This window comes from Lynx canadensis, chromosome B2 (assembly GCF_007474595.2).
Source record: "Lynx canadensis isolate LIC74 chromosome B2, mLynCan4.pri.v2, whole genome shotgun sequence".
In the NCBI taxonomy this organism is placed as follows: Eukaryota; Metazoa; Chordata; class Mammalia; order Carnivora; family Felidae; genus Lynx; species Lynx canadensis.
Window position 1 is genome coordinate 10,772,177 of NC_044307.1, and position 129,547 is coordinate 10,901,723.

A 129,547-nucleotide genomic window follows, 5' to 3' on the forward strand; every position below is an offset into this window, starting at 1 on the left:
CAGAAGATAGAGCATCTCTTCTACAACTGCCCGTGAAAACAGCCTAGAATAAGGCAGTGGTTCAGTCTGACACCAGAATGAATTAGTCAGAAAATTCAGAGCCCTGAACAAAACATGGACTTAGTCGTGTTGGCTTAAGACATTTTTATCCCAACATGGTCTCAACTTTATTACCTCTAGGTCTGCCACTTGCCCTGCTAAAGATGGGAAATCAATGCCAACCTTGCCTATTAAACCATGAGCTTACAAAATTCCCAGCATTTTGCTAAAACACCAATCCTCAAAGGAAGTCGATCTCAACCACACACACACACACACACACACACACACACACCCAAGCTTTCCAAGCTAGGGCATAATGAACAGTGATCTGAGTAGGAGGCAGGAGGCCTCGATATAGTTCCAGCTCTTTTACGGACACAAAACACCATCCCTGTGGGCCTTGCTTTCTTTACTGGAAATCAAGAACTTGGGACTAACAATCCCTAAAGTTCTCCCATTCACATTTCTATGGTTTCATATAATCATAAGGACATCCCTTAATAACCTGAGTGATATACTTAGGTTGGGTCATCCAGAAGACATGCCTCCATAGGACATTGGCAAAGCACTTTAAGAAACTGAATGTTAAGAAAAAATGATATTGAAAAAATAGGGTCTCTTTGGAATTTTCCCAGGACCCTGCTTTCCTTGGAAGAAAAGCCTCAGAAGCTCAGTAGCCATGGGCCATTATTGAGGCTGGGGGACTCTCTTCTCACAGCCCAAACTTTGCCTCACCCAACACAACAGGGGCCTCTTCTGATATTGACTCAGAGGGTACTCACCCTGCCTCACCCATCCCCCCCGCCAAACACACACACAGTTTTCCTTGGAACTTTTTAAACAAACACTTAACTACAGCCCAGCCCTGCTTATCTTAAATGAAAGTACCAGGCATGTCTCCTCCTGGTCCAAAGCCAGAAAAATAAAAACACAAACAACTCCCGGCTACTTTAATGAGGTCTTTCTAAGTAATGAAGAGGCAGAGGAGAAAGGTCAAAATAGGAAATACTGAATGGAAGAACCAAAGAAATAGAGCGCCAAGAAGTCAGGACAAGGCAATTATTTGGGAAGGAATGGAGCAGTGGTCTACTATTACATGTTAATTATGGAAGCTGATGGGTAAGTTGTAGGATTTGCCTAGCAGAGTATACATTTCTCGAATGCACGCATTCAAGAGGCCTTCGCACTCGACACATAATTTGGTGCATGAACTATGGCAGTCCTCCAATTTAACATTCAGAGTCTCAATTTCAAATACAGCAAAAATATTGCAGTCAGTGTGACCTCGGAAATAGGCGACACATCAAATGATAGCATTTAGGATGCATTCTATCTATTGCAAAGCTCAAAGACAGCAGAGGAGGTAGAAGCTGTTATGCTTTTCCTTTTCTTGTTTCATCACAAAATTTGAGCATGCCAAGTATTACGTACAGAATGGTTGGGTCCCCCAAAATGTGTATGTTGAAGCCCTAACCCCTAATGGGATATTAATTATTAATACCCATATTAATGGAGGGGGCCCTTAGGGGGTAAGGTTTAGATGAGAGCATGAGGGTAGGGCTCCCATGATGAACCTGATGCCCTTGTAAGAAGAGAGCACTCTCCACAAAGAGGTCATAGGAGAGGACATTTGCCTACAAGCCAAGGGAAGAGACTCAGAATGAAACTTACTTTGCTAGCACCTTGATCTTGGACTTCTAGCTTCTAGAACTCCAAGAAATCCATTTCTATTATTTAGCCTATCCAGCCTAGGGTATTTTGTTATGGCAGCCTGAGCTAATCCACCAAGACTCAGAAGTCAATGTCCTTCAATTAAGTGCTCTACCAAGGCGTCAGGTGCGTGCTATGGTGCATGGGAGGTCTCAAAACCTGAGTTTAATCAACACCACGAGGCAGGCTAAACAAATCCCAAAGGCCACAGGTTACCAAGTAGAATTGTCCAGATAAACCGACATCTGCTGCCTCCTCATTCCTGCCTTTAATTTCTAACATGGAGGTTCTTAGATAGTCGGCGAGGCAGGTCTGAACTCCTGACTAATCTACCACTTGGCTTCCCCCCTCCACACCCCGTGATTTACAGCACACCATTTAGCACTGGGATACAGGCTATGGACTTCTCAAATGTTTTGTTTTTGTAATCACTCTCCTCCCTTAAGATCAATCCTAAGCACCTTAAGTGCAGAGACCACATCTCATTTATTTCCAGCCTCCACAAAGCTTGGCGTAATATTCACCATGTAACAGGGAATCGATATGCATACAATTTATTGGTCAAATAAAGAGCAACAACTTTGGTGGTCTGGTGAGCCATTTGTTGCTTGTGTCAAGAGAAGGTCCGCCTTCTTTTGCAGAAAAGGTAAAGATCTCTGCTCTTCCTCATCATTACACCTAATAGCAATAATTGCTCCTATCACAGCACGCACACTACCTTCAGACATTCCCGAAGGTTTCTTCCCACAGATCTGACAAGCACGATCCTCAGACGGGAGACTCTCGGGGTGGAGGGGATCATCGAGCCCACTTCACCAAACATCACCTGTCTTTCTCCAATCCCCTCAAACGTTACAGGTTTGAGACAACCAAAGCTAGCAAAATTTCCATGGTTGAAGTAAAAGAGTGCCATTTTAAAACATCTACCTGCTCACGGGTAGGAGTCCTAAGGGAGAATCTCTAAGTGCCTTAACAAGAATTTTTCTTGCAGGCGCGGTCAGGTTCCTCACATTCAGAACTCCTTGGTTGAGGGCGAGCTGGAGTCTTTGGTCCCCAGGAAGGTTCCAGAAACAGTCAATCCTGGGGTATAACCCTGCCTGCAGATTAGAGTGAAAATCTCCTAGAAACAGATAAATTACCTATTTCTTTTATAAATAGAACCAGACAGCTTTTATGGGAAAAGCCAGCCATGAAAGAATAACATCGTGTCCTTAGGCAAAGGGGTTGTATGCAAAAAAGGAAGGCGGTTGTCAAAATTCCTTTGTCCAAAGCTACGAACAAATCTCCAATTTGTTACACCCAGTGAGTGCTTTCACTCTGCAGGCAACCTCCAAATTAGAGAGTCAGGACCAGCATTGTTTAAAAGTTGAACAAACAGAACAGATTTACTTCAATAGGACAGAGCACTTCACACTTAGGAAGTGGAAAATGGCTTCATGAAATTTTATGTATGAAACTGTCCCAGGTCTTCCTGTCAAATCTATTTCTTGCCACAGCAGTGGGCAAAAAAGTGCGAAAGCTCTGCCCTGGCAGCAGCAAGGTTGTTGGTGGCACAGTACCGTTTGCACTTTCTCCTTTCCCGGTATCAGCACAATGAAAGAACAGCATTGTTTGTTTTCTGATAGAACAGCCCTCGACCTGCAACAGAGGAGGGCGGTGTGAGCCCTGGATTCCGGCCTGTGAGTCATGACTGCATCACTGCTGAGCAGAGAGGCCTGGGGCAAGTTACTTAACCTCTCCGAGTCTCCATTTCTTCATCATGCTCTGGGCATACTGCCTATTTCGTTCAGGAGTCCCGAGGACTAACTAAAATAGTGCCTGCAAAGTAGTGAACACAGTGGGTCTCAGTAGATATTCAATAGATGGGACTTCCTCCTCTGTCCACACTCCCCACCCCCAAACCAGCATTTCTGTGGGCTTGTGGGGTCACCTCTGCATTTCTCCACTTTCCTTAGCAAGAGCTCTGCGAACCCTGAGAATGCCACCCTAACAATCCGACTGAGTCATCTGAGGGGCGGTCACTGAATCAAAACAAGGCGGGCATATAATTTACTCGAGCTTCTGGAAACACATTTCTCAAAGAATATGTGACACAAGACATCGAGAACAGGTATTTGTCTTGGTTGGCACAGACGAGAAGCCTAAGGGAAAGATTTCGTTTGATGGTTTCGGTGCCTTTGGGGAGTCTCTAAAAAACATCAGGGTCCTATGCTAAGCACTAAAATGACTTCTGCATCACCTGCATCTGGGTCTATGCTCCCTGTGATCAGAAGGTTTCCACAGCACCCAGGAAGGACTCTCAATAAATATTAACAAATGAAAACCCGACCAGTAAAACTCTAATCTTCTTTCCTGGCTTAGCCATTAAAGCAGAGACTTTTTTATCTGTTCCTATGGAAACCACCGGCTGCCATTGTGCCCCCCCCCCCCCCCCCCCCAAGCCTACCATAAGGATCAGGCACCACTTAGCTGGTTTCAAACTCTGTCAGGTGTTAAACTTCTTTAACTAGGAAAGAGCAGCTGTCCTGAATTCCAGAACCCGCTGTCCTGAATTCCAGAACCCTGAGGGAAGCAAGTTAATGCTAGGTGGTCAACCACCCTGGCTGAGTTTGCACAGAAACACCACCCTCTCCGAACCTTCTACTTCCCCGCCAGCAAGAATACTGTCTGTTCTCACTGTTGCTGACTTTCTCTCACACACTCTCTCCAGGTCCATTCTTTCCTGAAACCTTCCCCATGTCTCCTGTGCAAATACTTGTATTCATCTTTGCACTGCCCGCTATTTTGTTTATACCTTTCCCAGATCACTATATTACTTTTTTTTAATGTTTCTTTTTATTTTTGAGAAAGAGAGAGAGCGCTAGTGGGGCAGGGCAGAGAGAGAGGGAGACACTGAATCCGAAGCCGACTCCAGGCTCTGAGCTGTCAGCACAGAGCCTGACACGGGGCTCGAACTCACGAACCACGAGTTCATGACCAGGGCTGGAGTCAGACGCTTAACCAACTGAGCCACCCAGGCACACGTGAGCCACCCCCCCACCACTATGTTCTGACAGGTGAAACAATTACTTAGAAAGATGCCTTCACCCCCGCCCTAGACAGTGGGCACCCTGACAGCAGACTTGATCTCGTTTGTTATCACCCTTCCCATGACCTTCAGCTGCAACACAATGCTTGGCCCATCATGAACATCCAATATAGGCTGAATTGGCTTGATCAGAATTTTCCAGCTGTATACGTGCATCTAAAAGCAAGTCTTGCTTCGCCCCAATCAAGAGAGAGCAAATAACTAACAGCCAAGAAACAGAAGGGCCGGGGAAGAAAGGAAGCCAGAGAGAAAGCTGAAAAGCCTTCTTCTGCACCGTTCACAGCCCTTTCTATCTCTGCCTGCTGCACCCACCCGGCTACCCATTCAGCCAGGATGGAGGGACTGGTTTTACCTGAAAAGCAGCTCACCCACACTGGAGCTTTCAAAGGCTTCCTGGATCTCTAATGAGAATGACAACTGCATTTTAATTTAGACTCCTTTTTACCACGGTCTCAAAGCATTTTCTAACTAAAGAACCAGCCTTTACTAAATCATCGGTTCCGCCCCCCCCTCCCCCACCCACAATTCCTAACATGCTGGTCTTTGGAGCAGAGACCCTGGAGGAGGAGAGGGTGGCCTGCAGGGTCGTGACTGCCCACACTATCTCGGTGCATCTACTGGCCCAGCAGCTGCTAGTGTCACCAGTCTCATGCAGAACGTTGTCTGGGAAGAAACGCTGGGAGCCCTTCTGCCCCAGTTGCAGCAATGTTTTTGACAGATGTTCTCACAGCCACAACAATGACAAGGCTCCTTTCAATTCCCTTTCTTCCCCCGCAGGTCTGGAGAATGCTCTTTATGAGGCTTGGCTGAGTCCCAGATGGACACAGGGCTCTGGACTGGCCCCCTCATGTCCCTCACCCATTGGATGCCTAAGGCATCTGCATACAGTGAACCTGCAGGCCAGGCTCTTTACTAAAGCACAAGAGAGCCATTTTTTCCCTCTAGGGCTGATGGTGGCTCTGGCCATTAGAACATGTTCCATTAGCAAGCGCAGCCAGAGAAGATTAGAGAGAGAGCCCAATGTCCCTCCACAATGATCCCACCTAGTAGTAATCTGAAGGGGCCAGCACCCTCTGTTTCGCAGAAACAGTAGGAACCAAGACTATAACCTGGTCACAGACACTTGCAGAGAGACTCCCACTCCCCGCCCCTCCAAACCCCCAACTTGAACAAGTAGGAGACTATCTGGGAATTGTCACCTCTATTACAGTGCCTTTCATCCCATAGGAGGATACACCGTACATCCCAGATTGAAAAATACACAGTTCCTCCGACTCCCAAAACAAAGGTGCAGGAATAGGTCTATTCACCCATCACGGTTGTTGTACCATGCAGCCAGTTGCTAGAATAGAAGCCCACCAGTCATTCCCGTGGCTTCACTTTTCCCTGTATCCAGTGGGTCAGTGCCACCTACGTGACTCTTACTCTTCCCTTTTCCTGCCTGCCACTGCCACATCCAGCTGACCATGTTAGGTTCGCTGCTTTTCTCCCTGAACCTCCTACCACCAAGCTGTCATGGTAACTTTCCTAACATTCAAGTCGGATTTCCTCACTCCCTTGCTCAATGGTCTTCAGCAATCCCCCATTTAACGTAAAGACTGACTTTTTCAGAGGACTTCGGGATTCGGTCCTTCCCTACCTGTCCACCCACGCTTGTATCTCCCATTCTCCTGTGACTACAGGGACTCTAATTGGTTTTGGGCAGAGCATAGCTGCAAGACTCGTGCACACCTCCAATGGGGTTCCCTTCCCCCAGAATGCACCTCCTCTCTGGTTTGTTCCCGGTTTTTAAGAGCTCCTAATACTCAACCGACTTGCCTAGTTGCATTCTTTTTCCCCACACCCAAACCAGAACACGTCAGTCCATTCTTCTCTGTTTCTTTGGCCAGCCAAGGTCAGCAGAAGTTTGAGGAGAAGTTCATTTTCCCCACTCCACCATTCCCAGGCAAGAAAAGTTTAAGGGGTGTCCCACAGAGTGGAATCTGATAGCGAAGATTAACATGGTAGGCCGAACAAAGCAGCAAAGCAGGAGTGGCTTCTTGGCAACTTTGAGTGGCTAAGCCACGCCTGAGTGGAACATATCCTATATCTAGAAGTTTTAATGATGTCAGCCAACAAATTCCTCGTATTGTTTAATGCTGTTTGAACTGGATTTTCCATCTCTTGCCAGAGCACCTTATCTGATAAAGCAGAAATTAATAGTATTCTCTTCGAAAAAATCAGGTTTCCTTAGAATAAATGACAAAATAAAACCCAGGGGAGTTAGTAAAGGCAGCATTAAATAGACTCAAGAAGCTTGAATTCGGGGCACCTGGGTGGCTCAGTCGGTGGAGCGACCGACTTCAGCTCAGGTCATGATCTCACAGTTTGTGGGTTCAAGCCCCATGTCAGGCTCTGTGCCGACAGCTCGGTGCCTGGAGCCTACTTTGGATTCTGTGTCTCCCTCTCTCTCTGCCCTCCCCCACTCATGCTCTGTCTCAGAAATAAACATTAAAAAAAAATTTTTTTTAACATTTTAAAAAAGAAGCTTGAATTCTACCATCTGATTTCATTTGTATCTGGTATCTAAAAAAAAAAAAAAAAAAAAAAAACAGATGAATAAACAAGAAAGGAGAATCAGACCCACAGATACAGAGGACAAATCGATGGTTGCCAGGAGGGAGGGAGGTGGGGGGGAGGATGGGCAAAATGGGGGAAGGGGAGTGGGAGATACAGGCTTCTAGTTGTAGAAGAGTAAGTCGCGGGGATAAAAGGTACAGCACAGGGAATATAGTCAATGGCACTGGAATTGTGTTGTGTGGTGACAGATGGTAGCCATACTTGTGAGCACAGCATAATGGACAGAGTTGTCAATCACTATGTCATCTCTCACTATGTTTATTTCTCAGAACAGTGATTGGATTTCAAGAAATTATAGCCTAGGACTAGAAGGGAAAAATAAACACCAGCCCACTTCTAAGTATTAATGCAAAAGATGAAACCTAGAAATTGAGTCCCTGGTCTATGGTGGGTTTTTTCTATGGTGGCTCAAGGTTAGCTTCCACCTGAAACTAATGTAACATTGTGTGTCAATTAAACCTCAATTTAAAAACTAAACAGTAAGGCGAAAGTGTGGGGAAAAAAAACTAAAAGCAGCTTGAATTCTAAATGAAAATTTGCCTACAACTTTTGGGGTCCTTCCTACTTTCTCATGCTTCATTTTTCTAACTATAAATTGAGTTTCTTCCTACCAACTCCTAACTTATAACACAGGTAACAGGAATAAACTCTGGAAAGATAGCTTAGTCTGTTTGGGCTGCTATAACAAAATACCACAGACTGGGTGGCTTATAAACAACAGAATTGTATTTCTTACCATTCTGGAGAGTGGAGGTCCAAGAGCAGGGTGCTGGCATGATCTGGAGTCTGGTGAGAGCCTCTTCCAGGCCGCAGACTGCCGACTTCCTACTGGGCCCTCACGTGGTAGAAAAGGCAAGCATGCGTTCTGGGGTCCCTTTTATAAGGGCTCTAATCCCATTCGTCAGGGCTGCACCCTCATGGCCTAATCACCCCCAAAGGCCCCACCTGCAAATACCATTGCTTCAGGCATTGGGTTTCCAACACACAATTTCAGCTCATAGTCAAAGAGTTCTGCTGCGCCTTCATATATCTGCATTTGGTCCTTTAAAAACCTTATTGAGTGTTCATTATGTGCTTGGCAGTAGCTGTCGCATCTAGCGACAAACCTGAGATATCCTCTAGGCTAGGGTCTGACAAACTACAGCTCATAGGCCCTCCTATTTCCGAAAGTAAGTTTAATTGGGACTCAGCTGTACCCATTTGTTTACAAGTGGTCTATAGCTGTTTTTGCCCTATAACAGCTGAATTGAGTAGTTGCCATAGAGACCACGTGGCCTGCAAAGTCTGAAATATTGACGATCCGGAGCTTTGCGGAAAAAGTTTGCCAACCTCTGCTCTAGGCTATTCACCACAGCTGAAAGTTACAGTTACCATATACCTTCCTTCCCTGTAGTGAAGTATATACCTCATCAACTTTTGTGTAACACAGTCCCAAATATCAAATTGCACACCTCAAAAATAAGCACAGGGGAGAAAAAAAGAAAGTGTTTTTAAACAAATATTCGCTCGAATGAACTTTGAGTTTCCAGAATTAACTGGTGCTGCAAATGAGATGCAAATGAACGATCATCAGGATCCTCCTTGAGAGACAGGCAAAACCCATCCCCACTGGTATCAGCGAGAAACCAAGTGTGGACAATATGACTCATTAACAAAGAAGAGAGGTTTGGTTTTTCTCTCCTCCATCTTTTCCCCTGGTGCAGTTCATTTCTCAGAACAGTGATCTGATTTCAAGAAACTATAGCCTAGGACTGGAAGGGAAGAAGAAACACCAGCCCACTTCTCAGTATGAATGCAGAAGAGGAAACCCAGAAATTAAGTCCCTGGTCTATGGTGGTCTATGGTGGGTTTTTTCCATGTTGGTCTATGGTGACTCACAGGTTAGCTTCCACCCTAAATATCCTGATATCCATTGTGTCCTTGAGGCTTTCTCAAAGCTCATTTCAGGTTCCAAAGGGATTAACACCAAAATCACTCACATTATTGTACAGTGGGGTGGAAAGAGCACACAGTATGTTGAATCCAACAGACAGCTGCGTGAATTTGTTTGGCCACTTATAATGTACACAATACAGAAGAATGTATGTTTCTTCTCTGAACCGTGGTTTCCTCAGCAGTATGCAGAACGTGAATTCCGATTTTCTCGCGTTGTTAGAGAATCAAATGAGGTCCCACCCGACAGCATCTAACACAGTTGCAGGCACAGTGCTGCATTTCAATAAATGCGGCTTTAGGGGCGCCTGGGTGGCTCAGTCCGTTGAGCGTCTGACTTCAGCTCAGGTCATGATCTCACACTCCGAGAGTTCGAGCCCCGCGTGGGACTCTGTGCTGACAGCTCAGAGCCTGGAGCCTGTTTCAGATTCTGTGTCTCCCTCTCTCTCTGTCCCTCCCCTGCTCATGCTCTGTCTCTCTCTGTCTCAAAAATAAATAAAAACATTTTAAAAATTAAAAAATAAATAAATGCGGCTTTCCTTCTCTTCCCATCATCCTTCGCCACATGAGAAAATAAAAAGCACACCCTACTCTGAACAAGAGAATCACAATCTCCTATTGTTGAGTCTTTCCTGTGTTAAGAGAAAAACAAAAGTTAAGAGTTGAGAGGTATAAAGAGATTTAACTGTGCTCTGGGACCTTCTCCTCCCCATTACTTCAACTCCCAGCCCCAACATTAAAGATGGGAATAGGTTTCTATTTGTAAACGAACAGAATGCTGCAGGCATCAATCAGTAGTAACCACTAATGGAAACTTGGCCACTAGTACCTTCTCCAAGGCCGTCTGACACATTTGGATCTAATTGGCAGTCTGCTTTAGAGCAGCCAAAAAATATAGTGTCATACACATCACAGATCAAAGCAGAGACAAACTTGCTATAGCAGGCCACAGGGCTTGGATTGCCAAAATCAGGCGAGCAGGTCTGTGGGTTGTTTGGGGACAGGTAAATGCTCACCAGCTTATTTCAAGAAAACCTCTAAAAGACCCTGTTTTAGCTAGCTTGGACCCAAAACATGAAGGAACAAGAAAAAGCATTCAGGGTAGCTGGCAGCTTGGGTGGCCAGAAAGAGAGACCGACTTATTTCTATCCCGCCACAAAGTACATTGGAAATTAATTAATATTCTCTTCTGGGCTTTGACATAAGGAGTGACTTAGACTTTTCAATAAGAACTATGCCCCAGCCCGAAGCCCAGGAATGTCAATTATACTGAAAAGTGCTCTTGAATCCATTATTTGTAGGAGAAAACAAAATTTCTCCCTCTACTAAAACCCAACAAAAAGAATGCGTCTCTCTAATTCCAACATTACACAAAAATACCTGCCCCCAAGAACTTAAATGATAAATGTTCCCATTGAACACTGTTTATCTTTTCAGTGTCACAGCCCCATAAAAGTTACAGAACTTTATTTTCAGATAAATACATGCACAACACAATTTTGCACACAATTTTGGTATTCACAGACTTCCTGAGGACCTCCCAGGGATTCCCCAGGGCTCTATACCTCCTAGATTTTACTTCCTAAATTAAAGATTCCTGTATCAAATATATTAAACAGAAGGACAAAACTATTTGCTAAGTGATAGTTTACCTATGTAGGTCTGTCATTACTTCTAATTTATGCCAGTCATTTTCAATTGCCTGCTAGTACAAGGACCTCCAGCTCACCAGCCAAAGATTATTACCTTCTTCTAGTACCTTCCCAGCCTCAGAACCCCATGGAATATCTGCTATACAGAACTAAGAGGGCTATGGCCCAAACTCCTAGATAACCTTGATACAAAACAATGAAAAGAAGATAATGGAAAGCATTCAAATATGGGAATTACTCATTCACTCAACAAATATTTGCTGTACACCCATTATGTGAAAGGCACTTTCAAGGTACTAGGGGTACCGAGTGATTTCTGCCTTTACAGAGCTTCTATACCCAGGTTCAAAGCTTGGCCCTACATTTGCCATATCAAGTTATCTGAAGATATTCTAAGACTTGGTTTTGTCATAAAAAATACACTTGGATTATAATTTCCACCTTGTTAAATGGTAGTACATATTGTTTCAAATGGTAATGCCAATGCACCTGGAACACAGTGGACATTCAAGTATTGTCCATTACTATTATTATCACTACTGTTAATAATGGGAAACATTAATTCTTCAGAAACATTAATTAATTAATTAATTAATGTTCAGAAACATTAATTCTGTCACTGCTTAAAGAGCTTACAATATCCCTACCCTTACTAGATTCATACATATTACCAAAGTATTGCACAAGCATTGGGGGAAATGCCAAAGAGGAGGTTTGGGCTCAATTCTACAGTTCTGGACCTTCTTCTAACAGCCTCATTTGGGTTACTGTTTCCAGAATGGGCTTTGATTATTAGTCATTCATCACTATGAAATTTCTCCTTGGTTAAGAAGGTTCTTTCAGCATGAATGCCATTCTGTTTCTTTTTAAAGTCTGCCATCTTCCCTATTCTAAGACATCAATGGCTTGGCTCCTATATTTGTTCAAGAAAGCCCTTTTGAATCAAGTTGCCATTGCATATTTTCCACTTCAGTCTCTCCATCATTGAAATATTCTATGTCACAAGGTAGCTTTTAACACACAGGTGACTCCATACTAGATCACATCACCTGCTAAACTTCCTTGAAACCAAGAAATGACAAATTTATACCACAACAAAAAATCCAACTGCCAGGAAATTTACAGTATTTTGACTATAGGAAGTAAGGCTGTCTCATATCTATATTCAACACCAGACACCACACTTAGAATGTGTTCCATTCTATAAAATACTTCTAGAGAATTAAAGTCAATCCTGAGAGACTATAAACTAATTCTAACTCCTACCCATGAGAAGTCCTGGGTTTTTTGGACTGTTGAGATGACTAAGGCTACAAATATGAGGGGGGAAAGACCAAAGAAAGATAATGACAACCAGAGTTACAATGAAGTGCTCAGTGAGAAGTTGGACTAGCTAACCAAGGAACCACAACTCTAGGATTATAGAAATAGAAAACCACAAAATCCCATCATTCTATGGGGGCAGAAGAGCAGCACCTTGAAGTCATACATGTCTCTAAATTTTAGTCCTCAAGAGAAATGCCAAAATGGAATGGTTAAAATTTTTCTAAGCACATATTGGAGGAAAGTAAAAAAGTAGACCATCTGTAGAACATAAGGGATGAACATTGAAATGTGATGTGAATTTTCAAAGAGATCCATGTCAGAAAGAGTCACAAAAATCTATCCTATTGTGTCAATTATCAATTTACTTGCCTCTAAGCTCCAAATTTATCCTTCATTGTCCGTTCTACAGAAATGGATATGGGCCTTTAAATATTTCTTGTTTGCCAGTTGGCACAATATCAAGCTTTGCCAGTGGACGGAGGTAGAGATCCAATGGAGGAAGAGAGATATTTTTCTTTTCATGGTTTGGTAAGCTCCTTTTGCCAGGCTCCTACAGCTCCTGATTTCTCCAGCATGGGCACCTGCAGTGCCTGGCTTCTGCATAACCAGCTCGTAAAAAGCCATTCGTTGTAGGAACGAATGGCTTTTTCAGCACCTGGCTCCTACAGTGCATGGGGGCAGCCAGCAGCACTCAAGGCCAGCACTCCCTCAGTTGGCCTTGCAGTGAATTGCAGGACACAGCACTCCCTTGGGGATGGCTCCCCAGGGCCTTAGAGGGCAGATCTCCTGCAAGATCCACAAGTACAGCATCTTTGTGACTCTTTCATTATCCAGGGAGCCAAAGCTGTGCCCACTCTAGAGAAGTCTGTATCTCAGCCCTGATGGAGAGGGAATGCCCCATCTCAGTCCTACACGTAATGACTGCCCCTTATAGCTGATTTCTGAGTTCTGCTGAGTTCTCTCTACTTAGGGCCAGTTCCCCATTACTCTAATCCTCTATCAAAGATTCTAAGTCTTGGGGCGCCTGGGTGGCGCAGTCGGTTAAGCATCTGACTTCAGCCAGGTCACGATCTCGCGGTCTGTGAGTTCGAGCCCCGCGTCAGGCTCTGGGCTGATGGCTCAGAGCCTGGAGCCTGTTTCCGATTCTGTGTCTCCCTCTCTCTCTGCCCCTCCCCCATTCATGCTCTGTCTCTCTCTGTCCCAAAAATAAATAAATGTTGAAAAAAAAATTAAAAAAAAAAAAGATTCTAAGTCTTTACGTTAAACTTCCCTTTTTCTAATTACTGTGTGGCTCTGTCTTCTGGTTGGGTCTTGACTTATCTATTTGGGTACCATCTGTGAATTCATTCAGGTGCACAAAGGCCATTGTTTTAAGGCAGTAAGGTGCTATTTCTCCCAGGTGCAGTACCACAGACCTAGCATGCCAGAAAATACAAGAATCTTTGCAATCAAGATAGAAAATTAGAGGCACAATTATGTTAAGCGACTTCTGGGCCTATTCAAGGAAAATTGATGACTCCCTTATTTGTACCATCACTCCACCCAGAATACAATTATAGTTACAACACTGCACTAAATTATTTGATTATAGGTCTATCCGTTTGGAGCAGGTTCAGGGCATGACTCATATATTACTTGTTGTATCCTAGACACCGAGGAAAGTGCTTAGTACACACTAGGAGCTCCATAAGCAATTTGTCCAAGGTAAAACAACTACTTAATTTCAGAACCAATGTATCCTGTTCCTCTTTCCAAAGCCATATTAACATTTATCCTTTCAATTTTCAGGGAAATTGACACTCTATAATTAAAATTACTCTGGGATGGGTGATATATTAAGTCTTCTCTATTTTTTTCTTTTCTTTTTTTTTTAAGTAGACTCCATGCTGGGCTTGAACTCACGACCCTGAGATCAAGCCCTGAGCTGAGATCAAGGCTCAGACACTTAACTGAGCCACCCAGACACCCCCTATTAAGTCTTCTCTATCATTAAAATTGGACTCCTCTTCCAAATTGGTTTGGGTTCATTCTTTCCTGTGAATATTATTACTGAACTTTCCCTGGTTATTTGCTAGAAACCATATACCATCTTGATCAGATGTTGTATTTACCTTCATGTGAAAACTCTGAAGATTTAATAGTAGATGAAACTCTGTATGAGGGAGGAAGGGAATAGAAAAACTCTTTGTACCCTCTACTATACACATAGTAAATAAAAGAAACTCTAAAGATTTAAAAATTATAGCCCTTAACAAAAAGAAATTGAAAACTGCAATATTAATAGCAAAGTTAAATTCAAGGCAGACAAACCTTCACGGGGACAAAAGCTATATTATTTTTGTATTAGGTAGAATGTAAAGGTAGGTGTAACAGTCATAAATGTTTTGCAATAAACATAGTAGATGTGTGAGCTTAATTATATAAACCAGAATTTCATTTCAGAACAGGAGGCGTGCAGAAATACAAATATCCCTTCCCTTCTTTTTTTTAAGAACCCACTAAAATTAAAGCAGTCATTTTTAAAAGTATAAGCCTTCCAAAATAAAGAGTGATGAGAAGAGGCCATCAGTGCAGAAGAGAGTTCAATAAATTGCTAAAGAACAGAACATCCATTGACCAATCGATGAAACAGAGCAAAAGTAGCCAATTGATATATAAATAAAGAGGGAAAGTGCTCCTGCAATGAAGGGAATTACCTTATTTGATGGAAGCCAGAGGGGATTTTGACTGAGAAGCAGCACATTCAACAGAGATGGGGTCTCAGAACTGGATCCGGATGTAGGGAAATTGGTTGCAGACCTGTGTAAGGAACAGCCAACCACAGCTCACTATCTGCCTTCCCCACTTCTGCTAGAAGCAGCTGAAGAAGGCATTTACCTTGAGGCCAAAACAAATAGGTTAGATAGATGATGATGATGATAGATAGATAGATAGATAGATAGATAGATAGATAGACAGATAGACAGGCATATTCTTCTCTAGACAAAGCCAATAAAATGTCAGGGGAGAAATAGGGCAGTTAGGGTGGAGGTTGGTACCTTAGAGAAATAACTCATAATTTAGCACTCATAAAGTTACAATGTTAACGTCAACTCCCTGACCACTCAGCTCAGAGAAGTCTCTCAGTCAACAGAACTCAGCCATACATACCCAGCTCCTAATCATCCAATTCACTCATCCTAAGTATGAACAGACAACCAAGAAACATCAAACATTCAAGAGAAGCCTGTGGCATTGGAGGCTCTGGCAAACTTTTTTAAAATTAAAATTCTAATTACCATCCTCAGAGAGATTAGAATAGATATAGCCTCCACAGCAGGATGCTGTGGAAAAGGAAAGTCTGTAAATAAAAAGAAGCTCTTGGAGATTAAAAACAATTGTCAAAACTCCCATGAAAATGGAATGGTTGAAAGACAATGGAGAAAGTCTCCCGCGAAGGAGAATGTAGATGATATGAGGGGTAAGGAGAAGTACGTAGGGTGAACACAGAGGACTCAGTATGTGATAGGAGTGTTGGAGAGAGAGAATGAGGGCAAAGAAGTCTCCCAGAGCTCAAGAAGAAGACTTGTCTTACCATCGAAAGACTTATGAACTAATAAGAACAAAACCAAAAGGACTCATAGCTACAAACACGACTACGAAAAAGCTAAGAACAGAAGAAAACAAATCTCCTGAAAACTAATGAGATATCGGAAGGTATGGAATTAACGTAAAATTCCAAGCGGGAAGAATTTATCATCTAAAATTCAGTACTCAGCGGAATTCTCAATTAAAAGTGAGGAAAGACTAAAATGAACAAACAAACAAAACAAATTAAGGCAAGGAAGGGCTCAGAAGTTTTGCCTTCTGCATATATTTTCGTTGAAGATGTACTCCAGCAAAACAAGGGAATCAACCAAGAAAATGAAGACCTGGGATTCAAGAAATAGCAGATCAGAACCAGGAGCGGGAAGAGATGTCTCAACATGACAGCTATGGAACTGGCCTAGAGGTACAAGTTGAGGCAGGAAGACTTGAATGTAAAACTTAAAACCATAAAACTCCAAGGAAAAAAAAAAACAGGTGGTAAGCTCCCACATGTCCATTCTGGCAATGATTTTGGGGTGGTATTTGACCCTAAAAGCAAAAGCAACAAAAGCAAACAAGTAGGACTACATCACACTAGAAAGCTTCTGCACAGCAAAGCGAACCATCAACAAAATGAAAAGGCAGCCTGCAGAATGGATGAAAATATTTGCAACATCTTTATTCTGATAGGAGGTTATTATCCAAATATATATATTTAAAAAAAACTCCTACATTCAATAGAACAACAAAAACAGAACATACAGTTTAAAAATGGGCAAAGGACCTAAATAGACACTTTCCCAAAGAAGAGACACAAATAATGAACAGGTACATGAAAAGGGGCTCAACAACATTAATCATCATGGAAATGTAAATCGAAACCATAATGAGCTATCACTTCACACCTGTTAGAATGGCTATCATCAAAAAGGCAAAAGATAACACGTGTTGGCAAGAATGTAGAGAAAAGGGAACCCTGATGTGCTGCTGGCAGGAATGTAAATTGGTGCAGCCACTGTGGAAAACAGTATACAGGTTTTTCGAGACACTTAAAAATAGAACTAGCGTATGATGCAATGCTCCCATTTCTGGGTAGATACCCAAAGGAAAAGAGAACAGGATACTGAAGAGATATCTGCACTTCGACGTCCATTGCAGTATTATTCACGAATAGCCAAAATATGGAAACAACCTAAGTGCTCATTACCAGATGAATAAAGATGTAATACACACACACACACACACACACACACACACACACACACTGAAAATTATTCCATCATGAGAATGAAGGAAATCCTGCCAACATGGATGGATCTTGGAAGAATTATGCTAAGTGAAATAAGTCAAACAGAGATAGACAAATACCGCATGGTATCACATGTGGAATTTTTTTAAAAAGTCGAAGCTCATAGAAATGGTATGTAGAAAAGTAGTTGCTAGGGGTTGGGGAAGGAGGGAGTGGTTGGTAAGAGGGCATAAACTTTCAGCTATGGATGAAGAAGTTCTGAGTATCTAATGTAAATAAAGGGGACTATTGTATAATTTAAATTTGCTAAGAGAGTGTAACTTAAATGTTCTCTCACACACACAAAAAGATAAATATGTGAAATGATGGATGTGTTATCTGAATGGGAGGAAATCCTTTCACAATGTACACATATATCAGTATCACATATACTTTACAAATCTTGGAATTTTTTTTGTCAATTGTGCTTCAATAAAGCTGAAATTGAATAAGTAAAAAGCTTTGTATATTTCAGAGAAAACACTTGTTTATGGAATATCTTCTAATTATTTCCCACAAAGAAATTCTCAGTCAACTCCCAAAAGTGGAGGTTGTACAGGCTACATGACCCAATGCAAAGACAATCCTAGAAATTTGTCATAATTTTAAGGAAAAACAAAATACAGCTGGAAACCAAAACTACTTTACCAAACCATTATTGAGTGAAAATAGAAATCAATATGATGGGGCTCCTGGGTGGCTCAGTCAGATAAGTGTCCGACTTTGGCTCAGGTCATGATCTCATGGTCCGTGAGCTCGAACCCCACGTTGGGTTCTGTGCCGACAGCTCAGAGCTTGAATCCTGCTTCGTATTCTGTGTCTTCACCTCTCTCTGCCCCTCCCCTGCTCATGGGTCTGTCTCTCAAAAATAAATAAAAGTTAAAAAAATTTTTTAATTCTTAAAAAAAATCAAATCAATATGGTGACTATATTGTAGAGAAAAACCAACAATGACAACATTATTTATTAAAATTTGTTGGATTCTATTAAAGTTATATGGAAAGGAAAATTCCTAGTTTTAAATGCTTTTAAAACTAAACAAGAAACAATAAAAATAAGTGAAAAATTCAACCCAAGAAGTAAAAAAGAAAAAAATTAAAAGCTTAAAAAAAATAAAGCAGAAGGAAAATTACAAAGATTTAAAAACAAATTAATGAATTAGAAAGCAAAATAATCCAAGAATTCATTGTTTGAAAAAACTAAGAAAACAGATAAATGTCTGATCATTAAGCAAGAACAGAGAAGAGGGGTGCCTGGGTGGCTCAGTCAGTTAACCATCTGACTTTGGCTCAGGTCATGATCTCATGGTTCATGAGTTCGAGCACTGCATTGGTCTCTGCACAAGTGCAAAGCCTACTTGGGATTCTCCCTCTCTCACTTGTGTTCTCTCTCTCTCTCTCTCTCCCTCAAAATAAATAAATGAACTCGAAAAGAAAAAAGAAAAGAAAAGAAAAGAAAAGAAAAGAAAAGAAAAGAAGAGAAAGAAACTACAGAGAAGAAACCAGATAAAAGCATCATTCTGAGAATCAGAGGTTTTTTTAGTTAGAAGACTTCTGTTTTTAACTTTTTGACAACCCAGCAATTACACTACTAGGTATTCACCCAAAGGATACAAAAATACAGATTCAAAGGAGTACATGCACCCCAGTGTTTATAGCTGCATTATCAACAATAGCCAAATTATGGAAAGAGCCCAAATGTCCATTGACTGATGAATGGATAAAGAAGATGTAATATGTATACATTAAGAAGATGTATATATGTATGTGTGTATATATATATATATATATATGCACATATATATATATATACACCCACACACACACAAACACATACACACAATGGAATATTACTCAGCCATCAAAAAGATGAAATCTTGCCATGTGCAATGACATGTATGGAACCAGAGGGTATTATGCTAAGCAAACTAAGTTAGAGAAAGACAAATAGAGGATGATTTCACTCATATGTGGAATTTAAGAAACAGAACAATGAACATAGGTGAAGGGAAGGAAAAATAAAATAAGGCAAAAGCAGAGAGGGAGGCAAACCACAAGAGACTCTTAACTACAGAGAACAAACTGAGGGCTGATGGAGGCAGGTGTGTGGGGATGGGCAGGATGGCTGATGGACATTAAGGAGGGCACCTGTGATGAGCACTGGGTGTCATATGTAAGTGGTGAATCACTAAATTCTACTCCTGAAATCAATACTATATGCTGTATGTTAACAACTTGAATTTACATAAAATCTTGGAAGAAAAAAAAAAGTCTTCTCTGTATGACTCAATTCTTCACCCTCTCACTACAACGACAGTATTAGCAGAATTGATAGAGTAACGTTTGTGTGTGCCAATATCTACGGATGACCTTAGGATAAGAGTCCACACATTCCTCTGCGTTACACCTTTCCTCCCTGCTCATCAACTGATCAGCACAGAGGTATGGGGAGCTGAGCTCTGCTATTTGTTACATGGAAGGGCATGTAGGTCTTTGATCATTTTATGCAACTATTCCCTTTTTTTTCCTCCTAAAATAATGGGTATTGATTAACAGAATCCAACTTGGCCAGAATTTGGTGTTCCTCATCTCTGTTCCCTGATCTCTGTTCAGCTCTAATTAAACAGAGCTCCCATAGCTACTATGTCAGACGTACAGACAGCAAATGGTTTAAATGGGCAAAGGGCAAAAGAATACTCTAATGAGGATGGGCTCATCATCAATTATAAAATAGAATCACCGAGTTAAGAGGTTTTGCTATGGGGAGCGCCTGGGTGGCTCAGTCAGTTACGCGTCCGACTTCGGCTCAGGTCATGATCTCACGGTTCATGGGTTCGAGCCCCACGTCAGGCTCTGCGCTGACCGCTTGGAGCCTAGAGCCTGCTTCGGATTCTGCATCTCCCTCGCTCTCTGCCCCTCCCCCATTCATGCTCCTCCCTCTCTCTCAAAAATAAATAAACACTAAAAAATTTTTAAAAAGAGGTATTGCTATAAACTTTAGTTTTTCACATACAAGACAGACGTATATAACCTAAAATTACATCCGTTTATCCTATTAGCAGACAGAACGGCAGCCATGTAAGGGGAAAGACACACTTTACTGCACTTTCAAAGGGAATTCCTTTCCAAGTAAATGAAAACAACATGGTCAATTGACTTCCTCAGAGCACTTGCAGAACTCAGCTCCATTTCCGGTCTTTGTTAGGCTGGTTGTGTACTACAGTGTTCCCAGCTTTCCCCAAAAAAGGAGGAGGTAGCTGGGTTGAAAGCCATTTCTTAAACACTAGTGAATTCATTAATACAAGAAATTTTCCTGTGCCCCTTACTTCGTAAGAATCAAGAAAAGTTATGAAACCAAGTAGAAATCCATGTCCCACACAACTGTTGGTTGCCCTGTTCTCATGCCTCATGGGTAATTTTATTTATTCTCTGCTTTGTTCCAAAATGGACGTAAGAGGTAAAACCCATGAGTGAGCGTCACAGTAACAAAACCCTTCTAAGTGGGCTCTGGGTGAAGACTGAGAGAAACTGCATGGGGACTTTCAGGTTTCATTCAGTAATATGTGCAAGCAAGAAAACAGGAATAGAACAGAATACCCTTAAAAGGCACCTATCTGTAAATGATATGATCACCAAAATGCTATTAAATGTTATATGTATGTAACATCTTTCTCATTTGCTCCCCGCCCCCCCCCCCACCTGCTGCCCCACCTTTCTCTGTGGACACTACTTTGGACCAGGCCTCAATTAAATAATACCTGCATGACTGCCATAGCCCTCCAACTGTTCCAGCTACTCCCTGAAAATTCAACCAACACGCTGCTGGTAGATTAACCAGCAAATGTGTACCTTTGCACAAAACACCCCTCAAGCTTACAGCCCTTAAACGGCTCCCACCAACTCCTGAGTCTGGGACTCAAATCTCTTTTCTCACCTGCATCTAGCTCTCCTGGGCCCTACAAGTGCTTTGTTTCACCTTAATTAGGCTATTTATCACACCCCAAACCACCTTGCTGTCACCATGCCCCCTCTCTGAAATGCCCTGTCCCCTTCTTTGCAATCACGATCCTAACAATCTTTCAGGGCCTTGACCAGGTATCAGCTCTGTGAACCCCTGACCAAAAAGCATCAGCGATGTCTGTGCCCCTCCACACGCGTGCTGCACGTATCTCTGCCACTCACCTGGCATTTAGCAGGCATGACCGGTGTGCTTTTTCTCCTAAACGAGTCAGCCACCTGAGGCGAGTAATGGCCACACATTGGTCTGTACAAAGAAGGCTCTGAATATGTGCTTCATAATTAGAAGGGGAGTCTGAAAGACTTGCCTTCTCCAGTGGGTTCGGTCATAGGTCCGTGCTTCTCAAACGGGCTTTGGTGCAGCCCAGGGATCCATAGTGGGTACCAGAGGAAACAAGGTAAACATGAGGCATCTTCAAGAAGTTTATTTTATTTGATAATTTGCAATGTTATCTTTAAAATGAAATCAAGGGGCGCCTGGGTGGCTCAGTCGGTTAAGCGTCCTATTTTGGCTCAGGTCATGATCTCGCGGTTGGTGAGTTCCAGCCCAGTGTCAGGCTCTGTGCTGACAGCTCAGAGCCTGGAGCTGCTTCAGATTCTGTGTCTCCCTCTCTCTCTCTCTCTGCCCTTCCCCTGCTCACACTCTCTCTCTCAAAAATAAACATTAAAAAAATATTTTTTTTTAAAGACGATAAAATTAGAAAACAAAACCGGAGATGTTAAGTGAGTTTCTAGGCCTCAGTGATTCACTTCAGACAATACTTCCGGGTCCCTTCCTCTTTCTTCCAGGGGTGAATTTGTGTTCCTACACCGGCTAAGGGTGTTTATATGGAAACATCTGAGAAATACCCTGCAGATTATGAATGCGTAATCGGGAAAGAATACAACCATTTCCCTTTTTTTTCTAAATTGTTTCCATTTTAGGATGCAATCAATACAGATTTTTGTTTTCATTAAAAGGGGTAGGTAATAGAGGGGTGCCTGGGTGGCTCAGTTGGCTAAGTGTCAGACTCTTGATTTCAACTCAGGCCATGATCTCACGTTTGCATTCATGAGTTTGAGCCCCTCATTGGGCTCTGCACTGACAGCATGAAGCCTGCTTGGAATTCTCTCTCCCTCTCTCTCTGTCCCTTTCTCCTCTCTCTCTCTCTCTCTCTCTCTTTCTCTCTCTCTCTCTCTCAAAATAATTAAATAAAGTTTAAAAAATTATGTACGAGGGGCGCCTGGGTGGCGCAGTCGGTTAAGCGGCCGACTTCAGCCAGGTCACGATGTCACGGTCCGCGAGTTCGAGCCCCGCGTCAGGCTCTGGGCTGACGGCTCGGAGCCTGGAGCCTGTTTCCGATTCTGTGTCTCCCTCTCTCTCTGCCCCTCCCCCGTTCATGCTCTGTCTCTCTCTGTCCCAAAAATAAATAAACGTTGAAAAAAAAATTAAAAATAAAAAAATTATGTATGAAATTAAATCTGAAGACTTTTTTCAAGTCTTTGTTTTACCTCCTTGGTTATGGCATCAGCTAGACCCTAAGACCCCAAGACCTGACCTTCACTGCCCAACTGCTTGCACTCACCCACCTTTGTCCCACAGATTTCCTCAAGCTCTTCTTTCCAGCTTACCTCTGAACGCAGGCAAATGCAAAGTAAAACCACCCCTCCAGCGATGCTTCTGCCCTAATGGGACCTCCCACACCAGTTGGTGCAGAACCCCTGACTCGCACCTGTGCAGATGGACCAACCACAGAATGACCTTTAGAAGACCAGTGACCACCTTTACCTTGTCAAAATACTAAAATCTTCACCCAAGGAGGAGCGCAAGCCTCATTCACATAACGGGCCACGTATGGGTAAGCGCATTTCCTTAAGGCGCATGCACGACCTTCCACCTGCTTCTGCATCTGAGTACAAGGCTTCCCGTGTAAATATTCACCCTAACCCTCTACAAGAGGAACCCATACAGCCTTGCTCGGGGAGTCCCAGCTTTGGAAGGTGTTCCCGGTGATCCTATTTGCCGCAAATAAAGTCTCCTTTGTGGGACAACTCCACCTGCTGTGTCTGTGACTTAGCAGAGAGGGAAGTCACAGTGGTTCAGTTACAAATTGGTAACCCAGATGGGACTGTTGGTCCTTCCGAGGTTCTGACCTCCAGCTCCCTGGCTTCCAATGGAGGGAGCAATGGGCAGTGACAGCTCACAGGGCATCACCAGTTCAAGCTCCAGGGTCCAAGGGCAGCTTCCTTGGAGAGGACTCTCCATTCTCAGTGTTTGTGACCACTGGCCTGGAGTTCTGTCCTCACCTGAAATCCAGCGGCCACTCTGATTGCTTTTACTCAGAAATATTTCTTTTGGGATAACTTACCCCAGATCCAGGGCACAGCTTTTGGAGATAAAACTAGAGAAGTCTCACACAGTCTGAGCATAACAGTCAGAATACTCCGGGTACACAGGGCCTCTCTGGCAAACACTCTGCCAGATGAACACTCAATTAGTATAGAGTCTAGACAGCCCTGGGGTGACAAAAGATCACACAAGACCCAGCCGTTCAGAAGCCTGGATGTTCCATCCTGGGGAAATGGGAATAATCTAACAGAGACTAGTCTAGGGTCTGGGAAATTGAAAGAAATCTCTGTCCCACCTAGTTGTCTGGTCTGTTTGTTGTTGTCCTGTTTGTGCTTGTCCCCTGTTGAAATACCCATGCTGGCTGCCTGGCCTTGTGCCCTTTCTCCTTCCCTTACGACCCCAGCAGAAGGAGGCAACAGCTCTTTGGATAGCATGCACCAGGAACAGGTAAGAGCTCTACGTCATTGGTTACAAGATAAGCCCTTGTAAAAATTGGGCATTCTAAAATTCAGAAAGGTAAAAACTAACCCAAGCATTTTTCAAGTTCATCTGATCTGGGATAATCTTTGGTAAAGTAAAATAGACATGGTTTTGTGTGATTTCGGCTTTTTGCTTGTTTGTTTTGTTTGTTGGATTTCTAGTAATCTGTACATCCAACATGGGGCTCGAATTCATGACCCCAAGATCAAAAGCTGCGTGCTCTACTAACCAAGCCAGCCAGGCACCCTCCAGCAAAGCAGATTTCGAACACTTATATGGTCAATCACTATTCTTCCCAAGCTTATATAAATAATTAGGCTAAGTTTGCTAAAACTGGACTTGTTTTACAAACAAATTAGTCTTCATTTGGCTCTGTTTGTTGGAAATGAGGGCGATTTTAGAGAATTTATGTTTCAATAACACGTCTTTTTGGACATTAGATTCTAGTTCTGATTATCTTACTATTTGTTGTTTGCCAATAAAACTGGGCTGGCTCCTGAATTCTCCTAGTTTCCTTGAATATCTGGCTCTGACTCGGCATTCCGATTCCATCTGACTTGGAATCATTGACAACTAAAACTGCCCTTTTTCCCGAAGCCCTGCAAACTGAAGCTGGAAAACACAGAGCCCTACTTAGGAAGGCTCCAGTCTTAGCATCACCTGGTTTTCACAAGCTGTTTGATTTGTATGTGCAAGAAAGACAAGACTTAGCTGTCGGAGTGTTAACCCAAAGGCCGGGGACCTGAAAAAGGATAGTAGCTTATTTTTCTAAACAACTGGACACAGCGGCCAGGGATTGGCCCCCTTGTCTACGAGCTAAGGCAGCCACATGCTTCTTGATAGAAGGAACAGAAAAACTATCAGCCAACCTATGACCCTTTGGACCCCATGCCGTGTTTCAAGTCTGTTGCAATCAAAAGAGAATGCTACAACAGCAGGCCATGCTGACCGATACCCACCCAGAGAGAGCTGCCACCCTACCCCCCACTCATGAAGTACTGGATCAAATTTACTCGAGATCTCCAGAGTGAAGCTTTGTTCAAAGCAGAGGAAATCTGGTGTATAGATGGCAGCAGGTCCGTGGAAAATGGACTAAGGTCAGGATAGGATAGGCACTAATATCCCTAAATGTTCTCACTGAGACAAAAAGACAACTCCAGGCATCTGAGCCCAAAAGGCAGAAATAATTGCACTAACCAGAGCATTAGAATTGAGTAAGGACAGGGCGTTCACTGTTTAGACTGATGCTAAGTGTGCCTTCTCCGTAATTCAAGCCCATGGAGACACATGGAGGGGAAGGGTCTGCCAGGTCTGGGGGGACTCTGCAATTGCCACTAATTCCCTCTCTACTCCTGTGGACGTTCACTCCATCCTACTTCCAGGATGAGATTAAAAACAAAAAAGACTGTAAAATGGGGCTATTAATGGCCTCCAACAGTCAGCGGATTAGTGATAAGCAACAATGGAAGAATCTGGGTACGTAAGCAGATCACTGAGATTCTTAAGAGTACACACGACTCAACCCATTAGGGTAAGGAAGTTTCATACCCACTGTCAATAAAGATTATGAGCACCCAGCAACAAAGGGAATTATTGAGAAAATAACAAACCAATCTGCCTACTGTAGACCAAAGCACAAAGCAGACTGCCAGCACCACTCGATTTACAGCGACTCAAATCTGGGGGTCAAATGCCAGGGGAGGATTGGTGAACAGGCTGCACAGTAATGCCAAAGGCCCCTGGAGGGTTCAAATACCTTTTGGTGTTTGTAGATATATTTACGGGATGGAGAAAGGCCTTTCCCTGTAGGACAGAAAGAGCTAACAAAGTAACCAAGGCCTTAAACATCAAGTTGACATTACACCCTGCCTGGAGGCCTCAGTGTCCTGGGAAGACAGAAGGTGCTAACAGAACCCTGAAAAACACCCCTGGAAAAACTGTGCGGGGAAACACAGGAAAATTGGTTAAAGTTACTACCAATAGGTCTCACTAGAATGAGAGCTGCCCCAAAGGGCAACTAAAAGCCCAGCGCATTTGAAATGACTTATGTGAGGCCCTTTCCAAAAGGCTCTGACTCCTTCTAACCTCCAGAGATTTCTGTGGCCATTAAGCATACAATTAATCTCCAACAGCTGGTGGGGGCATTCAACAAATAAGGAAATTTTTTTTGCCTCCCGAAATTAAGCTTCACCTGTATGGACCCGCGATATATATCAAAACGTAGATAAATGGGTCACCCCAGGATCAACTATATCCTATATGGACAGGCCCTGCCTAGTGCTATTAACCACACACTCTTCCTTAAAATGAGACAGAGCTACACCTTGGATCCACCAGACTAGAGTAAAAAGGCATCTATCTGCACCAGAGGCCCGGGAGGAAACGCCAGCACCACATGGCAGCAAATACTCCCGTGAACCACTCCCGGGCGTGAAACTTCTATTACGGAGCCAACTCACAAGATAAGTAAAGCCTCATTAAATAAGGATCGTCAGATTTAAACTAAGAGTCGCTACCCGTGTAATACTTGTTCTCCTGTTCTGGTTTCTTCGGCCTTATTGTTTGCTGCCAGACCCGTTAAATAGATTAAATCATTGTCTCTTGACCCTTCGGTAATACACGCCACGGCTTACTGTCCGTACGTGGCAAAACAGACAATACTCTAGTCCCCTCTACCTTGGTCTGATTTTCCAATGAACACCTCCTTGATGTTAGTCCTGGTCACTATTATCCTAGAGATGCAAAAAGCTATGAACACGCTGGAGCATGTTGGCGAACTAAATTCCCTGGTAAATCTCGGTAGGACCACAGCAAAGGGAAACAAAGTAAAGTGAAACCTGGTGACCCTGAGACGTATCTAAAACTGGCCGAGAGGTAATCCTGCTCCTTTGCCAATTCCTATGACCCTGTCCACGTCCGGCACGAAGTAGCTACAGAAAACAGACCTTCCCCTCGTGCCCCTCAAGAACGAGAAGCAGAGTAACACTACAGGAGGAATTTGTCACCAGCGAGACACCAAGACCTGACTTTTAATTCCCACCCACCTCTGTGCCACTGGTTTCCTTACCCTCTTCTTGCCAGCTTACCTCTGAACGCGGGCAAATGCAAAGTAAAACCGCGCCTCCGGCGATGGCCTCCGCCCTGAGGGGACCTCCAGCTGACCCGGGCCTCCCACCCCAGTTGGCGCAGAACCCCTGGCTCGCGCCTGCGCAGATGGACCAACCAAGGAATGACCTTCAGAAGACCAGTGACCACCTCTACCTCGTCGTAATACGAAAATCTCCGCCCAAGGAGGAGCGCAAGCCTCATTCACGTAACGGGCCACGTATGGGTAAGCACGTTTCCTTAAGGCGCATGCGCGGCCTTCCACCTGCTTCTGCATCTGAGTACAAGGCTCCCCGTCTAAATATTCACCCTAACCCTCTACAAGAGGAACCCATATAGCCTTGCTCGGGAAGTCCCAGCTTTGGAAGGTATTCCCGGTGATCCTATTTGCTGCAAATAAAGTCTCCTTTGTGGGACAACTCCACCTGCTGTGTCTGTGACTCAGCAAAGTGGGAACTCACATTGGTTCGATTGCAGTTATGATATATTTGTGACATCGGATATAAAAGCTACAAAGAAGTTTAGTGCGACCACTCTTAACAACGTTACTATCAAATGTTAAAAGCCCTAAGTGGAAACATTTTGTCACAAAGAGAACGATCGTCTGTTAAGAACAGCTTATTGCGGGTTTCAAGCAACCCATGGAAAAATAAATACATTTTAGTTCAAAAATCAAAATGTTTTTAAAGTGTTTAAAAGTATTTATGTAGCTTTTACTTCTTAATTTACTGTCTGAAATCCGGAAGCAGTTTTGTGTTCTACTTTTGAAAATAAAATGTATTATTTTAGCCTGAACAAAAATGTCATTGTACCTAAGTAGATGTAGATGTGCCTATCCATCCGTGTATTTACTATTCATTCACACACACACAGTATCACATACTATCCTATGCATTAACACATGTACATGTATACCTTACATTTAATTCAATTCACAGAACATACAATGTGCACCAGAAACAGAGAAAAATTAATCAACAGCAAGCAACTGGATGTTCAAAATCTCCTCAGACTGACACACTCAGAATAGATAATCCGTTGTATGCTTCAAATAAGGATGAGGTTCTGATGTCTCTAACATAAATACTAGAGGAAACACGTCCCTGGAAATTCTGCCGGCAACTTTTGTTGTAAGCCTTTTCAGCCATGGGGAGCTGTAAACAAACCATGAAGTTCAACCATTGTTCTTTAAATTTGCTTATTTTAAATAAACTGGTAATATTTTTCCCATGCTTCTGGAACTATCCGCCATTTGGTGCCTGGAAGCTTCTTCTGGCAATTACCAGTTCCTTGCCTATAAGTTCCCTTGTTGGGGCGCCTGGGTGGCTCAGTCGGTGGAGCTTTTGACTTAGGTCATGATCTCACAGTTCGTGAGATCAAGCCCCAAGTCGGCTCTGTGCTGACGGCACTGAACCTGCTGGGGATTCCCTCTCTCCCTCTCTCTCTCTCTGCCCCTCCCATGCTCGCTTGCTCTCTCGCTCTCTCTCTCGATAAATAAACTTTAAAAAAATAAATTCCCTTGTGCTAACTACTCTCAAGCATACGAGGCTCACAGTAGGTGCAGGTGATCTCCTCCACCTTACACAAAAAGTTAGATTTGAATTGGACCTAGAGAACAATCACTTCCAACTTCCTAGATGAGGAAACTGGGGCCAAGAGAACTTGTATATTGTCCAAAGCTCTCACATTTTCTACTCGTCCATCTCCACTCAGAAGAATGGCCACTCTAGCTTAAAACATCTAAAGCACTTGCTTGGGGTCTGCATTCCTGCACGGGTCAGGAAAGGGGTGGGGTGGAGGTGATGGCCTTGACTTCTGGCACAGACCCCTCAATTACAGGCAGCAATGGATTCACTCCAATCCCTTGCTTTCATGGTGTGACTTGAGTGAAAACACCATCATGTAGTTTAAACCAGCTCTTACTAGGCATTGTCCCTTCTGAAACCAACACAAGATTCAATCCAATCCTGGGTTCTGAAGCTTTTTTGTTGCAAAAGATGAGATCAGGGTTTCCTCTAAGTCTATTTGGGAAAATCTGTGTCACATAAAGGCCAAATGGCCCTCCCAGCCACAAGCTGCGATGCCGTTCACACCTTGGCTGCATCACGTTTTCAACTGAAACTTTGGATCCACGGTCCCCTCACAGGAAGCTCCCTATTGCTCTGAACTCTTCCCTGAGTTTGTGGATTTTTCAGTGGACACCATCATATCTGCAGACCGTGTGGCTCCACAGAGCAGGGAAACCGAACAGCAAAAGGCTAAATTTCCTACTGAGAATGACCAACATAAAAACATGTTCACCACTTTCAAATTTGAAATGATGGAAGTCAGAGAGACGCAGCAGAAGAGAAAGCCAAAGAGATCTGGAGGATGAGAAACAGTGGGTTAAAACAAAATGCAAATGGAAACCAGTCTTGAAAACGCCCCCGAGCAGACAAAACCAGTTTAGTCATACAAACAAAGCTTAATTTAGCTTATTTTGCAAGGCTAACTTGACCTGGGTCATCTCTTGCTTATGCCTCTGAAAGTCATAAGCAAAACTTAAACCGTTTCCTGAGGTTGATATGAGGTAACCACTGACCAGTTCCCTATCATTTAAGAAAATTCTAATATTATAACCAAGCACTGCTTTCTTGCGCTATAAGCTGCCTTATAACAACATACCACTTAGCCTCATTCCATGTTTTAGTCTAAGTGCTCCTGGTGTGCAAATTGTCTTTTCGGCGCGTGCATAATAAACTTTTATTCATGACTACTTTGGCAATTCACTGTTCTTACTTCTGTTATTTCTAAGCTTTTGCCATTTGGTGGCATCAGAAGTGGGATCCACAAAAGACCTCCGGCCAGTGAGCCAACAGGTGCTGGGACCCGGAGAGCCCACCATCAGCCCTCTGCTTTCTCATCAACCCTGGAATTTGAAGTTAAGTCTCTCTGAGCTCCACTATCTTTGCATTCTGAGGCTCCGACTTTACTGTGCATGCTTGCTTTCTGATTTCGTTTGTTGAAGTTTCTTGGGAAGTCACCCTTTTCTGTCCAGAAATGGGGGAAACACGTGATTCCCTGTGTTTTGTAATAGCTGTTGGGAAACAGGGCTCCTCGTCGTTAAAACATCGTAGGGTATCTAAAGACAGAGATGGATTCCATCTGTCGATGGACCAGGATCTTGTGCCTTTTTGGAAAAATGGGTGAACTTTTGGGTACATAGTAGCTATTCTGGGGAGCCTTTAAGTAAGTCCCCATAAAGATCATTCTTTTTTTTTTTAAACGTTTATGCATTTTAGAGACAGAGTGTGAGCGGGGGAGGGGCAGAGAGAGAGGGAGACCCAGAATCCGAAGCAGGCTCCAGGCTCTGAGCAGTCAGCACAGAGCCCAACGCAGGGCTCAAACTCACAAGTTGTGAAATCATGACCTGAGCTGAAGTCCGACGCTTAACTGACTAAGCCACCCAGGCGCCCCTAAAGGTCATCCTTAAAAGATAGAATTCCAAACCTCTCAGAGACAATGAAATGCAGTCTTTGATTGGTATGGAGGTTTCTAAAAGACAAAATGACTCTAAAAACAGCTCTAAAACCTTACAGTGTGAAAATAAAATAAAGCCAAATAAAACCTTACAGCATGCAAATAAAAGTAGTAAAAAAAAAAATTTTTTTTTTTTGACCATCTGAGCAGGTAACCATAACTTAGTCTACCTGCTGGAACACAATTTAAATACAACTATTCTTTGGAGTTTTATACCTGGGACATGGCTAAAACTTTTTAAACAAAAGCTATAAGATCTCTGTTTGCATTTGTCTGTATGTTTAGGTATGTCTATATATGTGTGTTATAGATATGATATTTTTTTTACCTCTAGATGACATTGCCAAAATTTATTTGTAAAGAGCTCTACCTAATTGGCTTAAAGAAAATTAAGTGTTTATATAAATCTAGTATATTCTCAGAAATACAGAAACTAGCCCAAATGTTTTTCAAGTTCATATGATCTGGAATAATCTTTGGTAAATAAAAGGCAGTTTAACTTTATTGGTTTCATAAAGCAGGCATGTCTTCAAAATTTGTCAGTAAGAAAAATATCTTAAGATAATGGTTAGCTGTTTAATGTCTAATGCAAACATAATTATTAAAAGCAAGTAATTTTAAAAATGCAAGAAGAAAAACTAAGTTGAACTAAATAACATATATCTATTGAATATCTAAGTCATTTAAAAATAAGATGAACAATGGGGAGGCTGGGTGGCTCAGTCGGTTGAGCAACTGACTCTTGATTTCAGCTCAGGTCATGATCCCAGTGTCGTGGGATTGAGCCCCACGTTGGGCTCTGTGCTGAGTATGGAGCCTGCTTAAGATTCTTTCTCTCTCTCTGCCTCTTTCCCCCACTCCCATGCTCACTCTCTCTCTCAAATATAAATAAATAAATAAATAAATAAATAAATAAATAAATAAATAAATATAAGATTAACAGTAAATGATAAACATTAGTATATTTAATTTTGGTTTAATTTTTTTTTTTACAGAGAGACAAAAGACATTTGAGTTTATTAATAAACATGTTTTATGCCACACTGAAAATGTTATTATGAGAAAGAACACACTTTTAGAAATTATGAAATGTATTTATAAATTGCTAATCTACCACAGGATGCTAATATATGATAGTGCACAGTTGCTTGCTTCCAAGGTTTCTCTGGAAAGTGAACATTACTAAGAGTTAAAATTTATAATCAATATGTAAAAATAAGATCACTAGAAACAATAAAAATGAAAGAAAACAATTATGTATGAAAAGCAGGTGAGGAAAGCAGACTTTTTTTTATATATATAAGGATAGGTCTGAAGGGCGTGAGGTTTGTTTTTTGTTCTTGCTTTTTTTTTTGGCAAAGGAAAAAAGAAAGCAATTTTGTCCTAAAGTGAAATGCTTGTTCTACAATAAGAAAAGAAAAAGAGGACAAGAGCTGAATGGATAGAAAGTTGTAGAAAGTTTGTGGAAATGGAATCTTGAGAAAGGAATTTTATGTGCTGTCAAGTCTAAGATTTGAATGGCTTTATTTAAGTTTAAAAAAAAAAAAAGGAGAGTTTTAGTGTTGAAGGTACCCTGCTGTAAAATTAGAATTTGGCTTTCTCTCTGTTAAAAGGACAAAATTTTCTTAGATTATTGGTCTTCTCTTAATAAGAAATTATAAACAAAGTTTTTTCTTTTTTTTTAAATTTTTTTTTTTCAACGTTTATTTATTTTTGGGACAGAGAGAGACAGAGCATGAATGGGGGAGGGGCAGAGAGAGAGGGAGATACAGAATCGGAAACAGGCTCCAGGCTCTGAGCCATCAGCCCAGAGCCCGACGCGGGGCTCGAACTCACGGACCGCGAGATCGTGACCTGGCTGAAGTCGGACGCTTAACCGACTGCGCCACCCAGGCGCCCCTCTTTTTTTTAATAAAAAAATTTTTTAACATTTATTTATTATTGAGAGACAGAGAGAGACAGAGCATGAGCAGGGGAGGATCAGAGAGAGAGGCACACACAAAATCTGAAGCAGGATCCAGGCTCTGAGCTGTCAGCACAGAGCCTGGTGCAAGGCTCGAACCCATGAACAGTGAGATCATGACCTGAGCCAAATCGGATGCTTAACCTTAGACTGAGCCCCCCAGACGCCTCACAAAGTTTTTCTTTACCTTCAATGTCATCTGCTAGAAAGCCAAGATTCTGTGTTCTGTCTTTGTCAGGTCTTTGATTACTTAGGAAAACGGAGTCTTCTCTATTAAAAGAGCTAAAAAAATTTTATTGCAGCTATGTAATTTTTTGTACATGTTAAATTTGATAGGAAATAAATAAGAAGTGATGCTAAACTTTCTGTAGGGGGTGTTTGTATGAAATTCCTAAAAATCTGATATGTCCTGGTATAATGTTATCAGTCATAATGTTAAGATGTATGTCACAGAAACAACCAAATAACTGCATTATACTGAACTCTCATCAGATCTTTAACCATGGTCATTTTTAAGTCCTTCTGTCATTTACTTATAGTTATTGTTTTACTCTTGATTCTTCTCTGAGAGCATATACAATGAGCTGAAAACAAAAGTATGAGTCTTCAAAGAGATTCATGGGAAAGACCCTGAAAAGTACTCTAAAGGGCAGGATTTTGATAACTTGAAGATCAGAATACCAAACTGGGTAAGAATTTCTAAAACTCTGATGGAAAACCGATTCATAAAGCTGCTAACCCAAAATGAAGCAACACAAGAATGATTACAGGAGACAGAATAAACTGAAGATGGTTATAACTTTTTTAGGATTTTACTTAAAACATTGCCAGTTCTTTAATGGCTTGTTTTCCAGATTTATTTTACTTTCTTATTTTATTTTTTTTAAACGTTTATTTATTTTTGAGACAGAGAGAGACAGAGCATGAATGGGGGAGGGTCAGAGAGAGAGGGAGACACAGAATCTGAAACAGGCTCCAGGCTCTGAGCGGTCAGCACAGAGCCCAACACGGGGCTTGAACTCACAGACCTCGAGATCATGACCTGAGCCAAAGTCGGCCGCTTAACCGACTGAGCCACCCAGGCGCCCCTTTACTTTCTTATTTTAGAGAGTGAGAATTCGTGAGTGTGCACATCAGCGGGGGAAGGGCCGAAAGAGAGAGAGAGGGAGAGAGAGAATCTTAAGCAGACTACGTGCTCAGCACAGTGCCTGTTACAGGACTCAATCCCACAACCCTGGGATCAAAACCTGAGCAGAAATCAGAGTCAGACACTCAACTGTCTGAGCCACCCAGGTGCCCCTGTTTTACAGATTTAAAGGACCCGTTTTTCTCCTCTCTTTTAAGCTCTCTAGAACTTAACAGCAATTTGGTAAAGCGTATCTTTGCAACAAAGGTTGAAATGTTTATCTCTTTCTCCCTATTTGATCCATGAAGAATTCAGAAACTCTTATTAGATATTCTTATTTTCATGACACAATTTATTATGTAAATAAAAATAAAAACAATAGGCACCTGGGTGGCTCAGTCAGTTGGGCATCCGACTTCAGCTCAGGTCATGATCTCACGATTCGTGGGTTCAAGCCCCACATCGGGCTCTGTGCAGACAGCTCAGAGCCTGGAACCTGCTTTGGATTCTGTGTCTCCCTCTCTCTCTGCCTCTCCCCATCTCATGCTTTGTCTCTGTCTCTGAAAAATGAAGAAACCTTTAAAAATATTTTAAAAAATAATAACCAGGACAAGTTTACTGAAACTAGACTTAATTTGCAGACAAGGAAGACTTACTGTGGTTATCTTTGATGAAAACAAGGATGAGTACAAAGAGAAAAATTATGTTTCAGTAATACACCTTTATGGATATCAGATTCGAAGTTGCTCATTGTCTTTAAGGTTTTCTTACCTATAAACAGGGCTGAATTCTGAATTTCCCCACTCTCCCTCAACATTTAGCTAGAACTTTCCAAAAGTTAAATATCCAATTTTCTCCCACTCTTTTGACTTGGAAATACTATGGAATTAAAATTGCCCTTTCCCTGAAACCAGAGAAGCTAAAGCTGGAGTATTTGAAAGAAACTTCAGAGAAAATCACCACAACAGCTTATGGGCAGACTTCATGCCTGTTGCAATGTGGCCACTCAGAAAAATGATCAGAAACATTCACATTGCAAACCTGAAAATCTGACAGATCACCACTGCCCACTCTCACTCCATCTGAAGATACTTAGAATCCAATATCCAGAAATCTTCTCAATGGGTTGCTCTCCAAACTCAGAAATCAATTTTATAATTTGCTTTAACTATTAACCTTTGCTTACCTTTGATTCCCATAGAAATGTCTCTCCTTAAATTACCTGATTGCCCACATCTAGGAGCCTGGGGGGAGGGGGGCTACCAACAATACCACCTCCTGAAATAAAACATCCTCATGTTTATCCTGTCCTAAGTAATCATGAGGATATTTGATTGCTAATACATCATGTTGTGCCTATGTAAGTAAGTTGAAAAATTATAAACCATTTGAGTTATTTAATTGGCTAGATCTTGGCTCCTGGGAATCTCTGCTCTGGAGAATTTTTCAATCCTTGACTATTATTCTTTTTGTAGACATCATATCAACCTTTCCAGTGTGGTATGTATTCTCTAGAGCTTTAAATTTTTTTAAATTAATGTTTTTTATTTATTTTTGAGAGAGAGAGACAGACAGAGGGTGAGCAGGGGAAGGGCAGAGAGAGAGGGAGACACAGAATCCAAAGCAGGCTCCAGGCTCCTAGCCGACAGCACAGAGCCCGACGCGGGGCTTGAACTCACGAACCGTGAGATCATGACCTGAGCCGAAGTCGATGCTTTACCAACTGAGCTACCTAGGTGCCCCTCTAGAGCTTTAAACATCCGTCAACAGCCACTCACGTGCCAACTGGATCTGTCCGGATCAGACAACTGGATGAAATCAACAATAAGGACAAAAATGATGATGTTGACTATGTGGTCCCTTGGCCTGACAACTCAACTGGATGAAAACATCGAATGTGTGATTCTTCAGCCTGACCACATCAACAGTGCTAACAGAGACTAACACCGTGCTGAGAGAATGACCAACAGGGGGACCTGTTAAAATAAAAAAAGAGAGACCAGTCTTGAAAGTTCCCTGAATTGCAGTTTAAAACCAGTTTAGTCATTCAGACAAAGCTTAATTTAGCTTATTTTGCAAGACTAACTTGACCTGAGTCATTTCTTGCCTATACCTCTGAAAATTACATGCAAACTTGAACTACCTCCCGAGGTTGGTATGAGGCAAACACTGACCAATTCATTTTCATTTAAAGAAATTCTAAGATGAGAACCACCATCTCTGTGAAGATTCGTAACTGCTCTCTCACCCAAAAGCTGCTTTACAACAGTATAACCTCATTCCGTGCTTTGGTTTCAGTGAGTGCCCCGGTTCACAAACTTTTTGGTGTGCACTCAATAAACTTTTAGTAGTTACTATTTTGGTGACTCATTGGTTTTCTTCTGCTATTTCTGAACTTCTGACCACTCAACATGGCTTGAAGGTACACAGGACCATGAGGAAGACATGAGAAAGAACTGAGTTCTGCCAACCATCAGTGAGCTTGGAAAAGAACTCCGGGCCCCAAATGACGACATACATGGCCAATACCTTGATCTTTAGTCCAGCCAGTTGCTGAGCAGAGAGCCCAGCCACATCATGACAAACTTCCGGTGTACAGATGCTGAGGTTAATTATTGTGTTCTTTCAAGACGCTTAAAAAAAATTAAAATAAGGCTAAGAGGTTCTGGGCTGGCTCATGAAAGATGTTTCTAACTTTGCCACCAACCCATTGTACGTATGACCTTGTGCTATATCATCTAGCCTCTGAATCTCACCCCCAATCTGTCACCTGGGGGAGGGCCAAAGTAATATGTACTTGCCAGAGTAGTATAAAGAGCAGAAGAAAATGTGTTTGAAAGTACTTTGCAGGGGCACCTGGGGGTCAGTCGGTTAAGTGTCTGACTCTTGGTTTCAGCTCAGGTCATGATCTCCCGACTTGTGAGTTCGAGCCCCGCATCAGGCTCTGTGCTGACAGTGCAGAGCCTGCTTGGGATTCTCTCTCTTCATCTCTCTCTGCCCCTCCTCTGCCCACTCTGTCTCAAAAATAAACAAACTTAAAAAAATAAATAAATAAAGTACTTTACATACCATATGGCATTGTGTAAATGTGAGTTTTTACAGTAACCCCCCCCCCCGGCCAAAAATTATTGTGTTGATATGAATTCTGCCTCTCTTCACATAGCCTCCATTTTAATTGAGCATACAAATAAATGTTTGTGAAATATTTGTGAAAAAGCAACATAAAGGAATTTTTTTAACATTTTTTATTTATTTTGAGAGAGTGCGGGGGAGGGGCAGAGAGAGAGGAGAGAGAAAATCCCAAGCAGGCTCTGTGCTGTCAGCACAGAGCCCAATGTGGGGCTCGATCTCATGAACCATGAGATCATGACCTGAGCCGAAGAGTTGGACACTCAACTGACTGAGCCACCCAGGCGCCCCAACATAAAGGAATTTTTTTAATCTAGAAAGACCATCTTTTTTCTGAGGAGGCCATTCCTCCCTCAACACGTACTCACAAGCTTGAAATGAATTAGCCCCCATCTTCTCCTTTGGGAACAGTGTCTGGTTGCAAACTCGTCACCCACACTCACAGCCATAACACACACAGTGCAATGGCTCCCCTCCACTCACCTCCTAAAAAACAATGTCCCTCTGACATTCATGATCTCATCCGACCCTCTATGCCTGAGCCATGACATGACATGACGTTGTAGATAAATGGTTGGCCCCGGACCACACCACCGATCCAGAGCAAAGGGACGCCTAGAACTGCAGTCATCTTCTTGCAAGCTGGATATCTGTCCCCTAAGCCCACACCGTCTAGACCGGTAGAGGGCAGGGAGAAGAGAGAACACCACCTGCTTGTTCTGTGCCCAGGGTGACATCAGATTTGCCAACCCTCTCCTAACTCTCCATTCACGTGCCCTTGTGGTACCAAAGTCCCAGGGCCAGGCTGGAATTCGGGACACACAACATGCAGGTCAGTGTGTGGATTTCTGGACTTGTTTGCTTTTAGTTAAACAAACGGGCTGGCCTCAAAAAAATAAGTCCAGACTGATCAATAATCAGTAGTCTCCAAAAAGAAAATCTGCCCCTCCAATCACACCAGATCATTAGGGAACTGCAAATGGCGAACGTTAGACTTAATTCCTTTCTTACCTAAAGCCTGAATTCTACTTCCAAAAAAAAAAAAAAAAAAAAAAAAGAAAAGAAAAAAAAAAAGGAAAGCTGATAAAATTGTACTGATAAAATTCAAAAACATACAGAAAATGGAATTCAAAGCACAACTTTAGACACATCAGAAATTCAGTCAATAAGTTCATCATTTAGAGCCCCATTTCTCATTTTTAAAACTGCCAATTGATTGATTTAATAAGTCACAAATACACATTATAGCACAAGCTGTCAATGTTAAAGTTTATTTGTTTATTTTGAAAAAGAGAGAGCGAGCAGCGGAGGGGCAGAGAGAGAGAGGGAGAGAGAGAATCCCAAGGAGGCTCCATGCTGCCTGCAAGAGCCAGATGCAGGGCTTGATCTCAAGAACCATGAGATCATAACCTGAGTTGAAATCAAGAGTCAGATGCTTAACCAATTGAGCCACCCAGATGCCCCTAAGCTGGTAATGTTAAAAGGGAAAAATTTGGATTTGAAATAACAACCATGTTGGGTGTTGATTGTAAATATTAAAGGAAACTGTGAGACCATACTTTCTATTGTGGAGAAGAGCCAAACATTTTGGCATCTGAGGTAAGCACACAGACCCACCTGTGATTCTAGTTCCAACGTTAGCAAGATACACAAACCCCAGGGAGTGACTGGGGTTGGTCTCAGGGGTGGCCACCTGCCCCAGGCAGGCTGTCAGACACACCAAAACACAAGCTCTAAGTGATTACTTGAACTAATAAATAATTCTCTTACATATACCTCCAGAGGCAGGTAATTGAGGGTGCAGTTCATTCTCTTGGTACTCACAGATCCGGGAGTGAAGGCAAGCTCAGAATTACCAACTAATGAAAGTACAAAAGTATCTCAAGTGAGTCTTACGTTCATTTTCTGGTTGCTGCTCATCAGTAGTGTGGCCCTTGACCAGACATGAACATAAAACCACTGCTTCCTTGATGAAATGGATCCAATATCTACTCCACTTATCTCATAGGATTGTTTTCAAAAGTCCTTTAAGGAACATGTAAAAAATGTATCTATCTATCTATATCGTATTATAATTGCTATTGAATTATTTGAAGAAATTCATTTCTTGCTCATAATGTAGAGTTGGATACCATCTTTGGGGTCTAAAAAAATATATTTATTATCTTACAAATGAAAATAATTGAATTACAGAAAAACCTAATTGTAATTCTCCTTCAGATTCACTAGGCTTATAATTTACATGGCAATGAGTTTGCTGGTTGGGCACTGATTAAAATCACCGCTGTATAAAGTGGTTCATTCAATAATTCTTTGGGGATACAAATTCAACTTTAGCAAACAATGACACTTTAAAAATGAAGTAATGTCGACATTTTAGGAAATGATTAAGGAAACGAAGAAACCATAACCCGAAAATCTTTTAATATGATCTTACCGATTTCCTCAAAAGTGAATGATTACAAAGTGAAATTTGAATTGTAAGTCAGTCCTAAGTCTTTATACTCAGGTATCCAATCACAACCACTGAACCAATGTTCAATAGAAAGGCATCAACCCCAGGAGACAGGAATGTGAGCTTTCGGTTTTGCATAAACACAAGTTCTAGTTGTTAACCAACTTTCAGCACTCAACCTTTGGTGAGTCCTGCCTTGAATACTAATCAAATGGAAATGACCTTAAGTTAAGGCTAATGTAAATCCTTTAAAATTCATAACGAAGAAATACATTCCTCCAACAGACTTGTGAAAGGTGAGAGCGGACCACAGAGAGCAGGCAGTCCAACCCTCATTTTATAGAACTTTGATCCCTGGCAGCATTCATTAGAATGATCAAAGCCCTAAATTATTGGTTGTTTCTCTGGATAATTACCAATACCCATGCAGTGACGGTGTGGGATATCGCACATACAACAAAAATGTCTGCAACGAGTGAAGGCATTATACTTCTCATTTCTTTTAAGAAACAAAGTAGCAAGAATTATTTCCATGAATGGTATAACAGATTTGGGTGCTTTTTGTAAATTCAGAACCTAGGATTTAATAGTGCTTGGTGGTTCCTGGAGGATAAAATCAAACGTGTCTAGAAATGTGCGGTACAACAAAGGTTAACCACTTGCTTTCTTGCTCCACGTTTATTGGGGCAACAGAGACTGAAACAGCTATTTTCCTCTCAAATAATCGGAAAAATATAATACAACAGGAATTTCTTAAATACATAACAAAACTTTCTGGATCGTGAATCAACATGAGATGTAATAGTCTATAGGTATCAACTTGACAGCTTTATAAAATGTCATTCATCTAAGGCATTATGAAATTATCTTCAGAGCTGCACATATATACATGGGTCTATATACATAAAGGCATCCATTCATGAACACAAAAGTCAAGCACTGTGTAGAGAAGGGTAAAATAAGACGCATTTAGATTTTGAATAAGTTTTAAGAGACAATTTGGGGTTTCAAGAAACAGTGATTTACATTCAAATAAACATGTACATTTTGCAAATCTGGATAGGTAAAATTTTCGTGATGCAGGCTACAAGAAAATTCACACTGTGAATTATTTGTTTTTCAAAGGCCTCTTTATCTATATAGAGATTTCAAGTCCAGAGCTAACACCCATTGTGTGAACAAACAGAATGCCTATGATTCTAAAATTTGCTTCCCTGTGGCTTTCCCCCTCACCTCCCTACCGGATAAGAAAAAACTTCCCAGGAGGGGCAACAGCTAGTTGTCGTCCCCTTACACCTGCTAGCGTTTCCGGATGGGGAGTTATTACATCCAGATTACAACTGGGTGAAGGAGTTTTGATCCTATTTCAAAAAAACTACACTACTCCAAACACAAGAATTTTTGCCACAACATCCAAACATTGTCACGTAGACCCATATCTCTTCCTAGTCTGGAAAGAGAATCCCTGGAAGACAGAGCTGATGGACAGAGGAAGGAGACAGGTTAAACTGTCTCACTGGCCAGTTATGCCAAACAAAAACATCAGTCTCTTTATCTAAGTTGTCAGTTCCCTCCTTTGTAAACAAAGTTTCTAGACTGGCTTGCTACTCACCCTTTGAGGCACCGGCGATGTATCTGGGTTTAACCTACCAACCTATTCCTGTTGATTCTGACAGTCTTACACAGGCCTATTCATGTAGCTATTTAAGGAAGAAGTCACTACTTTCCAGGCACTTTTCAACATTTAAAAACTTAAATCCAGTTGTTTGAAATCTGTTTCAAAAAAGCAACCCCCCACACCCTATCTTGTATTTAAAAAAAAAAAAAAAAAAGGAGCTGCTTCTGTTACAGTATCTCTGTGAGAAAACAAGTTCCTTCAATTTTGCCAAGGAAACAGTATGGATGTTCTCTCCTACCTTTAACTCCAAATTCAGGAGTTCCGCCTCTGATAACACAGGATTTTAGGTTCCTTGAAATCAGCCCCTGTTTTAGAGATTCTTTGCGGAATAGAAGCTTCGAGAGTTCGCTCATGCCAGGGTAAACTGCCATTCCTGACACTCTTGATACAAAAATTCATTTTCAGCTGAGTTCCCGTGATCCCCTGAGCAGTTATAAATGCCCTGTGCTACAATGAGGCAGTGTTAAGACAAAGCAAATCACTCAAATATATGTACACTTCTAGTTATACTAATAGGGAATACATTGATCGAAGAGAGTATTCTTGTTCTGCCATGTTCAGAGTTTCAAAGGAAAAGAAAGACACTTAACATTGAGAAGTTTCCAAATAAAAATGATTAAAAATGCTTTGGGCTGGTTGCCATTTGAAAGTTTTCCGAGAGTCCACATCTATGTTCTGTACAAATGGTAAATAAAAGTGTACACGACGTAGGGATGGACTGTACATATATCAGCTATCAACATGTATGTGGGAACCAAAGTTCCTTAAATGTACACATCCCCACTTAGGACACATTCCATTACACAGGCAAAGGATCGTTCCTTAATAATAGGTCCAGGATAGCAGCAATTTAACAACCTAGTTACCCAGTTACCTCGGGAAAACATCATAGGTCCAGACAGTCCCAACGCACTGTCCCTCGTTCCAAGGACAGCTCTCTAGGAGCACTTTACATGTTCCCACAAAGCACCAGACTACGTTGCTAATGGCAATTATGACATCCTGTCATTGGAGAAAAAGTTATTGTCTTTTCAAAACCCGTGTATTCAGAAATCTCACTAACGGATGACGGGAAAACTAAGTCGCAACGGGGCTATACCAACCTAAACTATTTATGATACGTAAAGCAGTTACAGTTTCTTTATTACATTTTTTGTTGTTTGATCAGTGCCTTGTACACACAGGAAGTATCTGGCTCGCCCTAACAGAGGCTTCCAAGAGCAATATTAAACTTTGTTGAGAGCTGCTTGCACTGCGTTTGAAAATAGGTAACTAGCTTGATTATCGGTGTTTTTACACACTGACATGACAGGACACCGTGCTAGGGTTGTTTTAAAAGAGTTGGGTTTATGAGTCTATACCTTTTGTTAAGTTAGGAACTTGCAACCAAAATTTACATATGTAATATGCAAAAAAAAAAAAAAAACATTAGGTTGATTTCTAGTAAAGTGTATTAGTCCCAGAAGGAAAGACAAAATGGCTTTGAGGAAACATTTGTTTTGTGTGTACCACGGGAAATACTCGCACGTGCCCAGTGGACGGAGGGTCTAGGTAGGTGGCAAATTATATGGATTTCTAGATGTACACATGGGACTTTGATAGTCACTCTTGCTATGGACTTTCAGGTCCAGTCCTAAATGTGCTGGGCGCCAAGAACACAGGGATCAGGAAAGGTCTCTGTTATCTACGGTGAAGGATTTGAACCTCTGCCCCTTGACCCGTATTTCACATCAGACAATCCTGCAGACCACAGCTACTGGCTGGAGGAGAGTCTATCACCTTCGCCAAGCTGCACTTGCCCAGGGAGAGCCGCTCCATCAGACCACATTGTTTTACAGGCTGTAGCCCTCGCACTGGGAAAAGACACCTCCCTCTGCACAGCAGTTTTGTGCTGGAAGCTGAGATCACACAAGGAGAAACCCATTGTGTTTCTGCCAAGTCACCGTGGGAATGCCGGCAACAGCACACCCGGTGGCTGGCCGAGGCCAAAGCCAAGTACCCACTCCTGAGCTAAGTAGCCTGCTTTGCAGCTCTTACAACAATCTCCTCTTAACCGGTGTTATTCTTTCCCTCCCCCAAGGGGGTCTCTCCCGTGTATCTCTTGGTGGTCAAATCGACACAGAACGGACGCTGGTGCTCAGTTGTGATGTGTGTGGCCAACCGCAACAACACATTTATTACACTACAGGTTCACTCGGGCTCCTTGAATCTGGTCAGCAGTTGAACAGTCCGGTGGGATCCTCCGGGGGCGTAAAATGATGATGGGTTAGCAACCCATTCCTTCTCAGCAACCCCAAAGCTTCCCGACGCGCTCCACAGACACAGCCTAGACCGCACAGCCCGGTTCTCTTCACACGGGAACACGTGCACCAGGGCTGGGCCTTGGTGCCAAAGGCAAGTTCAAAGTCTGGACACAGGCACTTTCAAAGGTTGGCAAGGAGGAGGCAGGTGCGCTAAGTGGGGCTTTCTCACTGTGCTTCTCGTTAGAACCCCAGACATCTGTGGCACGTGGACGTGAGCAGAGACCTCTAAGTTGTGGATGGGCTGTGCTTTTTCTTCTTGCCCCGACAGGACTTGCAAACACAACAGATGATGCAGGGGGAGGCCAGGAGCAGCAGGGGTGAAGTCACCAAGGCGATGATGCCCAATCCCACCAGAATCCCCACCACCTGGAAATGTGGAAGAAAAGGCTACTTCAGCAGTTAAATCTTCCTATATGTCTACTGTGCCATCTGCTAAAGACCGAATGTGTGTTTCCCCCTCAGCCCCAGAATTCATATGTTGAAACCCTAATCTCCAATACAATGGAATCCGGAAAGGAGGGTGGTTGGGAGGTAATTAGGACACGAGGGTGGAGCCCTCACGGTGAGATTAGTGCCCTAAAAAAAAGATATTAGAGAGCTTGCTTCCATTCTCGCCACTCTCTGCCATGTGAGGACACAGTGAGAGGAAGGCCATCTATAGACCAGGAAGAGAGAGGGTCCTCACCAGAACCCAACCATAAAGGCACCTCGAGTCTCCAGAACAGGGAGAAATACATTTCTATTTTTTTTTCAGCCACCCAGTTTATGATAATTTATTCTAGAGCCTGAACTAAGACACCACCTCAGGCACGCAAAACAGTTACCAATCATAGGACCTTGTAGCCCAGTGCCTGCATGATCTGAACTGGATACTAACCAGGGAGACGGCAAGAACTAGATCGGAGGGGAGGGAACAAAACAGACATTAACTCGAGCAAAAGCTCTGTGTGACCCCAAACTGTTGCTCTTGGCGCTCTGGCTCTCTCCCTGAGTTTCCTAATAGTCTCATAGGGATATTAACAATGATTGCTAGGCTATTAACACTGGCACCCTTAAAAGGAACACAGCCTTTAATGAATATGAAACGCTATTAAAAATAAACCAGGACTTCCTTTGAACCTGCCACGGAAACACAATGGCAGGTACAGAGGGATTTAAGCCCCAGCAGCGGCTCATGGGATTTTAGAGCACTGCCTTTTATAGAAAGTAGGACTTAGAGGGTTTTAGGAAAGTCGTTCTACCATTTTTTTCGGGAGGAAAGAAGACCTGCCTTCGTTCTGCAGGTGGCTGTTAATTACCCAGCTGCTCCGGGCCCTGCCCCTCCACTTATCCGCAAGGGGGCCATGCTCATGAACTTCAGGCACTTGCTGCATTCCCTTTCCCTGGCCCTGCTCATGGGCTCCCCAGAACCTCCAGGGATGGATGCGTAAGCAGACAACAGGGTGGGGAGGAAGAACAGGTGGGCTTTCTAAGTCCTCCCAAGTCCAGTGTATCTCGTGCTTCCTTAAGGGTCAAGGTACCTGTGTTCGGTTCCACATCACTGAGGCTCTCGAGTGGCCAAGTTTATTCCTACATGGCCCTTTGTCATAATGCCTGAGGAAAATGTCATTCTGAAAAACAAGGAGAGAGGTCTCAACAAACACGCTGTTTTGAATTGAGAGACAAATACTAACCACACTGGATCTAACAAACGCAAACCATATTTTGCTTGGTGGAAGCAAACGCTCTTTCGGGCGATACTGATGAACAGCCTCCCCGAATCCCGAGGCCGCGATCTTTACGATGTATCTCGGTACTTTTACAAAGCACTGAGTGAAAAGAGATTGTAATCAACGAGACTCTTGACTGAGTCTTGAAAGGCTCCGTGTCCTGACCGATCCTCTTTGAAAGGCGGCTCTAGAGCAGGTGCGATGTGGAACGAAGGACAGTCTTCCTCGGCTGGAAGGCGGCCACAGTAGAGCAGGGGAGGAAAAATGCCAGCAGCGGAGGTGGGAAATGCAGGCATGAGATACTGAGAAGGTAACTAACCAGGCGGGGGAAGAAGGAGAAGAAATCACAGGTGAGGGGAAAGGCACTGGGGAGAAGCAGGAGCCTGGCCAAGAGAAATGACAACGGAGAGATGAACTTTGTTGGGACAATGACGGCTACGGTTTGGACAGGCTGAACTTGAGAGACACTTGAGCCATCCAAGTGGTACTGTCCAAAAGGCAGCTGATTCCACAGATCTGAACTTTGCGGGAGGGCCTTGGGTACTGGCAGATGTTGGGGGGAGGGGCAGGAAACAACACAGAAGTAGATGAGATCACCCGGGAGAGAGTGTAGACTGGAGAGCAAAGAGGATGTTGGTCACAAACATTTGGGTCACAAAGAATGGGTCAAGGGGAGCCTGGGAAGGAAACGGAGAAGTGGCCAGAAATGCAGAAGGGAAGCCAGAAGAGGTGTCATCACTGAAACAGTTTAGGGAGGATGAGGACTGAAATATTCCTTGCATTTCACTCAAGGCCTTAGAAAAATACAGCTGGGGAGTGACAATGCGGCAAGCTGAGTGTACTTCAATGCCCGGAGTTAAGTCAGCGTCAACGACAAGAGGTGACTATGTTGTTTTGAGGCCTGGCTCAAAGAGGAGGCTGGGGGAGAATGGGAGTATGGGAGACACATAGGTTTGAGAAAAGTGTGATTCGTTTTCAAATGGGACACAGCTGCATATGTGATGTTAGTGGAAGTTGAAGTCACAAGAGAGAGAAGAGGTAACAGAAGGGGACAGGTCTCTGAGGTACCCACAGCACAACATGAAGAACACCTCGTCCTCTGAAGACAGCAGGGATGGGGACAAAGGCAGGAGCAAACTCAACACCCCAGTAAAGCTCAAAACCACGCTGGGTGGCTGTCTGTCTCACGCTTGGCTCTCGGACAACCATCCTGCTCCCAGACCCGCTGCTCTGAAACTTTCCCACAAACAAAGATCAACACCACCATCTGACACAGAACACTTGTCGAGGGGAAAACGTCATTACCAACAGGCCAATGCCCCTGGCTAAACCCGAGAAAATGGGATCTCAAGAAACAATGACCAGAAAAAGATGCTTCAGTATTTGAAGCCTGTGTATCCAGCCTTTTAACATCTGTACCATTTCATCTCGAGCGTCAGAACAGTCCAAGTAACAGAACAGTGTGTCCTTTGCAACGCCATACCCCAGACATATTCCAGCCAAAGGATGGACAGATCTGGCACACATATTTATTCCCTTACATTCTTGCCGCTTAAAAAGAACCTCATGGGCTCAGCCTCCTTGTGGCTATGAACCCAATTAATATTCTGGTTAAACCTGAAGGAAAACAGAGAAGATTTCTTCCCTTTGTAAAACATGAGGGCTGCGCAGTCAGTGAGAACCTCACTCAGAACATCTCACATTTGGAATCATGACAGCTCTCAAATATCACCCTTAATTGTAATTCGGGGGGTTATGATAGAATTTTTTTTAAGTGGAAACATTTCTTTCAACCTGAGCTACTGAGCTTCTGAAGTCTAAAATGTCAACTTCTTTTCCCCAATTTATACCTCTGCTTGAAACACTGAGATCGGGCTGATTAAAATTCTTACTCACAGATGTCGTCTGAAACAACCTATCTAGTTTTCAGTTAAAACCCAGGCATGTGGGGGTGGAACGCATCCTGTATTCACTGCACACGGACTCGCTGGGTGTGTGTGACACTAAAGCCCCACACTAACTGCTGATCGAATTGAAGCAAACTAAGCCAACGAAATGAGAAGTTGAGAAAAGAAGGTCCCTGCCCGCCACCAACATGACGGAGGCTCACACGGATATGGATGCATCTTCTTCGTCTGGATTGCCAAAATAGTGAATATCTCTTCCTATCTGGGGTAGCTCACATGTGCTAGAGTAAATGCTAGAACTGAAGCAAGATCTGCTCATCCAGCCTTCACATCACCTTCTACCTCTGGGGTTACCATTAGCCTTGGCCCGGGACGGAATGAGCTGTACTCGAATTGGGCAAGACGTGCTTCACGAATGGTAAGGGAACAGAGTGAGGGGGGCAGACCCCTGTGTCTGGGAAGGCAACCCTAACAAAACAATAGCAAAACTGCTGTCATGGCAGTGAATGAAGTGGTTATTGAAGACATCTCATGGATTTGAGTGGCTTTTTTCTTTAAATTCAGAAAGACAACCAAAGTACAGTAGGCAGAATGGCGGCTCCTCTACAGACGCCCGTGGCCTAATCCGCAGAATTTGAGAATATGTTGCCCTTACATGGCAAAAGGGACTGTACGAATGTGATTACATTAAGACCTTCGTCAGGGAGTGTAGTCTGCATCACCCAGATGTGGCCAACCTAATCACAGGGCCTGGAAGGGCAGAGAAGCTTCCCCAGCTGTGGTCAGAGGGAGCCGTAAATTGGAAGAAGGGTCGGACAGATGGGATGTGGCTGGCTTTGAAGACGGGGAAAGGGGCCACAGGCCAACGAATGCAGGCAGGCTCTAGACACTGGAAAAAGCAAAAAAATAGATTCTTCCCTAGAATCCAGAAAGGAATGCAGCCCTAAAGACCCTGTGATTTTAATCCAGTGAGACCCATGTCAGATTTCTAGAAGTAAAGATAATAAATCTGTATTGGTTAAGCCACTGTGTTCGTGGTGATTTGTTACAACAGCAATGTAAAATGAACACACGGATGATTCTTTATGGAACAAGAGGAGACAGTGCTCCCAAAACAGGAAATGTCCCTAAAACAACAACAAAAAAAAAGCTTGCTTGCCTTTAAGGTTGAGGTGACACAGTGAAGGTAATCAGAGGTTTTATAGACATCTAAAGTGGAGAGTATCACTAAGAACAGGAAATGTCTTTTACAGGACAAACAGGCTCATTGTTTCGAAAGGAAAGGCCGTAGGATCCCGGTGGTCACACCAATACAGAAAGACCACGTGAGAAGACTTCTGAGTGGAACTTACATCCAGGTTCTGGAGACAGTACCAGCAAAATGTGTGCTTGCAATTCTTGCACATCATCTGAGCACAGCCTTCGTTGCGTTCGATATAAACCCGACAAACAGGGCATTGCTTAATGGGGGCTTCTGTGTCTGTCCCAAAGAGGGCCCTAGAAACAAAATGGATGAGAAATTATAGGGTGTGGATCAAGAATGCTGCCTGAGTTTCTTAAAAGCTAGAACCACAAGGGGGTAGACTACCAGAGCCGGGGAAGAGTGAGCTGAGTATAAAGAACTAAATAGTTAACTAACACCTTTCTAGATTCCACTTTATGGTCACCAACTGAATTCCTGGGGCTCCTGATGGGTAGTAGGTAGGGAACCCTTCCTTATCCGTGCTGAATTCACTTCCATGGAAGAGGGTGGGGGTAAAAATTGGAGAGACACAGATTATTAGTCATTCAGATAACTCCAAACAGAAGAGAACCTTTATTTATCTTTGGCTTGAAGTGGATTATATAATTGTATTTTCCACACCTGGCTTAACTCGTTATTTGGAGTATTTCATTCCCCGAGCACACACTGTCTAAATAAGAAATGCAAGCAGTCCACTATACAAGAGAAACACACAAGCTCAGGATCTGAGACGGCACAGATAAACCTCTTATCTAGTGATCTGTTCAGACAAACAAATGGCAGAGGTTGAGGGAGTCAGTGACCAATACTTTAAAGAAACACCTGGGGTGCCTGGCTGGCTTAGTCGGTACAACATGCAACTCTTAACCTTGGGGTTGTAAATTCGAGCCCCACACCGGGTGAAGAGATTATTTTTAAAAAATAAAATCTTTAAAAAATAATAAAATAAAATAAATGCCCAATATCATTCAAGAGACCTGCTCCAGATGGATGAATAGGTCAACACAGGCTCACAGCCTTAAGGGGCACAGGAAATAAGTGGAGCTAATTGAGGTGGGAGGGTTAGGGAAGCCAGAGCCCGGCGCTGTACTTCAGCCACTGTTCATTAAAACCAGCACCCAGCACATGGAGACATCAAGTTCACAAAGTGTTGTCAGATCCAGGATCGGAGCTGGTGCTCACCATAACCTTATAGAGCACTGGGACAGTTACTAATTCCTACCCTCCCCCTTTTTTTGCAAATAGAGAAACAGACTCATAGAGGCTGAGTGACTGACATGAGGTCACACAGGCACGAAGTGACAACGTCAGATCTCAACCCCTCTCTCCTCTGGGATCTTTGCACTGTCCTGTGACACCCACAGACCTTACTGTCATGGCAGTGAAAATGCAGAAGGTACTGGCTAGGAAGGTCCACGCCTGCCAAGTGCATGAAGATCTATTTTTCCTCTTGATTTGTTTGGTCTAAGATTCCAGCCCAGCATCATAGCCAGGTAGTGTTGCTATTCCTGAAGAATGGTTCTACACACTCGGAGGGTGCGGGGCGAGTAAGCCAACTGGACTCTTAACACTGGTACGTCTGTTCTCACCGATGCAGAACAGCCATAGCCTTGAGCAGAGCAAGGGATCAAGCACAAAGGTCTCTCACTCTGGGCCCTTCTGCTGCCGTAAAAAATACTGAAAGGTACAGATTTAATTGCTGCTGGTTGTAACAAAATCTGAACCTTGGTGCCATCTTTTCAGAGCATAAAGTATCGAGAGATGAGTTCTCTTCCTCTTGGACCTAGGAATTGAGTACTGCACTGCCCTGCAGGGCTGCTGTTTCTACTGCTGTGCTCTCTTTGACGTGACTGGCACACCTCACAAGCTGGCAGCACCATCAGGTAAGAAAATAATCCCAGCACCACTTTGCAAGCAAGAAGAATGAGGTCTGTCCCTAGCAGGTGGCTAGCACTCCTTGGCAAATGGCTGTGGACTAGCCGTGACTTCCTACTGAAAACCAGTGGTCCCTGTGCCTCCCTGCCTAAAGAGAAATCAAAATTTATGCAAGCTCTAATTTCAGCAGTGGCTGGAAGATCCTCCAGGGGTAAATACCTAAATTCCCTTTAGAAATTCTTCTTTCGTTATTGTTTGTTAACAACTTACCAATTCTGAGACGCTTCTCAGGGAAGCTCCACGGGGAAGTGACTGATCTCTACATTCCATCACCAGATAACTCCTTTGCCAAGAGACATATTTGGGGTTTCTGAGAAAACCAGTGAATAATCCCCAAGGCCATTTCCCTTCTTACCCGTGCTCTGTCGGCAGGACAACAGGCTGACTATCTCTACAGGAGACTTCTGCATGCCAAGCATCCTTGCAACATGAGCAGAATTTCAGGTGACAAGAAGGACACTCCACCAGTACGGGCTGTCCCGGGTCACTTGATGCAACAGGGCACACTGTCTGACAGTCTGCGACAGGACACCATGTTCGATGGGGGTCCAGGTGAACTTCTAGAGTGTAAAAAAAGAAAATGTGATGGTCTACCTGTCTTGCACGCAGGCTTGCGGTTTTCCTCCCCTTCACGTTTCTCTGTTATAGGCTAACATCTATGGAAGCTTGGTAAAATCAAGGGCAGTGATTTCTACCACTGGTCTTCAGAATGGATCCAAACGTACAAGGTCACTCAGCCCTGCCGCATTTCTCAAAGTAGGTACTAATGGAATGCCCTTCTGAATAGATAAGGAGTGTGCTCACCAACCAAAATCTGCAATTGTTTTTGGAATACTTCTCACCGTTCGTTCAGTACTCAAAGTAAGCAAACATCTCAAGTCCCTGCTATCATTATTTTGGGTATCATCTTAGAGGAAAATTGGACCTGAAGGGCCTACCAAGGCAAAAGAAAAAAAAAAATACACAAAGGATTTTGTCCTTTCAGGCACTGAGAAATAAGTAGTTAAGTTTCTTCTGCTTCTTAGAGGGAAATGAAAGCACAAGGAAGAAATCGAATAGTTTAGGGACCAAACAGCATCTGTCTGGTGTGGCTTAGCAAAAAAGTCAGATTACCTGTCAGTTTGTATATTCCGTTGCCCTGCCATATGCTAGAGACATTTGTAAAAGACTCACATGCTCCAAAAACAAAAGGTATGCACTTTCACAGACCATAAAATGATAGTCGGTTATATACTACACATGAGCTAGATCCACGTGGCATGTAGGAAAGCATATGGAGTTGGGGGTAAGGCCACTGTCGTTCTATTCAAATGTTTACAAATTTTGTTCAGTCTTCTATTTTTTATTCCCTAACAGACCCCATGTTCTTGTCACATAATGTGACCTTTAAGGGAACATATCATGCAAAAAATGATGTTATTTGAGTAGTTGAGTGGCCCGTTTTTTTTTTCTCTGAACCAATGTATTTTACAAATTTTAAACCAATGAGATTCCAGTTTTAAATCTCCCAAGGCTTGTGATTCTTTGTAATTTCCACACTGGAGGCAAACAGACCCAGAGAGTGGTGCAAAAAGGAAATGAAGGCATTAAGTCTGAGCTTAGTTTTAAAGGTGATAATTTTACAAATTCAGTATCAGGGGAAATAAGTCCAAAATGTTCAAGTAAACACCGTCTGCATTAATCTCTCATCTAGAAAATGCAACAATCAGATCTATGCTCATTATTCAAAAAGAGCATCCTTACACATAGTGTCTTATCTAAAATTTGGGGGGAGCTGGGGTTGGAGAATTATAGGCCAAATATAATCAGAAAAGAGAAGCCTATTATGATTCACAGGTCCTCAAACCCCAAGAGAGATGGATCCTTGAGAAGTCCCTAAAACTTTGGGACAGCCTGGTGAGAAAGTCAAGGGGACAGTGACACACACATGCTCCAAGGTCTTGACCTTTTACTTCCACACCATTTATATTTTCTTTCAAACTCTTATAACTGCTTCACAAACACTAAACACTAAAACACTAAAGAAATGAAGGTTGGTATGTAAATTAGAGCTAAGGACTCCCACATCACATACCTACTTACCACCCATTCTAAATCAGGGGTCTTTGAAAAGTCTGAAGATAAAGAAGGAAAAGGAAAGGAAAGATACATAACATCGTTAAATTTATAGCACCCCTGCAGATCAACCTAAAAAGATACAAGCATACAAATTGTCCACATAAGTCTAATCCAAATTATTTGGTAGACATTATGGCCTGTTTGTTCCTACCAACTTATTATTTCAGGGAGCTGGGATGTCACAATAAAAGCAGGTCAATAAATATGGCAGCAGTTAGATTTCGAGAGATTCCCATAAGGAAAAAAAATCTGAGGAAGCAATGCGCTGGCAGAGCCCAAAGCAAAAAGCAAGGAAAGAGTCTGAGCCACAGAAAACCGTGATCTCGTGTATTTTTTTTCCACTTTGACAGCACAGAAATGACCAAGCAAAGGAGCGTGGAGGAAGAGACCAAAGGGACACATTTCAGCTTTCTACTCATTTCGTTGTTCTTTAAGGATAGCTTATAGAACTTAACACCCAAAGTAGGGTTACCAAGAAATAGATTCTTACTCTATCCAAAAGTGATATTGGCCACTCTAGCCACTTCTAGAGTTCCTCAATATCTGCCCCAACCCCTTTCAACCTGCTGAGAACACTCGTCTTATCTCTTCAGACACAGAACATGGCGGACACTCGCTTTCCCAGCCTACTGCGCAACCGTAGCTTGATCACGTGACATGGTCTAGCCAGTGGGAGGGGAGAGGAGGTCCGACAAGGGGCTTCTGGGACAAGGCCTCCTTCCTGACGTGCGGGCAGGAATTGCCCTTCCGTCCAGCCACCTTGAACATGACCGCCTGAAGTTGGATGTCCGGGAATATGATCTGGGAAAACTGTGAGGAAAAACTACATGAGGTAGAGAAACTGAGCGGCTTCATCAGCCAAACCTGCAACCATCGACCTCTGGATTCTGTGTGTGTGAGGTAATTCACTGCCCTCGCTGTTTAGGCTCTTCAAAGTCCAGCGTTCTGCTCCTTGCGAATGAAAGCATCTCAAATGGTAAGGCCACCTCTAGCAATAGTGAGCAAATGCCCACTTCCAACAAGGACCGTTCCTCCTGGGGAAGCAGGTATTGTACAAAGGGGATGAAGGGGGCATGTCCGAGACGACCTTTAAAGTCCTTTCCAACCCCAGGATTTTATCATCTCTGTAGGTGAGGAACGTGGAAATGCGCGTACAGAAAAAAATACACACGACACACATCATCCTGTGGAAAACGTATGTACCATAATAAAATTTTTTTGTTATTATTAAAGTTTTTTTAAAAAACGGGGTGCCTGGGTGGCTCAGTCGGTTAAGCATCTGACTTCGACTCAGGTCATGATCCTGCGGGTGTGAGTTCGAGCCCCGCATCGTCAGGCTCTGTGCTGATGACTCAGAGCCTGGAGCCTGCTTTGTATTCTGTGTCTCCTCCTCTCTCTGCCCCTCCCATGCTCATGCTCTCTCAATAATAAATAAACGTTAAAAAAAAATTTTTAAAAAATTAACACACTATGCCAGATCCATAAGGTTTTTGTGTAGTTCAGCAGACAAGTAATGTACATCCATATAGTTGAACACTACGAACTTTAAAATAAGGTGACTCAAACGTGACAATATGGAAAGATCCCAAGGATATATTACCAATTAAAAAATGCAGATTCAGGATGAGTATAAATGAACCATGTTTATAAAAATATGTTTTAACATTTTGAGAAGAAGGTGCCTGGGTGGCTTCGTCAGGTTGAGCGTGAGACTCTTGATTTGGGCTCAGGTGATGATCTGATGGTTTGTGACTTCAAGCCTCGGATCGGGCTCTCTGCTGTCAGCTCAGAGCCTGCAGCCTGCTTCGGATTCTCTCTCCCCCTTTCTCTGCCCCTCCCCCACTCATACTTGCTCTCTCTCTGAAAAAATAAATAAACAAACATTAAAAAACAAAACAAAACAACAGGGGCACCTGGGTGGCTCATTCAGTTAAACATCTGACTCTTGATATCAGCTCAGGTCATGATCTTGCAGTTTGTGGGATCAAGCCCAGTGTTGGGCTCTGTGCTGACAGCATGGAGTCTGCTTGGGATTCTTTCTCTCCCTCTCTCCCCTCCTCATTTGCTGTCTCTATCTCAGTCTCTGTCTCTGTCTCTCAAAATAAATAAACATTAAAAAATTAAAAAAAAAAACATTTTCAGAAGAATATGTAAGAAACACGAAAATGGTTATCCTTGAGTAAAAGGCGGGGGCGGGGGGGTGTTGGGGAAGGAAGCAAAGATTTACTTTAATACTAAACGTGAATTTAAAAAACAGGAACAAATACTACTTTTATAGTTTTTAAAAGCTAGGTGTTTTTTTTTTTTATTTTTTACATTCCTTTTGAGAAAGAGAGTGCGTGCACACAATGGGGGGTTGAGAGGAGGGACAGAAAGTGAGGGAGACAGAGAATCTCAACCAGGCTCTGCGTTGTCAGTGCAGAGCCTGACACAGGGCTTGAACCAAGAACCATGAGATCGTGACCTGTGCAAAAACCAAGAGTTGGAGGCTTAACCAACTGAGCTACCCAGGCGCCCCTAGAAGCTCGTTGGAAAAGGCTACTATCAATCTGGTATATGAACAACAGACTAATAAAATAATTCTGCATCTAAGCTGTCCCCTGGAAAATCATCTACTTTTTGCAACACTGAAACATATTTAGATTTCCCCTTTGTTTCACATTCTCCATATATACGATTCTCATACTATGTTTCTCCTTCCCCCTAAAAATCCTCTCTCTTTACCAAATTATAGTCTACCCCCCCTTAAAGGACCTTCATTCAAGGACCTACTGTGTACTTGTCTTAATTTTGATGTCACAGAATTAGCATCTTGTAGACCCTAGATCTCCACCCACCTGAATTATGGCTCTCTGCATTTGGAAAGACATCAACTTGGCAAAACATGGAACTTTACATACAGCACTTTCAAAATTAAACCACCTTTATGAAATGTCACTTATTAAGGGCGACAATGAAAAAATTTTCTAACTTCAAAAGGAATAATAAGTACCCTTACTGGACCCCTACTTACTCTCTGTACCTAACATCCATTTCACTTCTTCTCTCATCCCAGTCCTTGGATGAGTGATCCAGAGTCACTGATTCTCATTCCTATCCCCTCCTACCCTCCTTAAATCTCTAAAGTCAAGTTTTTATTCCCAACTCATTAATAAACTGCTCTCTGAAAGTTAAAACTGCCATGCCCCTACTCATATCCAGCAAGTGTTTTGTTTTTTTTTTTTAATGTTTTATTTATTTTTGAGACAGGGAGAGACAGAGCATGAACAGGGGAGGGTCAGAGAGAGGGAGACACAGAATCTGAAACAGGCTCCAGGCTCTGAGCTGTCAGCACAGAGCCCAACGCGGGGCTCGAACTCACAGACCAAGAGATCATGACCTGAGCCAAGTCAGCCGCTTAACCGACTGAGCCACCCAGGCACCCCCAGCAAGTGTTTCTTAATGCAACTTGTATCAGATACTCTTGTAGCTCCCTCTTCCATAAAGCACTGGCCTATTTTCTTCCCCAAACCTTCCTTCTCCTTTAGCATCAAAACTGCTTCCGTTGGTCCCATCTATGAATGGTGTCTAAGACTTGGCCCTAGATTTCTCCGTTATTTGACTTATTTACACAACCCTTGCCATGATTAAGTCTCAATCTCATTCTAATTTGTACTATTTCAAACTTCTTTTGGCCTCATGTCTTGTGATGATATGCCTGAAAACTAGGCATTGGTCATTCAACAATTGATCAACGTCAAGTACTTTTTAGAGATCATGGGCTCTAAAAGAGGTGAAAATAGAGGTTTGCAGGGCGCCTGGGTGGTTCAGTCGGTTAAGCATTCGACTCTTGATCTTGGCTCAGGTCATGATCTCATGGTTTGTGAGTTTGAGCCCCACATCGGGCTCTGCACTGACAGTGTGGAGCCTGCTTGGGATTCTCTCTCTCCCTCTCCCTCTGCTCCTCCCCTCCTCACTTTTTCTCTCTCTGTCAAAATAAATAAACATCAAAAAAAAAAAGAAAATAGAGGTTTACTTCTCAGAAATCTCAGCGCGAAAAGAACCAGAGATGTTCAAAATTAATAAAATGTAAAAAAAACCACAAGCAATGTAATAACTGACAGAGCACCCCACAAGATAACATAAATGAAATTATTAACAAATAAATGTGAGCAACTCTTAGGGGTGGAGGTAAGGAATGTCTGATATACAGAAGCTTTTTTTTAGTACAGAAATATTTTATGCTTCTCTTATCCCAAGTATCCATAATGAAGTTTCTCCTTTTTATCAGCTCTAAAATCAGGAGGTAAAACTGGTCCCTCCTAACCACAGTACAAAGTAGATGGCACATGCTGAGATAAAACACAAAGAAATTAAGTTAGAGCTAAAGCACCACAGAAGCAAAGATGAAAAACAAAAAAAAACCCAATCCCCGTAATAGCAACTCTGCAGGCAGCCAGAGTCAGGAAGGCATAAAAGGAAAAGGACAGTCTCCTTCCAGATAGTGGAATAAAGATTCTGCACTTAAGGAAACACTGAGCAAGGACACTGGCTGTCGCCTCCTGAAGCAGGGTCCCACCAGCTCACAACCTACTCCATCTCGTCCCAACACTGCATTCAGTGACACCACATGAATCGGCTACTTGAGAAATCAACCACGGTAAAGTATTTACACCACCGAAGGCGGCAAACACTGTAAATCAGGGCCTCCCCCGCCCCCACCAAAAAACCGTTTGCCAACACATCCCTGAACATTGTCCACCTTGAGAGTAAAAACATAGACGTAGAGACCCTACCTCAGCATAGTCAAGTGTGGGGCACACAGCGGGCAACCGAAGAACAGAACTTAGCATGAGAAGAGAAGTGAAAACGACAATAGTGACAGTTCTTGTAGCCATATTTGCTGACCAGCCTTTTCTACCTCCTGAACATCCCTCATACAGACAGGTACTTACATCTGAAGTAATCCTCTCATGTCTCCCACGGGTATACATCTTCTAAAGAGTGTTTGCTATTTGATTATATATTCTAGCTTATTGTTGGTTAATTGCTTCTTGTACATATGTCTGGGATCATCAACTCCAGTGAGAGCTCTCCTAGAAGACAGGCTGTTTCTTCTGCTCAGAACCACAGCATGTGCATGTATGTTACGAGTACGTATTTTTGGATCTGCCCACCATACCTCTAAGCACCCCTCGCTATGCCAGTCATATGGGATGCACTCAGTACATTCCTGACCACCCAGCAGATGGAAATTTTTTCCTTTATAAATACAAAGGGTCACGGGGGAAAAAAAAAAACATAGAACAGATATCTACTAATTTAAACCAATTCCTTCTCTTGAACAGAGCCCTCCTTCTCCCATCAGCCATTCTTTTAAAGAATCTACATAAATGGAAAGCGCTGCTAGGTAGAATCTGACATGATTAAAGCCTGGAGAAAATTCCATCAATACAGGAGGTACCCACAGTAGCAATACAGTATCATGTGTTTATGTAACGTTTGCTTTGGGGCAGAGCTATTTTTTACACAGGTACTTGAGCTTGTTCTACACCTTTTAAATATTATTCTGGTGGGGCACCTGGGTGGCTCAGTCGGTTGAGTGTCTGACTTTTGATTTTGGCTCAAATAATGACCCCAGAGTCGTGGATCAAGCCTTATGTCGGGCCCATGCTGAACGTGGAGCCTGGTTGAGATATATTCCCTCCCTCCCTCCCTCTCTCTCTGCTCCTCTCCCCACCCTGACTCATTCTTCCTCTTTCTCTCTCTCAAATAATAATAATAAAAAAATACATACACTGTTCTGGTTAATTAAAGGACACTTGTCAAAGAAGTTATGCCATTGTCTTCTTGGTAAAGCATTAAGAGCAAATAACTATTCTGAGGCAAAAAGACAAATCTATCCAAATTTGACAGTCCCCTCAGCTTTATATTTCTGTGTTAACGAAAGGAGCTGAATAAGTTAACAAAGAGTTAACATTCAAAGGAGTAGTGACTCAGTTTCTCACACTGGTGATGGAGACAGGACTAAAGAGATTTATCGCTTGCAGTCAAACAGTACACGCAAGCCTTCTGTAGAAATTCACAAAGGACATTTGAATGAGAAGAAAAGGTATATTCATACTTCTGGGCCTGAATATATAGAGAATACCTAAATGATTTGTTTTTTTCTCTGCCGCCTTCATTTTTATTTTATGGCAGAGACCTCTCAGCTCAAATGCACACTTTCTGCTCTCTCAACTGGGTAACTATTAATTTGGTTAGAATTGCTAGAGATAAGCCTCTGGGATTGTTACATTTGTGTGAGAACCAGATGACTCTGAGCAAACATTACTTCTGGTTTTGAGAGTTATTTATAGCTGTATGTTTTTTAAAAACACATTGAAGTCAATAGGTTAGAACCATGAACAAGCAGCTAATCTACGCATGGTTTTGATCTCAAAGATTTCCAACTTATATCCAAATGATGCAGAAGAAGAGACTTACACGTGTAATAGGGCAGGGCAATTTCACAAGGAGCTAAGTGAGCAGAGGGGAGGGTCACAGGACATAATGTGGGGATAGTCATAAAGGACCTGATTCTAGAGGATGCCGATAAGGCCTAAGCATGCTGAGAAGCTGCTGGAGGGGCTGGTTTTTTTTTCGGTAGTATAACACAAATACGATGTGCACATAAGCTGTCTATTCACGTTCGCCACTACGCGGCCTGGCATTGGGAGCGCTGAGTCTGATGGCCAGCTGGGCCGTACTTTCCATAATGGCTCTGTGGTTCTTAGACATTGTAAGCAATCTCTGCACAGTAAGATTTGTTGCACATCCGCAGCTCTTCAGGCTCCTTGACACTGTGGACGAGGAACTTCTGGAAGCCACCAGGCAGCACGTGCTTTGTTTTCTTGCTGCTCCCGTAAGCAACGCCGGGCATCAAGACCCGGCCCTTGAATCTTCTGCGCGCCATATTGTCAGTGCGTCTGGGCTTCCGCCAGTGGCGCTTAATTTTGATATATTGGTCTGACTGGTGCCTGATGAACTTCTTGGTCCTCTTTTTCGCAATCTTGGGAAATCACCTCTGGTGAACCAGAGGTCTGAGGGCGGCCACGATGCCGAACAGGAGATGGCCGCCACCCCCGCAGGCAGTGCCGAGGAAGAGAGGGCAGTGCCGCTGTGATGAGGGGAGAGCCGTGACGCGATGACCACGCTCAGATTACTCTGGCTACCGTAGGGAGTAGAGCTGGTGGCGGCACAGGGTGATGACAGAGAGCAGCGATCTAATCCGAGATGATGCACCGGATTCTAGGTGAGAAGTGGAAGTACTCGTAATTTGGAGCATATTTTGAAGGTGAAACCGTCAAGATTTCCTAGTGAGGATGCAGTTGGATGCAGTCATCCCAAGCTGACAACCAGTGATCTAGAAAGCTTTCTGAAACTTCGTATTTGTTGAATAAATGAATGAAAAAACGTAACAGAAGTGTAAGAGATGCTATCTGTAGATCAATTCCCCGTGGTAATAAAGGATAACTGACGGTCTACACAGCAAGGTTCTGTCTTACTCAGCCCTGCATTCAGATATTTCCAGAGAACAGGAATAACCGCTCAGAGAGACTACTGCACAGGGTTTCTTGGACTCTCAGGGAGAAGAGCATCCCCCAGCAGAACAGGGATTCCCACCCGCAAGTCTGGCCAGATTACACTGAAGAGGTGTCTGAGCACAGCACGGCATCTCCCCTAACGACTGTGCTTTGGCCCAGCTCCTAGAAGAGCAGCTACAAGTAAACATCCACAGAGGCTGAGAGAGGCATTTTTATTTTTTAAGAATTAGAACTTCAGGGGCACTTGAGTGGCTCCGATGGTTAAATGTCCCACTCCTGATTTCAGCCCAGGTCATGGTCGCGCAGTCCGTGGGATCGAGCCCCCCTCGGCACTGAGAGTGCAGAGCCTGCTTGGGATTCTCTTTCCCTCTTTCTCTGCACTTTCCCTGCTCACATGCGTGTGTGCACACACTCTCTCTCTCGGAATAAATAAACATTTTTAAAAAAGAATGATTACAATTCCAATATGCTATTAAGAGCACAATTTTGCTTCCTATCCGTCAGTAATAGAGTGTACCACAAATGGTTTTTTTCCTAGAGGAAAAACCGCTAAAGGGGTGTCACATATTAGCAATCCTAACCCCACGCCAAAGAGGAACCGACTGATGGACACCGGTTGGAAGCCAAATCATGTCCGTGAACAAGAGCTTCTCCCCTTCACGCCTGACTCCCACCCCGTTGACCTGAGAGGAGCCTGAAGGGAGGGGAGCGGTACGGGGTTAATGCGAAATTTTTAAAAACACTTTTGATTACTATTAGAGTGAATTCAATTCTAACTCCTGGCTCTTGGCCTAGGAGATACAGTTACCGTGGAGATAAACAAAATGCGCACATCCAAAAAAACGTAAGATTTCGTTTCTTCCCCCTTCAAATTGCCATTCCAAAGCTGGAGGAAAATGCACTAATGCGTATTCAGCTAATTTTTTCTGCATCCGCGGTGACAAAAGCTTCATGTAGCTCTGAGATGGGGGAAAAGTTCAGGAATCTATAAAAAGAGAGCCCAGGGGCCTGTACACAGGCTAGGGGTATTCCCAACACTTTACCATGAACGTGATTTAGCAGTCATTAAACGTAACATACTTACATCAGAGACAGACAAATTCACCAACTGTAGCCAGGATTTACTTAAGAAAATTAACACTGATCACTGAAGTAAAGTTGCATGACTGTTTGGTCTTAAGACTGCTTGTTCATAGAAATTAGGCAAGGCAGGAAATGCTATGTAAAGCTATCTCTACTTCTGTATTCTGACAATTCTTGAGAAACAGAAACATTTTAAGAGAATAAAACTGCCTTGAGCCCTAAGGAGCATGTCTGACCCCAGCGACTGTTTTCAGTTTTCAAACCCTGATCTCGAGATCCACTGGAAGCCATCAGTATTACATAGGTAGAGCTTGGCTTTTATTCTGTTGTAAATTCTCTTAACTAACATAAGTGGGTTTTCTGCCATCCTCTGCCAGTGTGAAGCTGTGCCAGAAAAGAGATCCCATGATTTCATATTATAGTTGGAAACATCATACATCCAAGCTAATTTATCAGCTGAAATAAATCAGACTGGTTTAACTTTCATGACCCTCTGCATTTTTAATTATGCCAAAGTTAATTTGCTTTCTGATATCTCAAGGAACAAAGGTCTTCTGTAGATAGTTAAAATGCAATTAAACTGATCAGAATTAACATTTGCCGTAGTAAATAAAGTCAAAGAGACGTGGCCTTTAGCAGCCCTCTGTCAAGATTGCTGAGGAGAACCAACAGAATTTCAGACCTGGAAACAACTTCTGAGGTTATCCAGTCTGACGCTCTTACATTATGACCCACACAAGCTAGAAGCGTGCATAACCCGCAGTTCATGAGTATATGCTGGGATCCGGCCTTTTTTCCTCCTAGAATACCATTCTCTATGTAAACGCATAACCATGTTGTTAAATAGATTTCCATTTCCACTATGAGCATGGGAACGTTTTCTCTTTAGAGCAGCCACTTTGCACGCTCTGGGTCAGCAAGTCATGATCTCCTTGGAGGTGCTGGGGAAGGTGGGTTCATGATTCAAGTAACAGCACACTGTATGATGGTGCCATACGATGCTTTAGAATCTAGGACAATGCGGATGGAAACATGCTGAAAAAGATACAGGTTAAGATGAAAAGAGGACAAAAGTCGTATTATTGTGCTATACCCTCAGTCCAAGGTATGATCTGGATTCTAGAAGATGCTCTTTTCGTTTGGTTTAGAAACCACTGGGACAAAGGTAAGATGGGGTGGCAATAGTGATGAACAACAAAAACCACAACAACGATAACGACAGCAATAATTTACTGAGCACACACAGTGACAGACACACAACACTGACTCATTCTTCACAACACTCCAGCTGTTACAGGTGCAGGTGGAAGTGCACACAGGGAGAGGCAAGACTGTGCCTGTCACTTGGGGCCCCTTTCAAAAAATCACCCTATCTGGTGATAAGGGTCTCTTCTTACGGACACTTTAGTTTTTCAGAGGAAAGCTGAACCACCTAGAGGGCGCTGTTTGAGATTTAGAACTGACCCGCAAGAAAGAGTTGATGGTAAAGGAGAGGAAGCAGAACGCTGGGGAGAAAATGTTACCATCTGGAGGCACAGGGTAGCTTTGTAAGGAAACCCTAGACTTAGTCATACATTTACCACAAAACACCAAAAAGCAGGCTCAAAGGGAGAACAGGTGTGCACACGCACGCACATGCATGATAAGAATGGGCTTAGGGTCAGAAACTATGAAAACTAAGATGACTAATAAGAGACGGGAACTGTTGAAAAATAAAACTGAAGGTTTTGGAAGGTCATGGAAGTATCGCACAGCCCTAACAAAAATGAAACAAACAAAAAACACCAGGGCGCCTGGGTGGCTCAGTCGGTTGGGCGTCTGACTTGGGCTCAGGTCACGATCTCGCGGTTTGTGGGTTCGGGCCCCACATCGGGCTCTGCGCTGACAGCTCAGAGCCTGGAGCCTGCTTCGGATTCTGCATCTCCCTCTCTCTCTGCCCCTCCCCCATTTGTGCTCTGTCTCTCTCTCAAAAATAAAAAAAAAAAAAATTAAAAAATAATTTTTAAAAAATGCCAAGAGAAACCAAATAACTATACACAGAGCCCTGGTGACATAAAACCTTAAATGATTAAACACAAAGGAGGGGCGGGGAGCATTTCACCAAAGACAAGTAAAGGAGCGAGATGAAACTCAAAGAGCCCCATCTTCAAGGTTAAGACTTTTGTTGCAGTGTTGAAAGGAGGCTTGTGAAAAATGCTGAGAACAGACGGGCTTTGGAGAAAGACGGGACCGCGGCTTACAGCAGCATCGGGAAGTGACCCTGGCACACAAGAGATTCTCAGTCCACAGAAACGTAGATATTAAATACGTGAGTGAAGGCAGTAGGATTAACAGATAACAGGAAAATAAATTCCTATTTTACTTTTTCCAACAGAGAACAGTGTGCCGCTGGCACCATTTCTAAGAGTTTCCAGCCACTCTGAAAATACAAATAGCCAAGAACAGACCCATCAACCACGAGGGAATTGAAGCAACGTGCAATTATAATAAGTAAAAAGGGATCACAAAAAATAGGAAGAGTGCTTAAGGACTAGAGATGGAAAATCTTAATCCAATTTAAAAAAACATTCTGAAAACATAGACTCCAGACAAGCAGACTCGAGAGACAAAATTCTAGCATTAATCATCAGGCACGTGCTTTGAGGACCAGTAGAAAGTACAATAGTGATCACTAACACATACCAAACTTAGTATTCTCTTTTCTTTGTTAATATCGGAAGACTGACATGGAAAGGGAAAGCCACAAACACAGTAGTAGCCAACAGAAAGTCACAGATGGAAGGAAAGTGGATTCGTCGAATAACCCATCTATGCCAAATGCTGTTTCTCTGCTTTATGTAAACAGTGATGATTTAGGCTTGTTCGTATTCAAAATATTTTTCCCCCACAAAGACTCAGATGAAAACAAAGCTATAAAAGGCAAGTTAATCATATATGTAACATAAAGCAGAAGACAATTAAAACACGGATGACAGACTAAAAACCGAGAACTTGGTAGGCAATAAGCATGGGGCGAAACTAATGGAAATGTGTATAACTAAGATACAAGGCCACCACTAATCTGAGTCTTTTTCCAGAGCAACGACAGTCTCTACACCTCTGAGAGCCCAGTCAGTGAGTTTTACTTTCCACAAGTTAGCTCTTTAGATCATTCACATCAGTATTTAAAGCATCCCAAGACCCCCTTGTAAACAGTTCCACATAAAATATTTTTTGTGGCATAGACCCCAAAGTGACCTAGCTGGTAAGTCTTGAGTCCGAGGTAGATATGAAGTCTATGGAGTAAAAACAAGATATACAATTTAAAAAAAAATTTTTTTTTTCAACGTTTATTTATTTTTGGGACAGAGAGAGACAGAGCATGAACGGGGGAGGGGCAGAGAGAGAGGGAGACACAGAATCGGAAACAGGCTCCAGGCTCTGAGCCATCAGCCCAGAGCCCGACGCGGGGCTCGAACTCACGGACCGCAAGATCATGACCTGGCTGAAGTCGGACGCTCAACCGACTGCGCCACCCAGGCGCCCCGAAGATATACAATTTAGATAAAGATCATCCCAATCAAGTAAATTCCCTTCCATAACACTGTATTGATTTAAACTTACTCCTACTTGGAATGCCTTTCTCTAATAACTCTGTATCATGGATGGATAAAGAAAAAGTGCATGAATTGATACTAAAGAATTATAGGGGCACCTGGGTGGCTCAGTCAGTTAAGCATCTGTCCAACTTTGGCTCAAGTCACGATCTCATGGCTCATGAGTTCGAGCTCCACGTCAGGCTCTGTGCTAACAGTGCGGAACCTGCTTGGGATTCTCTCTCTGCGCCTCCTCCACTCATTCTGTCTCTCAAAATAAATAAATAAACTTTAAAATAAATAAATAAATAAATAAATAAATAAATAAATAAATAAATAAATAATTATAAACTGCCTTCCCAAATCACCTCAGATCAAAATGTCTCTGGACTTTGGTTTCCTTTCTTATAAAACAAGGGAGTTGAATCAAACTCCCAGATTTAACATACTTCCAAATGTAATTGTGGTTCCATACTTTATGATAGTAAAAATATACAATTAATTTATATTTAAATGACAGAGTTTGGGCAGTTCCTCAAACACCAAATACAGAATTCAGCACATGACCAAGCAATTCCACTTCTAAGTATACACCCATAAGAACTGAAAGCTAGGACTCAAAAAGATACTTGGTCCCCAGTGTTCCCTGTAGCATTAGTCACAGCAGGCAAAACGTAAAAACGATCCAAGTGTCCTATAACAGATGAATGGATAAACAAAATGTGTGATACCCATACAGTGGCATATTATTCAGCCATAAAAAGTGCTGATACACAGCACCATGTTTTGAACCTTCAAAACATTATACTAAGGTAAGTAAGCCAGACCCAAAAGGAATATAGTGTATGATTCCACTTAAATGAAATATCTACACTAGGCAAGTTTACAGAACAGCAAGCAGATTACAAGCTACCAAGGGCCGGGGAAAAAAGGGAAATGCAAAGTTATTATTTAATGACTACAGTTTCTGCTTGGGGTGATAAATAGACAGTAGTGATGGTTACACAACACTGTGTGTGTTCCTAACGCCACTGAATTGTACACCTAAAATGGATGAAATGGTAAGTTTTATGTTTTGCAGATACATATTACCCTAGTAAAAAATTATGCAATCAACACAACACAATCTATAGATGAGGAAGCTTAGACACAGTCTGTGTGATGCTGGGCAAGTCTCAACCTCTCCAGTTTTCACTCTCTTCATCTACAAAGTAGGAATAATAAAATCCATTATCAATTCGTGGGATGGGTAATGGGACATCCACCTGGAACTTGTGAGAAAAAATAAATTCCGTGTATGAGTAAAACTGCTTGATCAATTTATAATGCATCAAAGCAAAGATATGCAAGACTACCTACAAACTGGCTCTAAGGCCTCCCCAACTTGACTGTAACTGGACCGAATATATTAACACACCTGATGAATAAATAAGCCAATCAGAAGTAGGGCTGAACACTACAAGAACATCAAAAAGTCCCAATCACAAAGTAAAGTGTGAGGACATCTATCCAAGCTTTCTGGGGGAGAACGAGAGTCCTGGCCGATGATTTTCCATGTGGACCTCTCCCGCAGCAAGGCTTTTCCTACCACAAGCATGGATGTAGCACTGAAGAGCGTATTGCTCAAAGATGCCAATCTGAGAAGGCTACATATTGCATGATTCTAACTGTAGGACATTCCAGAAAAGGCAAAACTATGGGCACATTAAAAAGATCAGTGGCAGCCAGTGGGTAGTGGGAAAAGATGAGTAAGTGGAGCCTAGAGGAATTTTAGGGCAGTGAAACGCTGTGTATGATACTGCAATGGCACATGTGTGTCATCAATTTGTCCGAACTCAAGAATGTATGTACACACACACACACACACACACGATGTGGCCAATTAACTTCACATGTTCCAATCCCACTAACAAGATAATCGTATTCTCTATTTCATTTTTTTTTAATTTTTTTTTAACGTTTATTTATTTTTGAGACAGAGAGAGACAGAGCATGAACAGGGGAGGGTCAGAGAGAGAGGGAGACACAGAATCCGAAACCGGCTTCAGGCTCTGAGCTGTCAGCACAGAGCCCGACGCGGGGCTCGAACTCACGGACCGCGAGATCATGACCTGAGCCCAAGTCGGACGCTTAACCGACTGAGCCACCCAGGCGCCTCTATTCTCCATTTCAATATGGGGATATTTCCTAGAGAATGTGAAGATTATCCCATTTGGGGAATAAGACAAGAACACTGCATATGCGTCAATGTAAAAGGTGCCCCTCTGAAATTATTAGTATTTTTATTATCAACAGCTGTTGACATTTTGAACACGGAGAGGAAGTACTCAAGGAAGTGCTTTACATGTTTTAATTCATTTAGTCCTCATCCCAACCACATGGGAGGGGAACCAACATCATCCGCATGTTGCAGCCAAGGAAATCCAGGTACACAAATTAAGTATCTTGTCCAAGGTCACGCAGCTGGTAAGCCGTAGGGCCTGCATTCCCAGCCGAGGCTCTTAGCCACTATGTTTTAAATACACTAAAAGCTTATATTCATCAGTGAGAACCAACTCACACAAAGTTTTAATTCCTAGTACTCTTAGAATTTGTCTCATGAATTACAAAACGACACTTCAGCTAGTAAGTAGTCTGTAAAATGTAAACAATGAGGAATGAGGCCTGCCCCTGACAGATGGGGCCGCAGGCAGGTGAGGAGGAGGTCCAGGGCAGCAGAAAGCAGAGGTGCGTACAGGCCAAGGGCATACCAACAATGGGCAGAGCCCCGGTTACTGAGTAGGACTAGTGAGACTGACAGAGCTCACCAGTTAAGAAGACTGAAAATGCAGTCTAACTTCTTTGACTTTCTCCAGGAGAGACCCCTTAAATCATTGCACTGGCTACAGCCACATCCATGTGTGGGGTGAATAGTTGGAATGTCTGTGTTCCCACAGTAATTTATCTTTATAACAGAGGATACTGGGATAAAGTGGGAGAATGGCAGGCCAGGTGTTTGACATTATCATCTCTGGCCATCACACCCAATAAGCACCCCGGGCTGTATTAATCAGCCAGCATGGCTAGATCTGAGATGTAAAGTACCCCATCATTAACTTCTCCAGCTGGCTGAGAATCCACACAGGACTGATTCACGGGGCTGTGTCTTCATGAATCAAACCTAAAATTCACCTGACTTTGCTGGTTCAGATTCCACATTCAACAACATCCTAACTATTTCCTCACCCGTTATCTGCATCTTCCTATGAGGCAAAAATGTAATTCAAGTAATCTAGTCCAAGAATTGTTTTAGTAATTTCGATTTTAATATTTCAGCCTTAAAAATGTAGTTAAATGATCTGCCCAGGAGAGATGAATCTGCTTTTGGCTTGCTAAAAAAAAAAAAAAAAAAAATTAGCTTATGAAACTGGCCAAACCTTGGTCCTAGGTAGTGAGAGCCATCCCATGACTCCCCCGCTGGTCTACTCTTGTCCCCTCATATTCTGCATGGTCTTCTTTTCTCATGTAAGAATCATCTGTCAGGGTGACTGCAAAAACTAAATGAGGTAAAGGTAATTGTGTTTATCAAACTTACTGGCACCAGAGACATAACTGTACCTCTTTCCCCCTACCCTCACCTCTAGACTTTACTGACACAGATTTAAAAGTTATCAATAGAAAACTGTATATTCATGCTGTATGAGAGTTTATTTTGGGTACTCAATGAGACCCAAAAGCAATTTTCTCCTATTTCCCAGATATGGAAAAACAGACCATTTAGTTCAAGAATGTACAGGGTGTCGGGGCACCTGGGTGGCTCAGTCCGTTGAGTGACTGACTTCGGCTCAGGTCATGATCTCGCGGTTCGTGAGCTTGAGCCCCACGTAGGGCTCTGGGCTGACAGCTCAAGGCCTGAAACCTGCTTCAGATTCTGTGTCTCCCTCTCTCTCTGCCCCTCCCCCGCTCGTGCTCTATCTCTCAAAAATAAACGATAAAAATTTTTTTAAAAAACGTACAGGGTGTGACAGCAGGGAAAGGGCTCCTTGAAAAAGATCTGCAAGAAGCCAAAAGGAGAATGAATGAATGAATGAATGAATGAATGAATGAATCCTACAGGTAAAAAGACAGTACAAAGAAAAAAGCCCTATCAATTACCCCAAGGCCAAAGTGAGAAAGAAAATGAGTCTGATGCATTGTAGATCGCATGGGAAGGACACACTCAGCCATCACTATGATTACTAGTATCAAAGGAATGAATGGTGAGTATCACAAGCAGCAGTAAAAATGTTTGGGTTGATTCATGTTTTGAAGTGATCTTCAGGAGGGGAAAATGGGTGGTAAAACCCATTTTAAGGAACATGTTCTTTTGTGAAACTATCCCAGCTTTTGTAGAACCTCTCTTCACGTGAGCCAAATTAAAAATATAAAGCAACCAAAATAAGGAACCTTCTAGTTCCTGCTCGTCCGCATTTTTTCTGCCTCTCGCTGAGAAAGCTGAAATTTTGTGTTGCAATTACAGTTTTTCCCCTTTTGGCGTGTCCTTGTGGCTCTGTTGACAGCCCACAGCCGCCCCAACCTTACACGATGGTTTCAGGTTAGTGCGCAGATGACATATTGTAAAGCCACAACCCACCATCGGGATAGACAGGAGCATGCATACATACCTCGTTCAAATTTTAACCGTTGATAAAGCTGAAACTGGTCCACAGGTACCAAGCAGGCAATCTGAAACCAGAGATATTAAAGAGATGAGGCCTCTGTCATCAGTGGAGCCCAGAATTCCAGCCTTCTAGGACCTCTCCTTCTCATCTGGCTGACTTTATACCAGTGGATCTCCAACTGCTTTTTCTCCCCACAGTTCACATGGTAACACAAAGAGCAATTCCGACATCGGCCCCAGTCCTCTGCCATGGCTGGGAGTCGCTACTCAAAGCACCCATGACCGGACCCACCAGTCAGCTTCCGTTCTTCCGTCAACAGCTACTAAGACCAGACAACCAAGCTTTTGGACCACCTCAATTATTTGTGTACGTATACAAAAGATGCTCCTTTCCCCTCCACGTTCATTTAAGAAATGTTTAAAAGATTATAGTCCTAGCTTTAGAACCCCTAAAAACTAGGATCAGGTAGGTAGTGCCTCAGGAATTATAAAAACCTCATTAGTTTCCTGGGGAATAGAACCTTTGAAGCAATATAAAAATCATTCCTTCAGGCAAAAATCACTTCATGGGGCCCTTGGTTTCATTGATTGCCATCCATGCCACGGCAGAAAATGCTAAAGGGGAGCCTGGGTGGTTCAGTTGGTTGAGCATCCAACTTCAGCTCAGGTCGTGATCTCACAGTTCATGAGTTCAAGCCCCGCATGAAGCTTGCTGCTGTCAGCACAGAGCCTGCTTCTGATCTTCTGTCTCCCTCTTTCTGCCCCTCCCCCGCTCATGCGCGCGCGCGCGCGCGCGCGCGCGCGCGCGCTCTCTCTCTCTCTCTCTCTCTCTCTCTCTCCCTCTCAAAAATAAACACGTCTTAAAAAAGGAAAGAAAATGCTAAAGATGATAAAATGCTACAGCTATTTCTTGTGGCTAGACTCCTCCGTTTCCATTTCAGATGGCAATATGAACTCAAAGGTTTACTGGTAAATGACAATGATTCATACCTGGCCAAATGACATTTCAGATTAATCTTCTTAAATTGCATTTCAAAGTCAGATGCAGGAAAAGCCAAATGCTCTTAAACTGGCATTCTAAAAATAATAGTTCCATTGACGTCAACTCTATTGACGTTGCTTAAAAGATACATAACTGAGAAAACCAAAAGATGTGATACTAGGCTTCTAAACATTTAGCAAGTTGATACAGGACACAGTCTTAGCCTTAGCAATTCTGACTCTAACACACTGCATATTCTTTGGCATAAAATATATCTAGACAGAAGTTCATTAGTTCAACTAATGAAAGGAAGTCTGCGTTAAGAAAACAAGAGTGAAAAAAAAAATGAGGCAGTTTAAAATTGTACATGACAAATATTTTTGAAAAGGTATCCAGAATCTAATCCTCCTTCTCACACACAAAAAATCAATTTGTTTACTTTGCAAATGAATTAAACTAAGTTAGCTAAAACGTATGAAGGACCACGAAACAGGCAAGTTCAGTATTCTCCATCCCAAGTATGGTAAAACATTAATTTAACTTAATTACAGAATTTTTTTCTCCAGCTAGCGGGGAAGGTTGCATTTGCATCTGCCGCCTTAAAGCTCCTGAGAAATCACTGTAAAAAAAATTATGGTTAATTTTATATGATGGGTGTTAGACTTTTACTACATTGGAAGCCAGTTTTGTTTCATCTGTTAGAATACATACCACTTGGGCATCTTTCCTAAAAGACAAAGGTGTCTCAAAAACAAAAAACAAAAAAACAAAAAAAAAACCCTCTGAATTGGGGACAGAAGACATAAGCAGCCAAAGGCAGGAGAGGCATTCAGGAATCTGAATTTAGTTCCTTAGTTGTTGATTCATTGTAGGCAGAGGACAAATAATCTAATATTACTTCAACTTCGGGCCAAGGTGACTTGGAGATGCTGTCATCTGGACCCAACAGACCTCGGTGAGGATCTGTGTCTCTATTTTCAACCCCCACCCCCAAAAAAGATCTCATTCTATGGGACAGTCCTGTACTCAATTCGCCTCCATCTAAAATAGTTTCTGGACTGATGAAGAACTTCTTCAAACCCCTCAAAGTCAACTCTTAAAAATTGTTTGTTTGTTTGTTTGTTTGTTTGTTTTTTAATGACATGCAATTTATGTAACAGCTAAGGTCAAATACAGTTTCTGGAAGACAAAGCAAACAGGAGATGAAGTATTTTAGACACAGATGAAATGCTAATGAAAAAGTGACACAAATTAATGCGGTAAAAAGTCAACAACAGGAGAGATGGATGTTTAATTTTAAATTAGAAAAGTAAATGTCATCAGGGGACCCATTACTGCCAACGGGGAAGTCAGAGGTCTCTAATTTGTTTTTGGGGTTTTTTTGGTTACTCTACTTTGAATCTATCATTTTTCAGAGATCAAAGATTTTTATGGAATTAAGCCTTAGTAAGGTAAATCAGATTTTTTTCTATTGAAATTTGTGATCAAAAAAAAAAGTTAGTTCCATCACACCATTCTCTTCCCAGTCCCCCACCACTTAGATTTGCACTTTCTCCATATTCTGCTCCATGATCCAGGAACAGTATAGCACTGGCTGGAAGCCAGGGGTACAGATGAGGAAAGGAGACCCAGAAGGTCCCCTCAAGGAACTTAAATTACTCAGAAGGCAATACAGACACATAAGGTTTTCTTTTTTTAATCTGCTCCTTGGGGAACAAAAATCCACATCTTGATCTTACAATTTGTTGGATATTAAGATTAGACTAGTTTTCTGAAATGTTTCTATTATACCCATGGCTTTAGGTCAGAGAAAGCCAGACCTTGTTAAAAAAAAAAAAAAAAAAGATGACCCAAAGAATTAAAATCCCGGTTCCATTGCCATTGGGAGTAAGTCACCATTGCTCAAGGTTTTTTACCTGGAAATGAATATGTGAGGATAATTATTAAAGGCTCTATCAGGTCACAGGTTAAAGGGCTACTGCTTTAAAAACAAAACAAAACCCAAAACAATCACAATTACTCTAAAACTGATTGCAAAACTGAAACCCCAACAGAAGAGATTATAAAGAGGTGTCTTTTGATATATCATTCTCCTCTTCCTGCCAAAAAAGAAATTCCAAATTGTTCACAATCATATCAGAATGTTCCTTTTTAACTTTTCTTTTTGGAAATAATTTTAGACTCACAAAGAATTGCAAAACTTAGGTAGAGTTCCTAAATCCCATCCTCCCAACTTTTCCTTCTGTTAACACCTTACATAACCATGGCATTTATTTATTTATTTATTTATTTATTTATTTAGGGAGAGAGAGAAAGCATGCTCGAGAGGCAAGGGCACCGACAGAGGGGGAGAGAGATTCCCAAGCAGCCTCTGCACTCAGGCAGCGCAGAGCCCAACACAGGGCTCGAACTCATGAACTGTGAGATCATGACCTGAGCAGAGATCAAGAGTTGAACACTTTAACCGACTAAGCCACCCAGGCGTCCCATGGCTAATAATTAAAATAATGAAACTTACATTGACACAAAACAACAACTGCAAGTCTTATTCAAAGGTCAAAAACTGTTCCACTTATGTCTTTTTTTTTTTTTTTTCAGTCCAAGATCCTGGATTGCATTTAATTGCTGTGCCTCTACTTAGCCTTCTCCAATCTGTGGCAAGTCCTCAGTTTGTCTTTGCCTTTCACAACCTTGACATGTTGGAAGAGTCCAGGCTAGTTATGTTGTACACTGTTCTCTGATTTGGGTTTGTCTGATGCATTCTCATGATTAGGTTGAGGCTGTGCATTTTTGGCAAGAATATCACAGAAGTGATGTTGAGCCATCAGGAGGTACATGAGGACACCCATCTCATTACTGGCAGTGTTGACTTTTTAGCTTGGTCAAGGTGGTGTCTACCAAATTTCTTCACCCTTTGTCATCAGCAAAGGTTCTCGCAGGGATACATTTTGAGATTCTGCAAATATCCTCTTTCTCATCGTACCTTTGCTCCACTATTGTTGTATCTATTGATAATTCTCGCCTACAATAGTTATTACTGTGGTAATTGCTTAATGACGATTTTCTATTTCTACCCTTCATTCTGTATTTGTTAATTAGAATTCTACTGAAAGAAATTTCAGAAATTAGAATTTCTACTGAAAGAAAGAGCTGTCCCTTACTTCCCCAAAGAAGACATCCAGATGGCCAACAGACACACGAAAAAATTCTCAACATCATGCATCATCAGGGGAATACAAATCAAAACCACAATGAGATACCACCTCACACCTGTCAGAATGGCGAACATTAACAACTCAGGCAACAACAGACGTTGGCAAGGATGCGGAGAAAGAGGATCTCTTTTGCATTGTTGGTAGGAATGCAAGCTGGTGCAGCCACTCTGGAAAACAGTATGGAGGTTCCTCAAAAAACGACCCACTAGTAGGTATTTATCCAAGGGATACAGGTGTGCTGTTTCTGAGGGACACATGCACCCCAATGTTTACAGCAGCACTATCGACAATAGCCGAAGTATGGAAAGAGCCCAAATGTCCATCAACAGATGAATGGATAAAGAAGATGTGGTGTGTGTGTGTGTGTGTGTGTACATATACACGCGTGCACACGTGGGCGCACAAACACACACACACACACACACACACACACACACACACACTGGAGTATTACTCAGCAATCAAAAAGAATGAAATCTTGCCATCTGCAACTACGTGGTTGGAACAGGAGGGTATTATGCTGAGCGAAATTAGAGAAAGACATATCATATGACTTCCCTCATATGAGGAATCTAATATACAAAGCAGATGAACATAAGGAAAGGGAAAGAAAAATAATGTAAAAATAGGGAGGGGGACAAAACATAAGAGACTCTTAAATATAGAGAACAAACAGAGGGTTGCTAGAGGGGTTATGGCGGGGGTGATGGGCTGAATGGGTAAGGGGCACTAGGGAATCTATTCCTGAAACCATTGTTGCACTATATGCTAACTAACTTGGATGTAAACTTAAAAATTAATTAATTTAAAAAAAAAACAAAGAAAGATCAGTCCCTTCTCTCCCATTTATTATTCATTTATTTATTCAGGTCAGTATGGACTACTGATATTTTTTTTATTCAGTGGGTTCTAATCCACTAATAACCAGACCCACATTCAAGCTGTAGAAACAAACATTCCTAAGTATCTTCTCAACCACCAACAGGACGATTGCCTCAGATCAACTACTAAAAAATTCTTACCTTGATCTAAAGTGATTTTTTTTTTGCTATTTCTCCTTTGAAATTTATATTAATCTGCCTGTTCAAGAAAAAAGAAAAACTTCTCTCTCCTCCTATGAAAAACCACTTTTTCTCATCCTCATCATTCTAGAAATTCTTTCCAAAAAGAAAGAAAATTTAATTCAAAGATAAAATAAGTTCAGTTTCATTTTAACAGAACAAAAGCAGTAACATCAGAATAATAAGAACAAAAGCTACTAATTGCCCATAATCTCTATCTTTTTTTTCTGGTAAAAATTAACCTGAGAGGATTCAGGTCCTACTTTGCTGAAAGTCTTCACTTTTCCATTCCACTCCAACTGTAGCCGAGCATAACCAGGGCTCTCAGGATATACACACATGTCGGGGGGGTGCTAGAAATGTTACACATGAAGGTTAACTGGATAGACCTAACATTCGCAACTGAGATTAAAGGTGAGGCACCCCCTCGTTTACTATATTAACTATGATTATAATATTTGAGCAGACATCACCACCTACACCGACATTAGCCCTACAAAAACCAAAGAAGAAAAAGGGGGGCAGAGAGTGGAGCCTGTTTGCCAGAGAAACATTTATGCCGAAAGCGGTGTATTCCCATAATACTGAAAATTGTTGAATATCTTGCAAATAAAATACTATATGTGATTAAAATACATATTGTCTTTTAGTCAGGAAAATGAAATGGTTCCAACATCGAAGCTAGGGGTGGGCTTCATGTAAGTACCTCTCATCAAGGTCTAGAAAGCCAGGTGAGAAGAGAAAAAGAAAAAAGAAAAGCCTAGTCTTTACTTGGGTTTGGCCTTTCAAATCATATTTCTGCTACAGTTGCTTTAAAAAATCAAAGAGACCCAACAAAGAATACAAGGGACCAGTATATTTGAAGATGGAATTGACCACGAGGAGATCATTATAGCATGTCAAGGCCTTGGCAATTTTTGAGGGGCTATGACTTGCAAAAATACTGGCAAAAAAAAAAAAAAAAAACAGTCCCAGTTTTATGGATAAGTGCCTTATCACACTTACACAAAAATTACCAATGTTTCTTATCTTGACCCAGAAAATAAGAACCGCACTTTCTACCCAAAAAGGAAAAATGGCACATCCATCGAGTGTACTAACCAAGCTCACATCTCCTTCCCTACATACAAGATACGGAACTTGCTGGAGAAAACAAGAGGGTATAACTGTCTGAGAAACCAGAAGGCAGGGCCCTCTGGGGACGTGTAAAAGATGGTGGAAGCTAGAACTCCAGGGCCAGAATTATCCTCACAATTCCCTCAAGAGGGCTGCCTTTGCTACTCTTTATTCACCTGTCCACAGAGGCTTCCGTGCACCTTCCCACACCGTCCCCTGCCTCTCTCCCCCGCCTGCTCTGTGGGTAAAAGGGATATGCCCATGAGCACATCCACATGGCACATTCATCCCATTGCTGCTTATTCTTCTTATAGCCGCCTTTAAAGGAAAAGCTCAGAATCAGAAACGTTATTCTCCATTTATAATTGGTTTTTAATTTTTTTTAATGTTTATTTTTGAGAAAGAGAGAGAGTACAAGTCGGGAAGGGGCAGAGAGAGAGAGAGAGAGAGAGGGAGGGAGACAGAGAATCATAAGCAGGCTCCGCCCTGTCAGCACAGAGCCCGATGTGGGGCTCGAACCCACAAACCACGAGGATCACGACCTGCGTGGAAATCAGATGCTCAACCGACTAAGCCACCCAGGCACCCCCATTTATACGCAGTTTTAAAGCAAAGCCTTAAATACATTCCGAAATAAAATTCAACTGGGCATCTCAAGAATATCTATTAACGCCGGCATAGCAGATTTATCTGTCGCCACCCCACGTTTCGACTCTTCTCGGGCTAACATGCATCGCAGCCAAAGGTTATGACAGACACACTTTGGTCCCTTCCCGTGCAGATCTTTCAACCGCAGCAACAGGACTCTGGCTGCCTGCCTGGGCGTCCTCCTCCTCCCTCTCTGCCCCACCTCACACTGATGATACGAAGGAAGAGTGTGAGAAGAGATGGCAAGTGGGGGCTGTGCTGACAGGGACTTTGTGGGGAACACACGGATCGCTCTAATTCCAGCAACCTTTACCGAAACCACCCCAATAAACACGCAACAGGAGTAAAAACCGTATTTATTTTGCAAACGTAGCTTCAAATTCCTTAGCACGCCACTGCCCCCCGTTCCTCTCTCCTGGTCCTCCACGGTGCCCCACCCTAAAGCCCCTCCTGTAGAAATTCTGCAGCCCCCATTCTTTTTTTTTTTTTTTTTTTTAATTTTTTTTTTCCTTCAACGTTTATTTATTTTTGGGACAGAGAGAGACAGAGCGTGAACGGGGGAGGGGCAGAGAGAGGGAGACACAGAATCGGAAACAGGCTCCAGGCTCCGAGCCATCAGCCCAGAGCCTGACGCGGGGCTCGAACTCACGGACCGCGAGATCGTGACCTGGCTGAAGTCGGACGCTTAACCGACTGTGCCACCCAGGCGCCCCTGCAGCCCCCATTCTTGGTGCATCCTTGCTCTGGTGCATGTGGGGGCTCTAGCAGCCAAATGCAGGCGGGTCATTTCAATGCCCCAGGAGCTAGGGGGAGGGCTGGTTGTTGAGAAGCTGTTCTCGGCCCTCCACTGCCAGCTGGCAGAGAGAGGAAGCTCCATCACTCAGGCCATGTAATGGTAGGTATGTGCTCACCACTCCAAGTTTACAGGCCCCAGACACACGGCTCGGGCTCCCCCAGCAAGTGACGGGTGCTATTTCCCTTCCACTGTGAGGGAAGGGCTCCATTAGTCATCACCGTTAGAACAGGGCTACTAACTCCCAGGGGAGGACTTGCCGGAAGTAGAGCTATGAGCAAACAATCTGCGCCCCACCTCTCGTAAGTCCATGTTGGGCACGATTCCTGGGTCAAGCACGTGAGGAGAGTCCTGCCACGGCCGGCAGTACCTGATGGTGCAAGGAAGGCCAAGTTTTACTCTTCCGGGGCCCCCAGCGGGGTGACCTGTAGCCACTGCCTCCCACCAACTTGCGTGACGTGCAAGAAAAGATGCCTTTTCTGTTTCCTCCATAAGCCAAGGGTACCTGGATGGGGCATTAAGTGTCTTGCTAATGAAGCTACTCCTGATAAACAAAAGTGCAGGGGCAGAGCCACAGCTGAGCTCATAGGAAGCGGTAGGAAGGCAGGCAGGACCCACAGCGAACAGGAGGCGGACGCCAGGAGCACAGGCAACCATGTGAGTGAGATCTACACTGGAAAGCATTTGGAGAAAAGAGCCTAAATCGCTGGCGTCCCCTGAAGGTAAAGAAATGTTACGCTACCATGCATCTTAGAAGACAATGGATGATGAAGAACCACGCACATGGAAACATAAACAGCAGCAGCACCAAGGGAACTCGAGTCTTAACTATCATTTTTAACATGCAAAGTATGTCTCCGCATTACCTGTATGATTAAACATTTTTTTAAAGGCAGAGTAAGTAGTTATAGAGACAGAATCCAGTCAAGCAATGAGTTGGGTGATGCCATTGTGATATACTTGATCATATCTGGATTAAGAGCTATCTATTATAATAATAACTATGTAAGAGAAAGCTTGATGTAAATGAAGCCAGAAAGGAAGATGGTCCAGCCCAAGTTCACGTGTATGTGGTATCTGCTTTGAAAGGAGTGGTCCCAGGGATGCCTGGGTGGCTCAGTGGGTTAAACATCCAGCTCTCAATTTCGGATCAGGTCATGATCCCAGAGTTGAGATGGAGTCCCACGTTGGGCTCTGCATCGGGCATGGAGCCTGCTTAAGATTCTCTCTCTCTCTCTCTCTCTCTCTCTCTCTCTCTGTCTCTCTCCTGCTCACACTCTCCAAATTAATCAATGAATTAAAAATTAATTTTTAAAAACAAGTGGCCCCATATAAACTGATAAAGCTACCAAATATCTCTAACATAATACCCTATTCATGTCTCAATTCAAAATGAGAGACTGTCACTACTACCCTCACAATATTTTACTCTGTGGGAAAACACAAGTGGCCAGTTGGTTAGGAACTTTGATTACTACACATCCGTGCCCATCTTTAGTCAGGCTCTTCAGCAAGTGGGTACAGAAACGGTCCTTTAATGCCTTGGGTGCCTTCTTGCTCACCTAATGGGAAATAGACTTTAAGGAATTGAAGAAATAACCATAGTTTTTAGTTCGGAGGATGTTTTTGTTCTGGTTTTTGTCAAATAGCCTTTGGTAATTTCTAAGAGACACTATGGGTTTGTTTGGTTTCCGTACAGCCTAAAAGTTAAAACCATTTTGAGAGTCAAACTGGGTACACAGAGTACCAGGGAAGTGTGAATGAGGATGTACAACAGGAAAAGGGTAAGAAATAAGACAGGGGTGAGAACTGCAGGGGAGTGTGAAAAGAAAATTCTATACTAAGAAAATCAGAAAAGTCGAACTCTGTTCTAGAGAACAGCAAGACAAACCACGGACCGTCTTCACTCACTCGCCTAAACACATGGGCTCTAACATTTGATAACCCAAGTATCCGTGGCTAGTGGTTACCATCCATTTAAAAGTCTAGAACCTGCCATGCCACCGAACTTTCCACAATGGTGGAGATGCTGTATTCTGTGGTGTCTAATCGGGCCACCATGAGCCACGTGTGGTTACTACTGAGCACCTGAAACATGACTAGTGCAACCAAAGGAATGAATTTTTAATTTTATTTAATTTTAATTAATTTTAATGTAAGCAGCCACATGGAGCTAGCAGCTACTGGATTGGAGAGCTTAAGGTCCAGAACACAGGAATGTGGCTCATTTCAAATGCCTTTGAAACTTCATCAAACTATTCATTTCACTTATTTTTAATAGACTTTGCATACATAAATTAACTAGGATTTCCTATGAGACACAGCTCTTGCTGCCTGCTTCATGTCAGGCATTTGACTTACTAGAACTATCTTACTTGTCACCAGGTTAATTGCCACTCTGCTAGATCAGAAGCTTCAGGAGGGCAACGCTGGGCCGGGCTTACTTGCGTCTCTATCCTGACCTGACACAGGTCACTGCATGCTTAGGAAACACTGCTCACTGATGAGAGTATCAGAGAAGCAAATCAAAGAGGAAGCATCTTTTCTAGAAGGACTGTGCATAGAACGATGCTCCTGAACCCCCAAGGCTTATTTTAAAACCCATTTCCAAGTTGTACAAATCAATAGTATCCTTGGTAGCTAACTCAATCTTTCTCCACTTTAATTTCCTTCCACCCCTTCCTCAAACAAAAGTAACCAAGATTTCTCACCTCAGGATTATGTATTCAATATTACTTTTTTATCAAAAAATTCAATTATTTCATGGTTTTCCTAAAACGAATCACTTCTAAACCATTATGTGTTCTTTTCATTTTTCCCTAAAAACCACGTCAAGCTTACTTGCACCACCTCAGTGATAGTCTATAAGCCGAACATGGGAGACCCAGACGCAGAATGGTTACAAAGGGTCTATTAACATCTTTTGGACTGTTTAGCTTACAGATCAAAGGATATATATGTAAAAGAATATGTATTTGTAAACAAAGCATATCCACACATGCATACATATCCACACATATATACGTATATATTTCCACATACACATATACATACCACTGAGTCTCCAAGTCCTTTATCATATCATCTACCTACCTCATTCCACTTTTTTTTTTCAATGTTTATTTATTTTCGAGACACAGGGAGAGACAGAGCATGAGCATGGGAGGAGCAGGTAGAGAGAGACACACACACACACAGAATCCGAAGCAGGCTCCAGGCTCTGAGCTGTCAGCACAGAGCCCGACGTGGGGCTCGAACCTATGAACCATGAGATCATGACCTGAGCCAAAATCGGATGCTTAACCGACTGAGCCACCCAGGCGCCCCTACCTCATTCCACTCTTAAAGCCAAATAGTTATGGTGGCCAGAAAGAACTGGATTAGAATTCTAGCTCTTCTACTTTTTAGATATGCACTCTTGGGAAAATTACTTAAACCCTCTGGGCTCCCATTTCCTAAGTTTGGTGAAGGGATTGGATGGTATACCAGCTACGAATGATTCCAGAAGAGCACCTGATGCACAGCAGGCATACTGTATTTGCCGAACGAATAACTGATTTCCTCTGTTTCTTGGGCCCTCTTTCCCAGGCTTACAAACTTCCCCAAAATGGGCAAGAGCTGGTTATCCTCTGATTTAAAGTGAGCAGGACTTGAAGATTAAAAGCAGATTCAAGGGCAAGCTAATGATCAGGGATTGAAGAAACGAAGCAAAGAGATAGATCACAGTCTTAAGAAAATGGGGGAAGAACTCACTCAAAAAAGACATTTCTGATGCCCGACAAAGATCAAACGAAACTCCTGTGGAAATCGTCCGACTCAGTCTACCTTTGTAGGATGGCACCATTTCTAATGTCTATAACTGGTTGAAATCTGTCATCTGTTTATCTTTAAAGTATTAAAGATCACAAGACTCCTCGTTACTCAGCCTCCATAGCACACATTTGGTAAATGTGGTTTCTAGCACCTTCGCCCATTCTAGAGCTTCTCCAACACTCAGATGGCATTTATAAACAGATCTGAGATACAGCTTTAACACCTTATATGAAGGATCCATAGGTATGCAGAAATCAAGTACTCCTTTAAAAAGTTAGCCTCTGTATTTTGTGTCTAGACTCCCTGGTGGGGAAGTACATAAAGAGTCAAGATCCTACAGAATAACGTCAGCAGGAAAGGGGGAAGGTCACGGCACTCATCCGTACCTCCGCTTCCTGCAGGATCCCGCGGCCGAGGCACACCGTGTCGGGGCAAGAGATGGGAGACCCGCATCCCTCTCGGATTGCCAGCTGCAGGTACTGCTTCAAGCACTAGAAGAAGAAAAAAGACAATTACCCATCGCATTACAGTAGCACCAAGGTTATGTAACCGCTGCTGCCTCTTCCTTCCTTCCTTGGCAGTCCTGGGGCTCTTGGACTCAGGAAACATCAGTTATCCCAAGTGTGAACAGTAAGAGCCATCACTTTGGAAAGAAGGCAAGACAGGCGATTAATTATGTATGACCTCAATATCGAGTTTATTCAAGGCCACAAGTCAAACTCCTGTAAGCTCACACATTTTATCCCCCACAGGTTTGGCAAAGAAGAACCACTCTTTTGCACTAATGGCAAATGCCTTCTCTTTACTTTTTCTCTTTTTTAACTTCTATGACTTCCTAATTCCGTTCTTACCGAGTAGTCCTTTGCCCTAAAGTAGAACCCTGTGACTCTCATGCAGAGAGAGCCAGACAGAATCAAAATACAGCTGATCCTTGAATGACACAGGTTTGAACTGCATGGGCCCACTGATATGTAGGTTTTTTTAAATAAATACGGTATAGTATAGCAAATGTATTTTCTCTTATGATTTTCTTAATATTTTCTGTAGCCTACTTTATTGCAAGAATACAGTATATAATACATATACAAAACGTGCTAATCAACTGTTTATCAGGAAGGCTTCTAGTCAACAGTAGGCAAGTTTTGGGGGAGTCAAAAGTTATATGTAGATCTTCAACTTCATGGGAGGGGTGTCGGGGCCCCTAACCCTTGTGTGGTTCAAGGGTCAATTGTAAGATTAAGGCACTGACTTATGTAGGAACACTCATAATAGTAAATACACCTGGGAAATATAATGTCAAAGACAATTTGGGAGAATGAGACATTCCCAAAACTATGGGCTTTGGTGGATGCTTTGGTGAGGAGGTTTGAGTAGAACCTGGGGAAAGAAGAAATTGGATTGAAAAAAGAAACCCAGAAAGAAGAGGGATAATACCAAGAACAAACTTAGTCTTCTCACTGCCTATTGTACCTGGATCGTGGGTAGTGGATGAAGACGGGGTCAGACTGAGAAGGCAGGAGAGGGGCTGGCAGCATTAAGGGAAAACTCCAACTCCCCCCTTCTCCCTCCCAACCCAGCCCAACACACCCACAGGAGATTGAGGGCCACCGTTCCAGAAGACAGAACTCTTAGGAAATCCAGAAGCTGACTCCTCAATTTCTACTAATTTGCTCATAATTGGTGAGCTCTGTGTGCATGACAAAAGGTCAAGCACACATGCTGGAGGACAACACCGAAAAAATACATAAGCTAGTCGATGAATTAATGATTCTTATAAAGTGGTGATCATTTAAAACTGAGTTCAGATTTTTCAAATTTATACACTCATGTATCAACCTGTCTCATTACAAATATTGCTATTGTACCAACCTTTTATTAAAGCTTAACTACTAGGGCACCTGGGTGGCTCAGTCTTCTAGGCATCCGACTCTTGATTTCAGCTCAGGTCATGATCTCAGGGTTCGTGAGTTCGAGCCCCATGTTGGGCTCCGTGCTGACAGTGCGAAGCCTGCTTGGGATTCTCTCTCTCCACGCACCGCCCCAGGGCCTCCGTCTTCCCTTCCCCCACTCACAGGCGCTCTCTCTCTCTCTCTCTTGCTCTCTCTCTCTCAAAACAAGTAAACGTTAAAAAAAAAAAAAAAAAAAAAAAGCTTAATAGGGGCACCTAGGTAGCTCAGTCAGTTAAGCGTCTGATTTTGGCTCAGGTCATGATCTCATGGTTCATGAGTTCAAGCCCCGCGTTGGGCTCTGTGCTGACAGCTCAGAGCCTGGAGCCTGCTTCAGATTCTGTGTCTCCCTCTCTCTCTGCCCCTCCCCTACTCGTGCTCTGTCTCTCTCAAAAATAAACATTAAAAAAAAAACAAAGTAAAAAAATTTTAAAAAGCTTAATATTAAATAAATTCTATGGTCAGAATACTGATGCTGTAATACTGAACCCATTCTGAACCCAATTATAAATGATCACCACTTTATAAACTATGCTAAATTCATACAATGGAATACTGAGGAATCATGAAAAATGTTTTCAAATGGTGTTTAAAGACATGGAGAGATGCTCAGTATGAATTGGAAAAGAAAAGATGATTTGGTATGAACTGGAGAATAAAGACATCTGGGAACAGGGGTCCTTCTAAGGAGTTCCTCCGGCAGTGGACTGCATATAGGTACTGTATTTTAGCTCTTACTTTCTTGTTGGAGACAACGGTGAACGATCATTTGCTCTAGGAGTTACTGTGCTAACATGGTCTCTTGTAACAAGAAGAAAGGGAAACACAGGAGAGCCAGAGCAAGGAAATGTGGGGAAGAATTTCAGTGCACAGGCCAAACTCGAGAGGAGCAGCAAAGCTGGCTCACAGAAAGGAGGGCCACACCAAGGGACGAGTGAATCAACGATGCGAAGGCCTGTCCACCGGCTCTGCTCCTAAGGACCTGTCTGCCATCCCTGTGCCACACAGACTCCAGTGTGACCACCTTGATACCCACAGCTGCCCCTTGACATTTGAGCAGAGAGACTCTGAAAATGTACGGTCTCTAGGCTCAGGGGGGAGGTATCTGAGAAAACAGAGTGAACTGTGCCGTGAACACCTATCAGAATATCTGGGCCCTAGCCATGGTTCCACTCCATCAGGTGACAAGAGGAAAGTTACTTAAACTGCTCCCCAGACTCGCTTCTCTTAATTGAAAAAACAAGCAACAACAATACCTGTTATGGTTACCTCACAGGGCTTAAAACCCTCATACACACAAACACAAACCTGGAATACTGTATACGGGAACCCTTTGAAAATTCTTAAATTGCAGGGTATTTGGTTTTATTTCTACCTCCACATGATCTTAGACTTTCTAGCGGAAGCTTTCTGGGGAAATGTTAATCCTTTGACCTTCTGACATTACCCTTTCTCCACTCCCTTCAGAAAACCAGTTAAGTCACTGTGGTACAGAAGCTCCGTAAACAGAATAGCTATTTGTAACAGAACATCATACATACCTCTATTCAAGCCTCTCCTCAGAACTATTTGCATCCAGGGGCACCCGGGTGGCTCAGTTGGTTAAGCGTCCGACCTTAGCTCAGGTCATGATCTCCCAGTTCGTGGGTTCGAGCCCTGTTTTGGGCTCTGTGCTGACAGCTCAGAGCCTGGAGCCTGCTTCGGATTTTGTATCCCCCCTCCCTCTGCCCCTCCTCCATTCATGCTCTTTCTCAAAACTAAACATTAAAAAAAATTAAAAAAGAACTATTTGCATCTACTGAAAAAGCTTAGAGTTAAATACAAACTACAGATAGACTATGTGAGCCTGTACAGGCAAAAAAAAAAAAAAAATCATTTCAATGTATATTGCAAACTTGTAAAATTGAACTATAAGCTTTCCCAAGAGTTTACAACAGATTTTTTTTTTAATTTTCTAAGTTTATTTATTTTGAGAGAGAGAGCAAGCGAGCAGGGGTGGGGCAGAGAGAGGGAGGGAGAGAATCCCAAGCAGGCTCCCCACTGTCGGCACACAGTCTAACGCAGGGCTTGAACCCACGAACTGTGAGAACATGACCTGAGGCAAGATCAAGAGTCAGACACTTAACTGAGGCACCCAGGCGCCCCTGCAACAGATATTCTATTTGTTAATGTCATGTTCTTAGGTACGGCAGCCACGACATGTAAACCCAGTGACTTCTCAAGCTGCCATCAAGAACTCTTGTGGCCACAACACTACGTGAACCATGATTTTAGGAGAGAAGTTACAGCTGTATACACTGACTGTAGGGTATAATATATACGTATATACCCTACACGCCCTTTTTTTTAATTCTGAGAAACACTGGTCTGAGACGGAGGTAAGTACCATAAGCTGCCAAGTGTTGTGATGACAGAACCTGACTCCCCATCACTGTGAGCCTGCATTTCTAGTCAAAGGCAAAGAGGGACAAGACCTGGCGATTGTTTCTTATTGAATTTTCAAGTGCCTTCAGTTCGTTAGATGTCTTTCGTTACCTTTCACTAAAAATTGAACCTCAAACCCTCCCTCTCTTCCTCAAGACCTCTGGCTGAAGCATCTCGACTGTAAATGAAGGCAGAAGAAAGAGAAAAAAGAAAACTACCACCATGGAGTCACATTAAAAAACAAAAACGACATTTCTAGGCAGACAGCCCCTCCTCTGCTATCCTGCCTGCCGCTCCCTCACGGTGTATTCTACAAACTTCTATCTCCTAGTCCCACCTCAGGTGAATTCTTTCACCACCTGCGACTTGGGCCTCCATCGGATGGTCACCCCACATCTGGGGGTCCTCCCGGGGAACCTCTGCCAGGACGGGGTCAGGGCTCTCCCCCGGTTCTGGGGACTTTCTCTGGTGGCCGGACTGTAGCACTCCTTGCAGAACTGACCACCTCCCGCCAAGGTTACTCCTGGGTGAGGATCTGAAGCCCCAGGGGGAACCACCCTGATGCCCAGGCCCAAAAGGGTGAGGGTTTGGTCCTCTTGCCCTTCAGAGGGATCCTTCCCTCCCTCTCCTTTCTCTCTCTGCAGCCCTTCCTAGGCCTCCCCCTAGTCCTCCTCAGACAACTGAAGGTTGTCTGGCCAGGGCAGCTCCCTGGTGTGGCCTGAAGGTCTGAGAGCAAACAGGTCAGCCTGTCCCCGCCTGTGAGGGTCAAAGACCCCTTTTCTCCCCCCCCCGCACCCCCACCCGCAAGGGCTCCATTCCCAGCTGGCAATAGCAGCTCAGCCAGGGCGAATCCACACACGCTGTGGTCTCATGGCTGACTCGGGCCCCAAGGTTCCCTTTACCCCCCATGGATCTGGCCACCATCTTGATCTACAGGCAAGATCCATCCCTACACGTCTGAGTGAATCCCACAGTTCCACAGACAAGTGAAGATTCACCAAAGATTCCAGCCCACACCATGAGGGTCCCCTCCCGCTGTATCCCACGGACCCGGGCACCACAAAGTTTCACCTAGCTCGCCTATCAGGACGTTAATCTAATACCTACCATGCTCTGGTCTCTAACTGCACAGAACCCTTGGTGGATGGACACATTTAGGGAGGGATAGTGTGTACATCCCCGCCCCCTTCCCGAATGAAGCAGCTAGTGAAGAGGAGACCTCCACCCAAATGCCAAAGATCTGTCATTGTCCATCTGTCTGGGGGGAACACGGAGACTGCCTTAGGCAACAGGCTTGAGCAGTGGAAACCTGGGTAAGAGAAAAGTGCCCACGGTGACCACTGAGCTGAACGCAAACAGGCTCCTTAAGTGACCCCCTCAAAACAGCCAGAGGCCCTAGCTGACCAATGGGCTACTTGCAACCGGGTACTGGTACCAAAAAAGGAAAATTCCAGATGTTCCCATACCCCCCACCTCTCCCCTTAAGCACAGCCCCACCACCTCTGCCTCCTGGAAGACCATCTCTCCTTTGCTGTCCTGCCCACTGCTCCTTTGCAGTGTATGCAATCAATTCTCATTTACTTTTTTTTTTAATTACATTCCATTAAGTAATAACATTAAACAGATGCCTAAATATGCAATATTCCTAACAGCTAATAAATTCTAAGGGAAATGTTTTAAACAGTACTTTTTGAAAATACTGATGACCCAAAAAAGGAAACGGTTTTTTCTTTGAAATAGTCGACATTCCACTTAATGTGGTAGAACACAGAAACGCTCTCAGGCCCTGAAGCGTCATGTGTAATAATAAGGATTGTTCTCTCCCCCAAATCCTGTCCTTGCCCTGCATTCTCTCGCTCTGTGAATGGCACGTGATTCCACCCAGCTGCACCCCAGCAACGTACGGATCCTCTATGGCACCTCTTTCTCTCACCCCTGCATCCGGTAAATGCCTAGGAGATGTCCTCATCAGGCTGTCTAACCACGCCCTCACAGCTACCAGAGCTTCCGAATCCCCCTTCCCCACCTGACCTGCTGCCCCACATCCCCGGTCTTCCCCATCTCAGTAAATGGAACCAAGTACCCAGTTACTCAGCCAGAACAAAAACGAAGACGTCCGGATTCCTCTCTTTCTCAAATGCTACAACCAAAACGTGTCCTACATCTAAACATCTCTCACCACTCCAAGGCACAGTCACCCCTTTCCAAGACCTCTGCGATAGCTTTCCTGCTGGCCTCTGCTCCACACAGAAGCCAAGGTGCTCTTTCCATGCCTTTCTAAAATATAAATCATGTTTTATTCTCCTGCCCCAAACCCTCCAATGAGTGTGCATCTCATGTAGATGGCCTCTCCAACTCCTTACCACGGTTCACAAGGTCCTACCTGTTCTAACTCCCAGCTACTGCCCTGAGCTCATTTCTATCACATTCCTTTACTCTGGGAATAGGAATCTGCTCACTACATGTCCGACCTGCTCTTGATGTCTTCTCCCTGGGATGCCCTTCCCCTCAGACAGCTCGGTCTCACGTCCTTCAGGACTCTGCTCAGTGGTGCCTCCTCAGATAGGCCTCACTGGCTAAAAAGGCCCACCTTTCCTTCCCATCAGGCCTTCTCACCCTGCTTGATTTTTCTTCACAGCACTTAATATTACTTGTGTATCATCTTGTTGGCTCCCTAGAAATTCAGCTCCAAGTACAGGGACACTGTCTTATTCTCTGATGGATCCAAAAAGAAAACACACGTAGAAGGTACTTACAGAACACATGATTGCGTGACTAAACACACTTCGAAGTCCTACCCATCCCTCTTCTGAAGTACTGATTAGGACTGTTCAAATCTCTCAAACTCTTCTGCCCCGCCCCTAGGCCACTTTCCATTACCCCTTACCTGGGCTTCGGCCTTAGTTCGTCTATTAGTTTTCACATATCTGTTTTTGCCTCTCGTTAATTCTCCACACTGACATCAAAAGGAACTTTTATAAAATCTAAATCTGAGGGGTGCTCTGGTGGCTCAGTCAGTTAAGCGTCCGACTCTTGATTTCGGCTCAGGTCACGATCTCACAGTTCATGAGATCGAGTCCCGAGTCGGGGCTCCAGTTGGTGTGGAGCCTGCTTCAGATTCTCTCTCTCTCTCAAACAAACTTAAAAAAAAATCTAAATCTGATCCGTTCTGTCACCTGTTTAAAACCTTCTAAGACTGAAGACACTCTTTAGGTCTCCTTTGTAGCACTCATTACAATTAGGACTTAAAAATTAGGTGTATATAATTGCATACCTACGAAAATCTCACTCCCTCCACTCAGAATTGACAGTTCACTTTGTCAACGTTACAAGAAATTTCAACCTTTACATTTCTTTCATGAAAACCTTGTCTCTAGAATGATCCGGTCACCATTCACAAATAATTAGGGCAGGAGGATTTTAACACAGGCTAGTCAGATAAGGCAGTAGTTTCTTAGCAGAGGGCAAAGCTTTGAAAGGATAAAAGACGGGTATGTTTTGGTGGATAAGAAACACTGGAAACTAGTGGACACTGATGGGAAGGGCTGCTGTGATACTGTGATTTATAATAAGAAACACAAATACATTCTTCCCATTTCCAGCACAGAGCTGCTAAAACCCTTGGAATCTCCAGAGTAGCAAGAGAGATAAAAGTGTCTTTTTGTTAATGAGGTGACTCTGGGATGCCCCTGGGTCACCTGCGGGCTGGTTGCTAATGGCACCAACCCCATGAGTAGAGGGCTGGAGCTTTTAGTCCTACCCATCGAGCTCCAGGAAGGGGAGAGAGATTGGAGGTTACATCATTGGCCATTGGTGATTGATTGATTCAATCAGTCACACCTATGTAATTAAGCCTCCATGAAAACCCAAAAGGCTGGTTTCAGAGAGCTTACTGGTTGGTGAACACACAGAGATTTGGTAAGAGTGATGCACTTCGGGGGCCATGGAAGCTTCACGCTCTTCCCCCACACCTTGCCCTGTGCGTGTCTTCCTTCTGGGTGTCCCTGAGTTCTGCCTTTTATCATAAGCCAGTAATCTAGTAAGTAAAATGCTTCTCCGAGTTCCTCTGGCAAATCCACTGAAGCCAAGGAGGTCGTCATGGGAACCTCTGATTCACGTCCAATCAAAAGAGCAGTTAACAACCAGGGCTTGTGACTGGCACCCAAAGTTGGGAGACTTCTTTGATCCAGACTTGTTTGGATAAATGTCTATTCAGATCCTTTGTCCTTTTTTAATTGGGTGATTTGAGTTTTTATTATTGAGCTATAAGAATTCTTTGTATACTCTGCAGGTGTCCCGTATCAGATATGGTTTGCAAATATTTTCTCCCAAGTTGTGGCTTATCTTTTCATGTTCTTGAGGATGTCCATCATAAAGGTTTTTAACTTTGATGAAGTCCAATTTTTTTCTTTTGTTCATATCTATCTGAGTTAATGTTTGTCCAGGGTGTGAAGAAACAGTCCAACTTGATTCTTTCGCCAATGGACATCCAGTTATCCCAGCACCATTTATTGAAAAACTATTCTTTCCTGCTTTGAATTGCCTTGGCACCTTCGATGGAAATCAATTGACAATGAACATGAGAATTTATTTCTGGAACTATCCTTAAGGCAGTGTTACATAGTTGTGATTATCATAGTGCTACAGTTAAGTGTGACATCTGGGAAGAGGGTTCTCCAACTTTATTCTTTTACAAGATTGTTTTGGCTATTCTAGGACTCTTAATTTCCCATGTGAAATTTAGGATAAGCTTATCAGTTTCCACAAAGAAGATCTTTGGGATTTTGATAGGAATCCTACCTGCAGATCCATTCTGCTGCCATTTTAACAATACAGGCATACCTCGCGTATTGTGCTTCACAGATACTACATTTTTTACAAACTGAAGGCTCATGGCAACCCTGTACCGAGCAAGCCAATCAGTGCCATTTTTCCAACACCATTTGCCCACCTGATGTCTCTGTGTCACATTTGGGTAATTCTTGCCCTATTTCAAACCTTGTCATTAGTATTATATTTGTTATGGGGATCTGTGATCGGTGATTATGACTTGCTGAAAGTTCAGAGGATGGTTAGCATTTTTTGCCATAAAGTATTTTTGTTGCTGTTGTTGCTGTTTTGCTTGTTTTGTTATGAGACAGAAAGAGTGTGTGAGTGCAAGCAGGGGAAAAGTGGGGGGGGGAGGGGAGAGGAGGGGTAGGGAGGGGAGAGAGAGGGAGGAGAGAGAGAGAGAGGGAGAGGGAGAGAGAGGGAGAGAGGGAGGGAGGGAGGGGGGAGAGGGGGGGAGAGAGAGAGAGAGAGAGAGAGAGAGAGAGGGAGGGAGAGAGGGAGGGAGAGAGAGAGGGAGAGAGAGAGAGGGAGAGGGAGAGAGAATGAGAATCTTGAGCAGGTTCCACACTTTCAGGGTGGAGCCCGACCACAGGGCTCAATCCCATGACCCTGGTATCATGACCTGAGCTGAAATCCAGAATCAGATGCTCCAGCAATAAAGTATTTTTAAATTAAGCAATGTGCATAGCTTTTTTTTTAGATACAATGCTACTATTCACTTAAAAGACCACAGTATAGTGTAAACATAACTTCTATATGCTCTGAGAAATGAAAGAATTTGTTTGACTTGCTTTATTGCAATATTTGTGTATTGTGGTGGTCTGGAACCAAATGTGCAATATCTCCCAAGTATGCCTGTATTAATAAGTCTCTTAATCATGAATATTGAGTGTCTGTCTGTTTAGTCTTCTTGAATTTCTTTCAGTGATGTTTTGTAGTCTTCGGAGTATGAATTCTGTACTTCTTTTGTTAAGTTTATTCCTAAGTATTTTATTCCTTTTGAACTTATTGCCAATAATTGTCTTAATGTGCCATTACATTATCCTTTGCTAGTGTACAAAAAGACAACCAATTTTTGTGTACTGATCTTGCAGTCTTGCTAAACTGGCATCAGTGTTTTCAAACTCTCAGTGATTCCAAAATGCAACCAAGTCTGAAAACCTCTAGTTCAATTCAACCCATGCTCTCAAGTCTAATCAAGGAAGATATGTCCATTATCACTGCCTTTAAGTTATTTTGTAATATTCAGAAGTATGAGCTCCACAGGAAGGAAAGAATCCTTTTTTTTTTTTTTGCTTTTTATTTTTTAAATATTTAATTTATTGTCAAATTGGTTTCCATACAACACCCAGTGCTCATCCCAACAGGTGCCCTCCTCAATACCCATCACCCACTGAAAGAATCCTTTCTAACCAACATGTCCATAGGGAATACCTGCATTCAGCTAGTTCCAGAAGAAACAGTAAAGGAAGCCTAAGAAGGAAGTTACATGTGCAAAAGTTAAAGCTCTAATTGAGATCCTTTAAATACTAAACCCAAAATAGTGCTGTTCCTGTTTTGGGAAAAGGGTACTGAGATCCACCTTGTAAGTTTGAGAACAGTCATTCAATATGGGAGATTAAGTCTGGCCCCCAGTAAAAAGTACCTCCAGTTCCCACCAAGCAAGAGTGATCAAACACTTCTATCTTTACATCAGGTGACCATGAAACACCTAAATTAAGAAACTCAGTGATGGAAACAGCCCTGAAGAGAAATGCACTGGAAATGCTGCAGACCGATCCAGGCTGCACAATGAAGTGAATGCAAACTGCTAGACTGTAAGCACCTTTTGATCATAGCAGGGAGCAGCCATTAGCCTCGTAAAGATCTGTTTTCAGCACAAGTAATCCAATAACTCTCCGACTGACCTCTCAGAGGCTTTCCCTTCTCTCCGCCCAGGGTTACCTTTCTTAACGGAGGGAGCCCCAGTTTTCATACTAGTTCCAAAGAAATCCGTCTGTGCCAGGTGCTCTCACACCTTATACCCGTATACCCAGCAAAGCAACCAATGGTTCCAGGAGAAAGAAAACAAGAAGCCTGGCCAAGTTTACATCCTTCCATTTCCTCCAAAGAAACATTAGCCCTCAGAACTGCCAGCCCTCAGCTGGCCCCGAGGTCCCAGCCAACAGGCCTAAGACAGGCAGTGAGAATAAACACAGCCCGGATGAAACATCGGGAGATTCCACTGAACTCATTTATCGCTGTCTTCCTCCCCTCCTCCTGTGTACCTAAAGAGTCCCTACTTGAACTCTCAGGCAGCCTTTCTGACTCTCCCAGAACACACATAAGGCCTTTAGCAATACAGAAAGAAGCAAACACCAAATTAATAAAGGGTCAAAAAAACCTTGACCCTTGATATAGGGCTATGCGAGTTATCTGCATAAAATATTCAACCAATCCAAGTAAGCCTAGTAAAGAATGTGGTCCTCACATTTTACTAGAGAATTAACAACAAGCATCCGTATCCATTTATCCATACGATGGGTGGGTGGATAGATGAAGGATAAAGCAAGTAGAGTAAAAATTTAATGTTAGAATCTAAGATATGGTGGGAATATGGATATTTATTGTTAAAATTCTGTACACCTTTGTTGTACGCTTGAAAAGTTCCATAACAAACTGTTGTACCAATTTTTTTTAAGTTTATTTATTCTTGAGAGAGAGAGGACAAAGGAGCAGACAGAGAGGGAGACAGAGAATCCCAAGCAGGTTCCCCAATGTCAGCACAGAGTCCAACAAGGGGCTCAATCTCATGAACTGTGAGATCGTGACCTTGCCAAAATCAGGAGTCGGACACTTAACCAACTGGCTTAACCACCCAGGCGCCCCTGTTGTACAAATTTTTACGTTAAAAAGAAAACAAATTATACCGTTCACCAAATTTTAATTTTGGTGAACATATTTTAATGTTCCTTAAAGTTAGAATCATCTGTGTTACAGTTTATATAAAACCCCAGTATCTGTATTACTATTTAAACCAGAGTTTGAATAAATTAGAATGAAATGCAATCTTAATTAAAATCAATGGCAGAAATATTATCTAAATTTTTGAAAGCTTTCAAAAATATTTACATTTGTATAAATGAGATAAGGAAGCTAACTCATTATGAGCTACATTTTTTTTTCTACAGGGTATAACCTACAAAGCCAGCATGCAAAAGAGTTCACATCAATGACCAGAGGTTTGATAACAGTGATGCTTAGTTTTTTTTAAGAGGATATCGTTTCTCTGCATAGAGTACTAGTGAGAAACAATGTACTATCAGTTTAGAAGAGACATAAACCTTAAGCCAACTTCCTTGGCTACATTTACAAAAGAGAATTTATTAGATTTAAGAAATGTGACTCCAGGGGTGCCTGGGTAGCTCAGTCGGTTGAATGTACGACTCTTGATTTCAGCTCAGGTCATGATCCCAAGATTGTGGGATCGAGCCCCACATCGGGCTCCATGCTGAGCATGGATTCTGAAGATACATTCATTCATTCATTCATTCATTCATTCATTCTCTCTCTCTCTCTCTCTCTCCCTCCCTCTCCCCCCTGCCGCCCTTCTCTAAAATAAAATTAAAAAAGTGAACTCTGAACAAGTAGAAAAGCTTGGATTAACGGTGACTAGGTTGAATATGAGCAATCTTGTAATATTCAAAATTAATTCAGATGATGTAATTCAACCACTGCATCACATAATCAGAATATCTTTCTACTTATAACTGAAGTGGTACCAGGTTGCAACCATTTCCTCATCTCATAATTTTTCCCCAAGACTTTATTCTGCAAAAACGTGAATGTTTTCAACATTCCTGAAAAGCAAGTCTCTAGAAATCTGGGGATTTTGTACATGGTGCTTACTTTTCTTCACATTAATTGCCGTAATTGGAACCAGTCTTCCTTTTCTTTCACTTAGTAAATCCACAGGCTTGCACAGCCAAGACTGCCCTTGACTGTCTTGTTAAAAATCTAACCCAGTTATGATCCTTCAACAGCCACTTTCCAAATATCCTGAGTTAGCACCATATTCTAGCAAATTAGAAGATTAGGCAAACATCGTAAGTCAAAGCCATATGACCAGTTGTTTCAGAAATGTGTCAGTGGTCACAAATGAGACAGAGAGAGCAAATGTATTTGAAAGTACATGATGGTGAGCAATTCATTTGTGCTTCACCATAAGAGAGCTCTGCACAGACCCCCAGGCCAGGGCATCAGAACCCCTAGAGGATGGACAGAAACACAGACCACTGGGCTCCACCCCCAGAGTTTCTGTTTTAGTAGGCTGAGGATGGGGGTCAGCTACAGAGAGAGAGAGAGAGAGAGAGAGAGAGAGACAGAGAGAGAGAGAGAGAGAGAGACAGAGACAGAATCCAAAGCAGGCTCCAGGCTCTGAGCTATCACCACAGAGCCTGATGCAGGACTCAAACTCAAGAACTGTGAGATCATGACCCGAGCCGAAGTCAGATGTTTAACTGACTGAGCCACCCAGGCACCCCAAGAATTTGCAATTCTAACAAGTTCACAGCTGCTGCTTTGAGGACTACCCTTTGGGAACCAATGGCCTACGACTACAGAAACGAATTTGATGGGGATGACAGTATCTGTCAAACTCCAGTGGTAGCTGTGATAGGGGTCTTAAAATTATCTCATTTACTCTTCACAGCAACTCTGGGACTAGTATTTCCCCATTCACACAAATGACTAGTAAATAGAGAGGGTTAGATTTATATATTTTATTTTTTCTTCATTTTACTTATTTTAGAAAGAGTGTGTGACAGTGAGCAGGGGAAAGGGGCAGAGAGGGGGAAAGAGGGGGAGAGAGGGGGAGAGAGGGGGAGGGAGGGAGGGGGGGAGAGAGGGGGAGGGAGGGAGGGAGGGAGGGAGGGAGGGAGGGAGGGAGAGAGAGAGAGAGAGAGAATATCCCAAGCAGGCTCCACTGTCATTGAGGGGCCTGATGTGGGGCTCAATCCTGTGATGCTTAATGTGTAAATTGGAGAGTAAGAGTAAATGAGGGGAAAAAAATAGTCTAATACCTATTACATGGCAGGTACTTAAATGCCTTGTCTTTCCTCGACTTTTTTTAAATTAATGTTGATTTACTATTAATCAACTATTGAGATTGAGAGACAGAGAGCATAAGCAGGGGAGGGGCAGAGGGAGAGGGAGACACGGAATTAGAAGCAGGCTCCAGGCTCTGAGCTGTCAGCACAGAGCCCGACGAGGGGCTCAAGCCCACAGACCGTGAGATTGTGACCTGAGCTGAAGTCGGATGCTTAACCGACTAACCCACCCAAGTGCCCCTCATTGATTTTTTTTAATAGATGAATAAACTGAGGATCAAAGAGACTGAATAAAAACCCTACATTCCAGTGGCTAATAACTCACCAACACTTACCAAAAGAGTCAAACCAAAAGGATCGCCCTACTGGGGATGGGAAATGATTCAAAACCATTGAGGTTTTTGGCGAACACAGAGCCATTTATCTCCATGGAAATGAGGCACCGACTGGGTCTAGCCTGATTCCAAGAGGTGCCAGGCATATCTGAAAAACATCGCATAACCAATCCTTGTTGAAACACTTAAATACCCAGAAAATGGAGGTTTAACGTTAACTAACTTTTGTAGTTAGCTTACAACCTCTTTGGGTTCAACTTGTCTAAATTTTTATAAGTTCTTTTTTCCTACATGGCAACATCTTATCAGTGCAGGTAAATGCTTCTGTGGTATAATGCATCTCCCACCAACGTGAGGACCAACGTTATAAGCATAATGCTTTCTCACTCATTCATGTCTCCGACATAGAATATACTCCTCTTGATAGGACCCATTTTTCTAACAATACTGTGAGTACCATGGTTTAAAATCAGCTGAAACTGTACTGGCACTGGACATACCGTGTATTTTTTAAAGATGGATTCACGAGATAGGATTCTTTTGCCACAATTTGCTTCCTCCTTAAAAGAGGAAGCCCTGATTCAACAGTGAGATGTGTTCTTTGCACGTCTCAGATTAGGGAAGGTAAAAAATTTGAAAATATCCAGAGCGTCAAAGAAGGGGGCTTTCCTACCCATCTGATGGGGGCTGTTGACACAACAGTTTGGGAAGGCAATGTGGCAATACATATTAGCTTAGAATACACATGCCTTTTTATTAGGTAATTCCACTCCTAGGAATTTTTCCTTAATAGGTACAGCTCGACATTTATACAAGTACAAACGTTTTTATTTATAACAGCAAACACTGGCCATTAGGAAGGGCCTCATTAAATAAATTTTGACAAAGTCATCCCACAGGACACTATATAACACTTAAAAATGAAGGTGGGTCTGGGGCGCCTGAGTGGCTCAGTCGGTTGAGCATCCGACTTCAGCTCAGGTCACGATCTCACGGTTCGTGAGTTCGAGCCCCGCGTCAGGCTCTGGGCTGATGGCTCAGAGCCTGGAGCCTGCTTCCGATTCTGTGTCTCCCTCTCTCTCTGCCCCTCCCCCATTCATGCTCTGTCTCTCTCTGTCTCAAAAATAAATAAACATTAAAAAAAAAATTTTTTTTTAAAAATAAAAAAAAAAAATGAAGGTGGGTCTATATGTCATTACGTAGAAGCATGTCCACAATAGGGGGCGCCTGGGTGGCTCAGTGGGTTAAGTGTCCAACTCTTGATTTTGGATCAGGTCCTGATCTCATGGACTGTGAGATCCAGCCCCGTGTGGGGCGCTGTGCTGACAGCATAGAGCCTGCTTGGGATTCTGTCCCCCTCTCTGTCCCTCCCCTGATTACACGCGTGTGCTCTCTTAAAATAAATAAACTTAAAAAAAAAAAAGAGAGAGAGGGTATGGAAAAATGGGGTGAGAAGGAAGAAAAACAGAAACTGAGGTTTCACCATATTTCTAGTTACATTCTCTACCCCATCAGCGTACAAGGGATTGGTCACCAAAACCTTTGCGTTTTAGTTGAAGTCAAAGTCTGGGACCAAAAGCCCTTCTGGATGGACAGAAGAGTAGTGAGAAATCAGCCATGTGCCCTCTCCTTCTGACTTGTCCCTTGGGGCCTTCATTTGCCTGTTGACTTCCTATTTCTACAAAGACACAAACAGAGGAACTAAAACCCTATACATCCCACCCTGAAATTACTGCAAACTTTGCAGAAGTCGTCACATTAACCAGAGTAGCTCTCTGTTTCCGGCAAGGTCAATGTCCCTGCCCTGAGTACTTTAGGGACTTGGCAATCGGGTAAATGATTTGCTTGGGAGGGAGGGTTGAGTCGACTTCAAAATGTGAACGCACAAACCCCAAAATTTGTTACACTAGTAAACAAGGGATTACTGTATATCTACTTCATGATCTTTAAAGTAGGGATATTTTTTAATGACTGATTTGGGTCATGATTTTATGGATGAAATGCCTCGCACTGAATGAGGTGGGTAAGGGGAACCTGGGTGGCTCAGTCGGTTGAGTGTCTGACTTCAGCTCAGGTCATGATCTCATGGCTCATGGGTTCGAGCCCCACATTGGGCTCTGTGCTAACAGCTCGGAGCCTGGATCCTGCTTCAGATTCTGTGTCTTCCTCTCTCTCTTCCCCTCCCCCACTCATACTCTCTCTTCTCAAAAAATGAACATGAAAAAAAATTTTCTTTGAAAAGATAAGGTGGGTGAGTGCATGCTACTTTACTATGACAACACTGATCATTGGTGATGCCTTTCTTCTTGGGCTTCTGTCCTCAGTGGACTTTGAATCTGGATGGAGGGATAAAATGGATCTCGGTCAGATGGCTGGAAAGTAAGGCAATGCGGAGATTTGTATGAAATCTATTCAGTTCGATTTTAATACTGAATGCCCTCAGGAAAGAGATGCTCATTTTACACTAGGGTAGCCAATGCCACCCAGGTAAGAACCATGTTTGAGTTTTTCACCAATAAATGCCCCCAATCTAGTATTCTCTTGTCATAATAAGTGTTTGTTGACTTGTAACTGCCCTGACCAGGCAACGAGACTGCATTAGGAATTAAAGGAAGAAGGGACGAAGATCCTGGAAAGAAAAGACATGAAGGTATGCAATACCTCATGTGAGAGGCACAGCAGAAGGTGGTCTGAATGGATGTTGTGCGACAGAACTTGTGACAGCCCCGAGGAAGATGATTCAAACAGGAGCACATGAAGGAATAACAGGAGTGGCATTTTGACAGCAACATTTTAAGAAGTCTGACATTAGTATCCAAATGCATAAGAAGGAGAAACTGGGACACGAAAATAACTTTCATACTCCAGACCTCAAAACGGCAGTCTACCATAGTCAATGCAGCATGTGTGGATGAGGGGGGTGTTCTCTGAGCTCTCACCAGCCTTTTTCCTTCACCCTACCCGTTTGCTCCCTTTCAGACCATTATCCACTCTGTTCCAGAGCCACCTTCCCTACCCCACTCCCAGACAAAGCCTTTTGTGGCTCCATAATGCTCTGTAACAAGGTATACAAGACCCTCCCCATCCAGTCTCTGCTCGCCTCTCCAACCTCATGCCCAAGCACCCCATGCCTCCCACAGTACTTTCCAGGGCTTTCTGTCAGTTCAGTGCCTCAGTATGCCCCACTTTCTTGGCTCTGTGCCTTCATACATGGCTGTGTCTCCTCCCTATGGTACTCTTCCTATCCCAGCCCCACCAATACTGCCATCAAGCAACCCCCTAGTCCTCTCTTGGTCTCAGCCATACAGGAAACCCTCCTCACCTCCCCAGGTCTGGTTTCAGTGGCTTCCCTGATGCTCCCATAGCACACCGTACTCCCCATGTGAGCCAGACTAATCATGGGGGATGCACACGGCACCCATGTGTCTATGCCCACAGCACCGTGGCTGGTACGTGCCAGTGTCAAATGGAAGAATAGCATCAGATCAAGATGGGAACAGACTTGAGGGAAATTGGAATAAAGGTATAACAACAAAAGAACAAACAGATAAACTTGGGTGACTCAGTGGATGTAAGGGTAACTTCTCTCATTGTGCTCCCACTTTGCCTGCTCTCTCTGGTGGTGATTTGCATGTTTGGCCAGCCTATTGCATTCCAATATGTGGTTTGAAAAATTAAACTTTGGCAAGGTATGCTTTGGGAAAAAAAAAAGAGAGAGAGAGAGTCTCCATAACATACCAACACAGACTGCCAACATACCATCTTTTTATAACCTTCTTTGTGAAAAAGAAATCAAATCTTGTTCCAGATTCTAGTACCGCCCCCCTATCCTGATACCATATGCTTTCCTAAGAGAATATAGAAGAGCCTGAAGTACTTGTTCAACCTATGATCAAAGGCAAGAATGTTGTGCAAATGAATCTTGTTCCAAGGCCTGTGTCAACAAAAAGGGGTGGAGGGAGGGGAATGAAGTACTATTTATTAATATTCCCACAATGGATGGAGCACTGTGGGACTTTTTAATGAGTAATCTTATCCTAAACAGTAAGATAAGCCTCATTCGAACATTACAGAGCTGGTGAGTAGAATGCAAATTAGATTTCAACAGAACCAGCACTAATAGGTAGAATTTATATAGAAATAGGCTTCGGGGCGCCAGGGTGGCTCAGTCAGTTAAGCGTCCGACTTTAGCTCAGGCCATGATCTCACGGTTCATGGGTTCGAGCCCCATGTCGGGCTCTGTGCCGGCAGCTTGGAGCCTGGAGCCTGCTTCCGATTCTGTGTCTCCCTCTCTCTCTGTCCCACCCCAGCTCACACTCTGTCTCTGTCTCTCTCAGGAATGAATAAACATTAAAAAAAAATTTTTTTTTAAAGAAATAGGCTTCAAATGGATGTAGAAGAAAAAACAGCTTAGGGTTTAAAATTCCATAATTGAATAGTCAGTGTTATCCTGGAGGTTTTCAAGCAAAATCTTGATGATCAGACTAAAATTTTGATGATCAGACTATGTAGAGAGCTACATACACACTAGCTACATTATGGGCACTGGTCTAAATGCTTTACCCAGATTAGCTACTGCAATCTCCTCTATAACTTTAGGTGATTTATTATTATCCCTATGTTATATAAAAGAAAATGGACCCAAAGACATGAGTGGCTACCACCTGCTGGTCCAAGGCCCTATTACTTCTGGTCTAGATTATTATATTTGTCTTGTAATTAGTTTCTCTGCTTTCATCCTTGCTCCCGTAGTTAATTCTCTATGCAGTAGCCAGGGTGACTGTGATGGTTAATCTTATGTGTCAACTTGACCAGGCCAAGGGGTGCCCAAATATTTGGGCAACATTACTTCTAGGTGCATCTATCAGGGTGTTTCCAGATGAGATTGTTTTTTGAATCAGTAGACCGAGGAAAGCAGACTGCCTCCTGATGTGAGTGGGTCTCGTCCAATAAGCTGAGGGCCTGAACAGAACCACAAGGCAGAGGAAGGGAGAATTCATTCTCTCTGCCTGACCACATGAGCTAAGACACTGATCTTCTGCCCTCAGGAAGGAACTTACACCAGGGGTTCTCCTCATTCTCACGCCTTCAGACTCAGACTTGAACTATACCATCAGGTCTCCTGCAGCTAGTCTCCAGCTTGTAAGCAGCAAATCATGAGACTTCACCTCCATAATTGCACAAGCAAATTTCTTATAATAAATCTCTCTCTATACACACACACACACACACAAAATCTCATACTGAATATATGTACATCTATCTCCTACTGGATTTGTTTCTCTGGATAACCCTTATTAACATAGCGATCTATTTTTTTTAATTTTTTTAATGTTTATTCATTAAAAAAATTTTTTTTAACGTTTATTTATTATTGAGAGCCAGAGAGACACAGAGCATGAGCATGGGAGGGGCAGAGAGAGGGGGAGACACAGAATCCGAAGCAGGCTCCAGGCTCTGAGCTGTCAGCACAAAGCCCAATGTGGGGCTCAAACTCATGAACCGTGAGATTATGACCTGAGCCAAAGTCAGACACTTAACCAACTGAACCACCCAGGCGCCCCACAGTGATCCATTTAAAACATGATTAAATCACATTAACTTTGTGGGTTAAAATCCTCCGAAAGCTCCTGTTCTCACATGAGACTGAGGCCATAATTACGATAGTCCGCAGGGTCCTCCAGACAGACCCCACTACCTCTCCGACTTCATCTCCTACAGTCCCCCCTGCTAGACAGACAGACAGACACACACACACACACACACCTCCTTGCTGTACCTGAACACCAAACACAACCCAAGTTTCAGACTGCCACACTGCTCCCCTCTGCCCAAAACTCTCTTCTGCCTAATATGTATACAGCCGGTTCCCCAGGCCCTCCATGTCTCTGCCTAGATAATACCTTGTTGGTGAGATTTCCCCGACCATCCAATGCATAGTAGGAACCCTCTCCTGCACCACTCGCTATCCCCTTGCCCTGCTTTAACTCAGAGCATCTATCATCATACCAACAAGTACCTGCTTGTCAGTATCTGTGCCCCGCACTAAAATCTGAGCTATCTAAACAATAGGCCTTGATCCAATTGCTCACGACCATATCTTGACCGTCAGAACGATCCGTGGCACAATAAATATTTTTGTGTCCGTTGAATCAATGGAGCCCAAGCAACCAAATTTGAGACCCAGTCTCAGATGTGAAACCATCCTGGCATCCAGAAAGGAGCTACGACAGAGATGCTCAGCCCAAAGAGTGTGGTTTCCTTTTGCTGCTCACCACTTGCCTTGAGTAAGTGAGTGGTGAGCACTAGGCGTGGATGAGATCATGGGTCCAGAAAGCCAACTCCTTCTCGAGTCATCCTGACTCGGTTTCTCACGCTCTTACAATTTGCTCCTGTTTCTCCGATGCTATCTGGCCTGCAGCAGCTCCCTCCACGGTAGGAAAATAGAGTATCGAATTTGCATTTCAAATCAGTGACTTGACTAATACAAAGTCAAAGTCATTATCCTCAGAACCCTTTTAAGTTTCAGCAGTGAGAACACTGAAGTCATTTACAAATAAACGATGTCAGATGAAGTCACTGAAAACCTGGCACAGATAATTTCACTTTACCCCAAAGTAAAGTGAAGGGAAAGCCGAAGACTAACCTTGTAAACTGAAATGTTTTAGTAGCAGAAACCAACGGAATCAGAGAAGGCCTTAAATTGGCAGAATTTACTTCTGTGCATTTAATAGTACTACAAGACGGGAAGGCGGAGAACTGAAGAATTTTAGTGCTTCAGGCCACGACTAGAGGAGGGGACAAAAAAATGTTTGTGACATTGCTGGTGTACGATGCCTTGTTATTTCCTGCAGCTCCAGAGAATTCTCAATAGAAAATACTTAAAATGATACTAGTCTATACATATCAAGCCAACAAGTTATTCTATTACTATATTCCTATTGGGGGTAATCAGCTTTTAAATAAATGGTAGCCTGAGATACTGGGCCATCTGATCTCTTACATCCATCAGAAATGTGCGTATCTGTTCACTGTTACGGGGTTTTTTGAACGTTTTATTTTGACTATTTTAATTTTAATTCCAGTATAGGTGACAGTACCATATTAGCTTCAGGTGTACAATACAGTGATTCAACACTTCCATACACAACTCAGGGCTCATCACGATACGTGTGCTCTTAATCCCCGCATCACGTATTTCACCCATCCCCCACTCACCTCCCCTCTGGTAACCACCAGTTTGTTCTCTGTAGTCAAGAGTCTGGTGGTTTTTTGTTTTTTTTTTTTTTTGGTTTGCTTTTTTTTTTTCATTTGTTCATTTGTTGTTTCTTAAATTCTACATATATGTAAAATCATGTGGTATTTGTCTTTCTCTGACCAATGTATTTTGCTTATCAGGATACTCTCTAGATCCATCCATGTTGTTGCAAATAGCAAGATTTCATTCTATTTTATAGCTGAATAATATTCCTCATGTATATACACCACATTGTTTATCCATTCATCTATTGAGGGACACTTGAACTGCTTCCATAGCTTGGCTATTATACATAATGCTGCAATAAACATGGGGTGTACATATCCTTTCAAATTAGTGTTTTCATATTCTTTGGGGAGATACCCTCATCTATTCACTTTTAAAGTTGTGCTGGTTTTCCTCGAAGTCCTACTTCTCGCTCTTCAATCGAAGCCCCGAGCCATTAGCCAATCTTTGGACAAATCCAACAGAGAAATCTCTCTCTCTACCCTAATTGCCAGTCTGTGGGTGTCTCAGAATAGTAGTAAGGTTGAAATCACCTATAAAACCATCTTCTTATAAAAGGCTAAAGAGGAAGCCGGTCTAGTTTTTACAGGATTTCCTTTCTCTAAAACATTACTGAAAAACAGAACAGCTCAGCACACAGTAGAACTTATTAGGAAAGAAAGGACTAAAACAGCCCCAACTTAAAAGAGACTCAGCACTTGACATGGAGTTCTCACTCAATGCCTCCTACCGCTCTCTGAGATAGGGATGATCATCCCCTACCTCCCTCCACCCCACAGGAGAGGAAAGGAAGGTTCAGAGAAGCCGAAGATCTTGCCTAAAGTCACACATGTTGATGGGAAAGCCTGAACCCGAGCCTGGTCTTCCTACCTCCAAATCTGCACTCATGTTTAAATTTTTTTTTTAATTTTTAATGTTTATTTATTCTTGAAAGGGGGGGGGGGAAGGGGCAGAGAGAACTGGAGACGCTGAATCCAAAGCAGGCTCCAGGCTCTGAGCTGTCAGCACAGAGTCCAACACAGGGCTCAAACCCACAAACCATGAGATCATGACCTGAGCCGAAGTCGGGCGCTCAACTTACTGAGCCACCAGACACCCCCAAATCTACACTCTTAACCACCACGCTGCACTGGAAAGGGAAAATGGAGGTGGTAGTCGAAAAATGTCATTCCTTCTGAAATCCTAATGTAGTTATCAGTTAGAATCCAGGCACAAACACCCGCAGGTTCTCTGCTTCATTTGGAAGCTACCAACCCGTGTGGGTGCACATGTGTGCACGGGTACACGCGCGCGCGCACACACACACATGCGCCAGCGCACGCACGCACTGCAAATCTTTCCAAACTGTAAATGTCTCCAAGGCCATATGTGGGCTTTTCTTAAAGGTCACTCAACAGGCCCCAAGGAAAAGAAGGGCTTGGTCTAAAAAGTTTTATATTTCCTCTCACTTTTTTAAACATTGGAAAATCCATTTGGCTCAGAGAAATGAATAGTAAAAGGAGTTCCAACTACTTAGAGCCAACAAAATGTAATGGAAAAAAGTCAAGAATACGGCTGGACGTTATTTTCTTTTTGCTCAGCACATCCTGTCTTTAATCTGAAAGGTAAATAGGCCATGCCCAACATACCGACTCTTTTCAGGTGAAATTATCTAGGTTATAAAAACAAGCAACAACTGTGTCTCCATTATGCTTTAATTCGTGGCTGACAGAAATAGCTTCCAGAATAAATCAGAGAGGCAAAAATTGCTCACAGGGGAGCAAACCCACAAATTTTCCCTCCTTTGATAATGGACTTTTGTGAATTTTTTTTCTTCCACTTGAATTATAACTGTGTGGTATCATTATCTGGAGGAGTATGTTGCAAATGCCAGAAAAGGAAATTTTGAATTTTCATGTTTGAGTTATTTAAATCCACAGGAGAGAGAAAGAGAGAGTTTTTGCATATCATTAGTTAGTAGATGAACATCCCTGGGATATTAACCTTCAAGTACAAGAGCAAGTAATTTTGCAACACCTCTCTCCATAACCCCACAATATCAACTTCTTGACTCCACAATGCACGTAATGGTCTGTGAGTTCAGCCATGCTAATGAGAGCTAGGCCCATCTCTGTCCTATATATTTAGCCTTCCTTGCTCCTTGCTTTATGCCACACTTTCTTCTGTATATTACAGCTGAGCAAAGAGTCTAACAGAAACTGTCATCAGAAATAGAACACGTTAAGTTTCCTTCAACAAGAAACGAGCTATACTCATGGATTATTTGAAGCAAAGTCCATCACATTCCTTTCTCTGGATGTCATTTAAATCAAGAATTACCTACAGGGAATAATTTGAAGCAGTGTTCTCCAGAGCCGGAGTTGTGGGGAAGTTAATGGGTAGTCCCCTAAAAAGGTGGGGTGGTCAAATGGACATGCTTGCTCAGGAGAAGTTAAACATGGTCCCCGTGCTTTTCTTTTAACCACAAGATTTCACAGAGCCTCTAGAATGCATTATGATCCTTCCAAGAAAGGAATGGAGAACATACCAGTTTCTGAGCTAATCGGACCATGGGACAGTTTAGTCAAGGATCACCTGTTTCACAGCACTAGAGGTCCACAGAATGCACGTGGGTTGGGGGCACCTATCGGAAGGCCCGATCTCCCTAAAGATAGGGAATGACCTGGCTCACATCCAATGGTCAGGTCAGACACCCCACATCTATCCACACTGCTCTCCCAGAGCACACTGATCTTGGGAACAGAGAGAATTTAAGCTCACAGCAACGTGGTCAGGGATACTTCTTAGGGAAAACAAGAATGTCCTTATACATTCTTAAGGACAGAATGTATAAAAAGCTTTATTAAATTATGAAAGTATACCAGTATAGTACCGCATCCAGCAGGGGGACCATTCCATTTGACCCCTCTCATAATGAGGAAGGGAGGGAGAAGGATCTTAGCAACACCATCTCAAAGACACGGTATGCACGAGAAGTCTTTCCCAGCCAATACTTAGAAGATGTCATGCAATCATATTTAAAGTCAGAAATTAGTAGTATATGGCTGATTCAAATGTGTCACATATTTCTCTGCAGCCTTGAAAATGCAAAACACATCTGATACCTTTACTATTAACATTGAATGTCTATACTGGAGTGCAAATTAAAATGTGCGGGATTGGACACATTTTTTAATAGTTTTTTAAAAGTTCCAGCGTCAGAGGGATATAAAAACTACCAAGCCATTTGACTTTCTGGTTTGGAGTACTCCCCAACAATGAGGAAGTCTGATCATAGATGACAGAATACTCTCATTGTCCTAACTCCTACCCTCAAACTGCCGAAGGGGAACCGAGAAGCCGTTGTGTTGTTTTTAACTGGGAACTGAGATCTCGTGCACCAATCCTCGTGACAGCGTGCACTCCTTGTCAATATGAGGTACCACCTCTGCCTGTGGACCCTCTACCCAGCACTGACAAGCACAAACTTGAATCCTGAACTATTAGGTCTCATGGCAAAACCTGAACTCCATATCCTGCTTTTCAAACATCAGTAACCCCCAGACAAAAATTTCCCTCCTGCCTTTAACCAAACGCTGCTTCTGACTCCTTTGTTTCAAAGACTAGCAAGGGTCCAAAAATTATGTGAGAAGGTCAGAAAGAATCCTTTCAGAAGCACAGCATTCAGCAGCAAAGCAAGACCAAAGGAAACCGAAGCCGCCCCTCAACAACAAGGTCACTTCCTTAAGCAACACACACTGATAACATGAGGAAGGACCAAGCACAGACGTCACTGAGCAAGGCGTCCTCTTCACAGCCTGCTACACCTGCAACAGCCCCCACCTGCACTCCACCCTCCTGGCCCTGCTTTGCCTTTTCTCTAAGCCCTGTTGCCCAATCCTCTGTAACTCACCCAGTTATTATGTTTATTGTTTATTATGCAACTGCCTTTGATAGAATATAAGCCCCGAAAAGCGAGGACCTCTGCTGGCTTTGTTTCTCAAACTGATAAATCCCAGTGGCTGGCACAGATCCTGGGACACTCGTCATCTTTGGATCCCAGAGTTCAAAACTTAAGGAAAGGATTATAGTCACTTTCCTTTTTTATTTTTATTTTTTCATTTTCTATAGGGGAGGGGGGAGGGAGAGGGGGGAGGGGGAGGGGAAGGGGGGAGGGGGGAGAGGGAGAATCCTAAGCAGGCTCCAGGCTCAGCACAGAGCCTGACATGGGGCTGGATCCCACCACCCTGGGATAATGACCTGAGCCAAAATCAAGAGTCAGACGCTCAACCAACTGAGCCACCCGGCCATCCCTAGTCACTTTCCTTTTTACCCAAAAATCATTCCAAGACTTCTCCCTACCCTAATCCTCAATCAAAAAAAATGTTTTAATCAATATAAATGAGCTTGAGAACATGACATTTTGATGAAATTAACAAGAAAGAGCAAAATTTATTTCACCTTAAATTGTTAATCTATTTTTTAAAAAAGTATGCTTAGTAAATACACCGCTTTATAAATGACTCTACATCCTTAATGATTCCTCTGTCCTTGCTTCCCTTGATTTAAGCACTGGTCACTATACCTGAACTATTCAATTTCCTTCTCTAGTCAGGGCATGAAACCTAGATTTGTCTGGTGATTATTACACTTTTTGTCTAATAAATAATAACAGTCTGCCCAGACGAGGCCCTACCAAAGCACAGATAAAAGGTAAATATTATAACTTGGACATCAGGCCTCTGCCATGCTGAGATGCCAGTCTGCATCCCGCGTGACTCTTAATTCATCCTCGGTTTAAGAGAGTAGTTGATTCATAGGGCGCCTGGGTGGCTCAGTCGGATGAGCTTCCGACTTCGGCTCAGGTCATGATCCCATGGTCCGTGAGTTTGAGCCCCACATCGGGCTCTGTGCTGACAGCTCAGAGCCTGGAGCCTGCTTCGGATTCTGGGTCTCCTTCTCTCTCTGCCCCTCCCCTGTTCATGCTGTCTCTGTCTCAAAAATAAATAAACATTAAAAAAAATTTTTTTAAGAGTAGTTGATTCAAATACATACAGGAGACAGGAAGGTAATATAAACAGAGGAAAGATCGCCTCTTTGGGGGCCTACAAATACAGGCCTGGATGGTGTAGCTAGATCTTACCACTTTTTCATTTTTTCATGAAATTTCCCAATTGGGGATCCAAATAAAAATGTGTTGAGCCCAGACGTGACCCATGAGCGTCAATTTGCAACTCTTGTTTAAAGCCTCAGCTCAGAGATCACTGCCACCAGGATGCCCCCTCCCATCCCCAAGCAGGTGAGACAGTCTGCTGGTATACTACATCTAGCTACCCCTGACTTTGCCAAACTTGGACAGTTCCTTCAATGAGTCCATCTTCCCTATGGGACAACATCCAGCAGAGTGCCTGGCACACAGTAGGAGCTCAAAAGATATTTGAATAAATGAAAATCTGAATAGGACCACTGGGTTCACACTTGCAGTAGCCACCTTGAATTCAACAGTCTGTTTCCTATCTTCACACCTTAATCAACCAGACCCCAGGGAAATGCGCCATCAAGGTCACGACCATTGACACCAAGTGTCACACTAAAAGAGGAAGGCCCACTCCTGGAGATCTATCTACACACTCTCTTTATTATGAGGAATAAGTACCATTCAGCATATTGTGAAGACAGAAAAAAAAAGGGGGGAGATAAGCACAAAGTAGAAGAGTTATGTATCATGTGCTTTGTAAGAGACGAGAAAGTATATGAAAGAAAATTCAGTTAACAGCCACCTGGTCTATCATCCAACACTGGATGAATCCTTACAGATGGGAGTTAACTAAGATGTGTGAAAAATATTTCTATTTTGTTTCTTACCTAGCACTTTAAGAACAGATCCTGCTTATTCAACCAGTAATTAAAGATCACGTATACATTATGCTTTGCCTAAAAAACAGTAAATATGGGATTTACCATTCCAGACACTATTTGGAAACAGACCCAAATGTGGAATTGCTCTCCAAAACAGAAGGCTGTTGTAGCAAACCCTGGTTTCTCAGAAAGCCACCGAAATCTATCCTGTGCTTTGACAGTTCTCCCCGTTGTATTTTCTCACGCTCGTGATGAAAGCTTCAAGGAGAACTTACATCTGTGCAGAAGAGGCACTGGCATTCCTGGAGTGTGGTCATCTTGTCCAGGGACTGTTCACACAGGCAGAGTTTGCAAGTGACGAGGGGGGACGGAGCCAGGTCTCCCGGCGTCGGATTTTCGGTGGTCATGGTGAGACAGTGGAACCTACCAGCTGAGCCCATCAGCCTTCTTCAGTCTCCTCAACCCCTACAGGAAGGTCCAAAGCAGAAAATATTGCATTCATTAATACAGCTGTTGTTTAACCAACACATTTGGGCACCAACAGAGCAAACCTTCACCTTCCGGGATATCTAGGCATACATCAAAGGCATTTCTGAGAGCCATGGCCTATAGAGCTTGCCACCTTGGCAAGGTGCTCCTGGAGAAATTGAAGGTGACCTCACCATCCTGACTCATATAATGTAAATTATGGGAACGAAAAGACCACAAGGAATAAACACGCCATTTAGGAGTTGCATACTATAATCCAACAGATTTAAAAACACAACAACAACTTGAAAATAGGATGCCCCACTCAAAAAATTACACAAAGAATTACTATGAGATCCAACAATTCTGCTTCTCAGCATACACCCAAAAGAATTGAAACCAGGATTGAAACCGATACTTGGCACACCAATGCTCACAGCACCATTATTCACAATTAGCCAAAAAGTGGAAACACTCTAAATGCGCATCAAGAGATGAAGGGATAAACAAAATGTGATGTGAACATTCAACGGAGTATTATTCACCTTTAAAAGGGAATAGGAGGACGAACCTTAAAGTCATTATGCTCAGTGAAATAAGCCAGACACAAAAGGGCAAACATCGTATGATTCCATCAATAGGAGATATTTCGAGCCATCATATTCAGAGAGACAGAGAGTAGAAAGGTGGGGTTGGGAGAGGGGGAAATAGAGAGTTACCATTTAATGGGTACAAAGTTTCTGTTGGGAATGATGGCAAAGTTCTGGAAATGGAGAACGTGATAGTTACACAACACTCTGAGTGTACTTCATGCCACCAAATTACACACTTACAACAACTGAAATGGTACACTTTATGTTCTATAGGTTTCATACCAATCAACTTTCTTGAAGGGGGGATCAGTGCTAATTGTGTTCTGTCACATATGTCCTTTCATTTACTCTTTTGCAACCATGATGATTATTTCCTTCATCTTATAGAGATGCTAAGCAATCATAACTTCTTCTGAAGAGGAGTTAAATAATCTGCCTGGGTTCTCAGAGCTTGCATAGAGCAGAGCAAAATTCGAACCTCCATCTTCTGAGACCAAGCCCAGTCCTGGCCCCTTACACCAGAGACTGGATATTATGTGGAAGGATGGAACGGGGAGAGAAAGAAGTTAGAAGGGGTAGGGAGAGAGGAAACCCGAGACAAAGAGATAAAGAGACAAACAGCCCATGACTACAACTATCGAAGGTCACCGAAACTGTGCAGAGTAAAATCTGTCTCTAAATATGGCAAGACAATAGGATTTTCCTACACTGAAAAATAAAAATTATAACTGAAACCCTTCTACTTGTTTTTATTCAGATTATCTTTAGAAGAGGTAAAATAATTGTGAAAGTAATCTTCTATAGTTTATAGCACATCAAGAAATTTCATGTTCTAATTAAAGAGAAGGAAAATCCTAAAGTTCTTACCGTTTCAAAAGAGTATGGCCAATCCTAATAAATTCTGCCACAGAAATAAATGTAAATACGCTCTCCCTCTACAAGAACCAGACTCTTCTCATCCCCATTTTGGAGCAAAAGAAATTACATGTTTGGCATTTGTTATGTAGCCCCACAGTGGCTTATGTCTCAACATACAGGTACAAAAGTATGACAAGGGAGAAAAAAACAAATTATATTGGATGGAAAGAAAAAAGATCTATGAGATCTAACTGCACTAACTTTCTTAATGTCATACCAGAAAGAATCAACAGTTATTATAAACTCTAGTAACCTGAAATATTCAAGGCTTTTTACCTACTCCCTCAGTAGTAGACTTGATTAAAAATAAATTTAAATAGGAAGCTAACCAATGATTGGCTTCCATGATAGTATTTCTTGGGAAAGGCCGTATACGGCTTAAGATGTGGTGTTCTTATTTACCTATTAATGAGCTATCACCCAAGAGCAAATCAACCTATGTATAAAATTCAGGATTTTGAAGTTAAAGAAAAAAAATCTCTCTTTAGGGTCAATTAGTGATCTTACCTCTCTCCTCTTTCCAGGTGATGCTTAGACAACCATCACCTGTTTGTTTCTCCAAGTAACACACACATCACCAATTTCATCCAAGTGCTGTCTTCACATTTCTATCTTCCCAACATGGTGTATACACCATATTCTGATGATCTTTGCCCACAAAAAGAGAAATCCCTAGTCAAACATCAAGAAGAAATGCAGCCAGTACACTTAGCCTGATGAGCACTGAGTAACGTATAGAACTGTTGAATGACTTCAGTGTAGCCCTGAAACTAATATAACACTGTACGTTAATTACACTGGAAATACAATGTTAAAACTTAATAAAGTTTTTTTTAAAGGAAGGAGGAGGAGGGGTGAGAGGAGGTGGAGAAGGCCACAGCAAAGAAGAAGAAATGTAGCCAGTAAATGCTTCTGGAGGGAAGAGGAAACTGACACAGACCAGAACCTCCCCATGTCACAAATGTCAATTACGGGAAGAGCCCATTTGGAGGAAGCTGTTAGGAACAGGTAAGTCCTGCTGTTCCAACACAGCAGGAGATGTAGGAATTCTTCAGCAAACCAATTATTTCTTACAGTTTCAAACCACATTTTTTTTTAATTTTTAAAATTAAAAAAAATTTTTTTATCTCTACCCCCAATGTGGGCTTGAACTCACAACCCCAAGGCCAAGAGTCTCATGCTCTACTGCCTGAGCCAGCCAGGTGCCCCTATAACATTTTTTAGAAAGAGACATAGGACTCTCACAAAATGAAGACATAATTGCATACTCCTTAGATTATCTCTTAGAAATGGTCTTTTGAGGGCGTCTGGGTGGCTCAGTTGGTTGAGCGTCCAAATTCGGCTCAGGTCATGATCTTGGCGCTCATGAGTTCGAGCCTTGTGTCACACTCTCTGCTGTCAGCGCAGAGCCCGCTTCAGATCCTCTGTCCCCCCTCTCTCTGCCCCTCCCCCACTTGCACTCTCTCTCAAAAATAAATATTTAAAAAAAGTTAATAGTGAAACATGGTCTTACCACCTGCCATATCCGTAAGTTTGCACTCCTTACTTTGTGAGTTACAAACCAAAGTTATAAAAATATAAAAATATCTATTACCTCCGGGGTGCCTGGGTGGCTCAGTCGGTTAAGCGTCCGACTTCGGCTCAGGTCATGATCTCACGGTCTGTGAGTTCGAGCCCCGCGTCGGGCTCTGTGCTGACAGCTCAGAGCCTGGAGCCCGTTTCAGATTCTGTGTCTCCCTCTCTCTCTGACCCTCCCCCGTTCATGCTCTGTCTCTGTCTCAAAAATAAATAAACATTAAAAAAAAATTTTAAATATCTATTACCTCCAAGTTTCTTCCTGTCCACTTTATTTGTCATTATTTGTGTGTGTGTATGTGTGTGTGTGTGTGTGTGTGTATGTGTATGTGTGTGTGTATGTGTGTGTGTGTGTATGTGTGTGTGTATGTGTGTGTGTATGTGTGTGTGTATGTGTGTGTGTATGTGTGTGTGTATGTGTGGTAAGAGCACTTAACAGAAGATCTCCCCTCTTAGTGGGGCCCCTGGGTGGCTCAATCGCTTAAGCGCCCAACTCTTGGTTTTGGCTCAGGTCTTCACCTTGCAGATTGTGGGTTCAAGCCCTGCATCAGACTCAGTGCTGACAGCACAGAGCCTGCTTGGGACTCTCTTTCTCTCTCCCTCTCTCTGCCCCTCCCCTGCTGCACTGTCTCTCTCTCAAAATAAACTTAAAACAAAAAAAAAAAAAAAGGTCTACCCGCTTAGCAAAATTTTAAGCATACAATGTAGCATTGTTAAGTACAGGCATTATGCTGTTCCTGAGGTACATATGTATCTCCTAATTCATCAAGTTGTATACATTAAATATATACAGCTTTTGGCCATCAATCATACCTCAATTAAGCGGTTTACTATATATACATGTACACAACTTTTTAAAGTATATTTTATCTGTAAAAATATTTTGATAAAAGCCTTTTCCAAAGCAGATACCTGTTCTGTTAAAGCAACAACAACAAAAATTCCAAGCATTCCAAACAAGGCAGTACTTGTGACTGAGAAAGAAGAAGGAGGTCACATATTTCATCTCTGAGATGTGCACAATTCAAAATGATTCTTCAAAAAGAAGTGATTTATTTTTCTGTGGGCAATAACACCGACTCCCTGAAGTGATGGCATTCAAACATGTTTAAGGCGATGGAATTTTACAAAAACAAAATCTGGAGTAAACTGCCACCGTGTAAAGGAGCTAAGGTGGGCCAGCGCTGGTGGAAGAGGACAGGGAGAGCCAGGCCAGGTCCCCTGGACCTGTCCCTGGGCATCTGCCAGGCACCATCACAGATGCTCAAGGCTTCACCAGGCACAGTCTGAAAACCTGCTCTTCGAGTTTTCACTCTGGGCAAAATCAATTAATAAAGGTTTTAAAAATGAATGACTCAGGGCACCTGGGTGGCTCAGTCGGTTCAGCATCCAGACTTTGGCTCGGGTCACCATCTCGTGGTTTGTGAGTTCAAGGCCTGTGTCGGGCTCTGTGCCGACAGCTCAGAACCTGGAGCCTGCTTTGGATTCTGTGTCTCCTTCTCTGTCCTCTCCCACTCGTACTCTGTCTCTCTCTCAAAAATAAATAAACATTAAAATTTTTTTTAAATGAATGACACATGCTGAGCGCTTCATAAAAAGAATAGGAATCCAGAAAATCCTTTCACCCTTGATTCATTACATACAGAGCTCTTCAAGGAACAATCAGGACAGTCCTGAAGTTCTCTCCTTAGAGATGTCGGGAATGGCTCCCAGGTGTCCTAGTGTCCTTTCACTTACATCTTATTCGGATCCCCCAGTCTCCGCAGCATGGAACCACCAAGAGAAGAAATTAAGCCGCCCACCCAGACCATAAGCAAACAGCATGAAGTTCAGAAGGGGTGTCCAGAGGAAGCTGACCCCCCCCCCACACACACACACGCACACACACTCACGCACACACATGCTGGCAGCTCCCGACCCTCTCACAGCACCATGTCTCCGCAGGTGCACTGACGGTTCACACCCGCTCCCTTCTAGGTTTTGGGGAAAGCTATCCACCCAGAGAGCCGGTAATTCATCTCACTGCCTTGCTCAACTGGTTCTGCCTCATACCTCACGTTTCACCTGAAAGAAGAAAGGGACCTGAATGGTCCACCCTCCTGCCTGTTTTAAAACGGTAACGAGGGGGGCGCCTGGGTGGCGCAGTCGGTTAAGCGTCTGACTTCAGCCAGGTCACAATCTCGCGGTCCGTGAGTTCGAGCCCCGCGTCGGGCTCTGGGCTGATGGCTCAGAGCCTGGAGCCTATTTCCGACTCTGTCTCCCTCTCTCTCTGCCCCTCCCCCGTTCACGCTCTGTCTCTCTCTGTCCCAAAAATAAATAAACGTTGAAAAAAAAAAATTTAAAACGGTAACGAGGATCCCAGCTTTTACCATTATGGCAGATGTGACCCAGCCGAACCCAATGAGCAAAGAATTTTGGCAGAGAGGACAAGGGGCATGTTGGGGAAGAAAAAAGAAACCGGACAGCTGCTTTTAGGTTTAAACTCGCTAAAGTTAATGGCATGGGTGGGGGTGGGGCGGCGAGGGCGGACTTCACCCAGATTCTACAAGTACCACTTGCTTAAATATAACTAACCACACAACGGGGCGGCATGCTAGAAGCACAGGATGTAGAGGGACTTTTCGTATTCTGCTGGCGGCCTGGAAAAGCAATCTGCTCCAAAAATGCAGAGGCTGGAAGAGCCAACATTCAAAGTATTTTTAACTAATGTCGTCTACGCCTGCCTCACTACCCAGAGTCTCGGTGATCGTTCCACAGCACAAAAGGATAATGTAGTCGGAAGGGACAATGTTTCACGGGGATACTTACCTAGTTATTTAGGAATTTTTGCACCATTCAGCAAAAACTTTAAAATTCAGATAAATGGATGAAGCAGAATTAAAGAGACCCAGAGAAATAGAAAATAAACAGAATGAATCACCTGGATATTACTGACAGAAGAGAATATGAATGCGTGTAAAAAGCCAGCTGATCTGTGCTGAGGTCTTAATTCCAAACTGTGCTACGGAAGTCTAAGATCTACTCAAGAACAAGGGACAAAACAGAAGAGGAGACACAGGAATACTCTCAAAGTGTTTCCATGCCCATGTAAGGCACTGAGTCATTCCTGTGAGGTAGCTGGAATAAAAGATATGAAAGCATGACTCAGAGAAAGCTTACAAAGGGAAAGGTTTTCAAGAAGGGTAGGTGGTGGGGAAGGTACGTCTGAAGTGTTGCCTTCATAATGGAGAGATTTTCTCAGGAAGCCAATATTCTAACCGAGTAGAATGAAACAGCAATCCAAAGTTCCCATCTCTGCCTTGTTAGGAAGCTCTCCCAACACCAACCGAGAACGACATGTCAGGCAACCAGATTCCACTCAACATAATCTGAAAATCAGTACTGTGGTGACCCTGGCACTTCTGCCCAATGCAACTATTTAGCGCCAGTTCGTGTTCTCAACAGAAGCTATTAACGACTCAAATGGTACAGACTGAGTCTAGTGAAGTGCTGACCATCATCAGTCACTAGCCATTTGCTGAAGTTCTACTCTAAGTATAGTCTGGAATGGAAGGTAGACCAGCTGGCTGGTAGAGTAGCAAGGGCAACGGGTACTAGTGCTTAGTGAGGTAAGGACTTAGGGCAGACCTCTTTCATGGCCAGGGCTGTGGTTCTACTGTTTGCATCCCTGACCCGCTCTCTGGCCATTCGGGGACTAGATGGACCAGTACAAACCCAGTGATATCAGAGAAACAAATATCTTCTATCTACTTATTTTTTAATGTTTATTTGTTTTTGAGAGACAGAGTACAAGCAGGGGAGAGGCAGAAAAAGAGAGAATCCGAAGCAGGCTCCAGGCTCTGAGCTGTCAGCACAGAGCCCAACGTGGAGCTCAGACCCATGAACCACAAAATTGTGACCTGAGCTGAAGTCGGACGCTTAACTGATAGGGGTGCCTGGGTGACTCAACTTATTTTCTGAAAGAGTAACACCCAAGGCCAACAACAGATACCTGGCATCACATATGGGACACTTTATCATTATATGCAAAAAACAAGACAGATTAGACACTATTCTCGAGTATAAACAAATCCAAGCCATTCTTAGTTCTTAGGTGTGATGGAAGCAAATATTCACCTACTCAGGCTTTGTGAGGCAGCAGCATTGCTGTAAAAGACTGTTTACCATCGTGCCTTGTGCAATAGGAAAGCGGACTACGTCTTCTTCCCCCAGGAAATGAAAAAGTACTTCAGTCTGTAATTCCTTAGCTTTAACATATTCATCCCAACAGTTACCAAGATGTCAACAAGATTATAAATGTGTAACCCGGAGACTGTAATCTTCTAAAAATGGAACTAATGTGCAAATATATCCCTATTAACTCATATACAGGTTAAAAGGACAGACACTCCATTAGGAGGAATATCTTTTTTTTTTTTTAATGTTTTTTTTTATTTATTTTGGGTAGGGGGGAGGGACAGCGAGAGAGAGAGAGAGAGAGAGAGAGAGAGAGAGAGAGAGAATCCTAAGCAGGCTCCGTGCTGTCAGTACAGAGCCTAACGAAGGGCTCGAACTCATGAACTGCGAGACCATAACCTGAGCCGAAATCAGCAAATATTATTATTAGCATTGTTTTCTAAACAGTCTCTTTGCTATTTGAAATTGTTATGTATAAAGTCTGTTACAGCTATTACTAAGATCTAATTTTCTTCCAGCTATGTTGAGATATAATCGATATGTAACATTGTATAAGTTTAAGGTATACAGTGTAATGATGAGACACAGATGTGTGTATATACACATATATGTCTACACAAGTTTCAAAATGATTACCATAGTAAGGTTAGTTAACACACCCATCACCTCACACAGTTACAATTTTTTATGGTGAGAACAATATCTGATTTTTATGTTTTTTCCTACAAAATATTCAGGAGAAATACATGGAAAGATTTATGGGGACAACGGCTAACAAAGCAGATGACTAACTCTAAATCCTTCAGGGCACAGGCATCTGGGACGGCAAATTCTAACATCTGCACAATGCTGATCCTTTTTCTAAAAAGTACATTCCTTTTTTTCTTGCCCTGTTTCCACATTCTCATTACCGCTACAGGGAAAGGCCCAAAAGGAGAAAATCCGTCCCTGGCTTTTCTAACAATGAAAACTTATCAGAGAAGGCAGGCGTGAATAGGAGAATAACAGCTCCGTGATATTTTCGGCACTGTAATTTTACACTCTTCGTGGGAGCTCCCCACTCAACACCGCCAGAGTGCCCTGCCCACCCCGTTTTTTTAATCAGTGCTTCCCTGCCTCCCACAATTATTCATGCAGCCCTGCTGAATAATTCGTCTTCCCTCTGCCTGGCATAACAACAAAGCTCAGAAGCAGGAAGAACGCCACTTAAAGGCAGGTCAGACAATGATGTAATGAACAGATCAAGGAGACGTGTTATTTCAGAAAGCCCCATACAGAAAGAAAGAGATGGGCTGACTTCTTGGGTTGTGACATTACCAGGAAACTACAATTGCTAAGGCACACATAGCTAAATCAAAATGTTTGCTCCAAATGGATACAAACATGTATCTGTATTACCCTCTCTTCTGAATGTCAGAAGTTTCCTATAGAAACTTTAATTAGAAACAAATTTAAAAGCAGCTTGGGAGAGGACTCCCTTCCATCCCACACTAAGCAAGGTGCATCCCACACTAAACAGGTATGTTTTCATTCGCCTTTGCCAAATCCTTTTCTCAAAAACCCAGTAATGTAGGAAACAAAGTCAACCCCACAAAGAATTGAATTCTGAATTCCACACGTTAGGTGCTAGTGATGTAAAGGCGACCGAACCCAGTCTCCACTTACAAGGAGTAAACTTGTTGAGGAGGTTGTCAATAGATAATGTTCTATAATGATAACAGAGGACAATTTGTGGGTTTCTATGAAGCTTTGACCACAAGTCCAGCAAAGAGACAAATGAGAGATGATGTGTTCTTTCTTCCCCCAAAGACAAAGAACCAGTTGAGTAAAAGTCTGGCCCTCAAACTCATGACTGCAGAGGAGACGGGAACCAAGGAGACACGGGTTTAAGAGTATGTTCTTTAACAGATGCTACAAAAGCCATGTGATCAGCAGTATCCCCAGCTGTGAACAAGAGAAGTATTTTGCACTCAGGTTGTTGTGATTTCAGTTCAAGGAAAGAGGTCTCCTCGTAAACGAGAAGTTTCTCATTCCGTGTTGCAAAAACGTTGGCCGCTTTTACTTTCTTTAATGTATAGCCTCCCGTGTCTTAATAACCATTGAAATGCGATGTGCTGGGTTTAGAAATATGCATCGACCCAGCAAAAGCAAATGCCAAAGTTAATAAAAATAGAACATTAGTACAGACCTCCTGCCTGTACCTAAAGGTGAAAAAGCAAATTAAAAATTAAATAATTAAATTAACTTTGGTGAGGTTACGCCTCTTCAGGTTACTTAACACTCAGATGACATATGGGAAACATTACCAAAAAAAAAAAAAGTCAAGATGACAAACATCTAACATACTCGGGTAAAACAACATGACTGAATAGAAGCTTCCAGAAATTAAAGCAGGCATCCCTGGAAAACAGTCCCAGCACTCAGGACTAATGACTGCAGATGCCTACTCCCCAAAGCTCAAAGTGGAAAGGAGGATTTGTGTGGCATTTTGGCTCCTTTCCCATATCCAAAATAATCAGTTGCACAAAGTAGGTTTAGTCCCAAAACTGTCTGGACTTTGTTCCTTCACCAACATCTGGGTTCAGCATGATTCCTGACCTCTACCTCAAACTGGTGATTTCAAACACGAAGAACCTCACTGAACAAGAAAGTAATGTCATAAGTCAAGGCCACGGGAAACACAGAAGCCAGAATTAGCAGAAACACCACGGAGCAATGATTCTGAGGTCCTTATAAATGCTCCTAAATACTTAACACATTAAACCTGCTTCTCAAAATCGAAAATTTAAATTTACCTTCTCAGATTAAAAGTACTCATCTTCTTGAAGAGAAAGGTAGTTTTCAGGAAGCTAAGTGGTCTTATTATATAGATAAAACAAGCTTTTTTTCCCCTCTTTCTTTCTAGATAAAGGATGATTTTTCTCTCTGCTGTCAAGTTTGGCTCAGAAAACCTGGTTCACAATCTGGGAGACCCAAAAACTAATTATTAAAAAAAAAAAAAAAAAAAGACGTGTCTTAAACTGACCTACTTTGAAAGCCTGGATGCCTTTAAATTGCCAATGAACTAAAGCCATTCATGAGAATGGAGCCTTTTGAATGCTGAGAATGTTCTGTGGGGCTCAGTGCAAAGATATTTGGCACAGACGACTATAAATATTTGTAAAACTCTGGGTAAATGGACAGTGCTTGACCACACTCACACCTCACTTCCAGCACAGTAGTGTAGGAGCAAGTTATCTAGGGTGATTGGTTTGGGGGCTTGGGGGGTTATGTTTTCTCCTGTTTGTTTTAAATTTTTTTTTTCAACGTTTATTTATTTTTGGGACAGAGAGAGACAGAGCATGAACAGGGGAGGGGCAGAGAGAGAAGGAGACACAGAATCGGAAACAGGCTCCAGGCTCTGAGCCATCAGCCCAGAGCCTGACGCGGGGCTCGAACTCACAGACCGCGAGATCGTGACCTGGCTGAAGTCGGACGCTTAACCGACTGCGCCACCCAGGCGCCCCTCTCCTGTTTGTTTTAAATAAAAAGTTCAAGCAGCCCGATTCCGCGACTTGACATCTGTTTTACACTTACATTCTCTATATACATGTGTACATTGTATTTGTTTACTCATCACGACAGTTTCAATTCATCAGAGGCTACTTTAGAAACAGAAGGGTTTTTCTCTTTCCTATTTCTCCAAGTGTGTGCCCACCACAAGGGAAAAAAAGACCAGTCACAGGTGTGCCAGGGTAAAAGAGGAGGGCTGTGAAAACGTGGCCTTGGGTTTAATACAATTATCCCAATGGGGCCCATGGTTCTGCTACATCTATCTTTCTTGCCCCCTCCCCCTCTTCAAGATCATTTCAGAAATAGTTACGGGGCTGCTACTTAGGAAAAGGACTAGGGTTGGGAAGAGGGGACAGGGTCAGCAGATGCAGGGACCAACAGAGCAGTGAGATCTGAAAGGGACCAGGGACCCGGAGGCTCATCTCAGTGCACACTGCAGCAGCCAGATACTTTAATTAGCCAGCAACTCTGTGAAGGCTGGCTGGGTTCCTTTTTCCTCTTACCCACACCCTAAAAACTGAGTCATCTCAAAGTTCATTTATTTTGCTTCTGGGCCTAGACCCCACCCCCCCCTCCCGCCCCATCTGCTGTTTCATAAATGTGAGATACATTGTTCTTTAATTCAGACCTTGCAGACTTCAAACAAACATCCAGAAATGCCACCTTAGAACACTGATAGTCCTATGGGGACTCCCAGCTAACGTCTAATCAGATACCTGCAGCAGAAAGAAATAAGAAAGTGACCCACAGTAGTGAGAGCATGAAGACAGAGGACATTTTCCCAGACAGGGAAATGCATTTCTGAGAAATCTGAATGTAAGACGTGCATGCATCAGGAGTAGACTCACAGCAGGACCCCCCAAAGTCACAAGGAAAGCAAAAGGTGCCCCGAGAGGAGAAAGCTCAAGATCCCTTTTCTCTGCTGAAACAGGAATCCCTTTCATTTTAACCTAACACTTGGGAACGGCAATACAGGATCCGAGTTTCACTCTGTCTTATCAGCAACTGCCTGACAAAATAATCGCTATAACGTATGGCCAAGATCCCATCTCATTCCCATCTACGCGTGTCAACACCGTGCTGTGTGCGTTTCCAAACAACGGAAGGTCAACATCTGAGATGATGCCAACTTCTGGTCTCCCCTTAAGAAAGACACCGGGGAGGTCTGACCCAATCTTGCATTTGCCAATCGGTACATTTCGCAGAGGCCGTTTTACTGGAAACGACACCGGTTTCTCTTCTACCTTTTCCAGGGGCGTCTATTTTTCAAAGTTAACAGGTGTCTCAGGCGTTCGGAAGGAATCCCACTCTGTGCGCTGTTAAGCAGAGGAGAGAGAAAAGAAAGCTACAGACCATGGAGTCCGGGTCTCTCCGTCCTCGCCCGCCCGCCCGCGGCGGCTCAAGCGCTCGGCGACACCTACCTGGCGGGAGGGCTCGGTTCCTCCGGGCGCCGCCGGGGCTTCTCAGCAGCCTGGCCCGCGCGCCCCGGGGAGGCGGAGCCGGCTCATTCCCTCCGCGGTCCTCCGGGATCCGCGGCCCCAGCTCTGCACCCCGCGGGACGGCAGCGGGACCGGGGCGGGGGGGGGGGGGTGCAGCCGCGGGCGGGAGGGGGGAGGCGGGGAGGAGGTCCGACAGGCGCCCGCTGCCCCCCCCCGCCCCCCGACGAGCGGCCGCGACGCCCCGGGCCCCGCGGAGCGTGAAGCACAGCTCACCAGCGGCGGCGCCGGGAGCCGCGCGTGTATTTATACAGGAAGCTCAAGCGCGGCACTTCCTACTTCCCATCTGGGTCGCCCTGGAGCCGCAGGTGATGCTCTTTTAACCCCGTGCGGGCCCGGCCCCCAGCGCGCCGCCCCCCACCCCGCGCCGCCGGCCCCTCCTGCGCTCGCTCCGCCGCCCCGGGACCTCTGCCGCTCGCCCTTCTGGGGCGGCTGCCGCCGAAATCCGGGGCAGGGAGTGGGGCTGCAGCCCTCCGCGTCCTTCATCCTGCCCAGACCGGGGCATTTCCCCTCTTGGCCTCCCAAGCTTGTTGCTTCTCTGCGCCTGTCCTGCCGGGACACCTTCGCCCTCCCTCCCGGTCCCGGCTCTTTAACTCGCCTTCTTCTGCTGCCGGGAACCCCCGACCTGCCTTCCCAGAAAACGGTTTTGTATAGACACGCTTCCCCGCGCGCGTCTTCTCAAAAAACACCTTGTACCTGATTCTGGCCTTTGGGGGCCGGTGAGGAAGTCAGAACGCAGGCAAATCGAATCAGCACAGGCTTCGCTTACCTCCTAAAATTAGAGGCACGCCTTGATGACTATAATTTTGCTTGAAGTGCTTTACGGAAAAATTATGTGGGAGCCCATTGTAACCTAACAGGTTGTATGACGTTAAAGAAAAGGTGACACAAATATCCAGAAACTGTAGGGTATGCTATGGTGTGCCTTCCTCACTGCCAAACCTTGGACACTTACTGTGTGTGATGTGGAAAACATGATGATCTATCTGTTCAGTCCCTGCCAACCAGGCCGCCCCCACTCCCACCCCCAGCCCAGGTCACAATCATAGTCCCAAATCTGTCGAACGGCTGCAATTTAGAAATGTCGCTGCTCTGATTCAGGAATCTTTCGGTACTCGAGACTCAAGCTCACTGTGCTTTTACAAAGGCCGTCAGGAATGTGCTTCCTAAAAGGAAGCGACCCACACGCCCTTTGTGGAAGGGATCTGAGCGTGCCAACAAAGTAGTGGCAGTGAGCTCCGGGCCAGCCAACACAAGTACACTGCTTCTCAGCCCTCTGTGTTCAAGAAAACCTCCAGGTCGAATCCAAGTGTTGAAGAACACAGCTATCTAGGTGGGTGATGGCAGGACAGGCCTGGACCAGTCCCTTAGTAGGGGAAGAAGGGAAGGCAGGCAAGGGAAATAAGACAGTAAGAGAACACAAAGTGAGGAGGGACCCAGAGTAATAGAATCAGGGAACGTTTGAGATTGAAAAGTTGTTCTGGCTACTTTCATCCAAATGCCTAATTTTCAAGGCAAGGAACCCGATGTCCAGGGAGATTTAAGTGGTTGGCTAGAACCGGATACGGGCAGAGCTGGAATGAGACCTGAATCCCTGTTAGGTGAAAAAGGTGCCTGTGAATAACCACCCCATGTGGTCTTACCTCAGATTTAGCAGAGTAGCTCAGGTTCTAAGATAACCAACCTCCAGCCGTTTCCTTAGAGGAGTGACCACTGCCGATGGACTGGAGTGGGGAAGAGAAACAAACCTCCTTCTGAGAGGTTAGTTTATTCACTGGTGTCCATACAAAACTTTGACGCCTTAAACCAAAGTTCAACACAGAATCCACTTTTTAAATTATCATGCAGTTAAGTTAGAATCTTTTGTCAACTGGATAAGGCAAGTGACTGCTGCCATGAAAACATACGTTAAGCGATAAGCATGCTGCCTGTTGTGCCAAACGGCAAGAAGAAAGGGGGAAAAATGCATAGTTAAATAACATCTGCATCGATTATTTTCACCATGCAGGTTTATAAAAATCACGTTAAAATTTTAATCCAAGTCAACATGTAGAACACTACAGTATTACGTGAACAACTTTTTCAGATCTGGAATAACATACCTAGGAATAAACGTAAGCAAGGACGCGAAAGCCCTGTACGCGGAAACTGTAAGAGATGGACGAAAGAAACCAAAGGCACAAAGACTGGAAAGATGTTCTGTGCTCACGGACTGGAAGAATAAATATTGTTAGAATGTGCATCCTATCCAAAGCAATCTACAGATTCAGTGCAATCCTATCAAAATTCTGATGGCAATTTTCATAGAAACAGAACCTATAATCCTTAAATTTGGGTGGAACCACAAAAGACCCCCAAAGCAGTCTTAAGACAGAACAAAGCTGGGGGCGCCCCAGGTGGGCCAGTCAGTTAAAGCTTCTGACTTCAGCTCAGGTCACGATCTCATGGTTTGTGAGTTTGAGCCCCGCGTTGGGCCTGCTTGGGATTCTATGTGTCCGTCTCTCTGTCTCTGTTCCTTCCCTGCTTGTGCTCTCTCTCTCTCTCTCTCTCTCTCTCTCTCTCTCAGAAATGAGTAAACATTAAAAAAAAATTTTTAAATCAGTTGAGCAAATTTGAAAAAAAAAAAAAAAGAACAAAGCTGGAGGCATCACGGTTCCTGATTTCAAGCAATATTACAAAGCTATACTAATCAAAACTCTTTCAGATCTGCCTAATGCGTCTATAGTGTGCATTCATTGATGCTCTCCAGCATTTCTTTTTTTTTTTTTAATTTTTTTTTCAACGTTTATTTATTTTTGGGACAGAGAGAGACAGAGCATGAACGGGGGAGGGGCAGAGAGAGAGGGAGACACAGAATCGGAAACCAGGCTCCAGGCTCTGAGCCATCAGCCCAGAGCCCGACGCAGGGCTCGAACTCACGGACCGCGAGATCATGACCTGGCTGAAGTCGGACGCTTAACCGACTGCGCCACCCAGGCGCCCTCTCCAGCATTTCTTGATCTCCTCCCAGACAAGCTGCTAGATGCTAGAAAGACAAAGGCAAATTGGTTCCTGTCCTCAAAGAGCTCTTAGTCCAGGGGAGGAGGCAGACAAGAAAAGCAATGATCAGGGTACCATGATGAGTGAAATGATAAAATGATGCTCTATGGGAGCACAGAGAAGGGCAATTCAGCTAAAGGAAAGGGTTGGTGAAAACAATCAAGAAAGGCTTCCCTGAGAAAGGGACTCAAAGCTGTGTCTTCAAGCAGCCGAGTGGGGAAGGTGGAGAGAGAAGAATGAGCCAGAGGCAACAGACAGGGCAAGGAGCTAGGTGGTGCTTGTCATAAGTCAGAGCAGATGCAGTCAGAATGTAAGAATGATGGCCTGAACCCACATAGTAACAACTGGCACAGAAAGGAAGGGGACGAACAGAGAGAGATTTGGGAAAGAGAAGTGATGGGGCCTGATTGGATGTGGGGGGGAGGGGGGGAGAGGAGCCCAGGTTACGAGTGCCACCAACTGAGAGTAGGAATGGAGGAGAAGCAGTTATGTGGAAAATGATGATGCACTTTGAATCGTTCAGAATCTGAGGGGCCTCTGGTACATGCTGGAAGACTTGTCTCAAAGGCCATCAACAGAGAGATCTGGAATTATCATCATTTAGGTGGTGGTATGGATGAGCTCACCAAGAGCTGAGATCACCCACAAAAGGTAGCATGCTGTGGGGAAGCAAAGGCTTTGGACCCATCCAAACTCCATTGCCCACTCATTACTGGGTAACCTTAAACAAGTTTTAACATACCCCAAACTCAGTTTTCTCTCTCATCTATAAAAGAGGAATGATGATATTCATCTCCTAGGTTGTTATGAGGGTAAACAAGGGGTTTGTAAAGTAGCTAGCACAATGCCTGCTGACACCACCCAAGTCTTGGGGGCAGTGAATGTCACCTCCTGGAATTGTGCAGTACACAACCTGTTCAGCTGTACAGCATGGCCCTGTCCTGATACATAATAAGAGCTCGGTCAATGTTATTCATCTAAGGAAGGAAAATGGGAAGCAAAAAGAAAGGGATCAGAAGAGAACCCAAAGGAACACCAGGATTTAAAGGGTAGGTAAAAAAAAAAAAAGAGCCCTCAAATAAGGGTGAGAAGGAACTACTTCTTTTAGACCACAAAAATAAATACCACATCTGAGAAGTAAAACCCAGCCACTACGATCTATAAAAATATTTTTTTCTGATCAGTAATGACACGATATTACAACCTGTCCACATGAGACAGCAGTCCTGTTGATATTCATAATAGAGAATCATTTCCTAGTCTGAATTACCTCCATAAAGAAAAAGCAAACAAAATATTCACATTAACCGTAAGTAATCCAAACTGTGACAGGAACCTATTAGCTTGTCATATACCTGAAGTCATATAAAAGCAAAACCAAAATAAATTCAAAGCATATTCTCCCTACATATGAGGCCAAAAATATATCTAGAAATAGAATGACTAGCTTTCTCAACACGTACATGTAAGATGCTACATAATAATATATACCATACTATATGTAGTATATAATAGATATATATTATATATTATAAAATGCACTGAGGTCCGACGTAAGAAGAGAATCAAATGGAATTTCTTTTCAAAAATTTCTTTAATTAATATAAAGAAAAATCGGGGTGCCTGGGTGGCTCAGTCGGTTGAGCGTCAAACTTCGGTTCAGGTCATGATCTCTCAGTTGGTGAGTTCGAGCCCCACATCGGGCTCTGTGCTGACAGCTCAGAGCCTAGACCCTGCTTCATATTCTGTCTCTGTCTCTCTCTCTCTGCCCCTCCCCTGCTCACTCTCTCTCTCTTTCTCTCTCAAATATAAATAAACATTTAAAAATTAAAAAAAAAAATCAAGATTCACTTATGCATCTGAAATTACTCTTCTGATGTACCTTAGTAGGTAAATTAGTAACACATACCTTAGATGTGACACCTTAATTACATCCTGTGTTAAAACCTAAATTAAAGGAAAAGATTTGTTCTGTTTCAAAAAGTCAGATGAAAGAACACAAGTATTGAGAAACCAGCTTCTGCAATAAAGTGCAATTCTGTCCACAGGAAAACATTTAAGGCAAAGGTCACGGTGTCCTGCTGACAATTTGGCCATTTCTCCTTTCCAAACAGCTATAATTTTATTTGCATTTTTCTGGTGCATCTAATGGTGCTCATTTATACATTCAATCAACATTTACTGAAAGTATTGAGCACAGAACTAAGAGTGAGACACAATACAAAATAAGACTTAAGAACACTACAAAACAATATGATCGAGACTATTCCAGAGATACGCCCAGGATGATGTCCAATTGCCTCAGCCTTAATAACAGAAGTTTTCAAAAAGCTATAGACATGTCATTTGGTTCTACTTCATCCATACAAGAGCATCTCAACATCTCACACAGCAGGTCAAAAGTAGCTGAGCCCCAACAAGAAAAATCTGACCAGAATAATCTCAATCCCATTGCCATTATGCCACGCAAGAACCCATCATGACTCGAGATGGGAGAGCTCAACCAGACAGCAAGACTCCAAAGGATTCAGTCGTTCGAGACTCTTAAACATCCCACCTACAACAACCACTAGCAAGCTGGGGTTATGGGCCAATGAGAAAATGGAATTCAGCCCTCTTGTTCATCACCTAACTGCAGAAATAATTACTGCATTAGCCCTGACTTAAGATTCTGCACTAGACGGGCGCCTGGGTGGCTCAGTCAGTTAAGCGTCTGACTCTTGATTTCAGCTCAGGTCATATCTCACAGTTCCTGGGATCAAGCTCCACATCGGGCTCCATGCTGACAGCACAGAGCCTGTTTGGTATTCTCTCTCTCTCTTTCTCAAAATAAATAAATAAACTTAAAAAAAAAGATTCTCCACTAGAAAGTCTGACAAAATAGCCTTGAGGATCCTCATATTTTCAAAGATTGCATTAATCCTTCTGATACTAACATCTCTTTCAAATTCCTACATATCAGTCAATGAAAAAAAAAATGCCAAGCAAAGTTCCCATAAGTCATCATCCCAGCCACTGTACTAGTTCAATGCCCCCTTTCCTCTTCCGACAAAATGGTGAATCATAAAGTCTCCAGTGGAACCAGAAGCCAGGTTGAACTAACACATACTATCATCTGCAGTAGATCAAAGAAACCAAAATTAAGGTTGTAGAAGTCATGGCTAGATGAATGCTGGATTGGGACATGTGGGTACCTTGAGGCGGAGGGCTCCTATTCTGTATCCTGCAAGAGAAAAACATCCCCTACACTTGGGAAGCCTATTTCCTTTCCACATCTACCACCTTACACCTGAAGTTCTCCAGATCTTTCTCAGCATATCTTCAGGGGGTATAACTTCCCAGAGCCCAGGCCACAGTACCATCCTCAGGAGGAGCGGGAGGAGCAGAAGGAGCGTCTCAAGGACTCTGCTAGGTACTAACAATTGTAGCAAAAACCATAGACTCTGTGCAACAATGTTTGCATGGCCAACAGAATGGAATCTGAGAGATCCTTCTTGCAAACCCACGTTCCTTAAGTGGATCCTTCCCATTCCCCTTGGACTCTGCAGTGGCATCATTGATGATGAAATACATGAAGATCAGTTTAAATAAGCAATCATCACGGTCATGTGGCAGGTCTTTGCAAAATGCTTCTTACCAAGGGCCTCTCAATAATTTTTAGACTCATGTGATGCCTGACATACGTAACTATACTGATCTCATGGAATTACTAGTTACAAGTAATTAACGATCTTGTAAGGCCAGCAGTGAATAAAATAATTTACTGCCCAGAGTCCTCTCTGTTCAGATACATATACATTTTCTCTTTATTTCTCTTTATTTCTCTAGGGCACCTAGGGAGCACTCAATGATTTCTTTGTCTGTCTTCCTCAGTAGTCTGTCAGAAGTGTGCCATAGCATCTTTTCTTTCACTTTCCACTCACATCAGCCCCTCACTCACCATGTACTAAAGCTAACAGACTATGGTGTCTTATAAGTATTTTTCTCGGTGCTCATTTAATCACACTGTGTATGCGCTCTCTCCCTCCCTCTGTCTCTCTCTCTTACACACACACACCATTTATCTCAGTTCTGTGAAATGTCTATTCATATTCTTTGTCCATTTTCCTTTAGAATAGTTAATATTTTTCCTGTTTGTAGGAGCTCTTTGTAAATTATAGATTTTGCCTGAAATATATTTTACAAACACTTTTTCCAAAAACAAAGCTGATGTGTTGACTTATTTTATGTTGCTACTTCTGTAAAAATGCTTTTTGAAGAGAGCCAAAGCATAAGAGACTCTTAAAAACTGAGAACAAACTGAGGGTTGATGGGGGGTGGGAGGGAGGGGAGGGTGGGTGATGGGTATTGAGGAGGGCACCTTTTGGGATGAGCACTGGGTGTTGTATGGAAACCAATTTGACAATAAACTTCATATATTGAAAACAAATGCTTTTTGATTGTACATATTCGGATATGCACCTCTTTTTTCTTAAATAGCTTCTGGGGTTCTCAGGGTTTTTTTTAATTAATTGAAGTACGGTTGACACATATTAGTTTCAGGTGCACAGCACAGCGATCTGACAAGTATATGCACTACAAAACGCTCACCACAGTAAGTGCAGTTACCCTCAGTTACCATATTACAGTATAATGTTATTACAGTATAATTGACTACGTTCATCCCTGTGACTTCTTTACTTTGCAACTGGGAGTTTGTAGCTCTTAATCCCCTTCGCCTACTTTGCCCATCCTCACCTACCGCCCTCCCCTCTGGCAACCACCCGGTTGTTCTCTGTATTTAAGAGTCTGAGTTTTTCATCTGTTCATTTGTTTTTTAGATTTCACACATAAGCGAAATCATATGGTATTTGTCTTTCTCTGTCTGACTCATGTCACTTAGCATTGTGCTCTCTAGATCTATCCATGCCATTGCAGATGGCAAGATTCTGTTCTTTTTTATGGCTGAGTAATATTCCATTGTGTGTATACACCACATCTGCTGTATCCATTCATTTATCAATGGACACTTAGGTTGCTTCTATATATTGGCTATTATAAACAATGGTGCAGTAAACAGAGGGGTGCATATCTTTTCAAATTAATGTTTTTATTTTCTTCAGGTGAACATCCAGAAATGGGATTACTGGGTTGCATGATATTTCTATTTTTAATTTTTTGAGGAACCTCAATACTATTTTCCACAGTGGCTGCACCAATTTACATTCCCATCAACAGGGCACAAGGGTTCCCTTTTCACGACATCCTCGACAACACTTGTTACTTCTTGTCTTTTCG

At 43.1% G+C, this 129,547-nt stretch overlaps 1 protein-coding gene and 1 pseudogene across 2 annotated transcripts; both read right to left on the reverse strand.

The window, feature by feature from the left end:
* Positions 1–40,005: 40,005 nt before the first annotated feature.
* RNF144B (ring finger protein 144B) lies at positions 40,006–121,404 on the reverse strand. Of its 2 annotated transcripts, none has more exons than XM_030314761.1 (8): positions 121,157–121,404; positions 108,729–108,918; positions 81,116–81,220; positions 69,106–69,166; positions 50,477–50,681; positions 48,296–48,440; positions 44,848–44,937; positions 40,006–43,693 (listed from the first exon to the last, which is right to left on the reverse strand). In XM_030314761.1, exons 2-8 carry the CDS (start codon positions 108,891–108,893, stop codon positions 43,553–43,555), a joined length of 912 nt encoding a protein of 303 aa, XP_030170621.1. In that variant the 5' UTR covers positions 108,894–108,918; positions 121,157–121,404; the 3' UTR covers positions 40,006–43,552. The 2 variants fall into 2 exon arrangements, with proteins under 2 accessions (XP_030170621.1, XP_030170622.1); XM_030314762.1 differs by lacking the exon at positions 121,157–121,404 and adding an exon at positions 120,980–121,051.
* On the reverse strand, positions 58,853–69,077 carry LOC115514590 (annotated as a pseudogene).
* Positions 121,405–129,547: the final 8,143 nt, after the last annotated feature.

What these genes read in the sequence shown, in the direction of transcription:
- RNF144B (XM_030314761.1), bottom strand. Translation starts at nt 108,893, where the DNA reads ATGGGCTCAGCTGGTAGGTTCCACTGTCTCACCATGACCACCGAAAAT. An exon ending in GGATCCTGCAGGAAGCGGAG is followed by an intron (nt 69,167 to 81,115) that starts GTACGGATGAGT and finishes CTCTGGTTTCAG; the next exon opens with ATTGCCTGCTTGGTACCTGT. An exon ending in GTCCTGCCGACAGAGCACGG is followed by an intron (nt 48,441 to 50,476) that starts GTAAGAAGGGAA and finishes TTTTGTTTCTAG; the next exon opens with GGCCCTCTTTGGGACAGACA.